Genomic DNA, 142985 nt, shown 5'->3' on the forward strand with positions numbered 1-142985 from the left:
TGCTTCAGGGGCTTGTGGGCAGGAGTTCTTTCTAGTACGGTGGGATTGTTCAAACCTCGATGCCCTCCAGAGCCCAGATCAGTAGCTCTTAGCCAGGAGCTACTGACCATCTGGCGATCTCCTAGGCTCCACCTCCACAGAAAAGTCTGAGAGTCCTGATACGTATATTTTGACAAAGCTCCCCTGGTGACTCTGAGGCATACCTCAGCACCAGCCCCAACTGCCCAGAGGAGCAGGCCTTGGGGTCTATGGTCATTTACTACTGATGTCAAAGATTCAGAGTTTATTAAAGAACTCATGCAAAATGCATAGCATCGCATGTAGAGCTGAAGCTGAATAACATTACTGTAGTGGATCAGGAGCCAGGAGGGTACTCCTAGGACACAGACGGGAAGTAGGGCAGGAACGCAGGGCATCAGACCTTCAAGGCAAAGACAGCAAGAGTCGGAGTCAGGCATCCCAGTGGAGACCCTGGACTTCAGATTTGTAAGGTTGGAACAATCCAGAAAGGTAGAGATAGGTTCACAAGGGATGAAAACGGCCAAGGTCCTTGAACACCGGAGTCTACCCAATGCCAGCCCCTCTCCCTTGTTTTGCTAATGCAGTCTTACTAGTTCCCCACTGGGTTCTGATATTATTTTCCCAGAAACATCAGGATCCTGACATCACAGGATATCAACTCACTCTGTTAATAGCATGGCAGATTTTCAATATCTAGGGTCACCAGCACTTAAATGACTTTCCTGTCTGGGCCCCAATGCACCATTTCTGGCAACTCCGCACGGGCAGAGGAGATGAAGGAGGAGTCCAGGAAAGGAGGTCGCAAGGAACTCAAGAGTGGGCCCCTGGGGACCTCGCCATGACTAGTGACATGTCTGTCTTGCCTGACAGAGTAAAATCTTTCACTTAGCACTAGGTGACTCCACCACCAAGGAATCTAACTGCTTGGCTTGCCAACCGACACTAGATTCACCACTGATGTTTGGAAAATGAGATTACCTGAAGCCATCTTCCCAGCTTGGGACACCCCAAGACGTCAATGGCCTTGGACACTACGGAGAAGGGGGCTGTCAACCCTTGGGTTAGCTTCCCCTCCCTCCCCAGCTCTGGTACTGGCCCCACCTGTGGGCTGAGCCAGGAACTGATGCAAACAACCTTCCCTCCCAGGACCCCAGACTGATATTTTTGGTCAAAGTGATCCTCTTTTCTAGAAGAGTGACATGTATTCATTGGCTTAATAGGGAAAGTGAAAATTTGGAGATTTAGCTTCAGTAGATGTTACCATCTGGCCCCTCAGTGTGACTGTGCCCAGTTTTACTTCTGCGATTTGGGTATAAAAGTGTAGGTTCCACACTCAGTATCGCGCACTGACATTTTTGCCAGGCTGCTGTGTGTGAAGCAGAATTTCATTTTGCATTAATCCGCACTTCACCAATACAAACAAAGTTGACCAACATTTCCTGTGTTGGTTGGGACCTTTTTTTTTTTTTTTTAAGATTTTATTTATTTATTTGACAGAGAGAGATCACAAGTAGGCAGAGGGGCAGGCAGAGAGAGAGGAGAAAGCAGGCGTCCTGCTGAGCAGAGAGCCCGATGCGGGGCCGATCCCAGGACCCTGAGATCATGACCTGAGCCGAAGGCAGAGGCTTAACCCACTCAGCCACCCAGGCGCCCCTGATTGGGACATTTTTGTTTCCACTTCTTCAAATTGCTGACACATATCCTTTGCCCATTTCCCCCTATTTTTTATAGTCTTTTTGTATTGATTTTTTGAATTCTTTATCTTTTTATGGCTTAAGTCCTTTGCTAAACTATTTTTTATGACTTCAAGTTTTTTGCAGTATTTCTCCTGGTTTGTCCCATTTTAACTTGCTACTAGCTAATGGGAGTTTTAAATTCGGATACAGTCAAATTTACCAGTCTTTCTCATTTTGTTTTTTTTTTTTTTGTGTGTGTGTGTGCCTCGGTTAGGAGAACCTCTATCCTCCTAAAGGTATTTTCTACATTTTCTTTTCATACTTTAAAAACATTGCCTTTTTTATTGAGGTTGTCCTTCTTTGCAGTGATGTTGTGAGGTAGGGATTTAACTTAATTCCTCCCTCAGATGTCTAGCCCCTGGGGTCATGGCAGGCACAGACGAGAGCCCCCTTCCCCAGCCCCTGCCACCGACTGGAATGGCATCTTCCCTAGGTACTAAATCCCACATGTACTTTATTCTGTCCCGTTGATGTATTTGCTGATTACTGTTCTAATAACACACTGTCTTCATCACTATAGCTCTAGAGCATTTGAAACCCTCGAGCTGCTTCCACATGTTGTCTCGGAACTTTCTTGGCTCTTACCATATTTCGGAATCCCTGTCTGTTTTGAGGATTGTCCATCCTCTGCCTGTTTCTCATTTCCCAGTTCAATCGGACACCCTTCCCCTGGTCTGATCTTTGTCACCTACTTTTCTCCTTTTCCTCGACTTCCTTCAGGGAGGTGGATAGAAGTCCTGAATGGCAGTCAGGAAGGCTATGTCCGAACGCGTGCTCCCGTGGGCATGAGCTTGCTGTGTGACCTTGGGCAAGTCATCCTTCCCCTCTGAGTTTTAGTTTTTATCCCTCATAAAATGAAGGAGCGGAGGAGACGAACCCCACCTTCCCTTCTAACTTCTGCTGTTTCATACAACAGCTCAGTGACCTACGTCAGTCGCTCTGCTAATCAACGTGGAGGTCACAGTAGAACAGTCTTCTCTTCCTGCCGCTGTCTTCACCGGCACCCCTCCCGGCCGCCCCACTCAGGGATGTGATGACTGCATGTGGCGTAATACGCTTGAACCTGATATTTCCAGACTGGTCTTCTCCGCAGAGCAAAGAAAGGGAGCCGGTGGCTGCTACAGAGAGGCTTAGCTATTTAAACAGGTTAATCTTCTGGCTCTGCTTTCAGAGTCCTGCTTGAGGACACAGAGGGCCTGCCTGTCCACTATGCAACTTGGGTAGGATTAGCGGACAAACCTGCTGCCCGGGTGCACACACCTGTTGGCCACCAGGGCTCTGTCTTCAACCTTGCAAATGGCCAGAGTCTATTTGCCATGCCCCGCTGTGTATTTGCTTTTCTAACTGTTAATGGTCGAGTCTAATGAGGCAGTAGAAGTCCTTCTGGGCAATTATACTCAGGTGAAGCATCAGATCAGGCTGCCTGAGTTCTCATATGCCTAGAGGGACAGGCTGGTGGGCAATCCGGCTCATGTGAGCTCAGTGAGCTCATGATAGCCCCAGGGACAGAACCTAGGCCTGCCCAGACTTCTGGAGGGACCCCTGAGAGCCACCAGTGCCCTCCAGTAAGGAATAATCATTATCTGGCTGGTGTACCTTTTGTTTGCTGGTCCACAGTCAGGAGCATGTGATTTTCCAAAGATTTTATTTTTCCATTAGCAATTCTCAGCTCTTTACAAGTAGACTCATTGTAACTCTGGGACTTGAAGGTCTCAGAGAGACAATAATAGCAAAGTTGACACTGGAGTGCTGTTTATATTGGGACGCCCTGAACGTTAAAGGCCTATGACACCGTACAACTTAAATTCTTGCTGTATTTCTGCCTGCGGCCCCATCCCAGGCTTTGTCCCATCGCCGAATCTCATCCATTCTTTATTTCCTGAGCGAGGGCGAAGCCATGGGCCGTTACCATAGTGAGGATTTAAAGGCCAGAAAATAAAGTAAATGCCTAGGCTCACAAAAGAAACAAACGGTAGTGAAATGCAGGGGCGTTGGTTTCTTCCTGCGCTGTAAGAAGTCACTACAGACATGGGGCCTTGAAGTAACACAAGTCTTATCTTATAGTTTTGGAGATCAGAGATCCAAACTGGGTCAGCAGGGCTGCATTGCTCCGGAGTTTTGGGGACAACCTGTTTCCTTGCCTTTCTCAGTTTCCAGAGGACTTCCACGTTCCTTGGCTCTTGCCTCTTCCTCCAACTGGAAGGCCAGCAGGTGCTTCACTCTGGCTCTGACCGCCCACCTCCCTCTCATAGGAAGCTTCGTGATTATTTCGGACTCACCCGAAGAACCCGGGATACTCTTCCCAGCTCCAGATCGCTGGCTTGCTCACATCTTCAGACTACTTATCCTATGTAAGGAAATGTATTCCAGGTTTCTGGAATTAGGATGTGGACATCCTTGGGAGAACATTCTTCTGACCCCATTGGAGTCAGGCCTCGATAGATGGTCTTCCACACGTTCCCACGCTCTTCCGCTGCTAACACACGGAGCCTCACGGGGCAGGCGTCTCTGCGGGCATGTCCATCCTTGTGCTGGCCTTAGTGTGCTTCTCTGTGGGGTTGTGAGGGCCACTGTGCTCTCTTACTGCTTGGCTCTTACGGTTCTCTTGATGACGTTATACGGACATTGAGTGCTAATGGGTTTCCTTGCCCTTTAGGCTCTAACTCTCCGAGGGGGAGGAAGGGGAGAGGAAAAAGTGTCGCTGTTTGGTGTAGTGGTAGCCAAAGTTGGGAGGACTTCCCCGGTTGACTGAATCTCACCGATAGCTACTTAGAGAAGAGAGGGAAAGCCCACGGACAGCCTCACTGAGGAGCGGAGAGATCCCACGCTTAGGGACGCTCTTACTTCCAAGTTCTATAGAGACGTTTGTGTATTCAGTATTTTTTTAAATGTGTTAATGGCCTGTCCCTCATCTCCCCTTGGTGAATCATATTTCCCCTGGTGAGCAATAGAGAAGGGATTATTTCATTTACTTTATTTCAAGGATCTTCCCAAGGGAGACTGGGACTGTGGAATGTTTAGTGGCTCAGAAATAAATCTGAGGTGTAAATCAGCACAGTGGGCGGGGGTGAGGGGTGGAGAAGGGGGCACCCGGGGGGCTCAGTCGGTTAAGCATCTGCCTTAGGCTTAGGTCATGATCCTGGGGTCCTGGGATTGAGCCCCAGGTCTTCGGGTTCTCTGCTCAGCGGAAATTCTTCTCCCTCTCCCTCTGCCCTGTCCCTGCCTGTGCTCACTCTCGAATAAATAAATAAAAAATCTTAAGAAAGGAATTCGCACAGTTGGAAGGCAATGGAACAAGCTTCCCATATAGCCAGCCTGGATAGGAGAAAAGGAAGCCGTGTTTGTGATGCACATGGACTGTTCCCCACCCTGGACTTCTCTTCTATCACCCCGTCAATTTTCCTCCGTTCTGTTTCTCCACACTGAAATTCCAACATTCCGATAAACAATCCCAGGGATCTCTGACTTGCAGGAATTTGGGTTGTTTTTCAGTTGAGCTATGTCATCGTCTTGTGTGTTTGGGTTGCGCACCTCTAAGGCTGCCCTTCATGGCTGGCTGGGAGTTGGGAAGCCTCGCAGGAGACAGGCTCCCTGATCCCCACCTTTGTTACTTTGCTGTGTGTGGTGCCTTTTAGCTGGCGGCCAAAGGTGGGAGACTGGGGTCCTGTAAGCTAGTTCCCTCTGCCGGCCCTCGGCTGTGTGACCTGGGGCAACACACCTGGCATTTCCGTGTCCTTACGTGTGAAATACGCTAGCTGGTGGGAATTTGAGAAAAGTCTCTAGGTTTTGTCAAACTCTAGGTCTCTGGTGGTCCCAGCCCTGGGCAGGTGCAATGCCAAAGCCACACACTAGAGGGAAGCATTGACTCAACGGTGCTGAGAAGTACGCGGGGGTCCTGTCTCCGTAGTTGAGCTCGCTGAGTTTCCGCAAATACTGGTTTTGAGATCTTGGTAGAGTGGACTCAGGACCTACCAGTTCAGAGCAGTCAGGTTGTCAACTGTCGTCATTGGTGTAGGCGGGAATGCTCGGCGAGCGTTCTGCAGACGTGCAGGTGAGCGGGAGGGAGCCCGCCGACCTATGCAGCCCCCCTGGGAGGGCGGCGCCCTTCTTACCCTCCTGTGGCCGGACCACTTCCCTTCCCCCCTCTGAAAGCCTTCTGACTGAAGAAACTCTTCTTATCCTGTCCTGAGGGGGATCAATAACACATGGGGAGACCCTACACGACAACCTTGACTGTTTAAAATGATTACTTGCCAATACTTCAGCGTGGTTTACTTCGGGCTGAAATATCTCAGTTTGCTCACCTCTTTTCTTCCTCATGGGTTCTCTGTGAATTCTGCCCGGGGGCTGGCACAGCTGCGGAGCTGTGTTCTTGAACTCCAGAGCTGCCAAGTCCGCCTCCCGAAGGCCAGTCCTCTGACTGGGTTCCCCCCCGGGGAACATCTGTTCTTGGGGCCATTTCTGCAGATCATGTCGAGATCCCACTTTCTGGCCCCGCTGGTGCTTTTCTGAGCACCCGATTGTTTGCATCATTTCTGCCCAGAATGCACACAAAAGTTTCCGTGTCTGGCTCGGAACTTGGCTAGCATGGAATTTGAGCTCATGGGCGAGGCAGGGTTCTGAGGCTGCAGAGACACGGACACACTTGAGAGTGTGTGTGCTGTGCTGTCTGTCCCCTGATTCCTTTCCCTCTGCTGCACCGGAAGAAAATATAAGTCGAGTCTCCTTTCCAGGCTTTAAAATTAACAAAAGTAAGACCCAAATACTTAGGGTTAAAAAAGCCTCCCTACTTTATACCGCTGTCCACTGCTCATGTGGTGGGCAGCCTTGCACACCTTATGTGTGTTTATGTAGCATGGACACCCTGTGTGCCTGTGTGTACCCAACACGTGCATACAAAGCCCGTATGTCTGTATAGAGCCATTACTCCGAGTGTGCCATCGGATTCATTTCACGGCTCCCCTGTACGGTTTGAACCGCGATTTACTTAAACTGCACTTTACTGATATGTTTGTATTCACTTGTTTGTGACTGTTTTTATACACAATGCAGCGAAGCATATCTTTGCTTCTCTTTGGACAATGTGTCGGTATTTCTGCGAGAGGGATCTTACAGAAGTGAGATTGCTCGGTCAAAGGAAAGGAGCGCTGCAAACGTCCGTTCCTGTCTCCCACTGCCCTTAAAGGCATGGGCCCAACTTGGCCCTTCCAACAGCGGCCAGAGACGTCTGTGCAACGTGCTCCACTTGCACGTGTTGTCCTAGATATTGTTTCTGTAGATACTCCTCCTGTGTTCCTTAGTCAGGCTTCCTCAATATGGTGTCTTTCCAAGACTCCAGTCTAAGTCACCGGGACACATCCGCGCGACTTCTCTTTCCCGTTTCATTACTTTGCTTTAATCCTTGTTCATTCTTCCCTCTTTCTTCTCCTGTCTCTGAAGTTGTGTTGTGATCCTTTCTGGACCCCCTTTTGTTGTTTGTTTTTCTTTTTGTGTTCGTTGGCTTGCTGGGCAGTTAGCTTTTTTTTTTTTTTTTTTTGCCAGTGATTTTGTTTCATTAGGGAATTTGGCCCGTATGAGCTCTGTTTTATAAAGTTTCTCCTTTTCCCCTAACACGTGGCCGATCCGATCAGGTGATGCACACAGGCCCCGGGCTTCTCCAGCCCACTCACCCATTTCCAGGGGTCCTGGCTACAGCACGGAAGGAGCCCCAGGGACTCCCCCAACCTCCCGAGGGAACCTAGAGTCTGGCCAGGGGCTGAGAGTCCAAAGCCAGCAGGGCAGGCGCTGGGCATCCCGGGAGAGTGGGGTCCCTCATGCTGTGGGCCTCGTTCTTTTCCTCACTGCAGTGAGACGTCCCCCCGTGTGTGTCTGGGAGAGGAATTTAAGGCTAGGTGCAAGTGACCCCTGTCCAGGTTCTTGGGACTAAACACCTCAAATTCAGTCTTCATCAGGGCTCTGCTTTGGACAGCCAGGGACTCATCCAGATGGGTAGAGTCGTATATAATGACGAGGGCGCAGAAGTCAAGCTGCGGGCAAAGCGGAGCTGACACCCCACAAAGGACCCCCCTAAGGTGCGCTTAAGGGGGCGCTCAGGCGCTCCTGACTGCACAAGAACAAAGGCCAGGGAAAAACAAATGGTCAGCTGATAAAGATCCCAGTCCTGTAGGGCATGAAACTCCACTGTGGTTTGTCACTGTCTTAATGACTGACAAGAGAAACACAACCTTACTAATAGTCAGACCTCCTGGAACCTATAGACTTAATTTCCTGGAGCCCTAATGTTACCTTTGCCTTCAAAAGACAGAAAACCCTACAGGATCAGTCACCCCACGCACCCCCCCCCAGTGCAGCTCTTTCTACTTACAGGTCCTGTCCCCATGCTTTATTCAATACACCTTCTTGCACTGAAAACGTCTCCAGAATTCTTGCATGACTGTTGTGCTCAATGATCCCACATCGTATAACATGCTCAGTGACACTGTTAAATAACAAAATTCAACCAAGTAAATTCAAACATCCAATCGGCTTTATTACTGGATTCGTAAATCGGGCAGTGCCCCAGCCAGTCCGTAGAGACTGGCACATAATGGAAGGTTTTTGTAGAAGGAGGCTGGGGGAAAGAAAGTGACCGGCAAAAGAAAAGGATTGGTCCGGGTGAGGCCCTTTCCAGGAGGAGAAGAAGGAGAAGCCATCCTAGCCTGCGGATGACTCCACCCCACAAAGACGACCTAGGGTGGCGGACCCACGGCCTCAGACAGAGAAGTTCCCGAGGGACCTGTTAAAAGTCCCCGAGGGAGCCCCTTGTTGGGGGACTGCTAATAGGTTCTGTATGAAGCCCAGTCTGGGAACCCATCTACATGACACCGTTTTGGACCTGTGGTGGGTTTTCGTTTCTGTTTTTAACAGCGCGATACATTTTTTTCAGATTTTTTCATTCCCCAACTCTGAACGAGCCCTAAAACTGAGAAAGTCCAGCCCCCGGAGGCCGATCCGGGCTTGAAGGTGCTCTTGAAGCTGGCGTGAACATGACATACTTTGGGATGATGGTGATTGCAGTTAACACTCAACCACGGTGTTGTAGCACGGATAACGCATCTGGAGGGTCTCTGATGACGTCTCCCCGAAGTACACCGCTTCGGCATAAGGATTGTTTGGAGCTGAGAAGCGAGCACAAGAGTGGCTCTCTGCCAGCCCAGCCCCACCAGGAAGGACAGCAGGTTAATCCCCAGAGACACTTCCAGACCCTCATCAGCCTGGAGACCGGGCGTGAACACATAACCCCTCTGACTGGCGTCTGCCTCCCCTTGGTTCCCCAGAGGTTCCCCTCGATTTCCCTCCCTCCCTTGTCTTGGTCTTGTTCTTTCTTTATGAAACGTACCGTTCTTCTGCTAAAATGCTTTCTAAGCTTGAGTTCTAACCAACCTTCCGGTTACTCATTCCCGAGTTCCACCAGGTGGACGATGTCCCAGAGAGTTTTCAAGGGTGAAGAGAAAAAGTTACAACAATACCCCTGCCACGACACACACATTCTGTCCATGTTAGCGAACATCGCCACTATTTTTAAAGCATTTTGATTATGGCTGAATATTTAGCTCTTCTAAACACTCCTGCTCTGTGGTTAGAAGATGACCAGGAGACGTCTAGTCATCAGGACTGAGCAATGTGACACACCCCTGTATTAATCTGTCTAGCAAACATCTTCCGGGCTCCTGGTCCGTGCCTTGCACTGAGCTCAGCAGTAAGGATGAAATCTCAGATGGTGAACGAGTGCTCAAGGGGTATGAAATCTGCCTCACGTGAGACACGGGCAGTGAATCGCAAAGCTAGCGCCCAAGTCTGTACTCCCAGCTACAGTCCGCAGCACAGGACCTCCACCACGGTCCTAAGCGTATCTATGGCTCTGGGAATTGTCCTCGGCGAAAAGGCAGGACAGTGTCATGGACAGCACATTGTTTTTAAATCCAGAAGATAGCAAAAACACAGCCTTCTAATGTCTCCCACACAAAACCATCTCAAGGATCTTGCAGGCACTGATGCATCCTCGAACATGCCTACTTTATGAATCAGGGAGCCGAGAGCAGGTCACACAGGTAGAAGGTGACAGAGCCAGGATGTACCCCCGGGCCGTGTGGCTCACTAGCTTCTGGTTCCGGGAAAGGTAGCCCGTCACATTTCTGTTCTGCCCTGCTTATGCCACTGAAAAGCAGGAGCAGCTAAAAGGAAGCGGACCGTGTGGGACCCAGCCCTGAGGACTCACCCGTGGGCACAGACAACAAATCAGGAAATGAAGCAGAGAAGAAAGCTCCTTTCTCCAGCTTGGGGACTAGGAACGGACGGCACCCAGAAAATTGTTTGGCAGTTTCTTGACAAGTTAAACATGAATTTATCATAGAGGAATTCTGTCCTTATATGTTGGAGGCATCTCCCCAAAACAAACGAAAACTTATGTTTGAGACAGAGTTGGACGCAAGTGTGCATCGTGGAATGGTTATTTATAACAGCCCCAAAGTAGAAGCGATCCAAACACCGTTAACGGGTGAACGGAGAGACAATGTGGTCCATGTTATCATGGGACACTTCTCAATGTCGATGAATAAATCTCACAAATATTTTGGTGAGTGAAAGAAGCCCAACATAAAAGGCTACGTATTTATATAATATTTGTGGGAGAGGCCAACCTCGGCAAGCAGGAGGGAAGTTAGAGGTTGTGTTGAGCTGGGGTATGGGAGACAGACTTGCCTTCCAGCGGGCACGGGGGGAATTGGCGGGGTGACGGAAGGGCTCAGAAACAGGATAGTGGTGATGATTGCAAAACTCTATATTTACTGAAGCTCCTTGGAAATACATTTAGAATGGATGAATTTCATGATGCGTAAATTATACCTCAATAAAGCTGCTGGAAATATCAAATAGAGCTATTGGTACCACGATTCCTGTCGCTCCAGGATTGAGCTTAGCTTCCTGTGGCAGGACAATCAGGAACGACAATGGTCCGAAGTACAAGCACCTGCCTTGCAGACCCTACTCTTGGGTTTGGGGTAAGAGACTTGCTCTCCTTACGAGAATGTCTCATGGTTACTCTTTCGTGGACACTGGGGGCCTCCTCTCCTTTCTCATCTCGTGGAATTGTAACAAGGCCTGGGAAAGAAGAGAGCTCAAGGGTGCTGAAATCAGCTTGCATTTTGGTATTAAATGGTCAACTCCCCCATCTGAAGTCTGAGTGTCTTCATTCTGTGGCTTATCCTCCAGAAACCAGCACAAACTCCATGATTTAGGCTCTTAGGAGAACTGTGCTGAAGAAGGTAGGATCCTAGACCTGTCCCCACTCTGCTCTGTAAGTCCCCCACTCTGGCTGGTGGGCTCGTGAGAAGAGAGACACCAGAGCTCGCTTTCTGGTGCTGCACAGGGATGACATGTGAGGACAAATGAGTTCTTTTTATATTATGGATATTAACCCTGTATCGAATTTGTCAATGGTTTCCTCTATCGTGCAGGGAAGCTTTTAGTCCAGTGTGGTCCCACTGGTTTGTTTGTTTGTTTGTTTGTTTGTTTATTTAGTGGCTTGTGCTCTAAATGTCATATCCATAAAGCAACTGCCAAGACCAAGGTCAAGAAAACTTTTTCCTTATGTTTTCTTCTAGGAGTTTTATGGTTTCAAGCCCTACATTTAAGTCTTTAATCCGTTTTGAGTTAATTTTTGTGAGCATTGTGAGACAATGGTCCAGTTTAAATATATTTTTTTTGGCTTCTGGTATCCAGTTTTCCCAGAACAATTCATCGAAGAGACTGTATTTTCTCCATGGAGAATTCTTGGGTCCCTTGTCAAATTTAGTTGTCTGTATATGTGTGGGTTTCTTTCTGGGCTCTCGATTCCTTTCCATCGGTCTATGTGTTTGTTTTTATTCCAGTACCATACTCTTTGGATTTTTATAACTTGGTAATTGAAATCAGGAAGTGCAATGTCTCAGCTTTGTTCTTTTCCCTCGAGATTGCTTTGGTTTTTTTTTTTTTTTTTTTGGTGGTGGGGAGGGAAGTGTTTGTTTTTGTTCTCATGGGTCCATACAAATTTTACAATTGTTTTTTCTATTTCTCTAAGAAATACCATTGTAATCTTGATAGAGATTGCCTAGAATCTACTTTGGTAGATTTGTACTTTGAGTGCTATGGACATTTTACCAATAGTAATTCCTCCAATCCATGAACACAGGCTATGTTTGCATTTATTTGTATCTCATTCAATTTTTTTTTTAAATCAATGTCTTGTGGTTATCTGAGTACAGATCTTTCACCTCCTTGAGTAAATTATTTCATAAATATAAGATTGTTTTTGATGCTGTTGTAAATGTGATTATTTCATTTATTAATTTTGGGGATAATTCATTTTTAATGCATAGAAATACAATTGATTTTGCACATTCATGTTTGTATCTTCAACTGTACTGAATTTGTTGATTACTTCTAACAGTTTTTTGGAGTCTTTATGATTTTTCATATGTAAGATCATGTCATTTGCAAACAGAGACAATTTTACTTCCTTTTTTTCTGATTTAGATGCCTTTAATTTCTTTTTTCTTGCCCAATAGCTCTGGTTAGGATTTCCAGGACTGTTCTGAATAGGGGTGGTGAGAGTAGTACCCTGTCTTTTTCCTGATCGCAGAGGAAAAGATTTTGACTTTTCACCATTGAGTATGATGTGAGCTGTGGGCTTGTCATATATGGCCCTTTTATGTTGAGATATGTTCCCCCTATACCTAATTCGTTGAGAATTTTTATCATGAATGGATGCTGAATTTCATGGCCATGTGATTTTTATCTCTCATCTACTAATGTGATGTATCACATTTATTAGTTTATGTATATCAAACCTATCTTGCCTCTCAGGGATGACTCTCTCTTGATCATAGAGTATCCCTTTAATGAGTTGTGAATTTGGTTTGCTAATATATCCTTGTGAATTTTTGTGTCCATGTTCATCAGAGACACTGACCTATAGTTTTCTTTCCTTATTGTGCCCTTATGTGGCTTTAGTATCAGGGTCATGCCGGCCTCATAAAATGAGTTTGGGGGTGTTCTGTCCTTTTCAGTTTTGGGGAAGAGTTTGAGAAGAACTGGTGTAAATTCGTCTTTACATGTTTGAATGGAGTTGCCTATGAAGCCATCTGTTCCTAAGCTTTCGTCAGGAGGTTTTTGATTACTGATTTGATTTTTATCCTCATTATTCATCTGATCAGGTTTTCTATTCCTTCATGACTCGGCCTCAGGAGCTTGCACTTTTCCAGGAATTTATCTGTTTCTCCCAGATTGTCCAGTGTGTTGATGTGGAGTTGTTCATAATGGTCTCTTACGATCCTCTATATTTCTGTGGTACCTTTTTCATTTATAATTTTACTTAAGTAGGTTCTCTTTTTTATTGGTTAGTTTACTTAAAGTTTTGTCAATTTTGTTAACATTACTCTTAAAGGGCTGGGACCCCGTCTCTTTGAAATGAAAATATCAGAGCAGACAGGTTTCTGTCTCTCTGGGGACCTTGCTCCAAGCTATAATTGCCTGTTGTCATAGAGCGTTCATTTTTCCTTTAGAAAAAGTCAATGAACTAGCCCATATGGTTGTCCCAGTTACTATACAAATTTAGAACTGAACTATACAATAATGCATTGCAAATGGTGGTATTAACCCTCTTACCTGAGGACAAGCTATCATTTATCTTGAAGATATATCTGCTTGTTTATATAAAAGGATGAGATTTCTTTCTATTTTTGTAATCTCATTAGCAGGTTACCTGTGAAGTTCACTGCGTTCCGGTTTATCCAGTAATAAAATCCAATAATAATACTCATCCAATAATCCAATAAGTCCAATAATAAAACCATTTGCTCTCTTTTCTGCATGCATGGAGAGGAGTTTTCTGTGTTGGCAGGAGATTTTGCTTTTAATTTTTCCCTGAATATCACTGAGGAGAATCTTGACAGTCCATGTCCCAAAGAAGGTAAAGGAAGATTGCCATATGGTGTAACCACAGGCCCATTATTTCTACCTTCAGTGTACATAATAAATGATACAGAGCTACCTTCCTCTTCCAGAGTCCTCACTGGGGACTATCCAGTAATGCCCAGGGACATGGAATGTTGTACCCCTTTGTTCTCTTTCCTACCCTCATCTGAGTGAGCAATGTCAGTGTTGGCTCCCGGAACCATTTGGAGAGTTGAGAAAGCTCTCCTTCCTATAGAAGGCTAAAGGCAATGCATGGCATATCTCATTAGTACGGGGCATTGCATTCTGTAGGAAATCCAAGAGGAGTTGAGACTTTAACCTGCCTCTATATTTGGTTTCAGGAATTTCTGCTTTGCTGCTCTCAGAAATACCACCCTACCCCCTTTCAAAAAATTCTGCTGACTCGCAGTGACCAGAGACTTTTGATGGCATGTTAGAACTGCTGAAAACACAAAACTAGCCTGTCGGTGCTCATTCGGAGCTGTTGGGCTGGCAGAAAGGGCTACTTAAGATGGCGAAAGTTCCCACCACAAGACCTGAGCTTGGACAGGAGAACAAAGGCCCAAGCAGGAATCTGAGACCCCCGCCCTGGGGTCCAGTGGACCAATGGGACCCTGACGAGCAGGCGAGATATCCGAATAAGGGAAACTTGCCAAAAGACCCCTGAGCTCCCCTCGAGACCCCTTAAAAGCCCCCTCCTCCCTGCCTTGGGCGCAACTTGCCCCACTCTGCTTTCCAGAGTCACAGAACCTTGCCTGAGGGTTCCCACCTCCTCCCGGTGCAACTTTCCTGGCTCCCCTTCTCCTGAGCCCTGAAACTTCACCGGAGAGAGCCTTTAATAAACCTTGCCTTGCACCCACCTCGCCTGGTGTTGTGTTTATCTCGCCGGGAAAAACTTTACAGGAGCCACACAGGTTCTCTCTTTCAATACCAGCTTTTTGGAAAGAAGCTCCTAAAATGAGGGCCATTCTTTTTTAAATCATTCTGGTTTTTTGGCTTTGTTTTGTTTTTGCAGTTGCTTTATAATGATTCTGAAGCTGGTGTCCACTTTTCCAGGAGACAGGAAATGGGTGACTGTCCAAGGATCTCTGGGTACACTTGAGTTTTTAGGGCTGATGGTTTAGTATGTTTGCATTTGGCACAGGGACCAGAGAAGGTACAGGAAAAGCATAAATGACAGTTGTAGAAGTACTCTGGAAACGGCGCAGGGAAGGGCTGAATCCCCTGCAGATACTTGGATAATTGAGGGCCGGAGCTGGGGAAACCCTCATCTCTCCCATCCCCCAGTGTGCATGGCTGCACAGAGGCAAAGACCTAGAGCCACGGCGGAGAGCAGACTGGAAATGACTTCTGTGTGAATATGCGTGTGAACAAGTTAAGAGTTGTGCTGAGCAAAATCCTTCCTCAAGAAAATATATCTGTACAATCTTTTTCAAATCCTTTTTTAGAAATTAAAAAAATTTTTTTTCATCTTTATATAGTCATATTCCATCCCTCCATTGTGTTTATCTTTATATATGTTTTTCATTCTTTAAGATTTTGGGAGGTAGTTTCTTCTAAGAGACCAAAATACTCCCCAAATTAAGTGGATGACCCTGTTCTAGTCACCAGTCATATATATATATATATATATATATATATATATGCATATATATATATATATATATATACACACACACACATATGGTCTTCAGGGGGGTCTCCTCAGATCTTGTGGGGACCCCACTCACAGAGCAGTGGCCTGTGCCACGGATTACAGTTCAAGGTAGCCCCGAGGAGAGAGCTCACCCCTCGGCTCTGTCTCTGTAGCCCGCTTCCCTGCTCTAATACCTGCGAGCTCCGTGACACCCAGACACCCCTGATCCTTCTGTGACCCTACGGGACCTGAGGCCACACTGTCGCTGCGTGGGCTTCACCCCAGTTTAGCCTCTGGAGCGATGTCCCTCAGTGGAGCAGACTTTTAAAAGTCCTGATTTTGTGCTCCGTTGCTCCATCGCTTGCCGGGAGCCGGCCCCTCCCACCGTGGTCTATCTTCCCATCGCTTTAGATTCACTTCTCCACCTGTCCTACCTTTCAGAAAGTGGTCGATTTTATGTTTCTAGAATTGTTGCTCTTTTTCTCTTCGATATCCTGTTGGATTTGTAGGTGTTTGCAATGCTTTGATAGGCTATCTAGCTGATCTCCTGCTGCCTGATGTCCTCTCAGCCTGCTACTTCTCCACCATCTTGACTCCTCCCCTCAACACACCTTCTTTTTTTTTTTTTAATTTTTTATTTCTTTTCAGCTTAACAGTATTTATTGTTTCTGCACCGCACCTAGTGCTCCGTGCAACCTGTGCCTCCGTAATACCCACCACCTGGTTCCCCCAACCTCCCACCCCCTACCCCTTCAAAACCTTCAGGTTGTTTTTCAGAGTCCATAGTCTCTCATGGTTCACCTCCCCTTCCAATTTCCCCCAACTCCCTTCTCCTTTCCATCTCCCCTTGTCCTCCGTGTTATTTCTTATGCTCCACAAATAAGTGAAACCATATGATAATTGGCTTTCTCTGCTTGACTTATTTCACGCAGCATAATCTCTTCCAGTCCCGTCCATGTTGACACAAAAGTTGGGTATTCGTCCTTTCTGATGGAGGCATAATACTCCATAGTGTATATGGACCACATCTTCCTTATCCATTTGTCTGTTGAAGGGCATCTTGGTTCTTTCCACAGTTTGGCGACTGTGGCCATTGCTGCTATAAACATTGGGGTACAGATGGCCCTTCTTTTCACTACATCTCAACACACCTTCTTTACCTGATTACTGAGAACCTCTCCTCAGGCAGAGCTGTGGGTGCTTCCGATTGGAAGACTTTGGGTAAGTGCACATGGATGGGGTTAGTGCAAGCTCACAGAATAACAACTGCATCTCCATGAGGGGCATCATGCAGTATATTTATCCTTTAATTCTCTCTCAAACTCCCTGAAAATCACCCATTATTTCCTTTGTAATCCAACTGGTATATGGATTGATTTTTTTTTTTTTTTTTTTTTTTTTGGTCAGCTTTACTGAGGTGAAATTCACAAAAGTGGGAGATGCTGAATTTGGCAAACAGCACTGCTGATTTGGAGTTCAGGAAGTCAGTCAGGGCTGGAGGTGAAGATTTTGGAGTCCTTGCTTTATGGGTGGTAATTAAACTCACAGAAATGGGTTAGCATTTCTGGGGACAAATTTCCAGTTTATTCTGGGAAGGATGAACTGGAGAGGACAGAAAAGTCAACAGTTACTTATGGATCAGGCAAAAATGCATTGGTTAGGAGACTGAATATGAGTTGCCAAGTAGGGAGAGAGAACATGGTAGAAGCCAAAGTGGAGGGTTGAAAATGTTTGAGTGTGTCATGGGGCACAGGGGTGGGGGTGGTCTTGGTGAGGAGCTCCCACTCCAAACACGGATGAAAAGAGCCACTGGACTTCATGACGTGGGCTGCTTGGGAAAGCCCACAGGAGCAGTGGCAAAGCAGTGAGAGAGGACCTGAGAGGAGAAGCAAAGAAGTGGAGAGTGAGGAGAGGAATTAGTCATAAGTAAAAGACGTTTTAAAATAATGTCCAACACCCCAAAACCAAATAATCCAGTCAAGAAATGGGCAGAAGACATGAACAAACATTTCTCCAAAGAAGACATTGCAATGGCCAATGGTCACATGAAAAATGCTCAACACCACTTGCCAACAGGGAAATACAAACAAAACCATAATGAAATACCACCTACACCTGTCAGAATGGCTAAAATTAACAAGACAGGAAGCAACAAATGTTGGCAAGGATGCAGAGAAAGGGGAACCTACTTATATTGTTGATGGGAATGCAACATTCCCAGAGTACAGCTACTCTGGAGAACAGTATGGTGGTTCCTCAAAAAGTTAAAAATAGAACTACCCTATGACCCAGCAATTGCACTACTTCATATTTACCCAAAAGATACAGGTATAGTGATCTGAAGAGGCACATGCACCCCAATGTTCATAGCAGCAATGTCCACAATATCTAAACTGTGGAAGGAGCTGAGATGTCCTTTGACAGATGAATGGATAAAGAAGATGTGGTATATATATAAAATGGAATACTACTCAGCCATCAGGAAGGTTGAATACCTACCATTTACATTAATGTGAATAGAATTAGAGGGTATTATGCTGAGTGAAGTAAATCAATCAGAGAAAGACAATTATCATATGGTTTTACTCATATGTGGAACATAAGAAATAGTGCAGGGGATCATAGCAGAAGGGAGGGAAGGCTGGGAAGAAATCCGAAAGGAAGACAAACCATGAGAGACTCTAAACATGAGGAGGTTGCTGGAGGGGAGGTCAGTAGGGAGATGGGGTACCGGGTGATGGGCATTAAGGAGGGCATGTGATGTGATGAGCACTGGGTGTTATATGCAACTGGTGAATTACTGAACACTACATCTGAAACTAATAAGGTACTATATGTTGGCTAATTGAATTTTTAAAAATTCCATATGCTGCCAATTTTCAAACACTATGATGTCGTGAAGTTTTATAGCCCTTTTGTGAAAGAGCTTGAAAATGAGGCAAGAAACCATTCACATACTTATACTCTTCATCGTCGAGGAATCTATTTGCAGAAAATAATTAAAAATGTGTTAAAATATGTCCTCCTGCCCTTCCTTCCTTCCCATTGTCTTCCTCCTCCTCCTTCTCTCTCTCTCAATTTATTTGTGAAATAAACTAAGACTTTTTTCATTTAAATTTTTCTACGGAATTGGTTTTACTGACGGATCCCTGTGTTACAATTTGACATGTTGCTCTGTCTTTTGTGCTTCCTGTAAACTGGAGGTTAGGTCTAAAGCCATAATCACACACATGTCATCAGTAATCCATGGGTGCTAACAGATTGGATGTTTTCCCACCCAGTGCAGTTGCTGTTCTTACCCATGAGCAAAGGGTCACCATTTTGGTCAGCAGAAGCATCCTCCTTCTCTTCATCTTCCCCATCTTCTTTACTCTCAGGACTGTAGATGTTCTAGGATCCATTTGTAGTTTTGGTTCGGACCAGGAATCATCCAGCTTTCTAAGAAATCTTGGTTACTTTTAGTAGGAGAGGGCATGTAGAGGCCACAACCTGAGCATACTGGTTTGTCATCATCTTAAACACTAATTAAAAAAAAATAAGAAGTGGAGCACCTGGGTGGCCCAGTCAGCTAAGCCCATTCTTGATCTCAACTCAGTCTTGATCTCAGGGTTGTGAGTTCAAGGCCTGCACTGGGCTCCACATGGGGTGAAGAATGCCATGCTCCTCCAACAATACTAACATCACAGTTTACAATTGTGTTAGGATAAAAATAAATAGAATCCAGGATGGACTCATTATGATGCAGTCATTATTAGCAGAATCCTTTCTTCTCCTGATTTTGAAAAGAAGGAAAGACAAACCATTTTCACAGGCCCCCCAGAAGTAGAGTGGACTGTGGGAGCTGTGCCTTCTGTGTCTAATGAGGGAGTTCACAAGGCAGTTTAAAGATAAGGGGGAAAAGATTTTAGTTACAGAATAAGAATTTAGTTTTGAAAGAAATATCATAATACTGGTTACTGAACAAGTATTCTCTTAAGCTATAAATTAAGAGGACAGTAATCACGTTTTGTAGGTATGATAATTTAGGTGTACATCGATTACCCTGAGGATCTCCTCAGTATACTGGGAGTTCCTTAATAGAGGGGCCCTGAGCTGTCGAAGGAGCTCCTTATATGTTTGCTGAATGCATGCATACAAAAAATTTCAAAAGGCAGCAAAATCCTCCCTGTGACTGTTCTCACCATCTAGGGGCCGGTTCCACCTGGGGATGAAGTGACCACAATAGTTGAGCCCTAATACTTATCTCTCTTGTAAAATGCAACCTAGAACAGGTTCTGTGGCACTTTGGAGTTTGTACTGCAGGTGCGTGGGCACTGGGTGTGCAGGTGAGCTCTGCTCGGGGCTCGGGAGCTTCAGTGCACGTGAGCGCTGGGGGACAAGGTGGGAGGGATGGGGGCAAATGTGGCTGCAGACTTGGGAGATTTTAGCCCGGCGTTCCTGCCTACCCAGAGAAACCCCCTGGGAGCTTGGGAGGCAGAATTGACAAGTTCATGTCCCTCCATCTCTTTCAGTGCTGTCGATTATCCTCATAACCCATTTTCCGAAGAATACTGACCATGACCGATCACCATTGACTCTACCAGAATTTCTCACTTCCAGGGCTCAGAGAGGACTTCTGTTCATGGTGGAGGTGATTAAAAGCAGTGCCTGTGGCTTCAGGCTGCTTCTCTGTCGGTCTGTCTTTCTTTCTTTCTTTTAAATGAAATAATAAAGACTTCAAAATAAGCATTTTTTCCGGATAACTAAAATGATCCATAAAAATTACAGAAAATTGGGGAAATAAAGACAAAGGATAGAGAATACAGATAACCTATAATTATCCCATTTAAAAACACTTAACTTTTAAAAAAGTAAAAAAAGAAATTTAACTTTTGATGCATTTTCCTTCATGATTTTCCTATACATGTATGTGTTTATTTACAAAATTGAAGTAATCCTCAATATACATACTGTATAATTTTTTTTAGTTAGCCTAAGTCTTTTTCTAAGATATTAAAATATTATTTTCAAAGTTCCACTATTGTATTTGGCTTGTGGTAAGGTGATACATTTCAGTAATTTATTTAATTTCTCAATCGTCTGCCTGTGTTTTGGCGTCATGATAAGTTCTTGTGTATTTTTGCCTTTCATCTGTTTACTCATGCAGCACACCTTATTGAACATCCTTTATTTATTGTTTTATCCATAAATAAGATGGATGAGAATGAAATTAAAGCGAGAAATGTCTTGAGTTTATAGTCTAGTGGAGGAAGAATTACTTGAGTGAAATAAGGCGTATTTGGTTGTTAGAGATGGGTAAGTGGGAGATAATTCTGCAGTCTCTCACGTTTCTGTACTCCTCAGAAACAGAGGCACTGACTGCCCCTCATTCCACAGTATTTTTTCAAGAAGTTCATACAGCAAATGGTCTTGGAGTATAGAGATCGTGAACCCCACCAGAGAAATGGAAGGCTGCTCACTGCCTAATAATACTAAAAAAATATTTCCCTCCAGAGAAAGGGCAGGGATGGTTAGTGCCTACTGTCCCTGATCCAGGTTCCCTAGACTCAAGATTTTTTCTCCCATAATTCTATCCACTGTGTGTTTACGTATCACCTGGTCCCCTTCACTTCACCTTGTGGAAATGGGGGCTCAGCACAACAAACCTTACTGTGGTAAAGATTTTTTGCAATATATACATCTATCAAATCCTCATATGGTAAACCTTATGCTTATACAATGTTATATGTGAACCGTGTCTCAACAAAGCTGGAGAAGATGCTGTTACTTTAGCTTATAGCTTTCACTGGGAGTGATAAGCTGTACTTATTCAACCAACATCCATGAAACCAGGGCAAGCGAATTTGTTAGCTTGCAAATCCATCCTTGACGGTTCTTGACAGGGATTTGAAGAAGAATGAAGCAGGGAAGGAGAATTGTAGTGGTGGAGAGAGGGGAGTGTTTCGTGCCACTACAGTATGGTCAGAAAAGACTGGGCTGAAGAGGGGACTCTAGAGCAAAAATTAAGGCAAGAGAGTGAGCTCTGTGGGAATGTGAGAGAGGATGCCTGGACATGAACCAAAAAGTGCTAAGGCCAATAAGAAAGAGTATTCCTGCAATATTTAAGTGACAGTAAATGGGCTGGAACGTCAAGGAGGAAGAAGATCCTGTTTCAGGGCTCCATGGAAAAATTAAGATAAGAGGGAAGCCTGGGTGGCTTGGTTGGTTAAGTGTCTGCCTTCAGCTCAGGTGATGATCCCAGAGTCCTGGGATCGAGTCCTGCATTGGTCTCCTTGCTTAGCAGGGGACAAGCTTCACCCTCTGCCTCTACGCCCCCTGCTTGTGCTCTCACTCTGATAAATAAATAAATAAAATCTTTTTAAAAGTTAAAAAATTAAGAAATAATGTTGGCTTAGACCATAACACGAACAGTAAATGTGGTCAGAAGTTGTTAGAATATGGATATATTTTATGGGTAGAGTCAACAAGGCTGTCTAACATATTGGACATATGGTGAAGGGACAGAAGAGTCAAAGTTGACTCCAGACATTTTCAGTTAAGGAACTGGGCAGAAGGAGTTGCTTTCTTCTCAAAGGAAGATGATGTAGGAGCGGCAGATTTTTGTGGGAAGAAGACAAGCTCAATTTTAGACATGTGTGTTTGAGATGCCTATTAGATATCCAAGTGAAGAAACCATGCAGAGAGTTGAACATACAAGTCTACAATTAAGGGAGAGATCTAAACCAAAAATATATATTTGGGATTCATCAAAATACGTTTGCTGCTTAAAGCCTTGGAAGGAGCTGGTCAGAGACTAGATCACGTGAGTGAGTGTAAAGAGAAGCACGAGGAGGGATCCCATGAAGAGATGTGTAAGGAAAAAGTGGAGGAGATGGGAAAGCAGGCTGAGAAGGAAGGGCCAGTGAGGTGGGGGAGATTTTTCTGTTCTGGAAGCAAAGAAGGAAGAGTTTTAAGAAGAGTCAGATACTACTAACAGTGTAGATAAGACAAGGACTGAAAATGGACCACTGGATTTGGCAACTGACCTTATTCAAGGTCAAGAGCAGTTTTGTTCTGTTTTTTTTTTTTTTTTTTTTTTTAAGATTTTATTAATTAGTCTGAGAGAGCACTGATAGGAGGAGGGGCAGAGGGAAAGGGAGAAGCAGACTCCCCACTGAGCAGGGCGCCTGATGCTCATAAGAGCAATCTAGTAAACAGTGAACATTGACGACCCAGGAGAGGAGCAGATCTGCTAGAATCATGTCTGTATCAGTTTCCTGTTGCTGCTATAACAAATCACCACAAACTCTGGACTTGAAATGACATAGATGTATTGTCTCACACTTCTGGAGTTCAGAAGTTCAAAACTGGGTTCAATGGGCTAAAATCAAAGTGCTGGTATGGCTTCATTCCTTCTTGAGGTTGTAGGGGAAAATCCATTTCTTTTCTTGTCCAGCTTCTCAAAGACACTATCTTCCCTTTTCTCGTGGGCTCTTCCTCCATTCTGCAATGCCAGCCTCATAGCATCTTTGAATCTCCTATTTATGCTTCTGTACCCACGTCTGACGGCAACCCTGCCCTGTCCCACTGACATTCGGCCTCCCCAAATATTTGAGGAAAATCCCCTCATCCCATGATCCTTAATCACATTTTAAAAGTTCCTTTTGCCACACGCGGTGGCATATTCACGGACTGCAGGGATTGGGGCATGGACATTTTTGAGGCCACTATTCAGTCTACTGCATTACCTCTGTGCTTAATTTGAGGCAACTAAGCCCTAATTTCCTAATCCTTCCAATAAAATAATTATACCATCAGGTTCCAAGTTCTGAAGCTCTAGAATTTTGCCCCAATATCAAGTGGAAAGCCACATTAATAATAATAATAATAATAATAATAATAATAAACTTTGTCTTTTAAGGTTAGCATCATTTTGACCCCATTATCTTACCTACTTCTTGGCAACACTCCCTTTGTTTATAATTCCTTCCCAGAATGTGTTGACATCATCCTTGTTCATACAGATGATGCAAGCTTCTCACTTCTCTTGATGTTCTCAACTCAAGAGAGTCTCTCCTTGTACTGAGACCACACTGATCACTACCCCCATCATGACTGCTTTAACTATGGCGTCTGTGAAGCCCTCATGCTGACGTGATCCACACCGGTCCCTTCTCTTACCCTGTGGTTTCCTCTGCACCTCCATCCGTCAAGTTCTGATGACGCACAGGAGCAGCCTGTGAGTCCCTTCCCTTTCCATCCTTGGGCTCCCATAGGAGATTACATATTCAGATTAGGCTAAAGGGCTACCCTAAGTTAAAATTTATCAGATGTCATACATTCTTTCTACATTTCTGCCTCCTGGCTCGTTCATGTATCTGTCCTTGTATCAACCATACAAGGCAAGTCTGCCTACAGCCAAGACAATTGCTCTGCTTTTCTTTTATCTAAAGCTGAGACTCCAACCCCACCAGAGACTCTTAATCTTCTTCTCTGTAGTGAAGCCTCGGTGTCAGTACGTTGTGAAAACTCAGTACACAGTTCCATGTGAGGCTAAGGTTGGAAACTGCTAGTCTAATGATCATGTTCTCAGTTTGCCTTCCTAAGACCCATTTTACCTTAAATGATTGAGTTAGGTCACTCTTGTTGATTCCAATTCCCTTGACACATAAAGGCTTTGGGAAGAGCACTGGCCAATGGCAAATGAGAGGAACTGTGTTCGGGGGCTTTTAAGGACTTGTTGCCATTTCTTTTTATTTTTTTAAACTGGTTTACTTTATTTTATTTATTATGCTCAGTTGGCCACTATATAGTATATCATTAGTTCTTGATGTACTGTTCAGTGATTCATTAGTTGCTTATAACACCCGGTGCTCATCACCACACGTGTCCTCCTTAATACTCATCACCCTGTTACCCCCTTTCCCTGCCCCCCTTGTTCCCTCTTCTTAAAACCGTTGGCCCCTCTCCTGCTGCTGGCTGGTCCTGTTGAGATGTGATGTCTGGATCTGCTGCCCTGCCCACACCCAGCTCAAGGATGATGCCGATGCCCAGAGAAGGAAAGAGATCAGAGAATATCAGACGAGACCTGGACCCCCACGGATGACACCCAGCGCTTGCCTCGCCTCTGGACTTCCTGTTACAGAGGTAACGCATTTCCGTGGGGTTTAAGCCATGGGAGGAGGCTGGTTTTCTGGACCTGGCTGTATCCTAACCGAAACAGACATTGAAGTCAACAACGTTCTATTGATAACTTCCCTGCATGGTGCACCTTGCTGGCAGTTCGGAATTGCAAAAGTTGCTGAGTCATCCTTGGAGAGCTTGGACCCCAGGGGATTTGAAGCGTTTGACAATGGTATTGAGTGATATTAAGCTAAATAAGTATGCAGAAGATGCAGTGGTCCCCTCAAAAGCCTTGGATTTCTCCTTCACTTATCTTGAGGTTGCATTTGGGATGCCTTTTGTTTTTCCTATGGAACCCCCTGCATGACGCAACAGTGAGTGAAGTGGATTTTACTTAAAATTCCATGGGTTCTGGATGTCATCAAACACCATACCTAACATTTCGTAAAGTTTCTCTGTTTTTTTCTCTCCCAATTCCCCGCAGGGCAATAGCAGGGCCTCACATCCTCTCTACGCCTGACCTCTCTTTCTTACCCTTCTGCACACACAGCTTCCCATTTTCCAAAGCAGTGTGTACCTGGCCTTTGGCCTGCACTCTCCTACCATGCATCTTTGCCAAGTTCAACTGCAAACTTTTGTTTGCCCAGAACCCATTAAATGGAACAGGGCCCTTCGTAGGGAGAAGTACTACTAGCCACATAATTTTATTTATTTTTTAAACCGTGTCACCCTACCCTTTGCTGGACAAACATTTGCCGTCTCTGTACACTGAAAGTTCTCACCTAGGGAGTGAGTGAGGAGAAACTGAAAGCAATGATTTTTTTGTGGCAACCCTGCATTACTCATTCATGACTCAGAGGCCCCCTGTTATCTCCTTTCTTTCCTGCATTCCTCCTTCCCCTCTCCTCCTTGTCTCCCGCCCCTGTCTCAGCCCTCTCCTAGGGGACTAGGAGATGCTCAGGTCTCTTGACAATTCACCCGTTCAGCCTGATTGTATATAGCTGGGGAAAGTTGGAATCCACACCAGTTCCATGAACCCAGACTGGTCAAGCAAATGCCGGTACAGATCCGCCAGTTTCTCCAGGGGCCCTGGGAGCTCGAGGATTCTGACTGGTTGCCGGATGACTAGGGGGATGTTCAGCCTGGGCCCCATCCTCCAAAGTTACATGGGTTCTCTTTCGGGGGCTTGTGGTCCAGGACACTGAACTTACTTCTCTATCTTCATTAAAGCTGTAATAAGAAATTCTACCTATCCTGTTCTTTTGGAAATTCTACCCAGTACTATTCTATGCTAATTCTTGCAGATAGCTCACAAATACTCATTATTTATAAGGCAATCCTAAAACAGCCTCCCGTTTAGTAATAAATGCAAAAACATCTGGAAAGGACTTAGCTTAATAGCACATTGTGACACTCAGAAGTTGGTAAATATTCTTGCTAATATTTTATTAATATAGAAGAGAATGAAGACAACAATAAGGAAATAACGCAAAGAGAAAGAGAGAATGGTGATCAATTGGTAACTGCTATAAAAAAGTAGATATTTCAATAATAGGCCATCATTTTTCTATCACATTTTATTCTGGGTCACTACTCTGTATAAAGATCTCCTTACTCTACAGTAAGCCGTTTCGACAAGGGACCTGACTCTTATGTGACATTCTTTCCATTTCTGATATGTTGCCAATGGTGGGCAGTGGATAAGTAATGAATGAATTTTAAAAATGGGAAGTAAAGTTGCTATCAGTAACACTTATCACCCTAAAGTAGGTATTAGTGCCAAGCAAGTGGCTGGACTTGTCCTATTCAAAAGAAAGCAGAATCAGCCTCTTCTTCCGCTGAGTATTTGAAATAAAAAGGGACAGGCTCTCTGCCATTGCTCTGCTGACAGATGTCACTCAGGTGAGGAATATGATTGAATATTTGACTCTGCATGTTCTCTGTATTCTGTTCTTGGCAGGGAATAGGAGTTGAATAATTTCATTATTACTTTTTAAAAGCCACATTTCTTATAAAGTCATGTGTGTGAAAGGAAGAAAGATAGACTTCACAATGAGCCACATAGTGAAATCTTTACTTTTTTTTGGAAACTTCATTGATTTATTCGAGAGAGAGAGAGAGAGTCATTGAGCCAGTAACACACGATGTTCGCTCCCGTTTGGTGCAGCTGGCCCCATAACCGTCCTCGCCTAATGAATATCAACACTGGGGCCTTGGACTCCGACCTTCACCCTGTGTGTGTGTTGCGAGCAGTTTGGGAACATCTCAGCTGTCGGTAAGCAGACACATCAGCTCAGGGTCAGTCCATGCTGTTTAGTGCACACTCAGAGCGAAATCCAGAGGTCAGGAGGGAGGGCACTAAGCCTTTGTCACTTTTGGTAAATATTAAAGAACCGTTTTCCCTAAAGACTCTTAGCAACTCCAGCCTCTGTCTTGTCTGTTTTGTTTCTTTCTAACTAATTAGAGCCCCAAACTGGTTTGCCCAGAGTTTGGGCTTGGGGTGCAGAAGAAGGTACGTAAGATGGCACAGTGACCCGGATGTTCCTGGGGTGGGGAGTTTTCAGCCTCCAGGAAGCAGCAGCTGGCAGGTACTCAATAGTCAGTGTCCCCCGGGCCCTTTCAGGGACAGGGTGAGGAATGGCATTTGGTCCAGACAGAGGCACACTGAAAGGACGACAAGCAGCCCGTGGGCTCCATGCAGCGGTGCACAGAGCAGAGGGAATGAGGCACATCCCATGGCCCCAGCAACCCAGATATGGGAGGGGAACCCACCCCAGAGGATGCGTAGGACTCGGGTGGACAGAAGGCTGAGGAAGGCGTTGAGCGCACGTCTGTTGGGAAATGGTGGCAAATGCCTCTTTTGATATTTCGACCCTGCAGAAGAAGGGCAACTCCCCACAGCGTTTTATCAAAGAACCAGAGTGGGCAGGAGGGGCTAGACCGTCATGTGAATGTAGGTAATAGCAGTAACTTGCTAGGGTAGTTTGGCGGGAAGTCAAGGGAACCACTCATTCACTGGTTACGTTGTGCTTGCTAAGAACAAAAGTGTAGCTAAGTGCATTTTAGAGATTTAACTGGCTTAATTAAACTACTCATAAATCAGGCAGCGTCCCCTCTAGCAAACAGAAAGGAGCTCCAGCAAGCTGCAGAAAAGCGAGAGTTTTTCAATGAAGAGAGGGCACAGAGAAAAAGGGAATCATTAACAAAGAACCAATTGTTTTAGGCAAGGTCGCCCTCCTAACAGGAATGGAAGGGTCTAGTGACCGGGCAGTTCCCACGTTGACCAGTTAGAGATCACATTCCTGAGGGGTTGAAACTGCAGTTAGGTAGGGTAGTAAGTCTTGATTTACTGCCTTGGGGCCTAACCCAAGTGACTCCATGATGCCCTGTGGATTTATTACCATGCCCATTAATTCCACATTTATCTAATTTTCTTAGGTCCAAAAAATATTAACTTGATATACTTGATCCCTTTAAACATTTCAAACACTAAATCAGGCACACCTGCAAATACAAAACACAAACTATTCCTAAGCCATTAAATATTTTTGATAAAGGCAATATTTCTATGGCTAATACATTTAATAACTTTGGTTCTCCTAAATTTTAAAGCACCATTTGAAAATGTGTGCATGCTAACTAGCATACTGCTTCCAATAAGTGTTAATTTTTAGGAACAGCTTTTACAAAAAATGTACATTTATTTTCTATGATTTTTAAGAATATGTTAACTTTTAGGAACACCTTTTACAAAAAATATACATTACTTTCTATAGTATTTATTTTTTAAAGATTTTTTATTTATTTATTTGAGAGAGAGAGAGAGGGCAGGAGCAAGGGGGAGGGGCAGAGGGAGCTGGAGAAGGAGACTCCCCACTGAGCATGGAGCTGGAAGGAGAGCTCCATCCCAGGACCCTGGGATCATGACCTGAGCCGAAGGCAGAGGCTTAACTGACTGAGTCACACTGGTGCTCTGTAATTTCTATAATATTAAAGAATACAGACTTAATCATATCATCGTAAGGAACCAGATTTTTATGTCAGATCACTTTGTTAAAACTTGGGACAGTCAGGGACAATGAAAGAACTTTGAGATGGAAAGTCATTCAAGACCCAGGTGTACTGTCCAGTGCCAGTACCTCATCTCCTGCTTCCTCTCATAAACACATTTGTCTGTCATAACCACTGAGTTTTCTAAAGCCATGCTCTTTAGCTGGGACCTAACCAACAAGCTATGCAGCCCCCAGTACTTCCTACAATGACTCCACCTTTTAAAATTAGAGGACGCCATGTTTGTTCTCACATGTTAGTTTGTATATGTAGGACTATGACATAATCTTGTGTCTTTAAAACATAGCACATAATTATTGGAATCAAATTCTTTACATAGGCTGAGATTGATTCTCTCTTATTTTTTATAATGTCTCATTGGGCTGTTTTTTGTGGTTTTTTTTTTAGTCAGTTTACTGAACTCCATCTTTAAAAGTTGCTCCCCTGGAAAGATCAGTGTATATGAGGAAGGCAGCGAGGGAAACTCCCTAGGCCTACTTCAGGCAGTAAAGAGATAAGGAGAAGATGCAAAAAGTTAAGAAACTACATTGTCTAATGAATTCACAACTGTTTACGGAGGGAGGCCAAATTTTAATAATATAGAAAAAGCTGGACTTCTGGTCTCCAGTCTCACAGGTTGCAAACTTGGAAGTCATTACTCCCATCCTCGTAACAAGCAAAAAGGTAAACTAAAATTCTGCATCTCTTAGATCCACCAGAAAATTGAAGTCACTGGACAAATGGAAGATCCCCAAATTGGAGAGACAGGTGGACATAGAGCATCATGACGCACCAGAAGCAGGAGAGTAACACAGGCAGGTGGACCGACATTAATGAATGTTAAAACTTACTATAAAAGCTCCAGCAATCAAGATGGTATGGTGGGGGGGGGGGAGTCAAGATGGCGGAGAAGTAGGAGGCTGAGACTACTTCAGCTAGCAGGAGATCAGCTAGATAGCTTATCTAAAGATTGCAAACACCTGCAAATCCATCGGCAGATCGAAGAGAAGAAGAACAGCAATTCTGGAAACAGAAAAACAACCACTTTCTCAAAGGCAGGACCGGCGGAGACGTGAATCCAAAGTGACGGGAAGATAGACCCCAGGGGGAGGGGCCGGCTCCCCGAAGCGGCGGAGCAACGGAGCACAAAATCAGGACTTTCAAAAGTCTGTTCCACTGAGGGACATCGCTCCAGAGGCTAAACCGGGGCAAAGCCCACGCGGGGTCAGCGTGGCCTCAGGTCCCGCAGGGTCACAGAAGGATCGGGGGTGTCTGAGTGTCGCAGAGCTTGCGGGTACTGGAACGGGAAAGCCGGCTACAGAGACAGAGCCGACAGTAAGCTCATAGCTCGGGGTTACCTTGAACCAGTCGCAGGCTCGGTGAGCTCGGAGCGCGGCCAGAGGTCAGGCAGACGGGAGTAACTGGGCGCTTTTCTCTGAGGGCGCACTGTGGAGTGGGGCCCCGGGCTCTCGGCTCCTCCGGGCCGGAGACCAGGAGGCCGCCATTTGTATTCCCGTCCTCCGGAACTCTATGGAAAGCGCTCAGGGAACAAAAGCTTCTGAAAGCTAACCAGAGTGGATTACTCAGCCTGGCCCCTGGTACAGATGGTGCAATTCTGCCTGGGGCAAAGACACTTGAGAATCACTACACCAGGCCCCTCCCCCAGAAGATCAACAAGAAATCCAGCCAAGACCAAGTTCACCTACCAAGGAGTGCGGTTCAATACCAAGGAGAGCAGCAGAATTCCAGAGGAGAAGAAGGCAAAGCACGGAACTCATGGCTTTTTCCCTGTGGTTTTTTTTTAGTCTTGCAGTTAATTTAATTTTTTTCTTTTTCATCTTTTTTCTCTTCTTCTGCTAAATTTATTTTTAACTTTTACCCTTTTCTTTTTTAACGTTTTTAAACTAGTTTATCTAATATATATATTTTTTCTTTTTTATATTTTTCTTTATTTGTTTTCTTTTTTTAATTCTTTTCTTTTCTTTTTTTTTTTTCCATTTTTTCTTTCTTTCTTTTTGAACCTCTTTTTATCCCTTTCTCCCCCCTCACGATTTGGGATCTCTTCTGATTTGGTTAAAGCACATTTTCCTGGGGTTGTTGCCACCCTTTTAGTATTTTACTTGCTCCTTCATATACTCTTATCTGGACAAAATGACAAGGCAGAAAAATTCACCACAAAAAAAAGAACAAGAGGCAGTACTGAAGGCTAGGGACCTAATCAATACAGACATTGGTAATATGTCAGATCTAGAGTTCAGAATGACAATTCTCAAGGTCCTAGCCGGGCTCGAAAAAGGCATGGAAGATATTAGAGAAACCCTCTTGGGAGATATAAAAGCCCTTTCTGGAGAAATAAAAGAACTAAAATCTAACCAAGTTGAAATAAAAAAAGCTATTAATGAGGTGCAATCAAAAATGGAGGCTCTCACTGCTAGGATAAATGAGGCAGAAGAAAGAATTAGTGATATAGAAGACCAAATGACAGAGAATAAAGAAGCTGAGCAAAAGAGGGACAAACAGCTACTGGACCACAAGGGGAGAATTCGAGAGATAAGTGACACCATAAGACGAAACAACATTAGAATAATTGGGATTCCAGAAGAAGAAGAAAGAGAGAGGGGAGCAGAAGGTATACTGGAGAGAAATATTGGGGAGAATTTCCCCAATATGGCAAAGGGAACGAGCATCAAAATTCAGGAGGTTCAGAGAACACCCCTCAAAATCAATAAGAATAGGCCCACACCCCGTCACCTAATAGTAAAATTTACAAGTTTTAGTGACAAAGAGAAAATCCTGAAAGCAGCCTGGGAAAAGAAGTCTGTAACATACAATGGTAAAAATATTAGATTGGCAGCTGATTTATCCACAGAGACCTGGCAGGCCAGAAAGAGCTGGCATGATATCTTCAGAGCACTAAACGAGAAAAACATGCAGCCAAGAATACTATATCCAGTCAGGCTATCATTGAAAATAGAAGGAGAGATTAAAAGCTTCCAGGACAAACAAAAACTGAAAGAATTTGCAAACACCAAACCAGCTCTATAGGAAATATTGAAAGGGGTCCTGTAAGCAAAGAGAGAGCCTACAAGTGGTAGATCAGTAAGGAACAGAGACATACAGTAACAGTCACCTTACAGGCAATACAATGGCACTAAATTCATATCTCTCAATAGTTACCCTGAAAGTTAATGGGCTAAATGCCCCAATCAAAAGACATAGGGTATCAGAATGGATAAAAAAACAAAACCCATCTATATGTTGCCTCCAAGAAACTCATTTTAAGCCCGAAGACACCTCCAGATTTAAAGTGAGGGGGTGGAAAAGAATTTACCATGCTAATGGACATCAGAAGAAAGCAGGAGTGGCAATCCTTATATCAGATCAATTAGATTTTAAGCCAAAGACTATAATAAGAGATGAGGAAGGACACTATATCATACTCAAAGGGTCTGTCCAACAAGAAGATCTAACAATTTTAAATATCTATGCCCCCAACGTGGGAGCAGCCAACTATATAAACCAATTAATAACAAAATCAAAGAAACACATCAACAATAATACAATAATAGTAGGGGAATTTAACACTCTCCTCACCGAAATGGACAGATCATCCAAGCAAAAGATCAGCAAGGAAATAAAGGCCTTAAATGACACACTGGACCAGATGGACATCACAGATATATTTAGAACATTTCATCCCAAATCAACAGAATACACATTCTTCTCTAGTTCACATGGAACATTCTCCAGAATATCACATCCTCGGTCCTAAATCAGGACTCAACCAGTATCAAAAGATTGGGATCATTCCCTGCATATTTTCAGATCAAAATGCTCTGAAGCTAGAACTCAACCACAAGAGGAAGTTCGGAAAGAACCCAAATACATGGAGACTAACAGCATCCTTCTAAAGAATGAATGGGTTAACCGGGAAATTAAAGAAGAATTGAAAAAAATCATGGAAACAAATGATAATGAAAATACAACAGTTCAAAATCTGTGGGACACAACAAAGGCAGGCCTGAGAGGAAAATATATAGCGGTACAAGCCTTTCTCAAGAAACAAGAAAGGTCTCAGGTACACAACCTAACCCTACACCTAAAGGAGCTGGAGAAAGAACAAGAAATAAACCCTAAGCCCAACAGGAGAAGAGAAATCATAAAGATCAGAGCAGAAATCAATGAAATAGAAACCAAAAAAAACAATAGAGCAAATCAACAAAACTAGGAGCTGGTTATTTGAAAGAATTAATAAAATTGATAAACCCCTGGCCAGACTTATCAAAAAGAAAAGACAAAGGACCCAAATAAATAAAATCATGAATGAAAGAGGAGAGATCACAACTAACACCAAAGAAATACAAACTATTATAAGAAAATACTATGAGCAACTCTACGCCAACAAATTTGACAATCTGGAAGAAATGGATGCATTCCTAGAAACATATAAACTACCACAACTGAACCAGGAAGAAATAGAAAGCCTGAACAGACCCATAACCAGTAAGGAGATTGAAACAGTCATTAAAAATCTCCAAACAAACAAAAGCCCAGGGCCAGATGGCTTCCCGGGGGAATTCTACCAAACATTTAAAGAAGAACTAATTCCTATTCTCCTGAAACTGTTCCAAAAAATAGAAATGGAAGGAAAACTTCCAAACTCATTTTATGAGGCCAGTACCACCTTGATCCCAAAACCAGACAAGGATCCCATCAAAAAAGAGAGCTATAGACCAATATCCCTGATGAACACAGATGCGAAAATTCTCACCAAAATACTAGCCAATAGGATTCAACAGTACATTAAAAGGATTATTCACCACGACCAAGTGGGATTTATTCCAGGGCTGCAAGGTTGGTTCAACATCCGGAAATCAGTCAATGTGATACAACACATCAATAAAAGAAAGAACCAGAACCATATGATACTCTCAATAGATGCTGAAAAAGCATTTGACAAAGTACAGCATCCCTTCCTGATCAAAACTCTTCAAAGTGTAGGGATAGAGGGCACATACCTCAATATCATCAAAGCCATCTATGAAAAACCCACCGCAAATATCATTCTCAATGGAGAAAAACTGAAAGCTTTTCCGCTAAGGTCAGGAACACGGCAGGGATGTCCATTATCACCACTGCTATTCAACATAGTACTAGTCCTAGCCTCAGCAATCAGACAACAAAAGGAAATTAAAGGCATCGAAATCAGCAAAGAAGAAGTCAAACTATCACTCTTCGCAGATGATATGATACTATATGTGGAAAACCCAAAAGACTCCACTCCAAAACTGCTAGAACTTGTACAGGAACTCAGTAAAGTGTCAGGATATAAAATCAATGCACAGAAATCAGTTGCATTTCCCTACACCAACAACAAGACAGAAGAAAGAGAAATTAAGGAGTCAATCCCATTTACAATTGCACCCCAAACCATAAGATACCTAGGAATAAACCTAACCAAAGAGGCACAGAATCTATACTCAGAAAACTATAAAGTACTCATGAAAGAATTTGAGGAAGACACAAAGAAATGGAAAAATGTTCCATGCTCCTGGATTGGAAGAATAAATATTGTGAAAATGTCTATGCTACCTAAAGCAATCTACATATTTAATGCAATTCCTATCAAAGTACCATCCATCTTTTTCAAAGAAATGAAACAAATAATTCTAAAATTTATATGGAACCAGAAAAGACCTCGAATAGCCAAAGGGATATTGAAAAAGAAAGCCAACGTTGGTGGCATCACAATTCCGGACTTCAAGCTCTATTCCAAAGCTGTCATCATCAAGACAGCATGGTACTGGCACAAAAACAGACACATAGATCAATGGAACAGAATAGAGAGCCCAGAAATAGACCCTCAACTCTATGGTCAACTCATCTTCGACAAAGCAGGAAAGAATGTCCAATGGAAAAAAGACAGCCTCTTCAATAAATGGTTTTGGGAAAATTGGACAGCCACATGCAGAAAAATGAAATTGGACCATTTCCTTACACCACACACAAAAATAGACTCAAAATGGATGAAGGACCTCAATGTGCGAAAGGAATCCATCAAAATCCTTGAGGAGAACACAGGCAGCAACCTCTTCGACCTCAGCCGCAGCAACATCTTACTAGGAACAACGCCAAAGGCAAGGGAAGCAAGGGCAAAAATGAACTATTGGGATTTCATCAAGATCAAAACCTTCTGCACAGCAAAGGAAACAGTTAACAAAACCAAAAGACAACTTACAGAATGGGAGAAGATATTTGCAAACAACATATCAGATAAAGGACTAGTGTCCAAAATCTACAAAGAACTTAGCAAACTCAACACCCAAAGAACAAATAATCCAATCAAGAAATGGGCAGAGGACATGAACAGACATTTCTGCAAAGAAGACATCCAGATGGCCAACAGACACATGAAAAAGTGCTCCATATCACTCGGCATCAGGGAAATACAAATCAAAACCACAATGAGATATCACCTCACACCAGTCAGAATGGCTAAAATAAACAAGTCAGGAAATGACAGATGCTGGCGAGGATGCGGAGAAAGGGGAACCCTCCTACACTGTTGGTGGGAATGCAAGCTGGTGCAACCACTCTGGGAAACAGTATGGAGGCTCCTCAAAATGTTGAAAATAGAACTGCCCTATGACCCAGCAATTGCACTACTGGGCATTTACCCTAAAGATACAAACGTAGTGATCCAAAGGGGCACATGCACACGAATGTTTATAGCAGCAATGTCCACAATAGCCAAACTATGGAAAGAACCTAGATGTCCATGAACAGATGAATGGATAAAGAAGATGTGGTATATAAACACAATGGAATACTATGCAGCCATCAAAAGAAATGAAATCTTGCCATTTGCGACAACATGGATGGAACTAGAGCGTATCATGCTTAGTGAAATAAGTCAAGCAGAGAAAGACAACTATCATATGATCTCCCTGATATGAGGAAGTGGTGATGCAACATGGGGGCTGAAGTGGGTAGGAGAAGAATAAATGAAACAAGATGGGATTGGGAGGGAGACAAACCATAAGTGACTCTTAATCTCACAAAACAAACTGAGGGTTGCTGGGGGGAGGGGGGTTGGGAGAAGGGGGTGGGGTTTTGGACATTGGGGAGGGTATGTGCTTTGGTGAGTGCTGTGAAGTGTGTAAACCTGGCGATTCACAGACCTGTATCCCTGGGGATAAAAATATATGTTTATAAAAAATAAAAAATTTAAAAAAAAGATGGTATTGTAGTGATGAACATAGACAAGTCTATTAGTGGAACAAAGCAGACCCACAAAAATATAGTTAACTGGTCTTTGACAAAAGAGCAAAGATAATCCAATGGAGAAAGATTAATCTTTTCAACAAATCCACATGTAAAAAGTGAATCTAGACTCAGACCTTAGACGTTTCACAAAAATTAACTCAAAATGGATTGGAGACCTACTTGCGAAAGTAAAATTATATAACCCTAGAAGATAACAGGTGAAAATCTAGATGATCTTGGGCACAGTGATCACTTTTTAGGCATAACACCAAGTACACAATCCCTGTAAGAAAAAAAAATCAATGTTAGCATTCATTAAAATAAAATTAAAAAAAAATCTGCTCCATGAAAGGCACCATAAAGAGAATGAAAAGACAAGCCACAGACTAGGAGAAAATATTTGTAAAACATTTATTTAATAAAGGATCGGTGGGGGTGCCTGGGTGGCTCAGTGGGTTAAGCCTCTGCCTTCAGCTCGGGTCATGATCTCAGGGTCCTGGGATCAAGCCCTGCTTCGGGCTCTCTGCTCAGTGGGGAACCTGCTTCCTCATCTCTCTGCCTGCCTCTCTGCCTACTTGTGATCTCTCTCTCTGTGTCAAATAAATAAATAAAATCTTAAAAAAAAAAGTATTGGTGTTCAAAATATGCAAAGCTGTTTAAAGCCTCAACAGTAAGAAAACAAACAACCCAGTTTTAAAATGGACATAAGATCCAGACAGACACATCCCCAAAGGAGATATACAGATAAGTTTATGGAAAGTTGCTCAACATCATTTGTCTTTATAGAATTGCAAATTAAAGAAAAATGAGCTACTATTACACACCTGTTAGAATGGCCCAAATCTGGAATGCTGACAACATCAAATGCTGATGAGGCTGGGGAGCAACAGGAACTCTCATGCCCTGCTGGTGGGAATGCAAATGGTGTGGCCACTTTGGAAGACACTTTGGCTGTTTCTTATAGAACTAAATATACTCTCACCATAGGATCTGCCAATTGCACTTCTTGGCATTTACCCAAATCAGATGAAAACTTAAGTCCACACAGAAAACTTCACACAGATGCTTGTAGCAGCTTTTCCTAATTGCCAAAGTACATAGAGAGGATCTGGACACAATAATTACATTCATACTGTAGAATTTTATTCAGTAAGAAGAAGAAATGAAGTCTCAGGGTGTGAAAAGAACCCTAAATGCGTATTTCTGAGTAAAAAAAGCCAGTCTTACAAGGCTGCAATGCTGTATAATTCCAACTGTATGGCACTCTGGAAAGGGCAAATCTTTTTAAACAGTAAAAGGATCAATCCCTAGTTTCCAGGGATTAGGAGGAAGAGAGAAAGGAGAGGATGGATGGGTAGAGCACGGGGGAGATTTAGGGCATTAGGGCAGTGAAACTATTCAGCGTGATGTATACAGTGATGGTGGATACATGTCTTTATGCATTTTTCAGTATTCATAGAGCAGTTTAACCACAGAGTTGACCCTATGGCAAACTTCCAATCTTCGGTAATAATAGTGAATCCATATTGGCTCATCAATTGTAACAAATGTCCCACAGTCAGGCAAGACACTAATAATAGGGAAAACTTAGCTGGGGGCAAGGAGGAGCGGGGGAGAGGAAATTGGAATTCTCTGTACTTTATGTACATTTTTTTCATAAATCCAAAACTATTCTAAAAAATATCATCTATTAATAAGAACAAAAAACCATACAGTCCAATTCCTAGTCCTTCTCACAACTTTTGCCCATTAATTAAAAAAAAAAACTTTTTGAGCATCTGGTAAGAGTGAGATATTGTGACTCTTTTATGACACAACTGTTAAAAGGGTCTGATACCCGTCTAGCCTAGATGTCAGTGTTTTTGACAGTTTCAAGATCTATGAAGGTGAACTCAAATGGGAAATGGGGCCGTCTGGACTAGAAGAGCAGGTTGCCAGACTTCATCGCACAAAGCCATGTGGAGTTATCTGGGGGGAAATGGTTTTTGAAGTTACTTGCATAGGGAAGTAACTGTTTCATTTCAGCCTAGTTTTCAGTCCCACAGAAGTAAAGAGCAGTTCTTTTCTGAGCCTCTAAGAAGATTCTGAGATGAATGGCCCCTGCATCCAAGGCGGTATGCAGAGAAGAACCCTGCAGTTCTAGAACGCAGCCAAGTAGGCAAGGCTCCTAGCTTGGCAGTAACCTTTGCATTACACTCTGTGGAACTGAAGATGCCAGAAAGGGTCCTTGGCCAGGAACACCCTATGGACGTTGCAGTTCCAAACACAAAGGGGATGAGAAATCATGGAATCCTTTCTGAGATTTGGCGAAGACCCTATGAGTCAAAGGCCAGTGGGGTATGCCAATATTGGTCTACTGGGAAACAGTCTCAGGAGATCTGATATTGAGGAGAAAGAGTGTGATAATCCTGAATCCTAGCACGAGGCCTGGCTTATCACAGAATTTGGGGGCATGCGAGAACATGACTGTTTCTCATGTCAAAAATAACAGAGCAAACAAGATGATCTCTCACCATGAAACATGACCAGCAGACCCCCAACCACACGAGAAGAAATAAAAATGGTGGAGGAACTTAAAAATAATTTGGTTTGGCATATTCAAAGAAATTAAGAAGGGACAGACATTTATGGAAGAAGGAAAATAAGTAAGAAAAGACAGATGGGGGAAAGACTTTAAAGTGTTTGAGTAAGAGAGAAAACCCAGCATACCTGAGTGGCTCAGTTGGGTAAGCACCTGCCTGAGGCTCAGGTCACGATCCCTGGGTCCTGGCCCCCTCTGGGCTCCCTGCTCCCTGCTCAGTGGGGAGCCTGCTTCTCCTTCTCCTATCCCCCTCGCTTGTGCTCTCTCTCTCTCTCAAATGAATAAGTAAAAATCTTTTAAAAAAGAACCACCTTCACTAGATGCAATAAACAGCTGTTAATTTTACTTAAATGAAGTGACTGCTTTTAGAACATACCTGATGCCTTTTTATCTGCCAAAGCCAATGACAAAAGAGTCTATTTTGATGAGTTCCATGTAAAAGAGGTTAATCAGTGTGACTTTCCCAATAAAGATCATTTTGTCTTGATCGCTTCTTTTTTGGTCACAGGTGTCCCCTGCTTCTCATAAGTTCACCTTGCATTGTTTCGCTTTTATGAAGGACCTACATTAGTACCTGTTTTCGTTAGCTGAAAGAGAGTTAAAGATTGTTTTTTTTTTTTTTTTTGCTTGCTCTTGGGAGAAAAGGGGGAAAACACAGAGCCTTGAACCTTTGCAGCCGGCGGCAGCCGCAGGAACTGCACACGGAATCTGCATCCGCTGCTGGAGCTCGGAGCTGGTCTGGGAGCCTCTGAGCCCTGAGCTGGTCTGGGCCTCCCTTGGCGAGATGTGCCCTGAGTCTCAGAAAGCCCAACACAGGTGATATTTTTGCATCGGCGATGCTCGGAAATTTTTAAGCTGATTAGCCTACATTAATGGGAATTGCTTCTTCACTTTGGGCCATTAGGAAAGGTTGAGGAGGAAGGCTCCACGTTTGGATGGAGGAGGTCCTGCATTTGAATTTAATCCTTAAACCACATTTACCAACCTTACTGTTTCTATAAGTGCTTTCAAGGTCAGTCCATTCCTTTTATGTATGGGGGCTCTTCCTTCTGCCTGACCTTCTTGGGGAGCCTTGCTTCTGCTCTACAGGGAACACCAAATCAGGCCAACACAGATTTCACCAGATAAATCCAGTGATTCCATCCCTTCTGGCTCGCGCTTGTGGCGGCTCTCTTGTTCAGTCGGGAAGATAGTGGCAGCCCACGTGCTCTTCTGTGCTTCCTCGTGGATCCCTTTTATGTTCCTGCAGAACCAGAGAGAAACATCTGCATCTTCCCCCAACTTTTATTTTGAACAACGTCGAACGTACTAAAAGTTTGAAAGCACAGTGTAATGAGCGTGCCTCCGCTCTCCACCGTCATTCACCGTTTGTTAATAGTTCGCTACATCTTTCTCTCTCCATTTTTGTTTCCCCTGTGGAAACTCTTAAAAATAAGTTAGAAACATCATGCTTCTGTTCAGACTGCCTCTCCCAAGAATGAAGGCATTTTCCAGTGCCACCTCTATTCCACAGCCAGGCCAGGACAAAGTATTACCACCGGGCCTGCAGCCCGCTCTCGGATATCTCCAGCTGTCCTGGGAAGGTCTGCCTCCATTTGGACCTCCCTGAACTAGAATGAAAGGTGTCAAGTGAAAATGGCCCATTCAAAATGTCGTACGAAAACCTCGGAAAAGGGCTGAGGAAGTGAGAGAGTCAGAGGAGGGACCCCTGAAAGTTAATCCCACCGGGAACTCTGGGAAGCATTAGGGAGCCTCTAGCCCCAGAGCCCTTCCAAACGGTGAGCAGCTGGAGGAACCCCACACCAGCATCTACCTGTCATTTGAGGTTTGCCTGTGGTGGTGGTGGTTGGGGGGGGCTTTAATGTCCTGGCTCTTCCCGCCCACAGTCACAGGCTGCGGTGCCAGTGAGCAGAGAAAGCCCCGAGGCAGAGAAACGTGGATGTGGTAGCTGCAGGTCCGTCCTGCATCTGTGAAATGGTGACACAGGTGGGGAGGGTCAGCGCGGCTGCCTCAGTCCTGGCAAAAGTTCCTCCACCCAGATACAATGTTGCCATTGCATTTCTTTGTGACCGTGTGTTTAGTTCATCAGGACGAGCCCCCTGCTTCTTGGTGTCTTTCATGGCCACGACATTCCCATTGCAGAAGAGGCCAGGCCACAGCCCCCTCTGGGATCTTGGTCCATGGCACCCCCCTAAAGCTCCCATACAGACCCCCTGGCTCTTGCTGTCCATCCTACAATCCAGGCACAGCCCTCGGACATAACTCTGCTTGTGCCATGGGATCTGCGTAATAACCGGTATTTGTGGCCCTCCGAGATTGGCGTGCCCGGGTCCCAGTGGTACCAGCACCATCCAGGGTTCCGACGTGGGTTCCCCATTCAAGGGCATGCATCACCAGAGAACTCCTGACTGGAGCCCTGACACCCCTCAATATCACTTAGTGTTGTTAAACCTTCCAAGCCTCTGGGGTGGTGGTTCCTCCTCCCCTCCATCGGCCTCTTATGGGAATGGACCCCATAGTAGTGGATGTTCTCGCCTGTAGTCCGGTCCCATCGTGGGCACTGCTGTTGGGACCCACAAAATGGAAGGCTGTGGAATTTCGTTCGCCATTAAAATGGGTCAGAATTCCTCCATATCTTCTGGGACGAGGTACTGAGGCACAATTATTAAAGATCCCTTAACTCAAAGTACTGCAACTCAGTCTGTATGTGACAGCTCCCTAAGTCCAGTGTTAAAGGCAGGCAGAACTGAGTGGTGATGTACAGGTGACCGTCATCGCTCGAACGTGTCAACCCATCCCATCTCCCGCCCCGGGCACACAGTGTACAGAGCTCGCTGCAGCAGCTCCTCTCCTGGCATCCATCCAGCTAGCATGTTTTTGTTCTTGTGTTTATTTTTTTTAAAGATTTTATTTATTTATTAGATGGAGAGAGTGTGCAAGCAGGGGAAGCAGCAGGCAGAGGGTGAGGGGAAAGCAGACTCCCTGCTGAGCAGAGAGCCCGATGTGGGACCCCATCCCAGGACCCCAAGACCATGACCTGAGCTGAAGGCAGACGCTTGACCGACTGAGCCTCCCAGGTGCCCACGGCTAGCATGATTTACTAGATACCCGTGTTCCCAGCTGCCCAGCCTGGCTTGCGCTTGTGGGGAAGGAAGACTTTTCCCTTCCTCTTTCCTGGGTTCCTTGGCTGCTCTAAGAATCAAATTGACCTAAGACGGATTAACAGGAGGAAAACAAACTTAATTTCATACATACAGGAGCTCCTGGAGATACGGGACTCAAAGAAGTGACTGAAGTAGGCAGCTTTTATACCTTTAAGACAAGAAAACAGTAGATTTGTGAAGACTTAACAGACAAAGGAGTTTGGGCTTGGGCTTTCAAATTACTGAAAAAGTCACCCTGTTTCTACAACAGGCTCAGCCCTGAATTTCCTCTCTGGCAGGAAGGATGCCTTTTATCCTCCAAGGGCTGGGAGGGTACCCCTGACAAGTGGAATTTATTTCCTGCAAGGGATAGAGAAGGGACAGAGTGTTTTTACACAGGCCATTTCTCAAGTGACTTTAATCGAAAGTCACTTTGAGTTCAAAGTCACTTTGAAATCATTTTTATCATGAGGTATTAATCAATATACTAAAGTGGTGTATTTTGGGGTGTCCTGTCTCACACCCCATTACATTCCCATTCGAGGCGCTCAGCTGACAGTCATCTGGTTTCCTGGGGGTGGTTCCCCACTGTGGCACGTGACCTCTGCCACAGGACTGGCACAATTAAATAATACAGAAGTTTGGCATTATGTGGAAGGTATTTTGTGTGTGTGTGAGGCCTTGATATAGAACAGGCTTTCCAGGGGGAAGAGACCCTCCTCGTGGGGAGATCGACCCTGGCCCTGAGGCTCCTGGAAATGGATGGCGTGCCTCCCCAGCGTTTGCAGACCTGTTTGCTGCTGTGTGTGGCCTGGGACAGCTCAGAGGGACTACCCCCTCCCCCAAAACAGAGGATGTGAGGCAGAAGATGGATGTCTCGGATGGCTCCAGGTCCCTAGGCGGATGGTGACTGCAGAGGAGCCCACAGAGCCTACAGTGGACTCACCCGCGCTCTTAATGACACGGGCCGGTACACACCCAGCGCACCTGTCTGCGCAAACTGTGTGCGGTTTACCCACTGTCCTTGGTACACGGGCTCCATGTACAGCAGCCTCCTGGGTGCTTCCTGTAAAATGCTGTGTCGTCAGACTCGGAAACAGCTCCACAAGCAGGTCAGACTTCTGCCATCCTGGAGATCTCCCCGATGCTTCCGAGTCCAGATCTCGAGCCCAGCGATACCAGCAGGTACCACCAATGGTCCCAGCAGACTTTACTGACCCTGCCCTGCACTCATTAGCCCACTGATGTCGTGACAGGGGATGGCACTTACGTGGGTGTGGACAGCCCCTGTGGAGGCCCACCTGCTCTCCGCCCACGGAGCTCTCTGTCCCGTCCAGGCTCCCACTGATCGCTCCCATGCCCCCAGAGGACTGTCCCCGCTGGTCAGTCCGTGTCTGTTGTCTCCCACCTACTGTCCTTCTCCACTCTTGACTCTATCATGGACTTCCCTTAACGTCACCCTCTCCCATAATCACTGCCGAGATCAGCCGATTGGGTTCTCCTGTGGAACTCATGCCTCCCCTCGCCCTCCATGCCGCCATATTGGGACCCCCTTTCTCATGGATCCGCTGCCATTCCCTGGTTCCCTCTTCACTCCGGGATCTCCACTCGCATCCGGCCAGCATCCTTCTGCCAAAGCCAGGTGCAGGACTCATCCAGGGAGGAAGGATGGTTCACCCAGTGAAGGTAGATTCCTCAGGAAGTGGTGTTGCCTCTTCCAAAGAGGAGAGCATGGCAGCCAAAACTTGCAGAGCCCAAAGGGCAAATGCATGAGGCTTTAATCACTCGAATGGTGGAGACAACCACCAGCCATTGGCTTAAATCAAGGACAAGGCTCACTTGCTGAAATGATGTAGCTCTTGGCTTCACCGAGACTGACCATGGGAGTATCTGGAAAATTGTCAGAACCTCCTGTTACATGTACAGGAATGATGTAGGCAGAGTCACCCTGTGAGGGACTTGCTGTTTCTAAAGCAAGTTTCACATACTTTCCCTTCCTTCTGTGTCACTCTAGGCCCTGAACATTTCCCAGTATGTCATGGATTTATTTTCATACTCGCCCAGGGGGCCGCCCAGCTCTGCGATGTGCGTCAAGGGCTTGTAATTACCATCCTAGGAAGAGACCCGTGCTGTGATTTTCTTCCCTGCTGTGGATGCGTGGTGACCAGATCTCACCCTATACCCTCCAGGTGTCTTCTGTTACTGAGGTCTCAACTACCTAAATCTCCCTGGCGATCTCCACCCCATTCCCCGAGTGCACCTAATGGCCATGGGATGCTACAGTATAATGGGGCCAACTATGTAAACGTACTTTATTCTACTTTATCATTATTCTCTTAAAAGTAGTCTCTACGCCCAATGTGTGGCTTGAACTCATGGCCCTGAGAGTTGTCCGTTCCACCGACTGAGCCCGCCAGGCATCTCAGACAGACTTTAAATTTTGGTAAGCTGACATTTTAATACCCATAAAATGGGAACTTGGTGTTTCTTGGTAAACCTTGGCCCATCCAGAAGTGTTGAGGCACCAAATAGCTCCAGGCTGGTCACAGTGTCCTGTTGGTCACAGGGAACACCATATAATGTTCAGTGGAGCCAGCCAATCCCAAGCCTACTCACCTTGCCTGATCCTTTCTGGAAAGCCACAATATAAGCTCTTGGTGTCCATGGCTCTGCCCGGTTGCAACCCCAGGGCTCCCGCCGAGTGCCCCGAGTGGCCGCGGTGAGTATGAAACGACCTTTAAACTTTCCTTCTCTCTCTCCCCCTCTTGGCTTTCAGTCGGTGCTGCTGGGCTCCTTTGCAAAGGCAGTGTTCAGTACCTTTTCGAAGCAGACGAGATCGCGATCTCCTCGCTCCCACCCAGGATGGACAGCACGAGGCACTTTCATTTCTGCTCCTCGGATGGCTTCTAGCTGACATCTGTCATGACTCAGTGGAGCTTCTCCCTAACGGCCGGTGAATCAGAATGTCCTTGATCTCTGGGGAGTTTGGCTCGCTCTTCTGTGCCATCTGTCTTCTTCAGCATATTTGAAAACTATTTGTCTTTTTCTGGACAATTTCTTTTCTTTTTTCTTTTTTTTTTTTAAAGATTTTATTTATTTATTTGACAGGCAGAGATCACAAGTAGGCAGAGAGGTAGGTAGAGAGAGAGAGAGGAGGAAGCAGGCTTCCTGCTGAGCAGAGAGCCCGATGAGGGGCTTGATTCCAGGACCCTGGGATCATGACCTGAGCTGAAGGCAGAAGGCTTTAACCCAATGAGCCACCCAGGGGCCCCTCTGGCCAATTTCTAAGAGCTCTTTGAGGTCATATAGATAAGCTCCCTTTCATCCAGTTGATAAATATTTTCCAGATTTATCGTTTGCCTGTTAACTCTGATGAAAGTGAACTTTGCCATGCAATGTTTTGACGTTTGTATGTGCAACAAGGTTTATCTCTTCTTCCATAAGTTTCATAAGTTTATTTCCTAAGCCCATTAGGGATCAGGAGTGATATTGTATGATATTTCTTGAAAGTTGAGTGAGGGGTCAAACAGAAGACAGCTGGAATATCCAGTCCGCTTCTGCACTCCATCTGGTACAACAACCCACACCACGTAAAGCACGGAAAACTCCACTGTAGACCTGTAAGATAATGAGGATAAAAAAAGAAAAGAGCCCCTTGGCATCATGAAGATAGTCTTTCTCTTGTGCCTCAGAAAGGGACCGCAGGGGCCTCCGTGGGTCCTGTGACTCCGCTTTGAGAACCACGGCTTTGAAGTTCACAGGAAACCAGCTTTCCTTTGGTCCTGGGCCGTCAGAGCTCTTCAATATTTGAAATTAGCAGGTGTGTTATAGTGAATATTAGGGATCTAAGAAAAGGAAAGAAAAGCGGTGGGAAATGCTACACAGTGCTTGATGTCAATTACTGTGAGGATAAGATCAGTTGTGTTTCTACACTTCGGTAGTGAACGAGCCAGAAGGAAATTTTTGGACACGCGCAGAATTCTGTTGGGGATGACAAAGATGTCTTGCTTAGAGTTAGTGCTGATGGTTGCAAAATGTTGTGAATCCCTTTAATGGCACTGGACCGTCAAAATGATAATCATTGCTATGCAGATTTTATCACAGTGAAGACCTAATCGATAGAAAGATAATTGTAGATATTATAAATGTCTACTAATGATATGGAGCAGAGATCCACAAAGTGGGCAGGACTCACTGCCTGTGTGCGCATTGCCCACAAGCTAAAAATGACTTAGACATGTTTTCTAATGGCTGAAAAATCCAAAAGATGGATAATATTTCATGATACTTGAAAATTATGTGACTTCCAACTTTTAGTATTCAGAAGTAAAGCGTTTTGGAACCAAAAAATTAGCCTAAATGGCGAGATTTGGATGACACATTTATCTTTGGTTAGGGACCTCACTTAGTAAAATCAGTGACAAATTCAACGTATTTTATCTGTGTTCGTCCTACTTTAATATTTCAACCGCCTTTTCCTAACCTTTATACTAATTTCCTCTTTTTCACTCTAATTGCGAACTCATGGCCTTTCATAGAATCAGTTTCTTCCAAATAACGATGTTAATGTTATTTTCATTTTCAAAGTGTCACAGATGATCTGACAGGCTTCCTTCCTTGGATACCTTGTTTTATCAGCCTTGTTGATGGCGTGGTAAGCCTCGATTTCCAGTTCTCGACTGCCTCGGTTCTGGTTTCAGTTCTGTGTTGAATTTTCAGGATGCAAGATACAAATATCTACTCTCTGAGAAGGCAGATTTACTTTCAGAGGAGACAGAGCTAGCGAGTAAACTCTGGTCACTGGTATCACGCATGAGAAGTAGGGGTCGGTGGAGACGCTCCTGGATCCTGTTTGCCTCCTTTAGGAGAGACAGGACCAGAAACAGTATCTTCAATAGAATTTTAGAAGTATGAGCTCGTCATGTTTCCATTTGAACGTTTCTTACAGGGTGAGGTATTGTCAACCACTAATATCTTATACTATGTTGACAGTTACTTTATTAAAGCAGTTGGCTAAAGGAAATTTAAATAATAGGGAGAAATCAGGCAAATAGAAACTGAGGTTTGAGAGCTTTGAGAATTAGTACCCATAGGAATTTCAGGTCCTGAATCAAGGCAGCAGTCCGTATCGAAGTCCAGAAAATACCCACAAGTGTTTCATAATTGAACAATCCCTGGTATGAACTATGCAACCTAAAGAGAAGGTGCAAGTTGCTGAGCTGGCTTTGGGCAAGCTCAAAGGTCTTGGAAGAATTTCTAAACTCAGCAAGCAGAGATGGAACAGTTCTAGGTGGTGGGGCCAAGGCACGGAGTTGGAGGGTAATGACAGGCGAGGTCTGAGCAGAGGAGACCAGGAGGGGACAGGCTGAGAAAGCGTTTGGGGACTCCAAATCTGGTCAGGCTGGGCACCTGCTGGCAAGTTCACTGTGACCAATTACACAATAAAATCTACAAACCCAGGGACTTTTAAAATACATTTTAATCTGTTTCTTCAAAAATAATACAGTAGCTTTTAGGGATCTTAAAAATTGGGTACTCCAGAACAGAGACCAAAATCACCATAAAATAATAACTGTCACAGTAATCATCAACATTCGGAGTTTCATACCCGTGCATGCATTGTTTCTGCAGTGAAATCTTCATTTACTACATTCACGTCACCATCTCTGTAGCTGATCTTTTTAGGGAATACACAATTTAAAACAGACTCGTGAAAGTGGTATTTCATTTTTAATGTGCATTTTCTTTCTTGCCCCACAGAAAAGTAATTTTTATTGAGGTATCATGGGCGTATACCGCTGCGTGTTTCAGATGTGCAGCGTGTTGATTTGATATTGGGATGGATTGCACAGATGGCCACAGTGTGTGTAGTTAGCAAACATGTCGTGCCCGTCTCTGATGTGTAAGCAAGGTGGACGGCAGAATAGACTTCCTGGGAGTCTAGTGCCTTTTTGAGAAGCAAGAGAAAGGAAATGCTTTAATGCACCCGATTGAGGCAGGAGAGGAGAGGAAAAGATTAACAGAGTCGGAATCCAGAAATTATCCTGACAGCGTTAGTCAGCCTCTTGTACTGTGGATAGTACAATGCTAGAAAAGGAGGGTGACAGCCCAAGAGTCTGTTCAGAAATTTTTCGCTGAGGAATCGCAATACTGCCACAGGGTCAAGGAGCTAGGAATTTTCATGCTCTGTTGATCAGTGTGTAAACACCGATGTGGCATTGCCTTTTGAGAAACTGACTTGGAAACATCAGATAAGGCTTCAAAATATATGTATTTAATAATTTTCCATAACATCATAAAATCTGAATAAACATCATTATTATTTTTTTTCAAAATTACTGTTTAGGAGGCCTTTGCATTTTGCCTTGTTAACATATCATGAAGCAGATAATGCCTGGGTTTCAATTGCTTATTTATTTATTTAGTTTTAAAGATTTTATTTATTTGAAAGAGAGAGTAAGCACAGCCAGGGGAGGGGCAGAGGAAGAGGGAGAAGCAGACTCCCTGCTGAGCAGGGCACCCTACACAGGGCTCCATCCCAGGCCCTTGGGATCATGATCTGAGCTGAAGGCAGATGCTTAATCAACCGAGCCACCCAGGTGCCCCTCAACTGTTCTTTTAATTCATCAATTCAAACTTAGAAATGGAGGTAGGCCCAGGGTTAGAGCTTCATTAAATAGTTTAAGAACAAAATTGATCAGAGATTAATCATTCTAAGTCCATGTTAGAATAATACAAATGGATTTGGGGTCATCAAATTCAACTCAAAATGGTTGAAAGACTTAAAAGTAGACCTAGAATTTTAAGACTATGGAGGAAAACATAGGAGGAAATCTCAGTGACATTGATCAGGATTTCGTAAATAAGACACTAGAAGTACAAGCAATAAGACAAAAATAAACATGTGGGACTACATCAAATCAAAAAACCTGTGTACAGCAAAGGAAACCATCAACAGAGAGAAAAGGTGTTCTTTGGAATGGAAGTATTTGGAATTTGCTAACTATATATTTGATAAGAAGTTCCTTTCCAAAATATGTAAGGAACTCCTACAATCTGTTAGTAAAGGAAACTAATAACCAATTCAAAAACAGGCAAGGTCTCGTGTAGACATTTCTCCAAAGAAGATAAGCAAATAGCTAAGGGTTACATGAAAAGATGCTCCACATTGCGCATTGTCAGGGAAGTGCAGATCAAACCACAGCATCAGTTCATGCCATCAGGATGGCTATTAACAAAAAACAATGGGCAATGGTTGTCAGAGAAGATGTAGAGAAATTGGAATTCTCAAGAAGTGGAGTGTCAACAGTACAGCCATTTTGGAAAGCACTTGGCAGATTCTCGGAACATTAAATCTGGGTTTGCTGTATGACTCAGTGTTCCAGGCTTACGTATAGATCCAAGAGAACTGGAAATGTATGTCCACACAAAAACATGTGCATGGATGTTTACTCAAGCATTATTCCCAATAGGCAAAAAGCAGAAAAAAACCCCAAATGTTTGTTAACTGATGAATGGATAAAAAGCATGTGGCACATCTGTACTAAGGGATGCCAGTTAGCCATTAGAAAGAATGAAGTACATTACCCAGTATGACGTGGATTGGCCTTGAAAACATTATGCTAAGTGAATGCAAGTAGTCACAAAATGCCACATAGGGTATGAGTGCATTTGCATAAAATTTCCCGAATAGGCAGATCCAAAGAGACAGAAAGAGGTCTCCAGGGGTTGAAGGGAGAGCGGAATGGGGAATTGTTTCTATGAGTATTGGGTCTTAGAAGGGGTGGTAACATGTTCTAAAATGGTATATTGGTCACAACTCCATGAATGGACTAAAAACTGCTGACTTGGGTAATTTAAAGGGATGGTTTTATGGTACGTGACTTATACCTCATTAAAGCTGTTTTAAAAGTAGCAATTTCATTATTTTCTCCCCTTGGCAGATTTCTTTTAATTAAAAACCAGAAGAGTGCAAAGAGATGAATCCAATGAAAGTTTGCTCTGTAAGGCTGAATGACGGACACTTCATGCCTATGCTGGGACTTGGCACTTCTGCTCCTAGTCAGGTAGTCAAATGACATTGGAGATGGAGAGTGGCAGACAAGGGTCCTTACCAGAATCATAATTCAGGAAATGCACTAGGGCCTCATTCTCTCCATTGGTAATAACCTAACCTTCCTTCCAGGTTAGGTTATTTACTGCATTAAGTCAGTGCTTTTATAATATTAATAGGCATAAAACACCCGAGGATCTTGTGAAAAATGCAGATTGGGGGCTGCACCCACAAAGGTTCTGAATGAGTAGATCTGGGATAGAGCTCAAAAATCCACATTTCTAACAAGCTACCCAGTGACTCTGATGCTACTTGTCCAAGGATCACAGTTGGAGTGGCGCTCTATCAAGGGACATGGAAGTATGTCATCTGTCTGCAGTCCAGGAGTGGGCAGGGTTGTTTCTGTTCCTTTCACTTGCTGTCCTGTGTAGCCATTCACAATCCATTGGAATCGATGAGATCCAGGAGGCAGGGACTTAACAGCAAGCTTGCTTGTCATGAAGTTTCTCTGTAACGCCCAGGGTCCAAGAGCTCTCTGTCCACCAGCAGTCATAGAATAATACCTAGAGAAATCTCAGCCGCTGAAGGACCTGGAGAGAGACAAGATTCATGTTAGAGAGCGTGTTGGTGGTCTGGAATGGAAATATGCTCTTAGAGGCCAGGTTGTTAAGATTGTGCCGTGGGGAGAGCCAAGTAGCCCTTGGAAATTCTCTCTCTGCTTGAAACTCTGAACGCCATGCATGTCTTGCATTTGAACATTGCAAATTTACAAGAGCGCATTGTCAGCAGTTCTTGGTGGAGGAGGTTATAATTATTTAGAAGAAAGTTGTAGGGTTCATTCTCCAGCACGAGAGTCACATGGGATGTCATGCTGAGGACCCAGAAAGAACGCTAGCACAGAGCGTTGCTTTTCCTCGGACTGGGCTCTTATTTAAGTCTGTGTCATTGGGAGTTACGAATGAAAAAATATCCCCGGGAGACCTTTTAAGTGAGGGAGAGGAGGATCAGAGAGAGGGGAAGTTACAGATAACTTGGAAAGCCCATCCTGGCAGTCCAGCAGAACCGTAGGCAGCTAAGAACAATAACCGAGTCGTTTCCTGGTTTTAGGAGAAAATGTCACCTACAGACCACCATAACAACACACTTAATGACGAGGTATTTTTGCATGAAAGAATAGTTTACTTTCTTTTACATCTCTATCCTTCCTCAAAGGTTGTTTGAAGTGTTTTCCCAAGTTGCCATAGGTAAATCATTAATTTATTCTGTGTACAGTTGCACTTTCATTGAATTGAGAGATAATTTGCGTCTCAGACTCCTGAATTGCCATCAGTGTAATAATCTCTTACAGACTGAAATAACTTGGACTATAATTCTATAGATTGGCTAAACCCACAGATCATGTAAATCCAGAGGCAGGGGGGTTAAAACCAGTGACAAGTTGGGTCAGCTTATGGGCTCACGAGATCCGATGGTGAGCACCTTCTCCTAGTGTTCGTAGCTTGAAGTTAGCCGTGGTGGTAGGATTTACACCACAGAAACTAGCAAATGCCATAAATCAGGACTTCTTCTCTTCAGAGAATCAGTTATTAAACATTTACTGCTAAGGTTCTAAATATTTACCTCTGTCGCCTCTAGCTCTCAGCCCTTAGCAAAACAATAGGTTCTGCAGAATACCTCTGCTTGTGGAACTGGCCATTCCAGAATCCAGTAGGTCCTTGTCTTTGTGGTCTTCTAGGTCCCGAAGAGTAAGGTGGAAGAGGCCGTCCAGACAGCAATCGATGTAGGCTACCGCCATATTGACTCGGCTTATTTGTATCAAAATGAGGAAGAGATCGGGAGGGCCATCGGGAAGAAGATTGCTGATGGCACCGTGAAGAGAGAGGACATATTCTACACGACGAAGGTTCTGTGTATAGTTCCCTCGGTGTCTGTGAATAATGACGTGGAAGTTCTCTTTTCTATGATGTTGGAAAAGAGAACTACCACAAGGATGAAATTAATGTTTGTGAAAGTACTTATGTACATTGTTAACTTTTTTAGAAAAAGAATTTATTTATTTATTTGACAGAGATCACAAGTAGGCAGAGAGGCAGGCAGAGAGAGGGGGGGTCCTGCTGAGCAGGACCCTGAGATCATGACCTGAGCCGAAGGCAGAGGCTTTAACCCACTGAGCTACCCAGGTGCCCCTGTTGTTAACTTTTTAACAAAAATTTATTTATTTTAGAGAGTGAGAGTGTGTACATGCACGTCAGCAGGGGGAGGGGCAGAGAGAGAGAGAGAGAGAGAGAGACTCTCAAGCAGATTCCCTGCTGAGCACAGAGCCTGCTCTGTCCTCAGTCTCATGACCTGAGATCTTAACCTGAGCCAAAATCAAGACTTGGACATGAACAGTGACTCTTGGAACACTACATCAAAAACTAATGATGTACTATATGGTGATTAACATAACATAATAAGGTAAGAAAAGAAAAAGAAAAAAAAAACTTAAGACACTTAAGCAAGTGAGCCACCTAGACGTCCATACACACATATATATATTTAAACTTGTGAGCCATTTTCTCCTAGTATTTCTCATATCCATGGATATCATATCTGAAAGAAATAGAAGAACTTACGTGCTTAATTCAGACTGGAAAGGGAATCCAAGAGGCATTATTCTAGTAGTGTGCATAGAGCCGATTACTGCTGGAAATAGCTTTTTAAAAGATTTTATTCTATTTGAGAGAGAGAGAAAGAACAATTGGGGTGGGGGTCAGAGGGAGAAGCAGATTCCCCACTGAGCAGGGAGCCCAGTGTGAGACTCGATCCTGGGACTCTGGGATCATGACCTGAGCCGAAGGCAGGTGATTAACAATTGAGCCACCCAGGCGCCCTGGAACCAAATATTTAAATGTGAGGTGAAATAGTCCATGAAGAGAGGGTTGAAGTCCACACAAGTGAATCCTAGGCAGGTCTGTGAACAGGTATCTCTCCCTTTTCACTCCAGAAGATGAAGCTTCCTTTATGACCGTGTTAGACATGGTATCACCGTCTTACTCTCATCTCCTTGTCTCCTTTTGTTTCCTTGGCTTTAGCAAATTTGGTTGATTTTCCTTACACTATTACTTCCTAAAATAAGCTGACTAAAGTGCCCTCCTCCCCCCAAATCCCTATAGGGTCCATTTATCTCTGGAACACTGGATCATTTAATACAGTCAAGGTGCACTTTTCTGAATCACAGCTTCTTAAGGTTCTTGTTTAATATGCAACTTCCCAGCTCAGTCTCCAGGGACTGCGATTTATTGTGTTGAGGTAGGACCCAGGGGTGCGTTCTGTACAGGCAGACCAAGTAATTCCTTCACGTTCTAGAGTCTGACACCCTCTGTGTAGGGCCATACTTGTCCATTTCTACCTCATTGTCTTCATTCTGTATGAAAAGGAAGCTACAAGGATACAGAACGTAGAAGCTTGCCGGGATGATTTGTCACTTCCCAGTGACGGCATGTGGATCTGCGCTTGTTTATTTGCCATTTGATTATTATTTTTTTAAAGCTGAATCAAATAGTTTTATTTGGTTTTACTCAGGCTAGAAGGGGAGGCAGTAAGCCCCAGATGCGTCAATCAACTAAGCCATATTAAAATAAAACAATTTTTTTATTGACATGGAGTTAAAAGATAGAGCATTTTTGTTATGGAAGCAGAGTTGAAATACAGTATTTATTAGCTCCAGGCATACAACAGAGTGTTTTGACAGGTCTCCATTACGCAACACTCACCACGATAAGTGTAGCCCCCGTCCGTTACCATACAACACTGTTGCTGCATTGTTGACTGTATATACTCTCCATTCTTCATGATCTGCTTACCGTATGACTGCAAGTCCGTACTCCCTGGTCCCCTTCACCTGTTTCACCCGTTCCCTGCCTCCCCTCCCTTCTGGCAACTACCAGCTACCATTTTCTCCTCTGTATTTATGAATCTGTTTCCATTTATTTGTTCATTCGTTTTGCTTTTCAGATTTCACATATATGTGAAATCATATAGCATTTTTCTTTTTCTATTTCACTTAGCATAATATCCTCTAGGTCCATCCATGCTGTCACAAATGGCAAGATTTCACTTTTTATGGACAATATTCCATTTTACATATATACCTATATACCCCATTTTTTTAGTCCTTTCGTCTATCAATGGACATTTGAATTGTTTCTATATCTTGGTTGTTGTAAACAATGTTGCAATAAACATAGGGATGCATGTGTCTTTTTTGAATTAGTGTTTTCATTTTCTTTGGGTAAATACCCCAAAGTGGAATTAGAGTAGTGGATCATATGGCATTTCTAGTTTTAGTTTTTGAGGAAGCTCCCTCCATACTGCTTTCCACAGCAGCTGTGCCAGTTTGCACTCCCACCAGCAGTGCAGGAGGGTCCCCTTTCTCCGAGTCCCCGCCAACACCTATTGTTTCTCATGTTGTTGATTTTAGCTGTTCTTACAGAAACAAGGCGGTATCTCATTGTGGTTTTGATTTGGGTTTCTCTGGCGTTGAGAATCTTTTCATGTGCCTGTTGGCCATCTGCATGTCTTCTTTGGAAAAATGTCCATGCGGGTCTTCTGCCATTTTTAATCAGATTATGTTTTTCTTTTGGTGTTGAGTTGTATAAGTTCTTTATGTATTTTTGATATTAACCACTTATCAGCTATGTGATTTGCAAATATCTTTTCCCATTCTGTAGGTCGCTTTTTTGGTTTTGTTGAGTGTTTCCTTTGCTGTGCAGAAGCTTTTTACTTTGGTGTAGTCTCAGTGGTTTCCTTTTGCTTTTGTTTCCCATGCCTCGGGAGACATGTCCATAAGGATGGACACATTTTAGAGACATGTGAGGAGACTTGTCCATAAGGATGGACACATTTTAGGATTGTTTGTTCTAGTTCTAGTTGCTGTTGGTATTTTGAGCCTGATTGCATTGGATCTGTACACTGCTTTAGGTAGTATGGACATTTTGACAATATTAATTCTCCCAATCTGCAAGCATGGTATGTCTTTACATTTCTTTGTGTCATCTTTAATTTCTTTCATCAAGGTCTTATAATTTTCAGAAACCAGGTCTTTTATCTTCTGGATTAAATTTATTCCTAGGAATTTTATTCTTTTTCGTGCAATTATCAATGGGATTGCTTTTCTTAACTTCTTTTTCTACTGCATCCTTATTGTATAGAAATGCAGCAGATTTCTATATATTAATTTTGTCGCCTGCCACTTTACTGGATTCTGAATTTATCAGTTCTCATAGTTTTTTTTTTTTTTTTTTTTTTTTTGGTGGAGTCTTTATATAGTATCTTGTCTGCATCGCAAATAGTGAATTTTGTACTTTATTTCTCCTAAAGACTCTTAAAAAAACCCATCTCATACCATTTCTCTTCCAACCTCTGCAGGTGTGGGGAACCTTCTTCCGGCCAGAATTGGTTCGAACCAGCCTGGACACATCTCTGAGGAAGCTTGGGTTGAGCTATGTGAATCTTTATCTCATTCATTTCCCAGTAGCTTTGAAGGTTAGCAAAAGTTATTTTACATTGATGATCAACGTAACAACTAGTAGCTGAATACAACAGAGGATATAGTTATTAAAGATGAGGAGGAAAGATGCATAATACTTTGAGATTCCCCTTCTTTTCTGCTCTAATATTCCCTTCCAGCCCCAGAGTGAAGAGAGTTCACTGGTTTCCATGGCTTTGCTTCACTCTTGTAACTGCATTGCCTGTATTTTCAAGACCCCATGTTCCTGAATCTCAGCCTCTGTCCTTTCCTGTCTGGGGAATGTCCCAGTGTGGAGACCAGTTGGCGCACAAGAGATGTAGTGAGTCTGGAACTCAGGCCTGGAGATGCGGACGAGTCACGCTCTTGTAAGGCCCCTCCAGGTGGAAAGCGGGGGTGGGAGCCTCCTGTCCCACAGGGTTGGGGGCCAAAGAGCTCCCAACTGGCATCACCCTCACTTCTCCCAAGGATGGGGCCTTGGGTGTCTCAAGTTGCCCTTGACACAAACAATATTTATTAAACCCTTAGCAGTTAAAAGCACACTTTCTAGGAAGGACACTTCCTCCAGGTACTTTCTTTCCCTCTACCCTAATCTTTCCATTTCTTTCAAGAACAAGAATAGATTGCTGCATGAGCTTCAAGGTCTCTAGGCTCTAGATGGCTTGGACGAGGCCAAAGATAGCTTTCTACAACCGCTCATTCTTTTCTGTGTCCCAGCCTGGGGAGGAATTTATCCCAAAGGACAAAGATGGAGAAGTCATTTTTGACACAGTAGATCTCTGTGCCACATGGGAGGTGAGTACAGCCCCAAAGATGCCACCTATGTCCCTGCGTGCTGGGAGACAGAGGGTGGACAAGGAACTCGGGAGATGTGTGTCTTGTCCAATTCTGCTCCCATGTAGCCCTGGATGAGTCCCTGGATGTCCCTCTGCCTTGGCTTCACATCTCCCCCATTCAATACCTCAGCAAGTACTTTTTGAGTGCCTATGGTGTACTCAGTGCTGAGTATTTTTAAGTTCTCGGGCTGCTTCAGGGGGCAAATCAAGATGTCCGGCCGCATGGATAGGAAGGTGCTCTGGCACGGGGGAGGAATGGGAAGGCATAGCTGGCTAAGGGGACCGAGAACGCCAGGGCAGCTACGGGATGCAGATGGGCAGGGTAGGGCCTCCTGGGCCAGCCGGCAGTGGGCAAGGAACTGATCGTGTGGGTGCCTGGAGGGAGGGTGACGCACGTAGAAGGAAGGCCAAGGTCCCGTGCTGTTGTTTTTACCTGAGAAAGACTGAGAGCAAGAGAGAGAGAGGGAGCACCGAGGGAGAGAGAGAAGCAGCCTCTGCTGAGCAGGGAGCCTGATGCGGGACTCAATCCCAGCACCCCGGGGTCATGACCTGAGCCAAAGGCAGACGCTCAACTGAGCCACTCCACGGCGCCCAAGGCCCGGTTTTTAAGGAGAGAGAGAACGTGTCATGTTCAAGAGCAGCAAGGGGCCTGTGACTGGACCAGAGTGACTTGGGTAACCTTCATAGGGAATGAGGTCAAAGGGAAAAGAGGGAGCCAGTGGTCTGGGGGACAGGTATGGTCTCCTTCCTGCTTCCTGGGCTTCCTGGGCTGCACCTCCTGCTCTCCTGGGGCCCATTTTGCCATCGCTCAGGGTTTTCCGGGTTTCTAGATGTCAGCTAAAAATCACCCTGGCCCTTTGGGCTCCGTCTTGAACGTCTTGCCTTCTTTACTTACTCTATCTTCTGACTCGTTTTTCTCCTCCTATTCTTTTCGTTGTCATTCTCCCACGTGGTTAATTCCTTCCCCTTTATTGACCCTGGCACCTTTGGAGGCTTTGTCTTTCCTGCTCTGTCTCGGGGTCTCTCCCGGCCCCAGGCCCCACGCCGAGCCCACCCCCGTTCATCACGCTTCCCCCGCGAGTTACACAGGTCGCTCCTCACACCCCTTCCTCCTCAGGCCATGGAGAAGTGTAAGGATTTAGGGCTGACCAAGTCCATCGGCGTGTCCAACTTCAGCCGCAGGCACCTGGAGAGGATCCTGAACAAGCCAGGGCTCAAGTACAAGCCAGTCTGTAACCAGGTGAGCCGGACCCATCCGCCCCCAAGCTCTTCTCCGTCCTCAGCTTCCTCTTCCCTCCTTCCAGCAAGGTCCCTAGCAGCCTCCCCCTCTCCTGCAGAGAACAGAGCGCATTGCAGGTTGTTGAGACAGGTCCAAGGCCACATTGCTTCATAAAAAAACATCCAAGGGTCAGGTTGGAACGTAATGGACTAGGTGTTACGGCGGTTGGTCCTAGAAAATGAAAGCTAACGCGCCGCCGAGCTTTCTCATCTCCAGTCAGCAAAGTTGGAGCATCCCGTGAGAGGAAAACGGGGCAACTCTTTTGAGCTCTGTGTCAAGAGGCAACCACCGAGACCCGATGGTACGAAATCAGCCCACCACACCGTGAATACGTGAACGCCACTGAACCGTCACTTAGAAATGGCCAAAATGGTAAACTTGTTTTTTTTTTTTTTAAATGGTAAATTTAGGTTTGGTGTATTTTAACACAAAAACACATTTACAAGTAAAAAAAAAAAAATTAAGAAATCCCCTTGTCAAGATAAACCTGCTTTAATAAGCCACACGAACGACTTGCTCGTCTCAGAAAATAAGGTGAGAAGTCCGATGAGCCGGGAGGTAAGCGGCCGGCCGTCTGCGCTCGGCAGGGCCCACACTCACCATGTCTACATCATCTCCTTTAAAACCTCTCACGGGCCGGCTGACCGGGAGGGAGAGGCAGTTTATGTATTCAATACTTGCGAGGCTTATTTTTGGATGAAAAATACAAATGGGAATTCTAAAAAGTTGTGTTCTGCGTTGCTGAAGAGGTTTAGCTCCACTTTGGGCATCATGGGTTTGGAGAAAGTAAATAAACTGGTTTTGACCTGCGTAGTGGTGACAAATTAAGAAGCTGAGTGGTCGCGACCTCTGCAGTGACCCTGAGCTCTACGGGGCCAACAGAACGTGGCCAAGTGGAGGCCATTGGTTAGTGGGGAGTCTACACGGCCCGAAGAGCTAGGGCAGAGTGTAGATCCTTGTGACCTGTGAGGCAAAAATTCCATCGTGGACGGTGGGTGAGGTCAGGTGGACCCGGGTCCTGGTTTGGCTTGTGGACCTGCGTACAATCTGCCCCCCTTCCTCCCCGTTCGTGGTACTGACCGAGCCGCAAACACGTGCGGCCGTGACCCAGAGAGTTAATCTGGCCCAGCAAGCCATCTCATTCCGGATCTTTGCTCCTTCTGATCTGACCACCAGAATCAGGGGAAAAGCAACGAGAAAGGTGTGCAGTAGAAAGTGCTTCTGGCACCCTCTGGTCTGGGATCGGGCTTGTAAGAAGCGACGGGGTTGTCCTTTGCATCCGAACAATAATGAAAAAGCTGGACCAATGGAGAACCAGCTACTCTCTCAATCCATCAGAGGATTGAGGTCACAGGGCAAGCTGTGGCCCCGACAGTTGGAGAGGCAGACAGACAGATGCAGAGAGTTGCGGCTTTCTAGGAACACAGCCACTGAGAGGGTCCCCGTGGGGCAGGAAAGCGTCAAACAGAGCTGCTCACTTGCTGGAGGCTCAGAGTACCAGAGCTGAAGACTCCAGGGGGCTCATCTATGGGATGGTCCCCAGACTTTCATAGCTTGTACCCCCAGAAACCCTACCAGGATTTCCCAGTGAACACTCATGCTTCTATCAGGGGGAAGGGGAAGTGGCCAGCTTGAAAAATGGCCAGAACGTTCTGTTTCTGTTCAGGCCCACCCCACAGTGGAGACTACTACCCTGCAGCCTAACCACTTGGGGTTTAACTCAAGCCCAATTGATCTGAGGATCTGATGGAAGGGAATCTAGCCAAGGCCAGCCCAAGAGTCCCCAGCTGAGCTGAGCTGGTCCTCAGCCCACCTGTCCCATGCCTGGGGCAATAGTCTTGGCCTACCTAGATCTGGACTAGAAAGCAGAGAAAAGGCGGTTAGCATTCTGGGTAAAGGTTCTGGATTTCCTGCTCTCCAGGTGCATGGAAGGAAGACAGAAAGTCAGATGGAAAGTCAGGTGACAGCACCACTGATCACCATCTACGGCACAGAAGCCTCTCTACTAGCAGTGTGTGCGTGTCACGACACTGGTAACAGTTTCTGATGAATAACAACTAGCCATTTCTTTCCACGTGATGGTAAAGGGGCCAGAAGTCCCAAATCCCTCTACACCTGGGACCAGACTGAGCCTGGGGAAGGGAACAGGTGCGGTGGTGCAGAGCAGGGCCGGCATTTGGAGGCTCCTAGGATCACGCGGAGACCTTGCAGTACGGTGTGGTGGGAAAGAGGAAAGCACTCTGGCTTGTGGGGCCAAACTGGCCTAACGAACATGGCTCAGATGTGGAGGATGAGTGACTGCTTTCCAGGTGTGGTGACTGTGAAGAGAAGAGGTCAGTGTGAGGCTGAGGATAACTAGGAAAGGCAGAGCTGCTCCTCTGTAGACACCAGCAGTGCGTGAGACTGACCCAAGCCCGCCTTGTGCTCTCCAGTCAGAGAGACTGAGCCTGTCAGGCAACCGCTCACCCGAAGCTTGTCTCCTCTGAGCACCGAGCATGTTTCTCAGCGCTGCTGTGCTGTCTCTGGGTGGTAATCAGGGGTCAGCCTCAGGCCGCTCCACTGGTACCGCTGTGGGTGACAATCGTGTGCACAAAATGCACTTGCCACCACGTGGTGCAGCCCTATCTGTTCCTCACCCATCTGGTGGCTGTGGTCCTGTGTTCAACCATTGTGCCTGGCGTTTTGCAGGTGGAGTGTCACCCTTACCTCAACCAGAGCAAACTCTGGGAGTTCTGCAAATCCAAGGACATCATCCTGACTGCATACGCTGCCTTAGGGACTGACTTTAGGAAGGAGTGGTAATGACCTCTGTGCACTTATTCTAACCACAGACACCATAGGTACTGGAGTTATTGCTCAGTCCTCGGGGGAAGGTTGACGGTAGACAGCAGGAGTAATCCATTCTGGAAACCCTTTAACGAGCCTACGTTGTCATGACTGAATAACACTATTAGGCAATAAAATATTGCCAGTAAAATATTTTATTAGGCAATAAAATCACTGATGAGAATGTTCCCACAATTTGAAAGCTCTGGCCTTCAAGAGTGACAAAGGGAGCCCATACCACGATTCTGGCAGTTGATAGTTGAGTATAGTTGAGAGAGAGGAGGCAACTGACATCTTCTGTAAGTCTCAGTTTATCTCTTGAAGAGCAATGTAAGAATGCACCTTTTAGCCCTTGATAAAACAGGTCATTCACTGAAACATTTTTGAAATTCTTCTAAAATAATTCTTAAAAAATCAGGGAGATTATTGGGTCCTACTTTGGACATTTTTATCTTCTTGACTTATCCAATCTTCTACCACATTTCTCAGAAATGTTAAAAAAAAAAAAAATACCTGAGAGTCCTTATCTGTCTTTCTTTCTCTGGTCCTTGTCTGGATTTACCAAAAGAAGCAGAAACAGGGGTGAAGACAGCCAGAGGGTAACAAGGCAGATTTCAGAGGTGGAAGCACCCCAGAGCAAGCGGCCACATAGCCCAGGCACACAGCTCCTCTGCCTCCCTTCCAGGGTGAACAAGAACTGCCCTGTTCTCCTGAAGGATCCGGTGCTCAACGCCATCGCTGCAAAGCATGGGCGCACTCCCGCCCAGGTGGCCCTGCGTTTCCAGCTGCAGCGGGGCCTGGTGGCCTTGGTAAAGAGCTTCAATGAGAAGAGAATTCAGGAGAACTTCCAGGTATGTCGTAGGGCATGGGAAGCTGGGGACTGTTGGAGGCACCTCACTTCCCTGTGGTCTGGGTTATCTGTGGGGCTCCTGAGCTCTTCTTGGACAAAGCTTAGCTCCGTGTGTTCTGTATGTGTCTGAGGGCCGTACGTAACTGTTCTCTCCTCCGGCTACTCCAAAGAGGGAAGCTGGTGTTGGGAAAGAACTCCAGAGGGTCAGGTTTGGGTCCTGATCCCATTTTTTTTTTTTTAAACCCCACAGTATGGCCTTGATTTCTTGAGCTGTGAAATGAAGGAGTTAGATGAGATGTGATTTGGGCTTGACCCTGTCTAGGATTCCTTTGCTCCAGCCACCCCACACCCGCCCAGTGCCCCCGAGGGGCCTGTGGGTTCAGTGGACACACTGCCACACTCCTGCAGGGGAATGAACCCCAGGTTCATGACCATCCTCTCATAAAACCTGCATCCATCTCTGGATAAACAGAGGGACGTCTCCAGAGGGACGGGGGCAGTCATAGATGCAGGGAAAAGGAATCCGTCTTCTCATGTTTCTGACAGGTTTTCAATTTCCAGTTGACACCAGAGGACATGGAAAGTCTAGATGGCCTAAACAAAAACATTCGCTATTTTCCAGATGAGTAAGTAGCTCGGTGAGCTGTAGACACTGGCAGCAGGGACTCCATTGGTCTCAATCCACAGAGGGGGGCCTCATCTTTTAGGAAGTGGCTGGGAAACATTTTTCCTTCTGACCTTCCGACCCCATGTTCCCTGTTCTCTCCCACCTCTGTCCCCGCCCCACTTGCATTCCAGGGGCTGGTGTTCCCTGCAGATACCTTTGACTTCTGTCCTTCTCTCTGCTATTCAGTGGCCTTTAGGAAACCTGGGGAAATCCCATAGTCTGCCTCCACCACCAACTTTTCCCTTCCCTTGGGATGATTCCAAGATGCATTCAAACATGCTCCCATCTTTAAAACCAAAACCAAAAATCTTCTCTTGAGCCAACTTCACTCTGGAGTCGCTCAACATTTCTCCTTTCACAGGGAAACTTCTGGAAGAAGTCTATACTTGCTGCCTCCAGGCTTTCCCTCCAGGCTTTCCCTTCTCTGAACCTACACAAAGCAGGCACCTGCTCTCCACTTCACCAAAACTCTTTCCTCATGGTCCACCATGACCTTCTCTCCTCATTCATCTTGTCTTAGCTGGTGGATCGCTCTCTCCTCCTAGAAACGTGCTCCTGGCTTTCCTTCCCCAGATCCTGTCTGTGTTCCCTTGGTCTCCCTAGCTGGTCCTTCTCGTGTTCTTTGCAGGCTCCTCTCCATGCACTTGACCTCTTAACTTTGGAGAGACTCAGTCCTTGGACTTCTTCTCTTTCCTATCTGCACTGACCTCATCAGCGATTTCATCCAGTTTCATGCTTTAAACACCATCTAAATAAATACACACTCCCCAAATTAGATCCAGCCCAGACCTATGAGGATTGGTGTATCTGTTTACTCAGCAGCACCTGGGTGTGGAATATGAACCTCAAACCCACCATGTCTACAATTGAGCTCCTATGGGATGTCCAGACACCCCCCGCTGCACACCCACACGCACACACACAGCCCAAAGTCTTCCTGCTCAGGTAGCCATCTGCCGTCTGCTCCGTCTCCCAGAGCTGGCACTTCCTGTCCACACCTGGAGGCCAGAGTGGACAGGCACTCCTCTTTCTTGACATCTGGTAGCCTACCTTCTCACTCAGAGTGAAAGCCAAGTTCCAAGTTCCTTACGACACCTGCAGGGGCCTCGCTGTCCGCCTCCATGTCCTTCTGCTCTCGGCCTGCTGACACCAGTGCAGCCCCAAGGCCTGGCTGTTCTGCACAGACACCAGGCCCATCCCAGGGCCTTTGCACTGACTGTTCTCTCTGCCTAGAATGCTCTCCCTCCCCATGGCTGGATGCCCATTCTTTCACCTCCTTCATGTCCTCCCCCAGGGGACACCTCCGTGGTGCTTTCTCTGTCACCTTACCTAGGAATGCAACTCTGCCCAGCAACGCCTTTGTCTCTACTCAACTTCGTTTTCCCTTTGGCATACATTCCTAATTAGCATCCCATGCCATTTATTGATTTATGTTGTTGATTTCCTATTGACCTCCTTCGAAGTGTTAGATTCCTAGGGCAGGATTTAAATACCTACCGTCTCCCCCAGTCATTAATAAAAGCTTGTTGAATGAATAATACCATCATATGATAGAGAGGGAAGGGCAGAGAGTGGAGACATGGGCAGTATTCCTTGGCAGTTAACACTGGTCATTTTAATTAGTAATTAATTGTTTAGTGATTTAGCACTTCTTATCTCAAAATTATTACTATATATGGGGGGGTCTACCTCCCTTGCTAAAATGAAAACCCCCCGATGAAGTATCTTATATCATAACCACTGTATCCACCCCACGTCTAAAAAGTACTTTCTCACCAAGACGTAGATCAATTACTTCCAAGTGCTTGCAAGAAACTGAACCACAGTGACAGTCTCCTCACTCTCCTCGTCATTGCCTTGAAATATTTGTTAACTTGATGGATTAAACTAGGTTGTCATGGTTTTAAAAGAGCCAGAATTCATTTCTGCCCTCTTGGGAGTTTAAAATGGCAACACAAAGAGCTTATCTCCTTAGGTTGTAGACTACTACAATACCTGCAAAAAGGCGACATTTTGGTTTGTTTTTGTACCTGTGATCATGAGCAGGTAAGTATATTCTCTACATTGTATCCCTAACAGTGTCAGGCAGTGGGACATGATTATTGTAAAACCGGGTGACTTTGTACCTATCCAAAAAGAAGGTTCCATTAATATTCATACTTAAACCAGTTTAAAAGAAACCTCTCTTTACCCAGGCCAGAAACAAACTTGACTAAGTCTCTCCCTTTACATTCTAGATTTGTTAGTCATCCAGATTATCCATTCTATGATGAGAATTGACAGCGGTGTCTGGTTGCCCTGGAGTTCTTGGACTCTGGTTGATGATGGGCAAACAGCTCACGGATGAGACGGTATCTGGTTTATCCCACATTGTTTAGCCTGATAGGCTGAATGTGGCTTTAGTCCCTGGATCTGGAAATAAAAGTCACTAAACCCTGTCTTTACCTCCCCCCCCCCCCGCAAAGTCAATGAAAATACATATCAAACAACCTGACCTTTTACTACCTTAGCTTTTTAGTATTTTTGCTTTTTTCTGTGTCACTGAGGTTGAAATGTTAATCCTTTGATCATAGTCCCCTCCCCCAAAAAAGCTAACCATTTAGTATACTTTCAAGCTTTTTACTTGTCCATAAGAATCTTTTTCTTCTTTTGTTCTGTGAGTTTACCACACTACACAAATTTAGCAGACCTTTTAAAAGAATCTAAAACTTAATTAAAACACAATATAAAGGGCACCTGGGTGGCTCAGTGGGTTAAGCCTCTGCCTTCAGCTCAGGTCATGATCCCAGGGTCCTGGGAGGCCCACATCGGACTCTCTGCTCAGCGGGGAGCCTTCTTCCCCCTCTCCCTCTGCCTGCCTCTCGGCCTACTTGTGATCTCTCTCTGTCAAATAAATAAATAAAATTTAAAAAAATTTTAAAAATAAAACACAATACCAAAAGGCCATATTTCAATTAAAAATCACTCATAATACCAAGGACAAGATTATCAAACCCAGTGAAAAAGGACAAGCAACAGATGCCCTACACCAAGAAGACCAAGATATGAAAATTATCAGAAAAATTTTAAAGCAGCCATCATGAAAATGTTTCAACAAGCAATGGCAAATAACTGGGAAAAAATGAAAAGATAGAAAATTTCAATAAAGAAATAGAAGACACAAAATGGAAATTTTAGAACTGAAAAAAACAATAAATGAAATAAGAATCTTGGGGCACCTGGGTGGCTCAGTGGGTTAAGCTGCTGCCTTCGGCTCAGGTCATGATCTCGGGGTCCTGGGATCGAGTCCCGCATCGGGCTCTCTGCTCGGCAGGGAGCCTGCTTCCCTCTCTCTCTCTCTGCCTGCCTCTCCATCTACTTGTGATTTCTCTCTGTCAAATAAATAAATAAAATCTTTAAAAAAAAAAAAGAAAGAAGAATCTCAAAGGATAGACTCGACAGCCATTAAGGTACAGAAGAAATAATTAGTGTAGTGGAAGCTAAAACAACATAAATCATCCAATGGGAACAGGAGGGAGAGAAAGTAACCAGGGGGAAAAAATGAACAGAGCCTCGTGGACCCTGAGTAATAACAAAAAATTCTAACATTCGTGTCGTCATGGCGGGGGGAATGCAGGGATGTTGGTCAAAGGCACAACTTCTGTTATAAGTTCTACGGACCTAACATTCAGCAGGGTAGTTAGAGTTAATAATAGTATATTGTAAAATTGGTATTTGCTTAAAGATTAGATCTTAAGTGTTCTCTTTCACACGCACACACAAATTGTTAACCATCTGGGGTGATGGGTGTATTAATTAACCTGATTGTGGGAATCATTTCATAATGAACATGTTTGCCAAATCATTGTGTTGGTACACTTTAAATACATAGAGTTTATCTATCAACTGCGTCTCAGTCAAGCTGCGGAAAAAGGAGGGAGTAAGAACACAAGAGAGAGGGGGGTATGGTCTGTGTCTAGATTGTGGTGAAGTATTCCTGAACACACACGTGAAAAAAAAATCACAGACACAAATCAGCATAAATCTGGGAAAATCTGAATAAGATCAGTGGATTGCATCAATGTCAAAACCCTGGTTTTTGTGATTCTGTGCTATTGTTTTTCAGGATGGTACCATGAGGGGATACTGAGTAAAGATTACATGGGATATTCTGTATTATTTCTTACACCCTACTGTGTATCTATAATTATCTCAAAATAAAAAAGTGCTTGATAAAATAAGAAACCAGAAAATTGGTTCCAGCTCCATATGTTCCCACTCTCTTTTTTTTTTTTTTAAATTTCTTTTCAGTGTAACAGTATTCATTGTTTTTGCACCACACCCAGTGCTCCATGCAATACGTGCCCTCCGTAATACTCATCACTTGGCTCCCCAATCTCCCACGCCCCCCCACCCTTTCAAAACCCTCAGGTTGATATCTCAATGTGGTTTTAATTTGAATCTCCCTGAGGGCTAGTGATGATGAACATTTTTTCATGTGTCTGATAGCCATTTGTATGTCTTCATTGGAGAAGTGTCTGTTCATATCTTCTGCCCATTTTTTGATATGATTGTCTGTTTTGTGTGTGTTGAGTTTGAGGAGTTCATTATAGATCCTGGATATCAACCTTTTGTCTGTACTGTCATTTGCAAATATCTTCTCCCATTCCGTGGGTTGCCTCTTTGTTTTTGTGACTGTTTCCTTTGCTGTGCAGAAGCTTTTGATTTTGATGAAGTCCCAAAAGTTTATTTTCGCTTTTGTTTCCTTTGCCTTTGGAGACATATCTTGAAAGAAGTTGCTGTGGCTGATATCGAAGAGATTACTGCCTATGTTCTCCTCTAGGATTCTGATGGATTCCTGTCTCACGCTGAGGTCTTTTATCCATTTTGAGTTTATCTTTGTGTACAGTGTAAGAAAATGGTCGAGTTTCATTCTTCTACATATAGCTGTCCAGTTTTCCTAGCACCATTTATTGAAGAGACTGTCTTTTTTCCACTGTATATTTTTTTCTGTTTTGTTCAAGATTATGTGACCATAGAGTTGAGGGTCCATATCTGGGCTCTCTACTCTGTTCCACTGGTCTATGTGTCTGTTTTTATGCCAGTACCATGCTGTCTTGGTGATCACAGCTTTGTAATAAAGCTTGAAATCAGGTAACGTGATGCCCCCAGTTTTATTTTTGTTTTTTAACATTTCCTTAGCGATTTGGGGTCTCTTCTGATTCCATACACATTTTTGGATTATTTGCTCCAGCTCTTTGAAGAATACCGGTAGAATTTTGATCGGAACGGCATTAAAAGTATAAATTGCTCTAGGCAGTATAGGCATTTTAACAATGTTTATTCTTCCGATCCAAGAGCATGGAATGGTCTTCCATCTTTTTGTGATATCACCTTACACCAGTTAGAATGGCCAAAATTAACAAGACAGGAAACAACATGTGTTGGAGAGGAATGCACTGTTGGTGGGAATGCAAGTTGGTGCAGCCTCTTTGGAGAACAGTGTGGAGATTCCTCAAGAAATTAAAAATAGAGCTTCCCTATGACCCTGCCATTGCACTGCTGGGTATTTACCCCCAAAATAGAGATGTAGTGAAAAGAAGGGTCATCTGTACCCCAATGTTTATAGCAGCAATGGCCACAGTCGCCAAACTGTGCAAAGATCCAAGATGCCCTTCAACGGACGAATGGATAAGGAAGATGTGGTCCATATACACTATGGAGTATGATGCCTCCATCAGAAAGGACGAATACCCAACTTTTGTAGCAACATGGATGGGACTGGAAGAGATTACACTGAGTGAAATAAGTCAAGCAGAGAGAGTCAATTATCATATGGTTTCACTTATTTGTGGAGCATAACAAATAGCATGGAGGACATGGGGAGTTAGAGAGGAGAAGGGAGTTGGGGGAAATTGGAAGGGGAGGTGAATCATGAGAGACTATGGACTCTGAAAAACAATCTGAGGGGTTTGTAGTGGCCGGGGTGGGGTGGGAGGTTGGGGTACCAGGTGGTGGGTATTATAGAGGGCACGGATTGCATGGAGCACTGGGTGTGGTGAAAAAATAATGAATACTGTTATGCTGGAAAAAAAAAAAACCCCTCAGGTTATTTTTCAGAGTCCATAGTCTTTCATGGTTCACCTCCCCTTCCATTTCCCCCAACTCCCTTCTCCTCTCTAACTCCCCATGTCCTCCATGCTATTTGTTATGCTCCACAAATAAGTGAAACCATATGATAATTGGCTCTCTCTGCTTGACTTATTTCACTCAGCATAATCTCCTCCAGTCCCGTCCATGTTGCTACAAAAGTTGGGTATTCGTCCTTTCTGATGGAGGCATCATACTCCATAGTGTATATGGACCACATCTTCCTTATCCATTCGTCCGTTGAAGGGCATCTTGGTTCTTTCCACAGTTTGGCGACCGTGGCCATTGTTGCTATAAACATTGGGGTACAGATGGCCCGTTTCACTACATCTGTATCATTGGGGTAAATACCCAGTAGTGCAATTGCAAGGTCATAGGAAAGCTCTATTTTTAATTTCTTGAGGAATCTCCACACATATGTTCCCTCTCCTTTTGGAATCTTTCCTACCCACAGTCAAAAGAATTTGGGTGAGGCTCTAGCCACAGGCCCTGCTACCAGTGCTTGAGTAATCCCAAGAACAGTCCCGTCAGAGCACAACCCGGAGGAAGTGGAATTAAAAACAAGTGATTTGGCCCAGCCAGTGAACCCAGTGGCTTGATACACACCCCCTTCTCTGACCTTGAATGATGGGGATTTCAAGCAAGTTCTAGGACTTGGCATTGCTAGTTACCAAGTGGTGGGATAATTCAGAATTTGGGGTGAGGAGTTCGAAGTCCAAATGAACCCCAGGGGAAGAACAATCCTTTCTGGAAATTGTTAAATTCAAATTTTAGCCGCCCCCCCATTCAAATGATTAACCATAAATAATTTTCTTTAGCAACACCCCCTCTCCAACTTGAGAATGGGGGGGGGGGGCCTCTTTTTTCCTAACCTTTGATATCTAAAGGCTCAATTGCTATCAATTCTTAGACACATTTTAAGGACTTTGAAATATAATCCCAACTTACCACCAGGAGATCTTTATAAATTTAGAGTTCTTGTAGAAGTTACTGAACGTGTAATTTTTCAAAAAGCTTCACATATATCGGAGAGTCCAAATTTCAAAAATGGTATAATTGGCAAAAGGGATTGAGAAATGAGTGCCATGATTTATTAAGAGGTTCCAAAGATGTGCCTTCTCCGTTTGCATCAATGCCTTGTGAGGAACTCCCAGCCCCAGCTGCTTGCCATAAAGACCATGTTTCAAATGAAACTTAGTTTAGAATCAGAATTTCAAATTTCTATACCACAAAGTATTGAATCAAGATCGAATATATATATATATATAAACATAGACCAATTGTTGCTTTGAAAAGAATTTGTTAGTAATGACAATAAATTCGTGAGAATAGGGTTTGGACCATGATTAAAGTACTTATTTTTCCATTTTTTATTCATCTCTGGCTCAGTTTAAATTATTTTTTCTATTTTGAGGTGTATTTTAGAATGTACACAACGGATTAGTAAAGAGTGCATTTATGTAATACATAAAAAATATATATGTATTGGGGCTCAAGTTCAAACACTGTTGGTAATCATAGAAGTTCCCTCAAAAAAGACGGACCCCGCTGTTCAGAGACCCCAAGCTGCCCTTGTGTGCGCGAGGTGGGGAAGCAATGGTGGCCGTTTTTCACGAGCGCTGTCCCCCGCACGGAGACAGAGGCCCCGGCCGCCGTCCGAGCCGGCGTCCATCTCCCGTGGTCCAGGCGGGACGGGGCCACTCCAGACCGGAGCAGGCGTCACCCCCGCGGGCGCCGCGCGTCCGGACCAGGTCGGGGGCGGGCCCCCGGGGAGAGGTCGCATCTCGGGAGCGGGGAAAGCAAACAGCGCCCGGCTGCTTGGCCCCTCGGGGGGCCTTCCGGGCCCGTGGCCCCCGATGTCGGTCCAGGCACGGGAACGAAGCCCAGCCGCCTCCCCGGGGCGGGCCCCTGCGCTCCCGCTGGTCCACCGAGAGGAGGCCGCCCGGGCGCCAGTGTCCCCAGCCCAGGCGCTCCGTTCCCGGCCTGCAGCCCGGCTCCCCCGTCCCCCACCCCCGGACGACCCCGGGTACAGCCCCCAGTCCACAGGCGGAGCAGCGGCGCCCTCTGCCGGCAGAGCCGCGAATGCGCCGGCGCCCTGCGCGGACCCGCTTCGCCCCGCTCCCACGGCCCGGCCCGGGGGGTCCCAGCTGCGGTCTCTGCGGCGGTGTGGGCTATCGTGCACAGGCCGCGCCCTCGTGCTGTGCGCAGGGCGACAGAGCCCGGGGCCGCCCGCGCAGGCCCAAGCAGGCGCAGTGCCCATCGCGTGCAGCTGTCCCCAACCCCAGCTCTGCAGGACCAAGCGTTTCTTCCCCTCACGGTACCTGCCGTGGTGTTGCTAGTCCAGGTGGTCCTAGTAAGAAACCACTCACAAATGTGTAATCCTTCCTTTTTTTCCTGCGGAACACAGTGATGGAACTTACAGTACCGTGCGGTCCCTCAAGGCTTACCTGTGAACTGACGTTTGCCAGCACGCGAGTTTAGCATGTAGGGGTGAGAACACCGCCCCCACCCACCCCAGCAAGCAGTGCCTTAGTAAGGCTGGACTTACGGCGAGAAGGATTCATTGTAAGATGTGGAATTCATTTACACTAGGCAGGAAGCTCGGATGATCTGTTAAAACTGTCAAAATACTAAGTGGACAGTTGCATGACCTGTACATCTAGTGTATACATGCACGCCTTCTTAAAAAGTTACAAATACAGTTTTGTGAAGTTTATGTCCACTTATTAGATGTGTATTACAAGTATTACAGATATTTTTTTAAGCTTTGGTGGGGAGTGCCTTCGCAGTGGGGGAGGGGCAGAGGGAACAGGAGAAGCGACAATTGCTGAGCCCGCAGCCCCATTGGGGCTCAATCTCCCCATCCTGAGATCATCACCTGGGCTGAGACCAGGAGTCCCATGCTCCGCGGACGGAACCACCTAGGCGCCCCTGGTACATATTCTGTGTAATTTATCTACGTATGTCGTGGGCATGGGCAGAGCTGAAGGGCCCACCAGAAAGATGATTCTTCTCAGATGTTGTTATTGCCGCTCTCTGTAACTGAGCTCTTTCTTCTCCATTTTCTTTGCAGTCTGAATCTGGTAGAATTACTTCGTTAAATAGAAAAATTCTGTAAATACTAATAAAAAGCCCTATTAGCCTTACACTTAACGGAAAGAGGGAAAACATCTGGGAATTCATGCAAGAAAATGATCCTTTTAAATCTAACATCATTTACAGCAGCTCGAAATACAAAATGGCCCCAAGCTTCGTGCCCAAGTGCCACCCAGTGAGACAAGTCAAAGTCACACACTGCCCTGAATGAGCCTGTGTGGACATGAGCCCTCATGCCTTTTTTTTTTTTTTTTTTTAAAGATTTTATTTATTTGACAGACAGAGATCACAATTAGGCAGAGAGAGAAGAAGGGAAGCAGGCTCCCCCAAGAGCAGAGAGCCTGATGCGGGGCTCGATCCCAGGACCCTGAGATCATGACCTGAGCCGAAGGCAGAGGCTTAACCCACTGAGCCACCAAGGCGCCCCCCCTCATGCCCTCTCGACAGATCCCCAGGACCAGGTGGACCCTGCCTGCCTGACGGGAATGGCCCACATGTCCTCTCTAAGCTGGGGTTTCCACGGGTTTACCTGAAGAAGAAAAAAAGCCTCTCTGTTGAACTGAGGCATCTCCCACTTTCAGCCAGGTGTTCCCTGGTTGTGTGAAGGTGAATTCTGGGGGACTGGCAAGGACAGAGGTGCACAGGCGACGCGGGGCCGGCCCAGGGTTGGTGAGGGGGCTCACCACGCAATGATCTCAACTCTTGTATTTGAGTATTTCCACCACACAATCTTTTGTTCGAGAGTACAGGCCACTTGGCTTGTCTCGTAAAAACCCCATCACACTGTGCTCAAAGGATTCTGAGGACGGAGGTTCTAGAGAGTAATCATCGCCCCCGTGGTGTTTGTCTCTGTCACGGAGACCAGCTGAACCGTGTGAATTTCTCAGGGAGCTCAGCTTCTGTTCCAGGCGGGAATCCACCGAATCAAACCCCGTCCCTCCCCTCCCTGGCCGCCCAGTGCCGAGGCGGGCCGGGTGGGAGCTGGGGGCGTCCGTCCAGGCAGAGGAGGAGGAAGGGGGAAGCCAGGCTCAGTAGTCTATGTTGAAAGGATAGTCCTTGTGGTTCACAGCTCTGAGAAACAGGAAACAAATAAAAAATAGAGATGTATACTCTTTTCTAAGAGAAACATTCTAAAAGCGACATTCGTGTACTTTCAAGCTCCCCGATGTGTTAAATCAGTCTTTGGATTCACTCGGTGGCCTAGCCTCAAACAGGAGAGACTTGTGAGAAGGCTTCGCTAACCTCACACGTATACAATCAACACCTCCTCAGGGACCAAGCCCTCCGTCTGCCTATGAGAGCCTCTGTCACGAGAGCCAGTAAAGTTGCCGCACTTACATGGGTAGCCGGCACATTCGGAAGTTCCTGTCCAGGCCGAAGATGTCGTTCATATCTTGTTCTGATAGTTCAAAGTCAAACACCTGCAGCCCAAACAGACGTTCACAGCAAATTCAGTTTGGTGAACATTTCGCTGTGCACGCGTTACCTGCAAGGCGCTGGGCCAGGCCGGCGGCCTGGGGCTGCGTGGGAGCCCCTGGGACGACCAGCCGGGAGCTGTGTCCACCCAGCGGGGGTCAGGGACACCCGGGATCGTTAAGAGGCACAGCAAAGCATCTTTCCCTCACTGCTCAAAAAAACTAAAAAACGAAAAACCCAAACCCAATCCATTGTGCCGCACACCCTACCACCTGGGAGGGCGCTGGGGCCCCGGGACCATTAAGTCTAACAGTAGCCGGAACGCAGCGTGATTTTTGTGCCCGTTCCTTCTCAAGCAGAATTCTAAGCTGCCCCCCGGCACCTTGCCTGCCCTTTTGCTCTTAACACACTTGAGGACTATGATCCACTCCTAAAATGGGAGCTTTTCTCCCGGGAGAGCCAACCCTGGTCGCTGCTGAGGAGCTGGGAGAGAAGGTGCAGTGCCCGAGGCCCCCCCACGCCCCCGCAGTCCAGGAGAAACCAGCGACTCGGAGTCCACAGCAGTGCTGACTAGAGGGCGGGCCAGGGCCCAGGGGGGAGGCTGGGTTCAGTTTTGGAGGGCTCAAGGCAGACCGGGGACAGCGGTCCCGAGCGTTGGGGAGCAGGTGCCTGGCTAGGCAGGCAGCCCAGGGCGCCTCTGGGTGACACCTCTGGGCGCCTCTGGGCGACACCTTGGGTGTTCATCCTCTCTCTGTCCCCCATTTTGGCCAGCTGGCAGGCTCCTAGGCCGACGCGGTCACCCTCTTGGATTCCGTGTCCCGGCTGCAGCTTCATCAGGTCTTCTGTTGTGTCAAGGCCACAGGGCACCTGTTTGTTGCGGGGGTCAGACTCCCAGCTAACTAAGCGATGATCCCCAACCCTCCGAGTAAAAGAAGAAATGCACTTTCCTGGATATTCTCAAGAATCCGCTTTGGGTTGACTGATTTGGGGATCACGATCACATTCCTCTGGATCTGAAATCGGAGCAAAATCTACGGGAAAAAGGTCCAACATCAGCCAAAGGGCAATCCCCTGGCAGTCAGCCATTTCCCGCACAGTTTATATCATATGGTACTATGACGTCCCAAAGTCAGGGGCAGCTGGAGCTTTTATTACAAGGTCGTCTTCTCCAGAGTCCTCCAGGAACCAAACCGGTGTTTTCTGGACGGTTCCTCCAATGTGTGTAATGAGCGCCCATGAAGAATTCGTGAATGAAAGAGAATTCACTGAGGCGCCCAACCCTTAGACGTGCAACATGAGAGCACGGAACACGGAGGCAAAGCCCCTCCCCAAGGAACCGAGGGAGCTCGGGCAGCGGGGCCAGCGTGAGCGAGCCCTTCCTCCACCCAGAGCCTGGCTCCCCGAGGCAGCGGGAGCAGCACCCCCAGCCCCGGCAGCCCCCTCCTACCTGGGCCGGAGACTTGTTGTACTTCTGGGCCACCCTCTGAATCACGGGGTCATTCATCAGGTCCATCCCCTCACTAGAGAGAGCAGGACCGGGAAGGGGGTTAGGGGGTAAAACGTGTGTGCTGCTTGCTTCAAAACACACACCGCTTCCTCCAGGATTTGCTTTCGTCTCGTCACGATTCCTGATCACTGCGGGGACGAGCTCATCCCGCAAACCCCGCCGTCTAGCCACAGCCACGGCTAACGCTCCCGTGGAGACAGCTGGATGTGCTGCTTTGATGTACATTTGGTGTTTTCTCGAGAACAAGGTGACAACGTCTGCCCACGCTCTGGTGTGTGTCCCTCTGACACTGCCAGGCCTGACCTAGCACCCGCAGCTCTGTTCCTAAGTCATTGGTGTTGGTGATGGTAATTTCAGAAAAGTCCAGATCAAATACTAGAACAAGCCTGAGACTGGGAACGGGTGCAAGCCCCAATGCCAAGAAAGGCGCCAGGCCTCTGCGTGGTCCCGCAGGCACAGGCCCTCCCCACTCTGGAGAGACGTCTCTGCAAGACCACTCTTTACGCAGCTCCTAGATTCCGAGCACTGCTAGAAACAGCGCTCAGAGTCTCCTGAAGGAACTAAACGGCTGGTTACATCTGCGGCAGGCCCAGCACTCGGCTGGTTCCCCTTCCTGGGCGGCTTCCAGCACCCACTGTGCCCACCCCCCCAACCCTGCGCTCAGCTGCACAACCGGACCGGACCTTCCAGCAACTCCCTTGCTGCTACCAAGTTCCAACACCTGTGCCTGCTTCCCCTGTGATTACACAGGTAATCACAAATACTTCCAGCCTTCCCAGGGCACCTGCTCTGTCCCAGGCACTAAGCCAGGGGCTGGCAGGAAGTCACAAATCACACACTGTCCCTGCACTGAAGCAGCTCTGACAAGTGGGAAAAGGAATTGATGTCAGGACAGTATGATGAGGGCGATGGACAAAACCTGACTACCAGGAGTCTGGAGAGCTTCCTGGAGGAGGCGACGCTGTCAAACCATATATTAGAAATCAGAGTTAGCCAAATTGAAAAAAAAAGAGAAAAAAAAGGATAAAAGCAAGATCTCTAGGTAAAGAGAACAGTGCGTTCAGAGGCACAGAGACTGGAAAGAACGTGCTCCATTCCGGGAGACCCGCGTAGTTTCCAGGGGTCGGTGCGCACACTGCCTGCAGGAAGAAATGAGGCCAGAAATGGGCAGCAGCCAGACCAGCTGGGACTCGTAGGCCATCGCAAGAACTGAAGAGTTTTTAAGCAAGAAAGTGGCCTGATCATTTTGAGAGACCCCTTTGTGTGGTGTAGACCATGAACTGGAACCGGTCAAACATGGCCGGAGTGAAAAGGCTACAGAATTTCAGGTACTCCCCCTTAGCCAAGGCAGCGATGGCGAGAACAAGAGACCAAGAGACAGAGCCTGGGATCGCCGGCAGAATGACCCGAGGACGTTGCTGAGACTGGGAAGGCCGGATTTTCAGGTGTCTGGTCCGAGGGCTGCCGGAGTCGGGGCTCGTCTGGGGCGGGATGGGAGGAGTCTCTGTTCTGCGGAGACGGGGATGTCTGTGAACCAGCCCGACGAAGAGGCTGAGCTAGGCGGGCTCTGAAGAGGCTGCCCCAGCCGCTTCTGTCCCCCAAAGGGACTCTTCTCTGGCTCCTGGCACCAGCAACCTCCCTGGCACCACCCCCGCAGGTCTGTGTGCACCCTGCCCACACCCCGCTTCCCAAGACCCTCCGCTAACCACCCACGTTCGGTCAGATGGTGCATCTCCTGCAGCTCCTGCTAGAGCCTAGACTCACTGCCAGCGACGCAGTCCTACCTGGAACCGCCGAGGGGCCGGTACGCAGTCACGGACACGTCTCTGGACTGGCAGAAACGGATCAGGTCCTTCTGGGTCAGATACGGGTGGCACTCAATCTACGAAGAGAGTCGCAGCTTACCAAGAAAATTCAGAGCAACAGCACGTCAGGAACCAGGCCACGCATGCCTGTCTTGGCTGTCACTGAGGAGCTGCGTGACCCATCCTGAGGCTCAAGCGTCTACCACTGTGAAGTGACAAGCCCTTGCGAACAGGCAGAAGGGACACCTGCATTCCCTGGACGCTCAGATGGCCCCTGCTCGGCGAGGCCCGCTCTGTCTTCTACTGTCCACTCCAGCCCGCATCGCGGACATCTTTGATGATCTTTGATGTTGTCCTCATTCGCCACGTGATGCAGGCTCCAGACGGCGCGGGTTTGGTCAGACTGTGCTGTGTGTGCGGACATCTGCCAACACCCAGCATGAGCTAGCGGAGTGCGCTCGTCAACACTTGTGAGGACAGCGAGCGGGGCTGGAGAGTCACGGGGCAAACACAGGCTCCTGGGGACGCCAGCGGGCGCTGGAAGAACCTGGAGGGCAGGATTCCCGTCTCCACATCCTCTGAATTCTCACGTAGGATCCCAGGTCCTCAGTGGGCTGGCAACAGATGCTTGTTTAGGGAGAATGAAGAGCTACCACAGTGCCTTGTGGGCTCTCTGAAAACCCTTCTGAACCCACGTTCCTGGGGGGCTCAGAACCCTAATTAGGGGACATACTCTCCAGCTCCTCTGCACCCCACAGATGAGGCACCAGCCCTTCCCGGGATTTAAAGTGCCACTGCGAACCCTCCTGGGACAGGGGCTATGACGCACTTGGACAGATCTAGTCTTGTGAGGTTGTAAAGTAGCAACACTGAGTGGTCCTTGCGAGGGGGCAGTGGCTAGAAGAGCTTCCAGAAGGCAGCGGCTGTTCTGTTCCCTGCCCTAGGTGCGACCGCCTGAGCTCGCTCATCTGGGGAGACTCACGGAGCATCGCCCTTTCCAGTCTCCCTGTAATGCTTTAGCTAGGAAGGGTTTTTTTTTAAAAAATAAAAAATGGAATGTGATGCTCTATTTTCATGTCCCCAAACCAGAAACTACCCAAGGGGCCCTCAGTGCTAGAATGAGTGAGCACCCATTACTGACAGAACGGACCAGCACGCAGAGAGCAGAACGAGGGACAGTCACACTGGGCATGGAGGCATCCAACAGACACGGGGCTGAAGGAAGCCGGACACAAACAAGCACATAACGCGTCACGTTATCTGCACGTTGAAAGCGGCCCTCTGCTTTCGTACTCGCACGGCGGCCGCCCTCTGCGGGGGCTGGTCCACACAGAAGAGCTTTCCGAGGAGGCCCACATGGCTGTGAGCGGGACCCCTCAGCGCCTCTGCGCAGGGAAAACCCAGCCCAGCCCTCACCCTGCCGTCCGAGGGCACCGCCGTCCGCACAAGCCTCTGGGGCAGCTCTCCTGCCTTGGCCCCAGCTGCTTGCCTGCCTGCTCCCCGAGTCGCCCGTCTGCAGCCACCAGAGACAAATGCCCACGGTGTGCCCCCCCATTCCGTCTCCAGTCCAGCCACATGAAGTGACCTGAAAAGCCAGCTCCGCCTGTGAAAGCCTCACCTGGTTAGTCACTGGCCTGAATCTCAAGCTGGGTTTGTTCAAAAGTCTCTCCAGCTGCTCATGGTTGAAGTTGGACACCCCGATGGCTTTCACCAGCCCCATGACCACCAGGTCCTCCATGGCCTAAGAGAACAGAGAGTCGTTCTGCGCCCGAGAACCCACGGCCTCACTCCTCTGCAGGCCGCGTGAGCCCGCCTGATGCCCCACAGGCCTTCTGCGCGCAGGGCCCGTGCTGCTTCCATGCTCCCGGCTGGGGGAGCTTGGGCACGTTTATAGGCCGCACCAAACTCAATGTTGTCACTGCAAAGTGCGGACAAGCCTGTCCGTGCCACAGGATTATTTTAAAGATTCCACCAAACAACCCAGGCAAGCATTTAGCTCGGGGCTGGAAAGCGGTAAGCCGTGCCACGTGGCAGCTGTTCCGGCTCCTCTCACTCTCCCTACCCGTCCGTAAGGTCTGGGGCAGGGACGTCTGTTGCTGTCCACTCACCCCTTCGACTCCGATTAGATGCTTCCTGAGCACAGGAAGGGGCCGGCAGCTCCAGGAGGAGCGTGGCCCGGGGCAGCCACACCATCAGCAGGAGTACGATGCGGCCACGGGCAAGCACAACAGCTATGGCCCCTGCGGCACCATCCAGAACCCGCTGGTGCTGCCCGGACAGCCCAGAGTTTAACCCACGCTTTCTGGAGAAGCAGTGCCGCGGGGCAGAAAGGGCTGGGGCCCCCGGACCCTGGCTCTCCCAGGCCGCGGCCCTGGGCTAATCTGCTAAGCCAGCCCCCATTTAAGAGGAAGGGGGAGGGCGTGGCCTGGCTGGTGTGCGTCCCCCTCGTTCTGCCTGGTACTTGTAGGCTCCCATGCCTGTCCCTGAGCTCAGTGTGACCTCACCTGCTTCCCATGCCTCACCCCTGCCCTCCTCTGCCCACATGGGTGTGCACAGCGGGGGGGCAGCGGGAACCCTGCCTCCCTTCCACACGGGCACCCCTCCCCTCGACTCCCGTGCTTGGGGCTTTGCTCAAGGCCTCTTCCTTCCTTCCTGTCCGGACTCCAGCCGCGGGCTGAGCTCGTGGCCCACCCTCCAGCTCCTCCCAGCGCCCCAAACCTCGCCGTGCTGCCAGACATCGCTCCGACGAAGCTCACGGACAAGCCCTTGGCAGCTACTGGACACGAGTGGTGGTCACCACTGCAGGAGGGAGACACAGATTCTACCTTTTCTTTTTATTCTCTTCTGAATTTCTGTGATGACCACCTGCTGTTTCTAATAAGCAACCAAGCAGACACTGAGACTCACAGGGAGGTCTGCCCTGGTTATCCCCGTGTGTGTTCCTGGTGAACACAGCCAGCTCGCAAGGGCCCAGCACCCTGCCCAGAGGCCCACCAGCCTGTGGCTCACCTCCCACGTGTCCAGGAAGTCGGTGTCACTGGGTATCACCATGCCGCTGGGGTCCAAAGGCATGTCTTCCACCCCGGGCTGTGAGGCAGAGGAGGGAGCTGACGATGGCCCGCAGGGGCCTCGAGCCCAGGCCTCTGCTGAGCTGGGGCCCTCACTCCCCGCTTTCCCCCGGCGGGCATGAGCAGGAAGGAAGGTGCTGCTAGTGTCTTTCGTACCTTGAAACCCATGGGCCAGTGTATGAGGTAGAGGTCCAGGTAATCCAGCTTCAAGGCCCTCAGACTCTTGGTGCAAGCTGCTTTCACCAGGGACTTCTCATGGCTGGTGCACCAGAGCTGCCGAGGGGAGGAGGGAAGCCAGGGTTAACACAACGTCTGCCCCTTGTCCCACAATCCAGTCTCAGGGAGACAGATGACATCCAAGCCCTATGGCTATAAATGCAACATGGCTGTGACATTAGCCTCCGATGGTTCCGGGGCTCCCTCGGGGAGGGATCCCCAAAACTGGGCTCTGCAGCCTGAGCCCTACTAAAGGGACATCGGCAGCCCCATGAACTATATGGTGGGGGGCTGCCAGTTATCCGGACCCACCGGGATAAAGCCAACCAAACTCAATGCGTGTGGACAGAAAGGAGAGGAGGAAAACTCAGAAGAAAGTCTACATTGCATTTCCCACTTCAGTCTGTGCCATGTTGAAGGTCCCCGGGGACGAAGGCGTCATACTCCAGCAATAAAGCTGGTGGGTGAGTGAACGCCACCGACCTGTGGGGACCTGGACACGCCCCTCCCCCCGCCCCCACCCGTAAGCATGAAATCCGTGACTGGTGCTTCCTCTTGAGATTCCTGTCTTGCTGTTTAGTATTAACTGTGACGGGAGCCACTCGAAGGCTCCGACGCAGCAAGAGAAAACACAAGAAGTAGTACAAGAGTGAGAACAGAAACACAGAAAAACATACCGTCAACACAGCATACTGACAGAAAAGAAGAAAAACAAAAAACCCTAAAAATAGGTTGTCAGCAACAGGACTCTCTAGATGGTGAGTATACAGTGATCTTTTAACATATCTATATCTATTTCTGTGACTTTCCCAAACGTCAGGAGTAACGAGCACACCTGCCCTGCGGCTGTGATGCACTCAGGCGCGAAAGCCCCCTGACTTCGGGGCTGGCCTGGGCAGACCAGGCACCCCTCCGTTCCTGGAGCGGCAGGGGAGACTCTGCCCCTCTGCCAGGTGCAGGCCCGGCCCATCCCTCCCCTCCCTTTGCTCCAGCTTTAGAAGCACCGATGAATTACAGAAACCATCGGAGAGTGAAACCGAAGAGCAAATCTGCCACAGAAACAGAGGTGACTTGTGCAATTATGGACATCGGACCTGGAAACTACTCCGGCGATGATCAAATCTGAGTCCTGCTTTACACACAACGACGCTGTGACCCTGTGCCATCGGGTGACTGACCCAGTCTCTCGGTGCTCGTGAGAGACCGCTGGAATGAGGGCCTGTGGCCACTGACCTCCCGGTCTTAAGGTTCGGCCTCAAAGTCAAGGGCAAAGGGGTCCTGAACTCTGCCGAGTGGGCCCTCCTTCACCAGGCCCGCGCGCCTCTTTCCAGCCTCCAGCGTCTCTCCCTGTCCAAGTCTGGCCCGCCCTCCGCTCCCTCCCACCCTGCCCTCCAGGTCCCCTGTCTTCTGCCTTCTGCTCACACACACACTCCTTTCAGTAGCTGCAACTGCCTGGGTGGGACACGAGTCTCTCCGCGGCGGAAGATAAGCTCCCTACTTAAAATCCTTCAGCGGCGCTCCTTGTGCACGGGAAAAAGAATAAGGCCCTTAAAAGGCAGCCAGGCCTCTGCGGTCTGGCCTGTCCCCTGCTCCAGCCTTGTTTCTCAGCACTCCTCTGCCTACCATTCTCCGATCCAGGAACTCCAAGCTTCTTCTAGGTCCGTCTACCCAAGGCGCTGTCCCACGCCTGTGCCTCTGCGCCAGCTGTCCCCTCCGCTTGTCACCCTGCCCCAGGCATCTTCACCTGCACCACCAGCATGTGTACGAAGCTGAGGAAGTCTAGGCAGGTCTGGTTCCAGGACGAACTGAGCTGCCAGCTGCTAGGAGACCAAGAACCCTCCCCACACGGGGTCAGCTGTCTTGCTAAGGGAGCCCCCGGGGGTCGCCCTGCTGGCGCCGCGTGTGAAGTCCTACCTTACTGATGATGAACAGGTCCTCCCGCTTCACCACACCCTCCTTGATCTTGCACTGGATCCCGGCTCCAATCTCACTCTCGTTGTGGTATAAGTAGGCGCAGTCGAAGTGCCGATATCCGGCGTCGATGGCCAATTTCACTGCCTCTGTCACTTCCCCTGGAGCCGCCTGCAGAGTGAACACGACAGAAGCAATCCACCCGCGCTCAGGACATCCCAGCGTTTCACTCTAAAATGAAGACTCACACAGCGCATAAGTGAGGAAGGAGGTCACGGTGTCAGTGAGCACCAAAATGAGGGACGCTGTCAGAGTCAGAAAGGACTTACACACAATCTGAGTTGCCATTCCTTGACTTATCTGGGGAAAAGTCTATGGGTACTTTTAGTGCCTGCAAATAACGGGGCCGGACGCTGAGCCTCCTGAATGAACAGAGTAATAAAGAAATGGAGGAGGAATCCTAGTAGCAACTGAGAGAGAAGCAGGTTAGACTCAACCTCTACCCGACAAGACCAGAAGTCCAAGGGCAAAAGTGAACAGGAGCGAACTCACACGGAGAGACTCCACCACCAGTGAACCATCTCCCCAAACCCACAGGAACGGTGCGGATTCCATCAAGAATGTGGAAGCTCAGAAAATGCTCACTGTGAACGGGGCTGCTCAAGCAAGCGAAGGGGCAGGAACAGGATGAAGCCCGGGAGGGCTCACAACACAGCGCACTGAGCCTTCCCAAAGGGCTTCGTGGCTCACAAAGCACCTGCTCAAAGCACCCTGTGCTTTGTTGTGACGGTCCTTGCTTGACGAGCAGCACACTTGGAGGGGCCAAAAGCCAATGAAGAATCCATCTCAAGTCAGGAAACAAACCGCCAAGAAATTAGAAGGGAAGAGAAAATGTGAAAACAAGAGCAAACATCCAATAAAGACAGGACAGAGATCAACAAAGCCAGAGGCTAGTTCTTCGAAAGACCTTAATAAGGTGGAAAAGCTTCTGATGAGACTGATGGGACCAAGGTTTTTTTTTTTTTTACATGATCTGAATGAAAAACAGTCCTACGGATTAAACACAGACCCCAAATCTCAGAAAATATTATCAATAACCATAAGCTGACAATTTGGAAAGATGAAAAGAATGGGAAAAATCCTTGGAAAAACTTACTTGAGAAGAAGTAAAAGCTGACTTGTCCTATAAGTATTTTTTAAATGAAGCAATTAGCTAAACAGACACAAAACCGTTCTACAAAAGTTTCAAGGACAAAATCGTCCCAATTTAACACAGAATCTTACACAGAAGGGAAAAATAAGGAATACTCTCAATTCATCCTACTAAACCAGCATATCCCTGGAATCAAAAGCAGACAAAAATATTAAAAAACAGTTACACACTCGTGTCGTTCATGAATAACCGTTGCAGAAATCCTAAGTAAAATAACAGCAAATCGGACGCAACAATATATTCTGGAGAAAGATCGTCCCACATGCAACTGAGTCTATGTGAGAAAGCAAGCACGGCTCGGTGTTCGGAAATCCATGATAATTCACATCAACAGATTAGAAAAATAAATCCTGTCAATCACTGTTCTTTAAGCTTGAACACCCAGCTCTGATTTAAAGGCTCAGTAAACCAGGGGAAAAGGAAACTCTTTAACTTGGTAAAGAATACCCACATTTAAAACAACTACAGTAATACAAAAATCAAGAATAAAGCCACCCCCAAAAATCTAGAGGCAAACATCATCCTCCAACGTGTCCGTATCCGAGACACAACCTTCAAGATCAGGAACAAAACGGAAAAAGGAATTTGAGACTTAAAGCATCAGAACGGAGGCGGCGAAAGAAGCTCTACGCGCAGGCGGTCTGGTCACGTATGGAGAGAACCCAAAGGGATCTACAGGCCCACGGCGAGAACAAGAGGGCGACTTGGCGACGTGCCAGGAGGACAGGTGTTGAATGTGATTTTTTTCTTCCTTTTAACTAGGCTCCGCGCCCACCGCGGGGCTCCCAGCTCCCACCCGAGGTCAAGAGTCCGCCCCCACCCTCTCCCTCCCCGCCGGCTCCGCCCCCCGCGCACGCAAACCCGCGGGAAGGCGGTCCGAGGCCGCGCGCCGAGCCCCGGCGACCCGGAGAGGCGCGCTCCGGCCCGGAAGCACCTGCCGCAGGTTCTCCCGCGCCGTGGGCGCAGGGCTGGACCCCGGGGCCGTCAGGGGTCAGGGTACAGCCGGGCCCCGGCCGTCAGGGCCGGAAAGGACGTGCGGGAAAGCGCCTCAGCGGCCCTGCGGCTCCCGCGTCCCGGCCCGCGGGGCCCGGTCCGCGCACAGGGCGGCCCACGGGGCCTCGCCGCGGCGCTGTCCCCGACCGCACTAGCCTTCGGGACGCGGGTCACCTGCCCCCACGGCGCCCGCGGGCCGGTGGCCGCCGTCCCCCCGCCGCGACCCCGGCCTGCCCACCGCCCGGGCCGCCCTTCGCCGACCTCTGCGGGCGAGAGCTCGGGACGGGGTGGGCGGGCGGCAGGTGGCCCCGCGAGGCCCCTCCGCAGCTGGGGCGAGGCCCCGCCCGCCCCGGGGCACAGGCCCCCTCACCTGCCAGGTGCCCAGGCCGAGCGCCGGGATCCGCTCCATGCCCCGCACCGGACCGCGGCCGCGGGAACACGACCGGCGCGCGCCGCCGCGCTCGCAGCTCCGGCGCACTACCGGCGCGCGCGGTGGGCGGGGCCGGCGGGAGGCCGCTCTGATTGGCTGGCGGCGCCCCTCGGGCCAGGGGACACGCCCACCTCCCCGGGCTCCCGTGAGTCCGGCGTCCGGGAGAGGGTGTGCGCAAGCGCACGACTCCGCGCTCTCACGGCCGAGGGTCCCGGCCGCGCCGCGTCGGGAGGGGCAAGGAGCCCTGCTGGCGGGCCAGTGTTCCGAGGTTCGCGGGGCCCGCAGGGCTGGGCTGTCCCGGGGTCGGGCGGGAGAGGACGGGTCTGGGGCTCTGTGTCCGCGCTCTGGGCGCCTGGAGCCGGGGTACGCCCCTAGCACCCACCCCCATGGCGAGGGGGCTTCGTAATAGGGAGGGAAGGTCTTCCCCCTCAGCAACTTGATGTGCTTGGAGCAGGGGCCCGGGGGTCCCGCCGGCTCCTAGAAGACTGTCGGCCTCGGTTCCCCATGGATGACGCCCCTGCCTAAGTCCAGTAAATGCTTTCTACTGGCCGGGGTCCCTGGGAGCGGACAGCGACCTGGGAACGGAGGGCCTGGGCAGTGCAGAATGTGGCAGAGCGCTGGACTGCTTGCTCCTCCGGGGTCCAAGGACCGACCCTCCTTGCTGGAGCCTCAGGGGCAAGTGGGCGGAATCATTGCCGGGGCTGGGGTGAGGAGACTCCGTGAGTGAACTAGAAACGCCAGGACACTGGTCGGAAACTGGGGACATGGAGGATCCGAGGTCCTTCTCATCCCCCTTTAGAGCCCCCACGTCCTGGTCCTTTGTCCCCTGGGGCCTGGGAACCCCCTGCCTTCATGGCCCCCAAAGGCCTGTTTTAATTTCTGGTTTCCTGCGTGGGGCTGCAGGGCTGGCCCCCACCAGCTCACTGGCCAGCCGAGCAACAGGAGCAGGGAGGGGACACCCAGGGGTCATTCGGACCCAACAATGACCTTTCACTAATGAACTTCTCAGAAGCGGGAGGGCGCTCTAAGACCCTCTCATTGACTCATTTGGCCACTGTGCCCCGGAGTCATCCGGGTGACCCACATGAAAGGACCCACATGGCCCCTTGCCCACCAGGAGCTCCCTGTCCACAGTGGGAGATGGACCAAGACAAGAAAAGGAGCACATGCTATAGGGAGATAAGCAGGGTGCTGGAGGTCCAGCCAGGAGGTCCAGCCAGGAGGCCCTCGGTAGGCCTAAAAGGCCACGAGAGTGGCATTTATGCTGTGACCAGAAAGACGAGGAGCCAGCCCTGCACACGTCCGGGATGAGTGTGCTGGGGGGGAGCTCCCAGGCGGCTGGGACTCTGTTGGGGCAGGGTCCACCTCTGAGCTCATAAGCAAGTTATTGGGGAGATTCAGTTTGGACCAAGATTTCAGGTCTTTTAAGTCAGCTGATCTGATCTCAGCCCCCATTTGGTTCTTAGCAATAGGAACCAGAGAGACCCACACGGAGGGACAGAGGGAAGGAAGGAACACAGGAGAGAGCAAGCAGGACTGAAGTCACAACGTTTTGTCAATCATCTGTCAATCATCTTGGAAGTGCTATTATCACTCCTCAGTGTCCTACGAGAGCCGGGAGCCGTAAGGGAACAGCGGACTCATCTGTGGCCAGCCACGTATCCGGAAGATGTCACTAGTGGAAAGGCAGGCTGAAACTAGAAAGCAGTAAAGCATTCCTCAGAACCCAGTGCCAGAGAAAGGGTTAACCCGTCAAAGTCCCATCACTGCCTACCTTAGCCTAGCAGTACTGATCCTAGGAATTTATCCAAAAGAAGTTCGTGCATAGTTTTTCAAAGATCTGTTTAGAAGCAGACTCATTACAGTGTCCATAGGCTATTCCCTGGAGGGCCGTAGCCTGGCTCTTCCTGCTCCCTCTAGGCACAGACCCCCTCCCTCTCGGTGAACACAGCACATCTAGGGCAGCTCAGCCGGGCACAGGGATGACCATGGACATGCTCCATCCAGGGGAAGTTCCCAGGTGCAGCAGCAGGACCACTTGAGCTCGTGTGAACGCAGCAGGCTTTTGCAAGGTGTACAGAGGGGGCTCAGCAAAGCTGCTGGAAGGGCAGAGTGTCAGGCTGGGGGCTTTAGAATGGGAAAAAGTGCTCAAACCCCATCTACGTTTCCACCAGGAGTGGCCCCAACCCATGTACCCAATAAGCTTAGCTTCTACCTTGGCCTATGGTCGGTGGAAAGGAAGGAGGAAGCTCTCCTTTCCCTCAAGGCAGGGTCAGGTGGAGTCGGCTTGGTCTGAGGCTGTGGGGTGAGGCCAGGGTCTGCAGTGTGTCTGCCCAGACGTGGGAGTCTGCTGAGCAGAGAACATCAGTCCTCAAGAGGGGACGTCAAAAGCACAAGTATAAAAAAATATATAAACTGGCTTCATAAAATTTAACATTTTGGATCAAAACATAGTATCAATAAAGAGAAAGACAATCTACTAAATGGTATAAAATACTTGCACATAGTATTTATAATAAGGGGCATTTGTGGATTAAACAACTCTTTCACCTCTATAATATAATAATATAAACATTCCACTTAACAAGTGGGGGAAGGATCTGTATATGACAAATCCCCTGAAGCAAATACACAGGGGTGGCTGGGTGGTGACGTTGGTTAAGACATCTGACTCTTGGTTTCAGCTTAGGTCTGATTGTGGAGTCATGAGGTCAAGCCCCACGTCAGGCTCCGAGCTCAGCAGGAGTCTGCTTGAAATTCTCTCTCTCCCTCTGCCTCCCCCCACCCCCTGCACTCGCTCTCAAATAAATCCTTAAAAAAATGGCCATATAAGGAAGGTATACACATATTACACATATTATAAACATAATTATTTTTTAGGGAAATGCAAATAAAAACCACAACAAGATACCTCTTCACATGCAAAAAGGACATCTATTATTAAAAAGACAGGTATTGAAGTTCTGGTGAGGACACGGAGAAATTGCTGATTGAAATATAAAATAGCAGTCCTTTGGAAAACAGGTAGTTCTCCAAAAAGGAAAACATAGAGTTACCATGAATCCAGCAACTGCACTCGAAGGTATGTACCCAAGAGAACCAAAAGCATGGTTTCGTGGATTCGTGGTAACTCTATGTTTTCCTTTTTGGAGAACTGCCCGTTTTCCAAAGGACTGCTATTGTGCTCTCCATCACTATCTGTCTCTGTCTCTCTCTTTCAAATCAATAAATAAAATCTTAAAAAGCAAAAAGAGCAGCCACACAATATAAAACAGGCAAAGATATTAAAATACACTTCACGGAAAAGAAATATAAACAGCCTTACACACATGATGTATACTCAGTCATGACGAAATGACTAAATCCAAAAGATCACAAGGATCCCCGGAAGCTGTGTAGAAAGAGGAACTTTCTTCGTCGTTGATGGGAACCCCAGCTGCTCTCCCAGGGCGGCGGTCCGGCCGCATGTATCAAACTTACAGTTGTACTCACGTTTTGATTGAACGGCCGCAGCTCAGGCAATCTGTCCCATGGAAACGCTTCTACACCTGACCTTCCTCAACGGTTATGCCCTGCAATGTTCTTCACAGGAGCAAAAGACTGGAAACCACCTGGCTGCCTTCATCAGTGTCTGGTCAAATGAATGACGGCCATCCACGAGAGGAAACGCGGTGTGGGGAGCGCGGATCAGGTGAGGAAGAAAAAGTGAAGAGTGAAGCTTCTTTCTGATGATTTGTGAAGATGGCCAGCCTCATAATCCCTCCAGCCCCACCCAGGTTCGTCTCGAGCTGCTGTACCAGGACGCAGGGACATTCTGCTAAACCTGGCCATGGGTCCCAGACGAGATTGGACAGCGCGTCTGTGACCGGACTGCCCTCATTTCAGCCCTGCTCCAATCAGCTCCATGCAAGCACTTTAGCCCCATGTCTCCAGAACAGTGTCTTGCACACAGTAGGCACTTACACATGTACTGAATCAGGGTCATCCTCCCAACAGTCCTAGGAGGTGGGTGCTCTTATGTTACAGACGGGAAAAAAGCAGAGATACAAAGTAGTCTTGGGTGAGCTGATGGACTCTCCATCCATCATCCATCCATCCATCATCCATCCAACCATCCATCCATCCATCCAACCATCCATCATCCATCCAACCATCTATCCATCCATCCATCCAACCATCCATCATCCATCCATCCATCCATCCATCCATCCATCCATCCATCCATTCTTCCTTCATGTATTCAGCACCCGTGTACTCCCCCTTCAGTGTGCAGGCAGGAACTCTCCTGACTTTCAGAGCTCACAGCTCAGCAGGTGGGGTGACATTGGCCCCACAGCCAGGAAGGGGGGCAGCTGCAGAGCTGCACCTCTAGCACAAGCTCTTGCCCTGCTCTGGAGGGAGAGGAAACTCTGCTAGCATCTGCTCCCAGCATCAGCCGAGAGTTAGAGCCACCTCTGGTCCTAGATCCAGACCTGAGCATGCCCATCACCAGTCCTGTCCCCAGTTCCGGTACCACTGCCAGAATCCAGCGTCAGCCACGGAACCAGGGCTGTTCTAGAAGCAGCCTCCCCAAGACCACCAGCGACAGAGCCAGTGCCAGCACTGGAGCCGGGTCCTGGGCTAGTTCCAGAGCCACCACCATGTGCGTCTCGGAATCAGCTGTGGTGTCCCCTGCCCTGTGGAGCCCCCGTCTCCCGGCATCTGCCCTTGAGCATGCCAGCGCCCGCGCTAGAGCTGTCTTTTCCTCCTTCACGATGACAACTTGGTTTTTAAATCTTCTTCGTTGGAGCTTATTAGATTTTATGGTTTAAAATGTACACCTAGTGAACATTTACCTTTTAGTCATTTTAAATCGTCTAACTCAGTGGCATTAGGTAAATGTTCAATATGCTGTGAACCCACCACCACTATTTCTAGAATGTTTCTCAAGGCAAATCCTGCATACATTAATGCAGACCCCCAGACCCCACCAGTCTCCCCATGCCCGCTTCCAGCTCTGGGGGATTCCAGAGCTCTGCTCTGGAGCCGGGGGAACTTGGCTCTGTGCATGCGGAATGGGGAACACTGGCACCAGGAAGGGTCCCAGTGCTCACAACCCCCACCCCCATCTCCTTTGTTTCTAGGCATTTCCTTCTCCCAGGCCTGCAGCCACCTCCTGAGCACAGCAGACCCTTCCTCTGTCCCAGCAGAGCTGAAGACCCCTGACAACGTGAACCTGTTCTGCACCAAGAACCCTATTGCTAACTGTGCCTTTGTCCTAAAAGTCAGACTTCCACCAGAAGGGCAAAGATGAGGCATGGAGCTCAACCCTCCCTCACAGGAAGCAGAGGGGGCTCAAAATTGCCAAGGGTTCCTTCTCACTGATCCCTAGTGCTGGCCAGGATGGGGCCTGGCAGGTCAGGCAGCCAAGTACTCACAGACCGCAGCGTCCCCGACACCCCACCCCGGCCTCGCTAGAGCCCTCCTCACCCAGGGCCCCGCCAAGCCCGTGCCCCGTGGAACCCTTGTCTGCAGTGACCCTCTCCGTGACCCCCCAACCCTGACAGACCCATGGCCAAAGCTGGGCTCAGAGGCCATCTGCTCGGTGAGGGGGGGTGGGGGTGGGAGAGGCTCCCATGCACAGCACAACTGTGGGGTCCAAACGCCTGGGGCCAGGTCTTGCAAAAGCAAGTGACCACGAGCGCTGGTGTCCCTGCTCATCTATAATGGGATAAACTCACTGAGTGCCCAGGAAGGGCCCCCTAATACCAGTAAGTACTCGCCACACTTGTGCACCTGTCCTTCCCCTCTTACCCCAGCGAGGGAGGGGCTGGACCAGTGTTCCCAGGGCCTGCCAGGGAGACAACGGGAGGAGGTGCAGAAGAGGCCGAAGGGGCCACCTGACCTTCTCCCTGCCTGCGTTCAGGTTTCCCTGACCCAGAGTTGAAGAGCTGGCCCTGGGGGGTTGACTCTGGGGACCAGTCGTGCCAGGCAGGAGGTATTCCAGGACTCCGGCCTGCCTGCTGGGGCTAGGGCGGCCTGCGGGTGCTAAGGGTTGTGAGGTCTCCCCGCAGGGGCCCGTGGGGAGTGCCGTGGCTGCCAGGCGGGCCGCCGCTGGTGCGTTGAATGCGCAGGAGCACGGCAAGGCGGGGTCTAACGCCCGGGTGTGATGCACACACTGTCGGTGCTGCTGGTGGGCACGAGCCTCGGCCACCCCAGGGGGTCCCCTTCGGTCTGCACGTGGGCAGGAGACCGTGCACATCCCTCAGTGCAGCCCACCGAGCCCATCTGTGGTCTGGGAGCCCACACCACGTCCACACTACCAAGGGAGAGGTCACAAAGGTCTGTGTCCAGCCCTCCTGAGATAATCGGGAAACTGAGGCCAAGAGAGGCAGGAACTGGCCTGGGGCGCATCCGATGGCCAGAGTTTAGAGAAGTAGGGAGGGCTCTGGCTACCCCAGGCCACGACTCAACCCTCCTGTGGGGTTTGCTTTGGAAATGAGAGCCCCTAAGATTCTGAGGGAACTCCGCTCACCTCCCCGGTGTGGGGGCCCTTTCCTCTGCGCTTGCCCACGAGAGCACCCTCCTACCCGTTCACCTGCATGTCTGCCATGGAGAGAACGTGGCTGGAACCTGCGAGAAACCTAGCAGTGTTACCTGGGGGATGGAGCAATGAGGTGGAACATGTAATCAAGAACATTTGGGCTGTCGTGAGATTATTTTTATGATATACCTAACTTCTTAATTTTTAATAACCGTTGCTAAATTGAAGCAATGTGGAAAGAGGCATTTTACAAATTGAAGTATAATTAACATACAGTGTTACATTAGCTTCAGGTGTACAACACGAGTCCACAATTCTAGGTTACTCAGTATTCATCAGGGTAAGAATAGTCCCCAATTGTCACCCAACTTTATTACAGTATGGTTGATTATACTGCCTATGCTACTTGTCATCTCTGTGACTTATTTTATAACTGGAAGTTTGTATTTCTCTGAGAAGGCCAATAATGTAGAGCTAGCATGCATTTTTCAATAGACTTCATTTTATTTTATTTTTTTTAAAGGTTTTATTTATTTGACAAACAAGCACAAGCAGGCAGAAAGGGGGAAGCAGGCTCCCCACTGAGCAGAGAGCCTGATGCAGGGCTCAATCCCAGGACCCTGAGATCATGACCTAAGATGACCTGAGATCATGAGCCTAACGCAGACGCTTAACTGACTGAGCCATCCAGAATTCATTGTAGAAATAACTGCTTTAATATTGATTATTTAGAGAAAATTACAGAGAGAACTCAAATTTTAAATCACATAGATACTATTTAGAATGTTCACCTGAACTTGGGAAATGTCTTATAATGGTAAAAATGGGTTTATTTATTTAGGAAAAATAACTGTATGGTTAAAATTTTTTTTTTTTTTTTTACCTATATGACTAATACAGCACCAATCACGGGGACCTGCCGGCGAACTTCTCCTGCCCTCTGGTGGTCATGCCTCAAAATGCAGACACAATTGTACACAGGTGAAGGGTTTGAAAGGTAGTTCAACGCAGGTGTGTGAACTGCACTTGTTCTGAAGAGAACAAGTGTTGCAGATTTGAGGAACCTGAGAAATTTTCTCATTCAGGTTCCACACTTTAATTTAGCCATGTCATCACTGTGTCTCGATTACACACTCCCTTGAGATTTTTTTTTTTTAAGATTTTTATTTATTTATTTGACAGACAGAGATCACAAGTAGGCAGAGAGGCAGGCAGAAAGAGAGAGGAGGAAGCAGGCTCCCTGCTGAGCAGAGAGCCTGATGTGGGACTCGATCCCAGGACCCTGGGATCATGACCTGAGGCAAAGGCAGAGGCTTTAACCCACTGAGCCACCCAGGTGCCCCGAGATTCTTGATACAATACTGAGTTGGGGCATCTCTTGACTATTTGACTTTGGCTTTATCCAAAGCTACAAACATTTTCTGTAAGTTTTTTTACACCTATACAATAATCTTAGGCCTTATAAGTACTACATAAAGGGTGTTTTGCGAATAAATAAACACTAGTAAATGTACTTATTCTGCATCTTAACACATGTCCTTTGTATATTCTATTTCTTTATTCCTCGTAACCGCGCCACACGCCTTGTGAAGTATACACTGTACTCGTCAGATTTCACGGAAATGAAGCAACACAGGGAGGCTGACAGAACTTAGGAGGCCGTACAGCCACGGCTTGAAAATCAATTTGACTTTAGATTGTGCTGTAACTTTGCTCCTTCCTTTTAAAATCCATATATAGTTAATTAATTTTCAGTTGATTGTAAATTATTTAATGAGAACAAGTTGGTAGTGTGTTTCAGTGTTTTAACATGCTCATTTGTTCAAAGCAACAGTTGTGTGTCGTGTTTTTTCATACACTGATGTGAGTCACCTCACAGACCTCAAAGACCTAGACTTCTCTATAAAGTTTAAGAACCAGGCTCCATTTTCATTTTCCAATGAAAATAGAGGTTTTTTATTTGTTAACTTTAACTTTTTTAGATTTTTTAGGAATTTAAGGAGAAAACTAGGGCTTAGCATCCTCTTCCTGATAGATGCCAATTAGGGGCTCGACGGCCCAGGTCAAGTGCATCTCAGGAACGAGTTACAGTGTACAGATTGGGTATATTTCTGATAAAAATGATTATTAACTTCAAAAATGTTTTCCATGGCTATGGAAACTTCAGAGTAAACTTTCTTAGAGTCCCTTCTGTAAAATAACTTATTTAAAAAAAATTCCTTTGGGCATGCTTCTGATAAGACAGCTGCAGGTCAAATCAGCTCTGATAACGCTACTAGTCGTCCACATACAGGTCACCTGATCATGTGAGCCAGGAATGACTCTTCCTCCCTTGAATTTCTACATTTGGTTTATGCTGTTCATACAGCACTGACTTCACAAATAAAGAACAACAGAACAACCCGTAAGACCCAAAGAAAAGGAACTATCCTACCGGGATAGGATAGCACATAAATCTCTACATAACAGATGAGGTTAGCTGCTCATATGTTAACTGGAAATGTGTGACTCTTCATGGGATCAAAGTAATTGCAGTGAATTCTCAGGGAGGCATATTGGAGACTTGGCCATAAATAGGAAAGCCTAAGTCTGGCTGGTTGGGCTATGTTCTGTGTGAAGAGAGTATTAAAACAATCATGTAGCTGGTTTCATGTTAATTTAATAATTATAGCTATATGAAATACTGAAAACCCAATTATTTTAAGTTCTAATTCAAGCAGTTCCCACCCCAATCCCCAGGAGATGGGTATTCTTGTCACCCGTCCTTTTGTAATGAGTAAACAGAGATGCGAACAAGTTCAGTAACTTTCAGGATTTCAATCTGGTAAACGAGGGAGCAGGACCCATTCTGGGTCCTAGGTCAGGACATGAGCACACTGCTCTGCTGCCTCATTTAAGATGGTCTACCCTCGGGATTACCTTCTCTAATGTGGACAGGCCTCAACCAAGGCCTGAACAGAACAAAAAGGCTGACTCTCCCCTGAGGAGAAAGGAATTCTTCTTGCCTGACTGCCTGTGAGCTAGGACGTTGTTCTTCTCTTGCCTTCACATTGGGCTCAGACTGACCTACTATATTGGTTCTCCTAGGTCTCCAGGTTGCTGTTGACCGTTGATGCTGGGACTTCTTGGGTCTCCATAATTGTGTGAGCCAATTCCCTATGACGGAACATATTACGTGTAAACATGCAGCCTATATTTATTTGTATCTATAAGCATATATGTAATTCCATAAACTTACACATATAAATACATGTAATAATAATTTTATAATATGATTTTATGTATCTATCCTTTCTCTGGAGAACCCAGACTAATCCAGATTTTTGTTCTGAGAATGGGGATGGGGAGATATCTATCTATCTGTCTATCATCTATATCTGTATCTAAATCTATATCTATCTATCTCAACACGATGTGCTGTAAGCTGCCAAGAATGTGGGAAATATGGGGTGTGACCCAGGGAGACCTGGGGTAACGATGGGGTCTGGGCTTGTGGTGGCACCTGTACGCGGCAGGAGAGCCGCACCTGCTCTCCGCACCTGTCCCGGGACCTGCTCCCCGGCACCAGCACCCCCACACCTGCTCCTGGCACCTGCTTCCCTCACCTGCTCCTGGGACCTGCTTCCCCCTCTTGCTCCCTGGCACCTGCTCCCCGCATCTGCTCCCGGGACCGGCTCCCCGCACCTGCTCCCCGGGACCCGCTCCTGGCACCTACTCCCAGGCACCTGCTCCCTGGGACCTGCTTCCTGCACCTGCTCCCGGCACCTGATCCCCGCACTTGCTTCCCCGCAACTGCTCCTGGGACTTGCTCCCTGGCAACCTGCTCCCGGGCACCTGCTCTCGGGCACCTACTCTCCGCATCTGCTCCCGGCACCTGCTCCCCTACTCCCCGCACCTGCTCCCCGCACTTTCTCCCCCTTCTTGCTCCCTAGCACCTGCTCTCCGCACCCGCTCCCCGCACCTGCTCGGGGCACCTGCTCTCCGCACCTGCTCCCGGCACCTGCTCCCCGGGACCTGCTCCCCGAGACCTGCTCCCCGCACCTGCTCCCCGCATCTGCTCCCGGCACCTGCTCCCCTGCTCCCCGCACCTGCTCCCCGCATCTGCTCCCGGCACCTGCTCCCCGAGACCTGCTCTCCGCACCTGCTCCCGGCACCTGCTCCCCGAGACCTGCTCTCCGCACCTGCTCCCCGCACCTGCTCCCCGCATCTGCTCCCGGCACCTGCTTCCCGCACCTGCTCCCCGGGACCTGCTCCCCGAGACCTGCTCCCTGCACCTGCTCTCCGCATCTGCTCCCGGCACCTGCTCCCCTGCTCCCCGCACCTGCTCCCCGCATCTGCTCCCGGCACCTGCTCCCCGCACCTGCTCCCCGAGACCTGCTCTCCGCACCTGCTCCCCGCACCTGCTCCCGGCACCTGCTCCCGGCACCTGCTCCCCGAGACCTGCTCTCCGCACCTGCTCCCCGCACCTGCTCCCGGCACCTGCTCCCGGCACCTGCTCCCCGAGACCTGCTCTCCGCACCTGCTCCCCGCACCTGCTCCCGGCACCTGCTTCCCGCACCTGCTCCCCGGGATCTGCTCCCCGAGACCTGCTCTCCGCACCTGCTCCCCGCATCTGCTCCCCGAGACCTGCCCCCCGCATCGGCTCCCCTCGGCTTCCCGCGTAGGTAAGCGCAGGACGACGAATCCGCTCACCAGTAACAACCGTAAAAGCAGCAGCTCCCCCCACTCGTCTCTTCCGCCGGAGGAACGCCGCCTCCCGCTCCTCTTGCTCAAGTCCCGCCCCTTCTACCCCCGCCCCCGCCGGCCGCCGCGAATCAGCGGCCCCGGAACCGCCCGCGCCGGCGCGCGGCGCCCCGAGGGGCGGAAGCAGGTCGCAGGCGGAGCCGTAAAGCGCGCTGCCTTCCGGTTAGCGACCGCCGCCGCGCCCGTCCCCGCCGGCCCTCCGGGAGCGCCTCCGCCGGAGCCTCGGCGTCTCCACGCGTCTTCCCCGCTCGGGCGCTTCGCGGCGGCGCCCGCCCCGCCGTGGACCATGTTCAAGAAGTTCGACGAGAAGGAGAACGTGTCCAACTGCATCCAGCTGAAGACCTCCGTCATCAAGGGGATCAAGAACCAGCTGAGCGAGCAGTTTCCGGGCATCGAGCCGTGGCTGAACCAGATCCTGCCCAAGAAGGACCCGGTGAAGATCGTGCGCTGCCACGAGCACATCGAGATCCTGACGGTCAGCGGGGAGCTGCTGTTCTTCCGGCAGCGCGAGGGGCCTTTCTACCCGACGCTGCGGCTGCTGCACCGGTTCCCCTTCGTGCTGCCGCACCAGCAGGTGGACAAGGGCGCCATCAAGTTTGTGCTCAGCGGGGCCAACATCATGTGCCCCGGCCTGACGTCCCCGGGCGCGCAGCTGTACCCCGCCGCCGTGGACACGGTGGTGGCCGTCATGGCCGAGGGCAAGCAGCACGCGCTGTGCGTCGGCGTCATGCGCATGTCGGCCGAGGACATCGAGAAGGTCAACAAGGGCATCGGCATCGAGAACATCCACTACCTCAACGACGGGCTGTGGCACATGAAGACGTACAAGTGAGCGCCCGGGGCGGCCCCGGGCCGGGGCCGGAGCCGAGCCGGAGCCGATGCCGGAGCCGATGCCGGAGCCGGAGCCGATGCCGGAGCCCGAGCCGATGCCGGAGCCCGAGCCGGAGCCGGGGGCGCGGGGCTGCGTCTGCGCGTGTGTCCGCGTCCGCGTCGCGGCGTGAACGCGCCGATGCTCGGGGAAGCGAAGCCCAAGTAAAGATTTGCCAGGAGCCGCGCTGTCTGTATCTGTGTCCTTGCGCGCGTGCGGGGGCGCGTGCGGGGGCGGGGGCGGGCGCACTGGCGGGGGCGCCCCGGGGAGGCCGTGCCCGCGCCCCGGCCGCGTCGGCTCCAGCCCAGGCGCAGCGCCTGCGCCGGGAGCCTGGACTCTGCAGAGCGAGGAGCGCGCTTGGGCGCCCGCAGGTGGGAGGAAGCAGATGCCCGCGGGGGGCCTGCGCGGCTCGGTCACCGGCGCCGCAGGGACCAGCAGGACGTCGGCGCCGAGAGCCCCGCAGGCCTCGGCCCCTCCCCGCCTGCTGCTGGGACTCGGCCCACGCGGCGCTCCGTTTCCCACGGAGACGCAGTCATTTAGGGGTGGTCGTGGGGCCCGTGGCCCAGTGGGGTCTTCCTGTTTAGGAATCCGCGGGGGCCTCCTCCCGGGGTTTTGAGGCATTTCTCCGGGCGGCCGTGTGACCTCTTGGGAGGGGCTGCTTGCAGAGCGCGGGGGAGGTGAGCAGGCGCTGCGAGACGCGCGGGAGACCCTCCCGGGGCGGAGGTCGGCCCGTGCGGGGTCGCTGTCGCCGCGCGCGTCACGCGCATCACGCGCACAGACACACAAGCACAGGCTCGGTGAGCGCGGAGCGCAGCGGTGCCCTCGCCGACCGACCCGAATGCCGGGACGCTCACCAGAGGACGAGCTGAAGTTAGGTGAGCTACAAGTTTCCGCATCAATCACTTCCTCTCGACTTGAGTTTTCCGAAATTTAAAGCCAAAGTTATCTGAGTCTTTATAGAGCAGCGTCAGAGACGCCCAACGGGAAAACGGTCTAAAGGAGGGAACACAGGTCAGCCGAGGCCTCGTGGGTGACTTCGCCGTGATCGGTTTCAGCGATAAATTGATCTCATCAGAGATAAATTAGGGTAGATTTGGGGTGAATGGAGAGTGAAAAGGTAAAAGGCGGACATTTAGATTTCACGTTGTTGCTTACAGAAGTGTGGGTGTGATTGGAAGACACCAGGTAGACGTTGGAGGAAGCTTCTGGTGAAGAGACTTAGTTGTGGAGTCCAGATTATTTTACTGTTGTTATTTTTATTGTTGTGGGTTGTTAAGGGGATGTGTAAGTGTGTCTGCTTGCGGACGAGAAAGATGCACCAAGAGTGGGAATACTCCGCGGGGGTAGAATCCGTGGACTAGAAAAGCGGGAAGGAATGGCTCCATAAGGAGAGAAGGGACTGCCCCGCCCTCACTTGGATTATGTCCTCACCACAGAGTTGTCCTGTAACATCTCAAACTCTCCTCATTAGAACACTGTTTTTTCCTCGAAGCATTAGGGGTTTTGCCCCATTTAATTGTCTGCCCCAGTCAGCACCACGCTGGTCATTGGTGGACACCGTGGAGGCCCTGGGAGCATCTCATGATAATACTGGGGAGCACCAGTGACTCTGAGGACATGGACGGAGACACTCAAGGTAAGAACCCTACAGTTCTTCTTTGACGGTGTCCCCACCAGCTCTCTCCACCAAAAGATGAAAGAGGACCTTCTGCATCTGTTTTAAGCCTTCCTTCAGAACTCCTCGTTCACGCATACACATGCTACCTTCCATTATTGGACGCGGATTCTCGTACGGCTGATACCAGTCCTACCGACCAACTCACGGTGGCAAGCCTGCATCCACGTTGGAAAGGATGGAGGGCAAAAGTTCCATGACCTTCCTGGAATTTCATACAGAATTTGGTGTGTATATTCAGAGAGACGTGTATTTGTTAAAGCATTCTTTACATTCATCACGTTTAAGGTGATCTGTGAGCCAGAAGGTTTTAGGAACAATTGAAGTAGAAAAGGATTGTCTCTGCTTACTCTTGGCTAATACCAGTGTCTAATTCGATATAAGCGCTGGTCACATCTTACCTCAAGAATCCACTCACTCCAGTGCTGCTTCTTCCAGAATAGTTCAACAAACATTATTGGGTACTTACTGTGGGGTTAGACATGGGGCTGGAAGTAAGATGCAGAAATATAAAATACCACTCCATTTTCCGGGAGCTTAGTTTTGGAAGGAAGGCCAACATGTAGATGCATAATTTAATTTCAAATATTTGTGTATGTATATACAGCTGTATTTAGTTAACTGTGAATTATTACTTATAATATGGTATGAATGAGTGAGGGAGAGTTGTCTCTGCCTTGAAAAATCAAAGAGGATTTCTTAATCAGGCTGTAGAAATGTTAGAAATGTAGAATGTAGAAATATAAAAATGTAGAAATATTAAAAAAAAAATGAGTAAGAATGTTTTCACAATGAAAATGGTGAAAAAATTTCCAGGAAAAGAAATAGTGTGAGCAGTGCAGGAGAGTCACAGAAATTGAAGCAGCTTGCCATTTGTAGGTCATGATTTTCCAGGAAAAGATGAGAAGAGATGAAGCCGCAGGCTTACAGGAGAGACCCACTTGTAACAGATTGCCCTGTGGGGCCTCCAGAGGGACTACGAGCAGACGGACAGGTAGTAAGTGTCTGGAGAGCGGGCAGTGCCAGGACTTGGATGCACATTTGTGGGCCATTAGTATGCAGATGGTGGTTAAAATGGTGAAAAGTAAATGCTTGTGAGTTTTAACATGAGGAGGCTGGAGATGGAGTGTGTGAGTGGAGGAAGATCTATCCACACAGAGAACGAAGAGGACAAGAGTCAGTGGGGCTATGACTCTGTGACCCACTGTCTAATTCCTGGGAAGAGTAAGGCAGTTTCCTTCAGCTCTAGAGGACTAAGTAAATACCTAGAATTGATGACTTACAGAGTCTGGAAGAATCCTAAGGAACTTTGAATGGGACTCGTCGGGCCAGAAAGAGGCTTGTCCTCTCCACGTACACAGTGCCTGCTGGCAGCAGGAAGGGGGAGACATGCATTCCCAGCCGCCATTCTTGACCAATCCCACTGGACTTAGGTTGCCATGTGGACAGTTAGTGTTCCTGCCTCTGGCCAGCCACCCTGAGAGCCTGTGGAACTTTAAGACTCAGGGAAGGAGTGGTGTTGGGCAGGCCGTGCTCCCTGGTGCTGAGGACCTGGCAAGAAGGCAGGGCTCTGACCACGCAGAGTCACTTTCGGTGTTGTATTGGCAGGCGTTAACCGTGAGGGATGGGGTGACCCCTTCCTCTGGAGAAGGAGCAGCCTTGCTTCTTCCCGTAAAAGCCACAGATGCAACAAGTTCAGATGCCCCTCCTGCAGCATGACACCCCCCCAACACCATGTTTGCAGTCATCTGTGGAGCATGAAGGTCATGGGGCGTCCATGCAAACGAGCATGAAGCTCTGGCTGCTGCTTTTCTCGTGCTCTCTGCCTGCATTCATGAAACAAGCTAGCTGGCTGGTTTGCACCTTGGGTAAAGTCGGAGACCCTGCACAGTGCTGACGGCTTGTGCGGGGAGGATGGGACACTAACCGAGACATGGCTTCTGGAAGAGAAGAAATGAGAAAAATGAGGCCCTGCACAAGGCCAGGCAGGAGAACTTGAGAAGACCCCTGAGGACCCCATAACGGAGGCCCTTGTGCTCCTGGCGGCAGGGGAGAGGGGAAGGCAGGGCATTCCCCTCTCCCATCTGTTCAGGGATGTGTAGAGGCCGAGCAGTAAGAGGCACGATTGAAACCAGCCTTTTCAACGGTCCCTCGGTCACTCTCCTGGAGAAAGAAGGGGAGGGTGCTGTCATCACCAGGGGCAGGCCCAGGACTCTGACTGGAAGGTGATGCGGTTTCATGTTGATTGCAGAGTCAAGGGCTCTCCAGCGCTGAATTAAATGATGTCCACAAGGGGACGGAGGGTTTTAGAGGGAAAAGGTTGTTTATCGAGCTGAACGGGCAGCCTCTGGAAACCCAAAGTAAAGTAAAACCCTCCTTCCTGCTCCTTGCTTCTTAAACTCTTCCCTGAGGCCCTCATGCTTCCCTCCCTCTCTCCTGGGCCAGCTGCTTTAGGAACAAAGCCAAATGAGTTAGCGCCTGATGCACAGGGGTTAAATCCGTGATCTATGTTGTCATTTCGGGGTGGTTGTGGGGAGCAGCATCTGAATTCAGCTGATGAGGTCTCAGAAAATCCAGAAGGAAAGAATGGTAAGAACCAGCTCACTTAAGAACTAGGCGACTGGGGGTGCTTGGGTGGCTCAGTCGGTTGAGCGTCCGGCTCTTGATCTCAACTTGGGTCTCCATCTCGGGGTCATGGGTTCAGGCGCCATGTTGGGCTCCATGCTGGGTGTGAAGCCTATTTAAAAAAAAGAAACAAAACAAACTGGTTGCCAGAAGAGTACTGTTGTCCAGGAACAGTTTTACTTCTACCCTTCTAGCTTCTGTGGCTGCTCAGTTACGACGACATAAGATAGGTTAACAGGAGAAAACCAAATTTAATTATGTACTGGAGCCCCATAAAGATATGAAGACTCACAAGGCCGCTGGGCAGTTGAAGCTTATGGAACATCCTGAGCGATGGAAGGGGGTGGGGCCTGGGGAGACAAAGAGGGGAAAGGCTGCTCCCAAAAAGGCCGGAGGTGTTTGGAGAACAAAGGTTTCCCTGTTATCCTCCTGAGTTTCTTGGGTAAACCGGTTGTCCCTGGTAATAGCTGTGTTCCTGGGGCCAGACCTCCCTTTCCCATGTAAATGTAGGCAGTTAGGTGAGGAGCTTCTGAATCCGCTGGGTTTTGATATTCTTGAGCTCAAAATACCCCTCACGCCAACGTGGCATGAAACCTCTAGTTCAATAGCTGTTAAAGTAATTAAATTTATAGTTAAGGTTCTTCAAACAAAGAAAACTCCAGATCCAGAAAGTCTTGCTGGTGAATTCCATCCACTAAACAGTCAAGGAAGAAATCAATGAAAATTTTAGTTTCTTCTTTAATAAAGAAGTTTGAGGTACGCTTCCCAGTTCATTTTATGAAGCCAGTGTTACTCAAAAATCCAAACCAAAGACCCGGCAAGAGAATAAAACCACAGACCAGTATCCTCCATGAACATAAACACAAATAAGCTAGAAAATTTTAGCAAAGTGACCCAGAAATAGGGAGAACTAGCAAACATGGGGTTTATTCTGGAAACGGAAGGCTGGTTGTCATCCTGCCATGAAGTCGCACCCACGAGTGGTCTTTCCGCAGCGTCTGCTTTACTCAGTCACAAAGCCAGGTGAACTCATGATGGTGAAGCAGGTTCAGGGTTCCAGTCTCACCGATGTGACTGGACTTGGCTTCTTATCCAGCCCGTGAAGCAAGACCGATGACAAACCACACAACACACAAGGTAACAGAAGAGTGTGGGAAGTTACAGAACCAAAGGCAGGTCAGTCTGTGGGTGTGCAGTTCAGACAAGCACTCGCTCTGGCTGGGTCAGCTCTCGGTGCACAAGCAGTGAAGGATCTTGTTTCTGGTCAGAGACCAGTTGGGCCGAGCCTTTGGCAGCAGCTGCCTGTGGTACTTAAGTGGTCAGACATAGAGGGGTCGGGTCCAGAGAGTCTGACAGTTTGCTGCCCAAACGCTTCCCTTTAAAGGGAATTAATGGGTTTTGGGTCATCGCAGACCTCCTCTGCTTCTGGTCCTTATCAGTTCTGGGGTGTCAGCTGGTGTTCTCTGAGATACCTCCTAGCTGCAGTACCTTAACTGCTTGAGGCGTTGATACTGGCTCCTGCCTGACGGGAGAGACTCCATTTTGCTGTCTACACTGCTTCACTATTCTGAACTTAAGGAATGTAATGAATTGTATTAATAGGTTAAAGAAGAAAAACCATATGCTTATTTTACTAGCTGCAGAAAAAAATTGATAAAATTCAATACCCATTCAGCAAAAGAAAATTTCCTCAATCTGGTAAAATAGATCAGCAAAACACCAACAGCTCACATTATATTTATTGGTGAAAGAGTGAATACGTTATTCCTAAAATCAGGAGCAGGACAGAGATGTCCCCTATTACCACTTAGATCAGTCATTCTACATAGTGCAATAGGGGAAGGAAAAAATACATACAGCTTGCAAATAAAAAATAAAACAGTATGATTGTCTAAGTAGAAAATGGAAAAGAATCGATAAAAAGGTTTCTAGAACAGATGTGTGAGATTAGCAAATCAACTTATTTAAAAACCAGTTGCATGTTAATATGCTAGCAATGAATACTGGAAATTGAAATTTAAAAATAGACCATTTTCGTAGCATGGAAGACTTGAAATAATTATGTATCGATCTCATGGAGTACGTGTAGGGTCTGTATGTCAAAACCATACAAAATATTTAGGAACCCAGATTAAAGGGAACCCTAGCAAGCCCAGAGGTCTGCTCTGTTCACAACTGCAAGAGTCAATCAGGTGGTAATTGGCGTGGGAAACAGGCAAAAGGAAAAAACTCAGTTATCTTTCTGGCTAACAGCCCATTGACAAGTCCTTGAAACAGGCCGAATGACCTTCCTCTATGAACTCAGCTGCCTCCATGTTGATCTTAGACTGACCACCCATCCTATGTGTCTACTTTAACATAAAAGTTCTCTGGAAACTTCCTTTATCTCTACCCCCCAAGACATATGTTGTCCATCATCCTCCAAGGGTATGACCTGCCGAATACACATCTGAAGGGTCTCACGACTAAGGTTTTACTAGACAGTAGTAAATGACCTTTTCCTAGCCCCTCAGGCTAGGCCCTCAAGATCCTGAAAACCTTGCTTCCAAATTCTTTAGAGACTTAGGCTGTTCCTAACAGCCTCCCAACTTGGAAGTATATGAAGAGTCCCCTGTCATGGCGCAGCCTTTTCTCCCACTGGTCTTGTCCCTGTGTTTTAATAAAACTACTTTTTTGCACCAAAGATGCGTCAAGAATTCTTTCTGGTCTGTTCGCTCTACACCCTAACATTTCCATATCAGTAATGTCCGTTCTTCCTAAATAAGTATATACATTTAATATTATTGGGGTCAAAATCACACAAGATTTTTCATAAGAATTGACAAGCTATTCCTAAAATTTCAGTGGCAAACAAGGGGCACAGATTAGCTGAATCCATTTTGAAAAAAAGATTAAAAAGGGCTCCCAGCACGTGGCTCAAGGCTTACCGTAACATAATGATAGATATGTCAGTAGAGTGTTAGCAAAAGGACAGACCTGTGAATTAATGAACTGAGAATAGAGTCCAGAAACAGACACACTAAACATTGTCAAATGGCTTTTTACAAAGCTGCAAAGGTAATCCAACTGAGGAAAAAAATAGTGTTTGCCATAAATGGTGCTGGGGACATCCCCATACAGAAACTTCAGACCTCAGGCCATGCCTTGCAACGTAAACAGGTGTTAACTCAAAATGGATCGTAAGACCTAAATGTTAATAAAATGTACTAAATTTCTAGAAGTAAACATAGGAGAATGCCTTTCTGACCTTGAGTTCAGCGAAGATTTCATAGACATAACACTAAAAGCACTACCCTTAAATGAAAAATAGAATTAATTGAAATCAAGAATTTCTGAGTTCTGAAAGAGAGCTAAGAAAATGAAAAGACAAGCCATATACTGAAAGAAAATATTAGCAGAACATATGCTTAATAGGTAATTTGCATTCAGAATATAGCAAACTCTGCAAATGGCAGAAAAGCAGAAGCATTAAAAACTGGAGAAAAGATCGGAACAGACGCTTCAGCAAATAGGATGTATACACGTGAAAACCGCTCAGCTCCTTTAACCACGAGGGACATTTCAGAATACACCACCGTGAGACACCACTACATATCTGTTAGAATGAACAGCCACAATCAAACCCCAAACATGCACATGTTGGTGAAAATACAGAGTTGCTGGTAGGAGTGCAAATGGTTATGTCCTATTGGAAAGGAAATGTGTAAATGGGTTTATTTGTAATCTTCCCAAACCAGAATCACAGAAAGGAACATCCCCTCCCATTGTCACACGTGTATCTGCTCTCAATCTGTATTTTACTAGGAATCTTGTAGTGGAGAACTTTACAAATAATGACCAATGACGGTTCTGAATATTACAAGTCAAGGTTTTCAAATTCTGAGGATTAATGGTAACGTACATGTTGGCACATTTTTCTTTTACATTGAGGCACTTTCTCATTTTTTTTTTTTAAACCAAAGTCTACATTAACTGTGGGGCCCCAGTGCCTTCATTTCATCCTCACGTGATAAACCCCAGGAAAACTTTGAAACATTTACAAAGAGCATGATTGCAATCCTTGCATGTGCTCTTTCGGCAGAGCTAAATTCAGGATATAATTATTTTCCTTAAAAATTCAGTTGGCTCAACATATTTTCAAAAGAGGAAATTCCAAGGCTTTGAAAAGCACATCTGTGTTACAGAGAAAACATTTTCAAAGCAGGAAAAGTCTTTCTGACTATGCAAAATATCAAATTTTCAATCACATGTTTTGGGGTTATTTCTATCCAAAGACTTTTTCCTTTTAGTTGGAGAGATTTAGAAATGTGGGCAAGCAAGTCATGGTACTGTCAGAAGCTTAGCCAAACAACCGGGAATGCTATATTAAATGGTTTTCTTAGGGCAAAATAGAGGCTTTTTAAAAGTGAGCTATGCCCTCGCTGTGTGTCGTGGAGTGTATGCCAGAGGAGATCTGTGTCTTTCAAAAGCTCCTTCAAGGGCTGCTTGTGGACACACCGGCTGTTGGCCATGTTGGTTTCTCTATTCCTTTGAGGTTAAATGTCAACTGATACTCTTAAGTTTGTATTTACCTCTGTATCGCCTTAAAAATCGACAAGAGCGCGCAGTAGAACAAAAAGGTTGCATGGGAATTGTCCCTTTTGCAACAACATCAGTGATCCTGGCCCCTGGTCATGCTGAGTGGTGTTAGAGAAAGACAAATATTGTAGGGCATCCCTTACACGTGGAATCCAAAAACGGCCAGCTCATTGAAAGGAAAAGTAGACTGGTGGTCACCAGGGGCTGGGGATGGAGGGAATGGGAAGCTTCCAGTTATATGATGAGGAAATTCTAGGGATCTCATGTCCAGCATGAGGGCTTTAGTGAGTAATCCAGCACCACATTCTTGAAATTTGCTAAGTAAGCCGACTTTAAGCCGTTGCATAAAAAAGTATGTTGAGGTGATGGGCATGCTAGCTTGATTAAGTGGTTGTTTCAAATTGTATCAAATCACGGTGTACACCTTCAGTATGTTACAATTTTATGTGTCAATTATACCTCCATAAAGCTGGGGAAAAAGGAACAGTGAGATGAAAAAGGGTCACGGACAGTGGAATTGGTCAAAGAAACTTTGGACCAAGCTGCTTCCCCATGCTGGTCACTGGGCTTCATTACATGTCTCCTGCTCCTTAGGGAAGGACGTGTGGCCCAGCGCTCCAAGCCCCCAGAAGCCCTTGTGTTTTCTGTGAGCAGGAGCCCTGAGATATGCCACCTCCCCAGTCTGTGTATCCTGATGTCCCTTGTCCACTCCTCAGAAGGAACCAGAACCCTGACCTCAATAACTGCCACAGACCATTTTGAAAAGTCCCATTATCATGGTTTTTGTAAAGAAAACATCGGTATTTATGAGAAAACCCCTCTGTGATAGGGTTGCAACCTCTTCGGAGATGACAGACTTGAGGCACAGAGGGACTCAGCCGATGAGCCAAGGTCACAGAACCCGTGCGGGGTGTGCGGGTCGTCCCCAACATCCATGGGCTCGTCCACAGGAGGCACAGCCATCGTGGTGACCCTTTCTGAGTCATGTGGTCTTTTCCTTGGTTAACCCAGCCCCACAGGCACGTGCGGGCACTTCCAGTCGTTTCTTACTGCTTATTAGGAAAACAAAGTCCTAGAGATTCTTAGTTTTCAATATGCTCTTCCAGAAAAGCTAACCCTCTCCACTCCCGCCAAACTCTTTTCCGCATTCTCTGGCGGACTTGGTGTGGACATTTTGGGGTGTCTTTGATTCCAGTTGTTCTTTTATCTTGTGTTTGCTATTCCTTTCTGGCATAATTGTTGCCTTTCTTCAGAAACTTAATAGAAGTTCTACATTTCCTCTATTAGATTCCTTTTTATTATTTCGCTCATCCCAAATCAAATCTTCTGAAATCTTAACAGAACCTAATGTCTCTCTACCTCATTTTATCACATTGGCCTCAAGGAATTGAATGAAAGCTGCACTGATTGTCATCGAGTTGCAAAACCATGGTGCTGGGTACAAGCAGGACCTCGAAGTGGGAGGATCAGGCTTCTTGCATTCGCGGAACTGATACATGTGAAGGCAGAATATAAATATGATTTTTTATTCAATGAAGCCAAAGGTATGAACGCTAAGATGCTGACCAAGGAGCTGAGCTACGCAGAGGGTGTGTGAGGGAAAACCACTTCACGCATGAAGAAGAGGGAGCGTAACTGCTGTCTGACCAGTCAGGCAGGACGTGGGGGGGGACCCACACAGCCCCCCGTGGCAGAAAAACGTAACTTCTCTTCCCTGAAGGCAGAAGAGGAAGGTCAGCATGGAATAGGACAACTGCCACCACACAGGAGAAGGCTTCGAGTCCTCAGTCACCGAGTTTGCTGAAGGCAAGGGATCTCACTCTTCGGGTCCTTCCGGTGGAATGTTTATTTTGAGAGGACCCAGCCGGAGAGACGAGGGAGAGGAAACTCCCAGGTGCCCAAACAGGGCCGGACCAGGGAGGGCTGGAGCCCTGCGCTCGGAGGGAGAGGGACAGGGAAGGAAAAGGGAAGAGGGGTTAGGACTAGGAGTTCGCCACACGGGGCTGTGTGTGTGCTGTGTGTGTGTGCGTGTGTGTGTGCGTGCGCGCGTATGTGTGTGTGCGTGCGCGTCTGTGTGTGCGCGCTGTGTGTGTGCGCGCGTATGTGTGTGTGCGTGCGCGTCTGTGTGTGTGTGTGTGTGTGCATGTGCGCGTGTATGTGTGTGTGTGTATGTGTGTGGGAGTGTGCACACGCCTGAGGGTGCACGAACTTTAGCAGCAAATATCCAAGAATGGCACTAGACCACTGGACATGGGCTTTTTTCCAATTCAGTAGGAACGATGACGTGTGTTATCTGACATCGTCTTTCCCAGCAAGAGCTACTCTGTGACAGCCATTCTTTGCTCCCTTACCTGACTGGCATTGCCTTTGTATCTGAGCAGTTGGGTTTTAATTTAATTTATTTTATATTTTATTTTATTTTATTTTATGAGAGTGAGAGGGCTTACTGAAGGAGAGGGAGAGGCAGACTCCCACGGAGCAGGGAGCCCCATGTGGGGCTTGATTCCAGGACCCTGAGATCATGACCTGAGCTGAACCGACTGAGCCACCCAGGTGACCTTGAACGGTGTCTTTTTAACACCCTCCCATACTAAACACAGGAAAGAACACGACCTCTATGATTAGAGAACAATTTGCTTGCTTGTCCTTTTTCTTTCTTTAATGGCAATGTGAGCTACAAAAGCCTAGATTCTTTCAGCACTAAGAACATGAATGATGTAAAACATGTGGTTGAATTCAGGTAAAATAAGATTGCTGCAGAAACCTGGCCGTGAAAAACAACACGAAAGAAGAATACAATATGATGTGCAGGGTTTTCCCCATAAAACTCCAGCTCAGAGATGATCATACTTCTGTTCATATATGTAAATACCTAAAAACTAAGAAATATAGGACATAAAATGTGCACAGGAGCTGAAATGTGCAATTATGGTAGAATGGGGATGTAGTTTCTTTATTCCCTTAGAATATTTCAAGACTTGAATTTAATAATGCGTTAAATTATTAACAATAAAGCATTTTTATAAAGGACATTTTTCAATTTTAATACACAATGCAACAGTCCAATAATGGAGAGGCCCTCAACACTTCTTACAGATTTTAAAACTTAGAACCTTGGGTGCCTGCGTGGCTCAGTGGGCTAAGCCGCAGCCTTTGGCTCAGGTTGTGATCTCAGAGTCCTGGAATCGAGTCCCACATCGGGCTCTCTGCTCATCAGGGAGCCCACTTCCTTCTCTCTCTGCCTACTTGTGATCTCTGTCTGTCAAATAAATAAGTAAATAAAATCTTAAAAAAAACCCCTTAGAATCTTTTATTTTACACCTACAGTCAGATCTTTAAGTAAGAATTAGTTATTTTAAACATTAGAAAATACAATTTTTATTAAGTACAGCATGTTGGGTGGTTCCCGCATAGAGAGTTAAACAGGAAAGTACCCCTCGCCCCCAACACAACACACTGCACAGATGGGAGTCTTTCCATTTATTTTAAAGATTTTTATTTATTTATTTATTTGACAGACAGAGATCACAAGTAGACAGAGAGGCAGGCAGAGAGAGAGGAGGAAGCAGGTTCCCTGCTGAGCAGAGAGCCTGATACGGGACTTGATCCCAGGACCCTGGGACCATGACCTGAGCCGAAGGCAGAGGCTTTAACTCACTGAGCCACCCAGGCGCCCATCTTTCCATTTATTTTAAATATTTTATTCATTTATCTGAGAGAGTGCTCAAGCTGGGGGAGGGGCAGAAGGAGAGGGAGAAGCAGACTCTCCACTGAGCTCAGGGCTCCAACCCAGGACCCCGAGATCATGACCTGAGCCAAGGGCAGACACTTAACCGACTGAGCCACCCAGGCATACCTGAGGCTTTCCATTTAAAACAAAGAGTTTGAACAAGGTAATCATAATAGTGCATGAAAGACATATTGTTTCTTTTGAGGGGGAGGAGGATGTAATTAGGAAGGAAAATGTAATAAACAGATTTAGATAATTAGTTGGAAGAAATAATAGAAAGCCTTACGTTGTTAATTTTCAAGATTCATCTGCAGTCCTTGGCTTAATTTATGCATTCATTTATTCTTACGCTCATTCATTGAGTATCTGTTAACTAATATCCCCTATGAAATGGAAATGAAAACACTTAGGTATGTCTTTTTGGTTGCAATTAACAAAGCCCCATTGCTCTAGTGGAAGCGAAGCACTGTGGGGCCATTTCAAAGGTTTCAGGATCTAAAGGAAGGCGCAGGCTGGGGGGTGGGTGCTGGGTGCTGGCTCTCACAGGGGACTGTGCCTGCACACTTGTCATCCCGACCTGGGGTGACAAGGTTCTCTCCATCTCTCGCCTGCTTCATTGTGTTCTCTCCTAGCAAACCAGCTTGCTCCGATTTTGGTGTGCCTGAGTCAAAAGTACGCAGACCACTCTTCTGAATCGCCATGGTCCCCAGTCCAGACCACCCAGGGATGGTGACCAAGGTCGGAAATCAAAATCCAAATTCCAGGAAAAATGTATATAACCAGCCATGCTTTGTTCTCATCACACCTTGGGCTCAGTTACATTTAGTATAAACACTGCCCCAGGAGCCTAGCCCCATCGGTGGGAAGGGAGGTGGGGTGTGGGGCCCCGACCCCTTCGGTTTCCAGCATCTTCACCAACACTCTCCGTTATGAGCTTGATATGAAAATCCACAGATAATACTATACAACCAGAAAGATGACTTATAAAATAACAGACTGCCCTATATTATAATTATAACATATTTTAACTATAATTATATTATAATGTAGAGGAAAATAAAAGGAAGGTAATTTAAGATAAAATGGTATGATATGGATATTTAAATATCCTGCACAACTATCCTGAAGACATGAGTAGGTACTCAGATGCTTACATAGTAAACACAAAATCTCTGTGACTGTAGCAGCACAGACGCAATTCAACGCAGGCAAGTTACACTGAATCCTCAACTCAAACCCCGGAGATAGTAACGCTTCCTGTGATGTGATTTTTCTGAAAGGTGGGGAGTTTGGGGTACATGTCTGAAGGAAAGGACAATCTTCTCTCAATTTGCACATTAACTGAATTCCTATAAAATTCAGGGTGTATTAGAACTATTTGAAAATGTGTATGTGCTTTATTTAAAGTTGAGGTAGGTTGGGGCCGTTCTGTGTGAGGTCGGAGTTTCTCTGTGCGCCATAAGATATCCCAGGACTCTGGCATTGTCCACTAAGTGCCAATAACACCACAATCCCTGTGACAATCTGAAACTTCCCCATGAATTCCAGGTTACTGTTCCCATTTTAGGGCTTAGAAATAGATTTCTTGAAAGAGTTCAAACCTAAAATTCCATCTCTCATCTGCGTTTGGTTCTCAAACCAATGAGCTCCCTAAATACATTGGTGGTGTTCAGGCTTTATTGTGTTTGACCTACTCTTTCTCTGCTCAAATCCATGAAATTTCTCCCCAGACCCCCTCTTTCTAGTGTTGGTGACCGTCAGGGCTCAGTCCTAAAATCTCTCCCCTTCTCCTTCCACACACTCCTTGGATACTCTGTCCTCTCGCAGACCTACTGGGATGAACTCCAGGCTGATGGTTCCAGTATTTATACCTTTGGTCCAGATCTCTCCTTAGAAATTCCGAGACTGTCCTACTGCCAGCTGAAATGGCCCTTGGACAGTCCTACAGGGACATCAAATGCAAGAGGTACAAAACCAGCCTTCATGTCCCCACCACCCTGTCCCTCCCCGCCCAGTGATCTTACTGGGGTTTCGCAGAGCACTAAGTGTTGTGAGAACAAACACGCTATCTGCTGCCTTTCTGCATGGGAGAGATCGACGGTCATATTAGAGCACAATTATCTTTAGATAACTTTTTTAAAAAAGGATTTTATTTATTTATTTGACAGACGGAGATCATAAGCAGGCAGAGAGGCAGCAGAGAGAGAGAGGGAAGCAGGCTCCCTGCTGAGCAGAGAGCCTGATGCGGGACTCGATCCCAGGACCCTGAGACCACAACCCCAGCCAAAGGCAGAGGCTTTAACCCACTGAGCCACCCAGGCGCCCCTAGAGCACAATTATCTTTAATCCTCCAGTTTGTTCCAATGATTCTCTGGGTTCTGTGTTTCTATAATCCATGAAAACTTCTTTCCACCTATGACATACTGGCTTCTCAATTAATATTGATTAAATTAGGTAAGTATTCAAACAGATGGATTCCTCAGGAGGATAAGGAGATTCCCAGAAGGGAAGCGGACCTTAGTATAGGCTGCCCCTCCCCCCCACACTAGGCTAACCGTCGAGGAAGGCTGTTGTGTAAGGGAAATAAATGGATGATTTTAACTCAGAAGAAAATAGGGTGGGTATGGACAACAGAGGGGTAACTTGAATGTGGTGGGCGTTTGAAGAATACGGTGTCTTATCCTGGTTCTTCAGTAACTCATTGTGCAAAATGAGTCAAATTTTCTATGTTAGAGTCCACTTACTCAAGCATAAAATAGAGCGGCCTTGCCAACATTACAGGTTATTATAAAATTTAAATAAAATATGTATTTAGAAGCTGTAAAGAGATCTCCTTAAATAGTATAAAGTCTAACACACAATTGCTTTTCTAAAAAAAAAAAAAATCTATATCCATCAATCGTATTACAAGTCCGAAGGGTATCTGAGTAACTTGGAGACCAACATTTACGTTACACTTCAGGTGTGAGCTCTTTTCCTGGAATCCCCGTGTTAGGGCAACCAGCCTCACGCTCGCTCTGTGTGGTGACACTCAACACACGTTTTCCCGTTCCTCCTCTGCATCGGGAATCAGTTGAGAGACAGACAAACAAGTCGGGCCAACGGGATCTGAATATTTATTACTGCAGAAGCTGTCAGAAAACATGGCTTCGTCGTGTGCATTCTTACTGATACGATGAGAAACCCACAAAATTTAGGGTCAACTCTTGGAATCAAGACTTTGAAACTTCTTAGCTCAAGTCATATGTTCTTGTGTGAACCTTGACTGCGTTATCTGTAGATAGAAATAAACGTCATCCCAAACTACATACAGTCCTGTGGACTTATGGGTGTGTCAGCTACATCGATAACACGTGAATACATTCCAGGTGTTTTTAAATGATGTGAACATTTTCTTGATTGAGCTCTAATCCAGAAACAACACAGAGTAATGGTTCTGAGATGATGGTTTAGGAACTTCGGACACCGAGAGGCCCTGACTAGGGGATGGTCCCAGGGCTCTCCCTCTCTCAGTGTATATTTTCGGTGAAAAATGTGTAGTTCCAGAAATTTGAAACTTGAATACTTTTATGTGTATTTGCTCATTGTTCTTCCATATTCCAGTCAACCATGTGTCTGAAGTATCTTTTTTGTCTAGTTTTATCATTTTATCATATTGTATAAAGATAATTCATTTGGCTTGAATTTCATTGTTTGTTTTCTTTTTTCCAAAATATGACCTAAACGCATCTGCTGAGCTAGAAAATCTTTCATTGTTCTTAGAAGCACTCTTTCTGTCTACATCACTCAATTTGTCTCCTTTCTTGCTTATTCTGAGCGCCAGGTTACTGACCAGTTAGGTAGCGTGTGTCTTCAGAACTCCTCCTCCTCTTCCTTGTCCAACCTGTCGTCGGTGAGCGTGGAAAGAGGGAAATTCAGAAAGCACATGAGTGAGGGAGAAGTCCAACATCTCTTTGGTACCTGGTGTGTTCTAGAGAATCATGGGTATGAAAGGTGCTTGACCTTCTTATCTGCCGCAAGTCCTTCAGCTCTTGAATGGGAAGAGGTGAGTGAGTAACTTTGAATCCTGATTCTCAACCATGAATAAACCAAACTCCAGCAGTAGGTTTCGTGAGCACGCAGTATGCACAACTAAATGACAGAGACGTTATGGTGAACGGTTTCCAAATCCACCAAAAGGAGAACCAGCCACGTACTTTTTATAGAGAGAGTATATCACTTATATGCATGAGATACCTACAGAATCTCTCAGCTTCTATCAATATCCTGTTGCTTGAGTAATAGAATAATCCCGGGAAGTTATTGCACCTAAATCCTGCTGTAACCAGACACTCTTCACCAGGGGCTTCTACAGGGAGGTGTGTGCTGAAATCCAGCCTAGAAAAGTAGAAGGACACGTGCTTCCTGTTGGATCTGTGACCCTCAAATCCAGTGCAAAATCCAATACAGAACGTTGCTATTTAGGTGAGCTAGTTCTCAAATAACCCAAAGCCACGGGATTCTGAATTCTTGCTTCATTATTGACGCTGGTGAAGGTTCTTCTTTCTGGATTTAGTTCTGTCATTCTGGGCAGGGATTCCTTTTAACCCCCAAACTTAGATTCTTGTAGTCAACTGGCATTTTGTATTTCTACATTCATGTGTCTGCATGCATATGGCTACAGAAGTAAGAGTTTTCTTACTTTGTTACATTAAGTAAGACTTTCTTACATTCTTTCTTGAGAATGAATGATTCTCTCTAGGTAGAATTTCATCATGCACATTAGGGTAAGTAAAAGTAAGATGAAGAGCAGTTATTACGTATGAAAAACGTGAAACAGAATTTGTCACAAGTAGGTCTTTATTTCTCCTCCCTCTTCATTCTGATTATATAAGTACAATTCATCGGTGATTTTCCTTGAAGTTCTTTTTCTCTGTTTATGAAAGCCAAGACTATAGTATTTTACTTAGAAAAATCTGTTTAAAATTTTCTTGGATGGTGGTCCCCCAAAGGTAAGTCCACAAGGAACCTCAGAATGTGAGCTTGGAGTAGGGTCTTTGCAGATGTGATTAAGAGAAGGATCTGAAGATGATATCACCATGGATTAAAAGGTTCCTACATCCAATGACGTGTGTCTTGTAGGAGGAAGAGACTCACAGACCAGGGGACAAGGCCATGTGGAGACACAGGCAGACACAACATTGAACTATTGGCAGCCACAAGACAAGGAAAGCCATACATTGTTGAGTCATTAGAAACTAGGGGAGAGGCATAGACCAGACCCTCCTTCAGAGCCTCTATAGGGACCCAACCCTGCTGATACCTTGATTTTGGACTCCTAGCTTCTCAAACTGTTAGAGAACATATTTTTGTCATTGTAAGCCACATTTGTGGTTATTTGATACAGCAGATTTAGGAAGCTAATAGAGTAGCTAATCATAATATTCAAAACACCATTTTAGGGGTATCTGGGTGGCTCAGTGGGTTAAGCCTCTGCGTTTGGCTCAGGTCATGATCCCAGGACCCTGGTATCAAGCCCTGCATTAGGTTCTCTGCTCGGTGGAGAGCCTGCTTCCCCCGCCCCCACCTCTCTCTGCCTGCCTCTCTGCCTCCTTGTGGTCTCTGTCCGTCAAATAAATAAATAAAATCTTTAAAAAAAATAAGCAAAACTATCCCTTGGTTCCTTTAAAAAAATAACCAAAACAAAACACCACTTTATTTAGGTTATTTCCTACTGACTTTCATGAAGATAGCCAAAAAAGAAATTGTTGTTTAAAAAGAAAATCACTTTCCTGTCCTCGGATCTTGTTTTTGTATTTTTGAAATGTATGTTCTTGAATTTTTTAAATTTCTGCTTTGGTTAGTTAGGGTTTATAGCTTACCAGCATATGGGTTGGAAAAAGGAGCCCATAAGAGATCCTTGAACAGTGAAGAATGGTCACTTGAACTTGGCCTTCTTACCTCACTTGGGCAGCAAAGTGTAAAGTTATGACATTCCTCTTAGACCTTGGGATGTAATTTAGATGATCTCAGCTGTAGCCAGCCACCTGGAGAGAACTGTGGGGATGCAGGACGGAACAAAGCCATCAGAAATGGAAAAGTATGCCGTCACCATCAAGCCGTCACCATCAAGACCACCACCACCACCACCACCACCACCACCACCATCAAAACCTTATTACTGAGGTCACTTCGCTGAAGTAGGTTCTAGAGAGCGTCATCTAAGCTTCTGCCCTCAAGACGGACATACCTCAGAGAAAGCTGGATGAATAGCTTTGACTTGTCTGACTCCTGCCTGGGACTTGTTTGCACGTTTCCGGGTTGAAGGCAGAACCCACAGAGCTTAACTATGGCCTGTGTAAGGACTCTGCTCAAACTGGTCAACCCAAGTCAATCCCATGTCATCGGGTCCCCTGAGGCTTTGCCGGGGACCGAGTATTCTGCAAGCCAGTGCCTGCAGAGGGTACGGTGTGCTCTTCTGTAGATGTGCTGAGTTGGGGGGAGAAGGGGACAGCGATGTGGGGAGAAACCCGCCTTCCGTTGCAGACGGCTGTGTGACTGTGAAGACAGGTGTTAGAGGCTGAGGCACAGCTTGGCGTGTGGTCAACGCCCACTCACTATTCCTCTACTTTAAAAGCCTTCCAAGGCTTACCTGCCATGACGTACTTGTGGGGGCCCACTTACTCTCTAGTTCTCTCTTTTCAATAAAAGCCCCAAGAATTTTGTTCCGGCAGGTTTGGGCTCAGCCCTGCCCTGCCTCCAGCCCCCGGGGGCAAATGGATTGTTTTAGGGATCTGAGCAAGTATTCCCCTTAGTCCCCATCAGAATGCTGCCTAGAACTTGGTGTAAGGATTGGGCAGCTGGCTTGGAACGGGGTTCATGCAGATATCGCTACCAAAGAGAAGTCAGGCACAAAATGGGCAGGGAATGAGCAACGTCTGCTCCCATCCTCACCCCCCCGCCCCCATGAAGCAGCTCTGTCGCTTGTCGTCGCTTGAACAGCAAGTGCAGACACAGAAGGAAAGGAGGGAGACAGAGGCCGGTCAGCTGCCCTTCCACTTCGCAGGAGAGGAGCCGGGTCCCCAGCAGAGACAGAAGCAGGCACAGGGGGGCCCGGGAGCCCAGCCCGCCCAGCAAGACCACACCCGTGAGCCCTTCCTTGCAGAAGACAGAGTCTCCAGGTCTAATCTGGAGAGTGACTTTGCAATGTGGAAAATCATGTTCAAGGCAACGAACCTTTAAAAACCTCAAAGCCCATATGCTGAGCAGCATGCCAAGTGGTCATGCTTTCGGTGTTTGCGTACAGAACACGGCAGGTGGCTTTCCTTTCACGTGGCGCAAGGCGGCGTTAGGTGTAGAAAGCTGGAATGCGTAACTGAACAAAATTCCTGTGAATTTTGATGACCAATCACTGGTTTATCTGGGTCCCTGCAGAAACAAAAGGTTTCCCTCTTCAAAAATTTTTATTACAGCAGAAGCTGTCTTTCCTACACAGAGAGCTCCATCATTTGACTATTTAAACATCCCATTCTTGATATAACCAAGACCCATTTATTCCAATGACATTTTTTTCTTATTATATACATATATTTGCCAAATTATGTCACGGGTTCTCTTTGTGTGGTTGGGGGAAAAATGACAGGGGTCTCTCTTTTCCAGTTTTCTGTGGATCCTTTGAATACACACAGTCCGAGCTCCACTGTGATGTTCTTGACAATTAAAAGTCCTTACTGGATATGCTTTTTCATAGAAAGCAAGGCGTGCCTTATGTATAGGTTCTCTGGCCTCCGTCAAATAGTATTTCCACGGTATTTGTGGTTAACTGATCACTGGGCAAACGTCAGACCTGCTAGCAGATGGTCAGTCTGCTCTGAAACTACCATGTTCTCAAATTTTTTAGTGGCATCTGACAGAACATTTTATTTCCTTTGGCCTTTTAAAGCCCTGCTGGCCAGTTTCAAAAGTTCCTAACTTCCCCAAAGTTGCCGTGGGTGGGAAGCTTGAGTTTCAGCACAGCTATGAGTCCCGCGCCGTTATTAGGAGCACGGGCCGGGACAGGCTCTATGAACAGCTTTCATCACCCCTCAGGGTCACCCATCCAGACTCCGCGTGTAGAGCGCGCTGGACTCACGGTTCAGAAAAATGTCTCAGAGAAATTGAGTGAGCTTGCCGCTGTCCCTCAGAGAGAAGGGAACAGATAAGCAACGTTTATTAAACGTTGGCCGGCTCTACGAGGTCTGGTAAGGACCGACAATGCACAGGGCACACACAGTGGAGGTGCACAGCTCCCTGAGCATCCCCCCACCCAACGCCTGCAGCTTTCTCGGGGTTTCTCTGTCTCCGCTCTGGGACCCCATTACCCACTCTCTGTCATCATGGCTCAGGCCAGGGGAGCCGCGGACCCGGAGCAGAGTGGCTCACATATGTCCCCTCTTTTATTTCCGACCTATGTTTCTTGGTGTCTATCTGGATTTCACCTATGTTGGTGTGACTCCGTGTCCCCTGCTCCTTCTTCGATGATAGCCCATGATGGTACGTGTTGGCTGGCATCTGTCCATCCATTTGCCATGGGCGGATCGCTGAGCTCTTCTCAGTGCACGGTTCTTGCAAGTCTTGCCGTAGACAAGTTTTCTCCTGGAGGTTTGCTTTATTTCTTTTGGGTAGACGCCTATGTGTGGAACTGCTGGGCCCTAATTTTAAATTCCTGGCAGCCGTGCTCAAGCTCTTTGGTGGCTGTGCGCACCTCCGCAGCAACATTGGTGGTGTTAGTCTTTTTACCGCAGACGTATTGTTGGTTATGAAGTGATACCTAATTACGGTTCTAGTTTGCGTGTTTCTGGTTACCAAGGACGCTGAGCACATTTTCGTATAGTTCTTGGCTGTTCTGTGGTGAAGTACTCTTCAGGCCCTTTGCCCATTTCCTAGTGGCTCCTTGACTTTGGTGTATTTGTTGTAAGGGGCATCTGGGGGGCTCAGTTGGTTACGCGTCTGCCTTCAGCTCAGGTCATGGTCCCAGGGTCCTGGGATCGAGCCCTGCATCAGGCTCCCTGCTCACTGGGGAGTCTGCTTCTCCCTCTGCCTGCTGCTCCCCCCATGCTCTCTCTCTCAAATAAATAAAATCTTAAAACAATCTTTATTGTACCTTAAGAGTTATTTGTATTCTAGCTAAATGTATCTGTCACTATATGTGGACTTTCACTTTGGATCCTGAGCTGAGGTTTGGACCGTAAAGCTTGCCGTGTGAGTTTCGAGATACCAGAGCATTCTCTAGGCGCGTGAATAAGACCCACGACGGGCCCTTATCACTCCTGTGACGCCCACCCACTTACTCTTGTGAACCACCATAAGCCCCGGGTCACTGCGGGAAACGCAGCATTTACTGGTATTATCCCACAGGCCTTCTCAGTTCTCCTCTTCTGGATCATTGTGGGGGCTCAAAATACATGTTGTATTTATCCTGTGCCTGCTGTAGACAGTAAGACGCAGTCGTTAACTTCAAGAGATTTGCAGTGTGAGAGCAGTCTGGATGTACGAACGTGTAACGGTGATGCTAAAATGTCATCTAAATTTGCAAATCGACGGCACAACGCGAGAGCTTCCAGACCACCCGAGCGTGGCTGGAGACGTCCAGAGCAAGACATTCCTGGAGCCCATGGACTGTCCGGCACAGGAGAAGCTGCCGGTGATAATAATTAATTACGGTGGTAAAAAGCGTGTCTGTGAGCACACGTGCCGGGTCTTCGGACTCCGCAGGCTCGGTGGGAGGACCGGGCACTCAGGGGTCAGAGGTCAGCGCCATCAGCAGCCACACTAACCTTGTGCACTCAGAGGTCAGAGATCAGGGTGGAGGTGGGAGACTGAACAGCACCTGGCTGGTCCGGGGGCCGCAGGAGTTCAGTGGGATGGCTTTACAACCCACTCACTGACCTCAGAACGAAGGGACCCGTCCACACCCGCAGCCCGTCCCTGTTCCCACGGTCCCTGAGGCTCAGTTTGGCTCTGAACACGCCTGGCTCATTCCGACTGTGGGGACGGTGTTTATGGACACGAGGAGGAATTTCTAGGGAGTGAAGATAAACCAGGTCTGGACGGACCAATCTCATACTGGCTTGGGGCCCAACGCCAAGAAAGCAGTGGGCTGAGGCGGGAAAGTTGTTTGAAACGGTGCTTGACATTCTCGTGAGAATCTGGAAATGTCAATTGCTGCTCGAGGTGAACATTTCTTCTCCAGGGTGAGTGTGGCCGCCTCCTCCTGTCGCGACCGTGTGTCGTTCAAGCCCGTGCCTGCGGGACAGCGAGACATCTCGGAAATCGCTTTCTTTCCTAATCCGTATTTGTGCCGAACTCCAAAACCCTTTAATCCAGCAGCTCATGGTCATCACCAGCACAGAGAACACGTAAGAACATTCCTTTCATTGTAAACAGAAATCAAAACCAAGGGCTCTTCTCCATGTGAGACGCCTTTTGAATACGAATGTAGGAGAGCTCAGATTAAATTAATCTCAGCTGTACAGTCACACTTGGCAAATGAATCATAAAATAGTTTCCTCTTCACATGACAAGTTGCCCTTGACAGCAAATTAAAATCTTAATAAGGGTTTCTAAAATATACATGCATATTTACATGCATTAGCTCCCTTCGTGGAGCTCAATGTCAAAATACAAATTATTTTGCATTGTATTTCAGAAAAGGTGAACTTTTAAGAACATCTTTCAGACCTTTTTATCTGATGGCTTCGAGTACCCTGTACACTTGAGTTCCGTTCATTTACCTTCTCAATGATTGTTCTGGAAACCTTGTTAGAGTTGTTGGCTAAGGTTTTGTTCTTTAGTAAGACATAAAGGTCCCTTGTTAGCTCTTTACTGAAATGATACACATGTTCATGGTGTAGGGCTCTACCCCCCACTCTTCCTCAATCACAGTGTCTTCTTGGGGCTTTGATGCAACAGAGAGAGGTCAGAGGACAGTTATGGATGCAGATTCCCGTTAAGGTCGCAGCCCAGGGACACAGGCTAAGACACTGTGACCTAATCCCGCGGTAACAGAGCGCTTCCTCTCTCCCATGCTCGCTTCCATGTCTAATAACAGTAGTGCGTAATGGGGAGGGCTGTGGGACTCAGACTCTAGGGAGGCCCTCCTGGGGAAGCCCCAAGGATGTCACGGGAGATGGTACTAGAAAACCCTGAAGCCTCCGACACATTCAGCTACAATAAGCATTAAACACTGCCCAGATCTCCCATGAAATGTCTCTTTACCTCCAGTTCCTGCTGCGCAGTAGGTCATGTCTGGCTTTCAATTAAAAAAAAAAAACCATCACAAGGCACGCTACAAGGTGAGGAAATGTGCAGTCTGGAAAGACAACAGAAGCATCCGATGTCATCATCTCAAGTCGACACAGATTTGGGGATTGTTTAAAGTAACTGTGATTCACATGTCAGGAAAAAGTGACAACACACAAGCAGAGACAGGTGAGGTCAGCTAGGAGGGGAACCCGTTTCACGGGCTCCTCACTGGAGGAGAGGGTAAGGCAAGTGGAACTTCCCAGATGAAAATGCCAAGAGAATTAAAAAAGCGAAAACTGTGGAAGGGAGGAGAGATGGAGGGAGGCAAGGGAGGAAAAAGACGACTGCTATCTGAACGCTATAACGCCTTTGGTCACTTGGGGGTTGGGGAAGAAATACGGGACAAGATTGAGTCAAGATCACCTGATCTCGGGATCTGTCACGGATGAGTGGATGCCCGGGGAACCACGCACGTGGCTGACGTCCAGCTCTGAGAGGCGCATCTTGACCAAAGTTTGCACAAGACGCTTCCTCTCAGTGGGACATTGTCCGTTGCTTCCCAATCTCGGTCCCACCCTCTCTGGCTCTGGAGGGGCCATTCAGCGCTCGCAATCCTTTCCTAACATGCTCTACGGTTTAGGCTCCTTAGTTTCCCAGACTGTGACGCTACCTGAGTAAGAGAGCCTGGCAATGTTCGAGTAATTGTAAGAGCCGCTTAATAGTGTCTGCGTATCTAGGACCATTAAGACCAGACTGTAACCTGCTCTCTGGCCAACTGTTCTCCATTTCTGCATTCCAGTATTTTTTATCGATGTTCAAGATAAACTCTCATTTCGCCGGGTACTTTGCAAATGAGAAATGTGGCGTTATTTCATAATCGCTGTGTTTTTAATCACCCATATTGTACTATTTGCGAGCTCACGTTTGCTTTGCGTAAGCTTAATGCCTGCTGTTTCCATAAAACCTTCCTGCAAATTTGATGATTTGGGCTTTACTTGATGATTGGACTTTACTTGGAGGTTCCCCAGTTTGCTCTTATGACGACTGAATTCTTCAACGGAATGCTTGACAGTCATTTCTTGAGAAGACTATTGTCTTCACTCCATCTGGGTCATCCTAGATCCACAGACTTGCAACTCAGGTTTTGGATCCCAGACTGGTTTGGTTTGCAGCACCGAAGCCCTACATGACGTTTGCTCAGAGGCCATAGATACATGAGTGGGTTGGCAGTCATGGGCTCTGGAATACGTTTCCTGGGGTGGAATCCTGTCTCGACACCTCGACGGATGTGTGACTTTGAGAAAGCAACTTGATCTCTACATGCCTATGTGATTTCATATGTAAAATGGGGGGTAATCCTAGCTCTTCTCTGACTTCGTTCTCAGCGGATGGGGGTGTTACCACGCATCCCTCGTTCAGAAGTTGGGCTGACGCAAGCACTCCGAATCATCACCTTTACCTTAAAGCTGCCTTTGGTCGTAAGTTATCCTGCCCCGGGGCTGCCCATACATGTGGGTAAAGCCAGTTCCTATTTGGTGAAATCATTTGTCAGAACATAGACAAGTACTTGGAGTCCCGGAAAACACAGGAGTGTTTGACTAATGGGGTTTTTCCTGTCACCTTCCCACGCAGAATCGGCTCTGTGCGCGCAAGCCTTCTTTCCCTCATGGTCAGAAACCTATTTCGGAAAGCTTCCGTGTCTTCCACAGAGTCCTCTGGTCTCTCATGTGGACTCGTAAACATGGTGTTTGTTTGTGAAACCGTGGTTCCTACGTTCTCGCCCGAGGGTCTGGGATGCAGTGCCTCAGAACCTACAGTTTTAACAACATCTCAGATATTTTAATGACTAGCTCAGTTGGAGAAATATTGGTCTGAAAGTCTACATGCTAGTGGATTTCCATCTCCCAAGGCAGTTGGAGACAAGCATACATTTCATATATACTAGAAACCATGTTAGAAAAATTGGCCCGAGATTACTGAGAACCTGTGTTTTGTGATATATTGATATGGTGTAACTTGACTCTCACTTGTGAGGACAATCCTTTCTTTTTCCTAATGGATATGTGGGGGACAGAATAATGTCCCCTCTACCCCCCAAAGATATCCACATCGAAATCCCCAGAACCTGCTAGTGTGTTATGTTACCTGGCAACGGGAGTTAAGGTTGCAGATGAAAATAAGATTACTAATCCATTGATCCTAAAATAAGGAGATTCTCCCAGATTATCCAAGTGAGCCCACCGTAACTTGAAAGTAGAAGAGGGAAACAAGTGGGAAGGGCAGAGTCAGATTTGAGGATGCCCTGACTCTGGCTTTGAAGGCAGAGGGAGGGGCCGTGAGCCCGGGAATGCAGGCAGCTTCTACAAGCTGAGACAGGCAAGGGTATGCATCCTTCTTAATATCTCTAGCAAGGAACACAGCCCTGCGGACCTGAGTTTAGCTCAGGGAGAACTATTTTGGATTGTTAACTTTGCCAAATGTAAGATAATATATTTGGGTAAAATCTCCTGACCTTCAGTTTGGTTATGCATGTCTACATACAGCACCCAAAAGTGATCCATTAAAGAAAAAAAAAAGAAAAAGAAAGAAAAGAGAATGACGCCCATCCCCACACCCCACCCTCCCAGGTGAATGAGTGATAGACCTTGCCATGTTAAGCCTTTCAGATTTGGAGTTAGTCGTTGCCGTAGCTTACGAATCGCTTTGTCCCTTCGGACTGGTAAAAGCCGGAAGAATCAGACTGCACGGTGTCAGAACTAGATTTGAGACCAAAGCTCTTCCCTTTAGCTCAGTTAGTAGATGATGACTTCTGAAAGGCTGGAAGCAGCAGATTCTAGGACTAAGATGGTGTGGAGGGGGCGCTGCTTCATCTGGAGCTATTTGATTGGAAGATGAAAGGCAAGAATGAGCTCTCATCTAGGACACTTTAGTGCGTTTAGCTGGTAAGCACTTACCTTGCATTCACATCTTGGATGGAGGACATACAACAAAGGAACTACAAAAACATTTGCAACAAATTAAAAAATAGACCCAAAGTGGAATTTCGCACAGCACATTCTGGTGCAAACATGTTCCCAATGTTAGTAGTCGTACGGGATTTCGGGTGTGTGAGCAACACTTGGGATTCTCGTTCAATGAAAATTCGGATTTAGTAGATCTCAGGTAGGGGATAAGACTGCATTTCCAGAAAGTCCCACATGGTGTGGATCCGTGGGCCACACTCTGACAAACAAATATTTTAATTTTGTTTGAATGTGTAATTTCATTTCTAAAATTGGAAGATAATAACAGTAGGTGTATTTTTTCTCAAAACATGATGCATTAGCCAGCTAATTAAAATGGTTTGTCTGCTACGTGTTCTCAGCATTGACTCAACCTCCTATGATTTGGCTCAGAAAGGATTTCTAACTGAAATCTATTATCACAGATTAAAGAGAGAGAGAGAGAGAGAGAGAGAGAGAGAAAGAGAAATAAAGACAAAATATAAATTAAGAAGAAAAGCCCTCTGTCAAAATTATTCACGTTATCTCTTTTTTATTTTGCTTTTTTGTTGGATGGAAGAAATTTTGCTTATTTGTTGGATGGAAGAAATCAGGACAGTTTATATTCACCAAAGAAGATTCACAGTGAGGTTCGGAACGTTAAGTATATTACTAACCATTTGTTCTTCACTTCAGCATCAAAGAAGAGGCTCATTGGACAAGGGCACATTCAGTTGCAATAGTAATGTCCGCGCCAAGTTATAACTCGAAGCCAAATGCTAAGACATTTAGAAAACTAAACTCCTAGCTATTATTGCTGCATTTTTTTTTTTTTTTTTGATCCTGGTGCACTGACCTTTCTCCTTTGTCCTGGACTCAAATGATTGTATTAAAAGCAATATTCTTACAGTCAAACTACACATTCACTTGTTATTTGAATGCTTCCTCACAAATTTCTTTTACAGATTTATTAGAATAAAACTGTTCGTTAAATGTCAATTCTACTGTTATCCTTATTTACAGGACGGAGATGAGAGGCACAAAATCCTGAGACATCCCAGATCCGGCTTTCATTTAAAGAAAGTTTAAAACAGAGAACAGGAGGCGTCCCTTTAGCTACTTAATATTTTACAGACGAATCAGAGCCATACTAGAAAGACTAGAATAAGATCAATTAGAGGTTGAACTTACTTTGTCTGATTTATTGGGATTTAATTTTAGAAATATATACTTGGGTCACCTGGGTGGCTCAGTCAGTTAAGCATCTGCTTTTGGTTCAGTTCCCGGGGTCCTGGGATCGAGCCCCATGTCAGGCTCTCCGCTCAGTGGGGAGTCTGCTTCTCCCTCTGCTCCTTCCCCTGCTCAAGCTCTTTCTCTCTCTCAAATAAGTAAATAAAATCTTTAAAAAAAGACAAATATATATTTGGGTCATGAGTTCTTGTCTAATCTGACAAAATCGAGAGATGTGGCCCAAATAAACATTAATGTCACTCACTGAAAAATTATAAATCAGTGACTTTTATTTTTTATTATTTTATTTTATTTTTAAAAGATTTTATTTATTCATTTGACAGACAGAGATCACAAGTAGGCAGAGAGGCAGGCAGAGGGAGAGGAAGAAGCAGGCTCCCTGCTGAGCAGACAGCCCGATACGGGGCTTGATCCCAGGACTCTGGGATTGTGACTTGAGCTGACGGTAGGGGCTTTAACCCACTGAGCCACCCAGGCGCCCCTAAATCAGTGACTTTTAATGTTACATGACTATTGCAAATATTTTCGTTGCAAATATCTTGTTGCATGCGTATTGCAAAATATTTTCACATAGTCCATGTCAAATGACTAACACACAAAACCAAATAAACTTGTACATATTTAAAAAATAAGCATTAGTTTTTTTTTTTTAAATAAACTTTTAATTTTGGAGTAGATTTAGACTGATAGAAGCATCGTGGAGATGGAAGGGACTCAGTATACCCCAAGCCCAGTTTCCCCTACCGGCAGCCTCTCACCTCACTGTGGAATATTCGTCACAATTAACAAAATGACATTGATACATTGTTGACACAGCCCGTGCTCTATTCAGATTCCCAGAGTTCTTGCCGCACTCTTCCCTGTTCCACCAGCCCAGCCAGAGCGTTACCTTCCTTTCAGTCGTCATGTCTCTTTATGCTCCTTTGTGCCAGGACGGCTTCCCCAACCTTAACTGATTTCGATGACGTTGACAGTTTCCAGGAGGACGAGTTAGGAAGCTTGTAGAATCCACCTCCGATGGGATTTGTCTGATGTTTTTCTCTTGCGATGACAGTCGGGTTAGAGTTCTACGGAGTCCAATCTCAGGGGCAGCATGCCTTTTCCGTCACATCACATACTGAGTTCGGTACTCTTAACGGTTGACGATGACCTCTCACTAATGATGTTAGCCTTGGTCACCGGTCTGACGCGGAGTTCTCCAGGATCCTCCGAGACAGTTACTCTCTGTCCACATTTGCATACGACCTTTTTGGGCAGGAACTCAGCAAGCTTAGCCTGCACCTAAAGAGTGGGAGTTAGGCTCTGGCTCTGAGGGCAGAGGATCAGCACAAGTGATGAGAAATACTCAGGCATGGGAGATTTGCCTACTATTTGTTTATTTGATTATTCCTGTTAGCAGGGACTCATGGATTTATTTTTTTTTAAATTTTGGATTACGATCAGAGAGGAATTCACTTTTTTGCTCACATTGTTCCAGCTGTGGCCACTGGCTATCTCGTAGGTGTCCCCCATGTGCTTTTGGCATACCCCCTCCTTGCGGGGTGTTCAGTCACCAGTGTTGTTTGCTTGATATCTCTGGTCTGCGGCGCGACAAAGATGCCCCAGACTCAACTTGTGCTTTTCCTCCACTGACCGGTCCTGGGATGGGCCATTGCTTTGAGGAGCCTCATTCCTTTTGCTGGAGAATGTTGTCAGGCATTGGGATGGGGGGCTCCAGAAGCTTCTGGTCGGGGTAAACAGAGGCTGTGGCCCTCTGGATTCCCCAGTGTCCAGATTGCAAGATGGCAGGTGGCCCTTCAGCCTTGTTTCTCTGATGGGTCCAAGAGAAGTCGTTTGTGCTCAATTTGTCTAGCCTTTTCCTTGGTATAAAATGGGAGTGCTAGCTTCTATGCCTGTCACATGTCAAAGCGAAAGCTGGAAACCAGGCACTTGTTTCTTGGTAAGTTTTCTCCAAAATGTCTCATTTCCCTTGAAAGCAATACAACTTTACACGGGATCATGGCCAAGCAGTAAATGCCTCCAGGAACATTTTCAGGCCAGTGGAGATACTCAACCATATTTTACGTGACTCATGGTTAGAAGACCTTGTGATTATCCAGTTAAACAGAAAACTCATGTGTTGAAACATGCCACGAATTCTCAAATATTTGAAGAGCTGCCTTGTGAAGGTGCAATCAGCTGGGTGTGATAAATAGATTAAAATGATGTGTCAAGCAGATTCTTAAAAAATGATGTATTTGGAGCTGCCTTCGGCTCAGGTCATGATCTCGGTGTCCTGGGATCAAGCCCCTCATCGGGCTCTCTGCTTAGCGAGGAGCCTGCTTCCCTCTCTCTCTCTGCCTGCCTCTCTGCCTACTTGTGATCTCTCTCTCTGTCAAATAAAATAGATAAAATCTTTTAAAAAATGATATATTTCTTCCACAAGTTTACTTAGAATGTCAAAGATTAAGTGTACACACCTAGTTTTCCTGCTCTGGTGAGTGCATCATGTCACACAGGTGTGAGCCTGTGACTTACCTACCAGTGTTTGAGTCTCTTTGTTGACAGACTTAGGGCTGCTCACTGCTAGGAACACACACAGTTAGGATTACACTGATGAACGGCCAATGCTCTCTACGTCTTTTCGTCTCTCCTTCGATGCTCTTCCTGTCTTCTGAAGCCAATATTTCATTTTTGGGCATTAAGGCTTCTTGCTTTATGGCCCTAGATTAGCCATGCAAGCACTTTGGGGGGGATTTTCAGATACAGGGCAAGTCACAATTATGTATAGATGGTTGGGACTGTCCATGGGGAAGGTTCTGGCCTTCTGGTGCTCAAGGTCTGAGCACCTTTAGTGTGTATTTAGTAGACAGCACAGAACACCAGAAAGTCGTGTTAAATACGCTTCAGGGGAAACTGGGGAGATTAAGAGCATTTTCTCCTGATTGACAGGTTCCCCATTTGCCAGCCTTGAGCTTGTCTCCCAGGATCTGCAATCCATGGCCCAGGGGACATGTGGCCCTGTGTTTGTGTCATTGGGCTGTTGCTCATCCCACCTGTGTTTTTGGAGATGGCAGCCATGGTGGGGTAGATAGTTTTTTAGAGAAAAAGACCTATTTGCCAAAAATGTTAAAGGCTGGTATAAGATTTTGTATATTGTTGATTTTGGTCATAAACTTGTATGACAACAACAAAAAGCACAGACCAAAACCCTCATACTGGAAAATTAAATGGCTTTAAGACAACTACTTCAACTGACTTCTCCTTAATGTTTAAAAACTGCTATTAATTCTAACCACAGACCTCTTTTCTAACAATAATTATATTAACCCCTTAAACTGACTTCACACATACTCAGTCTTCCAGGGATTCACAAGATTCTTGAGTAAGAAGATTAACACTACTTTGACTTTCTCAAAGATAGTCACTTATGTTTAATTGTTGATTAATTGAAACCTCTAAGTATGATTTTTCTATCATCAGATAGCTTTATTAGCATATCCCCATATTTCCTGGATGTTTTTTCCATATCAGATTTCAAGAAGTCCATAGAAACATGGAACCAGCTCTTTACGGACTTGCTAAGAAGACCAAAGACTATATTCTTCCATGTAGAAATCCTTTGGAGATCATTCTCTGTACTCAGTACTCATATTGCCTTTTTCAAAGAAGGTTAAATAGCAAACATGGATTTGGTGATCTTTGGATTGAAAAGTTTATATGCTGTAAGGAAAGTATTTTAGATGCCAAAAATGTTATGAACTAGACTTTACTACATCTATGTGTTTTGAATTCAAATAGTGAAATTTATAGTAGATCCTTATCAAGGCGAAGCACATGTTTTTTATTTTTATTTTTTAGACATTATTTATTTATTTGACAGACAGAGATCACAAGTAGGCAGAAAGGCAGGCAGAGAGAGAGGAGGAAGCAGGCTCCCTGCCGAGCAGAGAGCCTGATGTGGGGCTTGACCCCAGGACCCTGGGATCATGACCTGAGCTGAAGGCAGAGGCTTTAACCCACTGAGTCACCCAGGCACCCCGGGGCACATGTTTTTTTAAAGATCAGATCTTATTACAAGATTCACGACAAACGGAGCTAATCTCTGAGCTACATCTCACCATCCTGGGCACATTCACCAAGAGGTGACAGCTTGTAATTTTTCAAGTGTTTACTCTTGTTAGCTACTTCCATATATTAAAAAAAAATGGCTTTCATGTTATTTTTCAAAGCCCCTCCTTCCTCTCCTCCGTGGAGTCTATGTGCTATATCAGCGTTGTGCACTAATAACGGGTCAGTGTCTATAATATTAAGACTCTGTAACTACTGTACACTGCTTTAAAAAAAAAAAAAAAAATGCCCCTACTTCCTTGTTATGATTTTTACTTGTTTTGGAATTTTCGATTGTTCTTTCATTTTGACATTGTTGACCATTTGATTAATTTTTTATATACCCTTAAATAACTTCTTTAAACGTTTCAATTAAATGGCAAAACGCCTTCCTACTGGGAACTATCTTCCCACGGCCAAATGCATTGATTTCTCTTCTCCTCAAAATCTTCCTGTTATAGCCACCCTCCCATGGCTCTGCACACACTGTTCCCTGGGACTCCCTGTCTGCAGCCGGTGTCTCATCCACTCCTCTGACGCTCTCGCCCTGTGTCTCCGATTCATACCCATCTGTTATCTTCAGCCCCTTTCTCCTTGGCGGGCTGTCTTAGGGGTTTCAGAATTTTCTCCTTCACTTACCTTGTTATCTTATGGACACTATCCTCAACCTGAGCAGGGATGTATAAGGAGGCACATTATTGGAGAACTTACACAGTCTCACTTGTCTTTAATCTCCTCCAACATAGCATGAAGGGGAAAGTGATTTTGTTCAGGATATCGTGTCATTGTCTTCTACAGCGTAGGTTGCTGTTGACATGTCTGATGCCGTCCTGGTTCCTGCTTCTTTGTAGTTGCCCATCTCTGTTTTTCTCTTTCTCGAAACTTTTAGAATCTTCTTCATAATTTTGGTGTTTTTAAAACTCGTATTGATTTGTCTTGGTGTGGGTTTTTTCTTAATATTGTAGTCAATACCATGGATGCTGGCTGGTCCCTTTGAAGATAGAAAATCTTGCAATATAATTCTCTGAGGTCTTGATATTTCTTTAATAGTGTTTCCTCTCCTGGGTGTGTATCTGTGTGCGTGTGCACATGTGTGTCTTTGCTCTTTCTGGTACTATTAGCTGAGTATTGGACCTCCATGACTGACCTTCTGTAATCTTAATTTTCCCTCCTATTAAGATGAATCATAGGACATTGTAAGTATTCAGTCATTCTTTAATCACCAAAGTGGCAATTCCATTTGGTTGAGTGTATATGTCAATTTATGAAACACTGCTTTGATTATATCATACAAACTATTCTGTATTAATCATGATGTTTTAAATTCCTAATTTATTTGCATTCAATATCAAGATTCTTGTTGAATATCAAGATTCAATGTGTTCTTTTAGTCTCTTGATGAGGTTAATTGTACTTTTTGAATGTTTTCTTCTACTTTGCGGAATTGTTTTTTCTTCAAAAAATTTTTTTACTTCTTGCTTTCCCCTAGGAAGTTTTATTAAAGTATCTTGTAATGTTTAACTGTCTGTTGCTGTTAAAAAATGGATCCGTAAAAAGCTAATTTAAAGCTCTGTGTTCACAGTGGGGTAGGCAGGTGATTGGATGTGGACCTATTCATTTTCTTGCTAGAGCCTAGGATACAAAAAATTGTCGGCCATTCACGTTTTCCTCTGAGGCCAATTTTGTCTTATCTTCTGCCTGAAGGCCATATGATCAATTTTCAATTTTGAGGAGTTGGGCCGAGGAGAAGAGAAAGATTGCACAGTTGAGTTCATAAACCTCAATTTAATTCCTTAGTTTTATGGTAAGTCCTGCCTGCCGTCATGCACAGGGCCTGCTCTGTGGTACTGAGTCTCTCTGGGGGGATGGGCAGAGCCACTAGGCTCAAAGACAGAAGGGATCCTGGAGACCTCATTGCCATTCACCCCGGTTTTGAGCACCCCACCCCCTCCACCTGTATGCGGTACCTTGTGCTTCTGATTCCTGATCTTTCCGAGGTCCTTCATGAGAAATCTGCTCAGGATTCATGTTTTCTTTTCTTCTCTAAATCCATGCCCACCATCCTCCTGCTTTCTTTTTAAGGTTTGTTAATGCCGTGTTTTCTTCATTCACTATTTCTGGGAGCTTAATACTTGCCTGTCCTTTTAGTAGGACTTCTGGAAGGAGCAGACATACCTACGCATATATTTAATCCACGACATTTAACCAGATTTCCTGCAATTTATTTGGTTAGGGATGTTACGAAACTTTTTTTCTAAATCGCACGGCGGCCACCATGCGTTACCAAACAGAGCAGAACTGAGAATTTTACTAGTTTATCATCACGCATATGTAATGGAGAACTGGGGATACTCAGTCTTGAAGGTCTGAGGCTGAAAGTGTCTCATTTACCGAATTTGAGAAACTTGGGATCCCTGGGGCAGAGACTGGTATTCCTTTCTGGGCGGATCCTCACCTGGCTCCTGGAGGAGATGACGTGTGAGTAGAACTTCACAGACGTGCTGTCACTCCCATGTAAGCTCATGTGGAGTCGAAGCTGGTAGGTCGTCACCTTTGTTCTTCCAATGGATTATCCTGGATGCAGTTCCTTCATTTGGAAATGGAGACTGGATACATAAACAAGGCAGGATCCCAGTCCAATGAGAGCATTTTAAACCCAATTTTGGAGTTAGACTACTTAACGATGAAAAATTAAGCATGCGGTCTCAGAAACTTGGAGGTCTTTCGACTGGGAGAAGAATGTGTCTGTGTGATCTCTGCTCGATGCTCTTTGGAGGGAATTCCGTGGCAAGGCCCTGGCTTGGCTGAGAACATCTCCGATGATTAGTTCTTCAAGGGGTTATTTAAAAATGAATAAGATATAACTTTGGGGAAGTGGAATGTGTTATCTGCAGTTTCTGGTGGACAGAGCATCTTTGAGAGTCTTTGAGTGTAGTTACTGTCCTAGTCTATTAGCCTGCAGCAGGACAGAAGGCAGGACTGGGATCTTTGCCAGTGCTTTGAGAAAGGACATTCACCGAGCTTCCCCTCCTCACGTTTGGAATCCAGCTCAGGAAGCATCGTTATGTGGGCTGGGCAGATCTTCACAGGAGGGTTTGATATTATTGGGAAGAAGGGGATTGAAATCCACATGGATAGACAGAATTACCTGAAATGTAAATGATCAAGGAACCCCCCTGGGAGTGTGAGATCAATGTGTCCTCTCCCTGGGTGACAGAGAGCCGCCTTCTCCTTGTGTCCTCCGGTGTGTGCCTGACCCTCTCATGTCTCTTCCTATAAGGAAAATTGGCCCCCCTCATAGGGCCTGCAGCTCCCAAGGCCATCACTGGGATTCAGACTTCAACATGTAAATTTTGAGGAGACACTTTCTGTCCATAACACCAAAGGCCACACGCAGAAAATGTCATAAGTGTCCCCATGACACTGTGTGAACCCAAGAGCACTCTGATTACACAATATAATCTTGGGAGGACATCGGTTTCCTCTGATGGATGCTGTCATTTTGTATCTTTTTTCTTTCTTTCTTTTTTTTTTTTTTTCTCAGAGTTCTCACATGTTACATGTGTTGAAAAGTAAGGGTTGTTGAGGCAGAGTGTTTATGATTAGTCACTGCACAAGGGTTCTTGAAATGCTCTGAAATCCTGCAGCTCAGATGAGCAATAACCTTGACCAAGATTTTCTTAAAATTGACTAGAATCCTAAAAATTCACACAAAGTTATCAGCTATGAATTGTGAAGGTGACATGAGCTTCTCAAAACCGTTAATAACAAACATTCAGATTTTAGGCAGTCTAGCTATAGAAAACAAACAAACAAACAACAACCTGAATTATGATTTTTCGGTTTTTCAAAATATAAAAGTTATCCTACAAGAGCATTTCCATATGAAGAGGTGGTCAAAGAGAATATGATAAAAAATGCAGGTAGAAGCATTATACAGGTATGGTGGGCAGCTAATTAATTTAAAAAACCCTTTTTTTCTAGATGTGATGTTTGTGGCATTTATCAGCTTTTTAAAAAGTTGTACTTCATGGAGATGTTTATTTTCATTTCAAACAAATATTCAACGCTCGTACATATTTTTGTATTCCCGGTACCATGTCGGCACCAGACCCCACAAAACACGGATCCAACCCCTCCCCATCCAGAGATACTGTCTTTGAAGTTCGTATCATACAAGTCTGCAGAGCTCAGGTTCCTGTAACTGAGGAGAGCGGATGAGACCAGGCAAGTGGCGGCCCTTGAAAGAAGGAAGATCTTGGGGCACCTGCCTGGCTCAGTCAGTGAAGCATGTGACCCTCGATCTTGGGGCAGTGAGTTTGAGCCCCATGTTGGGTGTAGAGATCACTTAAAAGTAAAATCTAGAAAGAAAGAAAGAAAGAGAAAGAAAGGAAAAGAAAGAAAGAAAAAAAGAAAGAAAGAAAGAAAGAAAGAAAAGGAGAAAATTTTGTTATAAAAAGGGAAAGTTTGGCCCAATGATTTGGTCCTGGCCCCTGGACCTTAGTTATTGACCTGGAGAACAGATTCTCCAGGGAGAGCAATGCTGAGCCCCTCCAGACCATCCCTCCTGTCCCAGGAGTGGGAGACCTGGTGACATGGTAGCCTGAACCTGCCTGTGAAGTACAGAAGTGTGTCTTGGGTGGGGAGGTAGCCCTGGGGACCTCAGAGTGCACATGGTCTGAGAAGGAGCAGATTTAGTGAAGGCAGAACTGAAGCCCTTGCTTCTGCTCACAGGAGGGGATGGGCAGGACCCAGAACAAAGAGAAGAGAGGACATCTAAAGTAACAATATTTTCAGGGCGCCTGGGTGGCTCAGTCGATTAAGCGTCGGCCTTCAGGTGGGGTCCTGGGATGGAGCCCTGTGTTGGGCTCCCTGCTCAGCAGGGCATCTGCTTCTCCCTCTTCCTCTGCTGCTCCCCCTGCTTGTGCTCTCTTTCTTGAATAAATGAATAAAATCTTTAAAAAATTAAAAAAATGAAATAACCATATTTTTCTGAGCCTGGGGTGAATATAGATACCTCGAGCTCTGGGCGGACTCGATATGAGAGTTTTAAAAAAAAAGACTATTTTTTTTTTTTTTTTGAGCAGCTTTAAGTTTGCAACAAAATTGAGAGTCAAGTACAGAGATTTCCCTGCCGTGTCCCCCGCCCCCTACATCGGGTCCCGGCTATGGACATCCTTCCCCAGAGTGAAACATTTTTATTTTATTTTTTTAAACCAAGGATGAATCTACATCGATACTTTTTTTTTTTTTTTAAGATTTTATTTATTTATTTACTTGACAGAGACACACAGAGAGAGGGAACACAAGCAGGGGGAGGGGCAGAGGGAGAAGCAGGCTTCCTGCTGAGCCGGGAGTGTGACATGGGGCTCAATCCCAGGACCCCCGGATCACGACCTGAGCTGAAGGCAGACACTTCACCGGCTGAGCCACCCAGGCGCCCTGACATTGAAAATTTTTTTTTTTTTAAGTTTATGAAGAAAGTTCTGAAGTTGATCCAAAGCCTCAATAATGAAAGTACCACATCTATATTGTCTACCTTTCACTTCCCTTTCTTGTCTGGAACTTTCTCAGCCGAAAGCATCATTTGCAAGAAGCAGAAAGCATCTTCTCTTGGTGTTAGGATGCGTACTTGGTTTACATCGAATTTGTCGTTTCTCCTGCTTCCTGTAGATGGAGCTCCATCCTCAAGCATGTGTGTCCACCTCTCCGAAGTTCCCGGGGAGGAAATCCTTGGATTTTTTTCTCCTCCTTGGAAGACAGTATCAGTTTCTACTTCTGAAGGCTCTTGATCCTTCTTGCTGGGAGAAGCGCTGCAGCGGGCCGGATTCTGCTAAGGAAAGGCACATTTTTGAGATGCAAAGTCCTGCTGCCGCCTCCCAGTCGGGCGGCCATGGACAGGGGTGTTGTTGCTACTTTTAATTTTGTCTAAGATCAGGTCAGACTTTCGTGTTTTGTTAAAAATTAAGCCGTTACACTGCCCATGATCCATTGTTCGTTTTCACGGGTGCTTCCTGTGTCCTGGTCTCGTCCTTTGCTCTGAATGACCGAACAACCACATGGAAACAGTTGGAACGGGCTCTCACCATTTCTCTGGGTTGTTTGATAAACACTGCTTCTCTGTGGACGGAGAGATGCACTTTATTACTTCACCATATGGTTTCCAAGACACGGGAGGACACAGTGTGACAGGCCAACAGGAAACCTAAAAAAAGAAACAGAAAAGAAAATGTTTTCAAGAATCTGATTGTGTCCATATCACTCTCTGTGTATCTGTAGCACTGTATTCGTTTATTGATTCCAAAACCGGAAAGAGACATTTCAAACTTGAAAAAGAAAAGAAAGAGCCAAATAAAACTTCAAGGACATTAGAGATCACTATTAATACAGGAAATATTATTAAGTAAATTTTCCTGTGTCTTACACGTTTTTTAATTTATCTAACAGGGTAACGAGTACGTTTTCCTTCTTGAAGGAAAACAAACAGAACCCTTACAAAAGTGAAGGTGTTTTCTATTCTTTCCTATTAGCTACTAATTATGTAGCTAGTACGAGTCACAGGCAGGATACAAACAAACCAACAATTTTAAGTGTAACCTGAAATATTATCTTGAACTAAAGACTTCAGAATTATTTTGGGGTTTAGAAAGGAAGAAATTCTGGCAGCAAAGTAAATTTCATACTCCATGTTTCTAAGCTGCATATTAGAAACTTGGGCCATCTTGTATGCGTTTTACTTCTCTAAAACTGTGGTGTTTTCAATAATCAACTATTATTGGATATTTGGATTAGTATGTGGATTTGCATACTGGGGTAATTTCATGAATATGTGAGTTTTAAACTTATGTTTCAAATGCTTCTCAAAATACTGAAATGGTCTATTTCACATATGAGTCTGCATTCAGATGTGTAATTTACTATTTGCTTTTTGGGTTCAAAGGATTAAAGAAGTGTTAACACTAAAGCGATCCATCACAAAATTTGTGACTCTCAAAACAATATCCAGGATTATTCTGTTTTTAAAAATGTAGTTCAATTTTTCTCAAAGTTACATTTCCGATCATACAAACTATTCCTTGCTTTGATTTATTAAGAAGACAGTAAAGCTGTACCCTTTTTTACCCATTTTTCTTAAGACCCCATTAAGACAAATGGCTTTCCGGTTTGTGCCCCATTTCAGGTCATTTTATATTGATTTACAAAAGGGACTCCATTACAAAAACCTTTTGTAATTATCTAAATTCTATGTATTTAGGAAGCTTTTGAGACATCCAGGAATAAGCCAATTTCCGTAATGTTGAAAGAGAATTGTAGTGGATACACACTTGCCTGTTTGCTTAGGCTTCTACAGGAGTAAATATATGATTTATTAATTAAAAAAGAAGTAAAAATCATGACAATTTTGAGTGGTAGTGTTGTTTCCTACAAAAGAAGAAGAAGGAGAAAGCAAACCACTAGCCACTGTGTTTCTACGAAAATGCTGGAACTAAGAAATCAGAGCTGATACTCTCTGTGGTGGGGAAATTTAAATTGATTTTATATACTGCAAAGTTCAGAGAAAGATTCTCAGGGTGTCAGCATTCGACTGGATCCCGGAATGCTTAAAGCATGCCAACTGACAAAGATTATTCAGATCATTGATAGAGGGGGCTCTTGGGTGGGGTCAAGGTGGCCAAAGGGTGTAGACTGGCAGTTGTAAGACAAGCACCTCGGGGGACCGAATGTACATCCCCGTGGTTATGGTTAGCAATACTGCCTGATATTCTTGAAAGTTGCTGAGAGAGAAAATCTTAAATGTTCTCACCACAAAAAGAAGTGGTAACATGGGACGTGATAGTGCTAAGGTAGTAATCGTCTTGCAATATACAAGTTTATCAAATTGCTGGGTTGTACTTTAAAATGCCACAATGCCACACCTCAGTTATATCTCAATAAAGCTGGAAAAAAGGGAGAATTTCTTAAAAAAAAAAAAAAGAAAAGAAAGGAAAACTTTAATTTGAATATAGCGTCTTATGGGCCTGGTGTTTTCAAGTCGGCCATGTTCAAATCTGCTTTTTCCAATTCTCTCCTCGCTTGGGGCTCTCTGGAAGCAAAGGGAACTAACTGAGTTAGGGCAATGGGTTTCCAGGGTCCTCTGGGCTGTGGCCTTATTTAATAAGGCATGGCGTGTGCAGTCGCTAGCTGGATTTGATTATGTCCCTTCCTGACATTTTCATTCATTTGATTGCCCAGCCCTAATATGTTAAGCAAGATGAGGTCTGGGGCCAGGACAATTTTCCTTTGAAAGTATCAGAGCTCATTGGCTTTAAATATTTGCTTCTCTGCCCCTCCCCTGTCTATATCTAAGCCAATTAAAGATTTTCCCATAAGACTTATGAAAGCCCCCCAAAAACAATCAAGGAAGGCACATATTCAGACTTATGGATTCAATCACAGACTGGGACATGGAGGGGCAGATATCACTGGACTGTGCTGGCTTGGAAGTGTCTTTTATTAATTCAGGAAGCGTGGGAGGGAGGCTTGGGAAGACACCGCCTTGAGCATAAGGAGCCCCTTAATGAATGTCTCTCTCCTCCTGCCCTGTCCATTAGTGCCCAGTCCTCCTGCAGGCTGCCTCCTGGCCCCCGGTAGAGGGTGAGGCGGATGGGAATGCAGGAAGAGATAAAGCAAATTGTAATGAATCATGGTGCCGCGATCTGAATTGCACAACTTTACCTACGCTGGAGATGTTTTCCAGGCGTCGAACAAATCAGGCTGCATTTCCTGAGTCTATGCTACCTCCCCTGTCCTGTGATTAAATCACAGGCTGTCATAGATTGGAGGAGGCTCAAGCCAGAGGGGGGCGAGCCTCCAGGAGAGGCCCCCAAATGGCTTGTCAGATGCAGCCATGGATGTGAATGATGTTCGTCACCAATCCTGGTCTGTAGCTGCCTGGTCGCTTCCAGGGATAAGGACGGGACTGTGTATCCTTTGTAGAAACTGGCACCTGTCATGTTCTCCTTCAAAGAGAGAGCTCAGCACGAAGGCTGCTTCCTGCTTATCACCCTCAGTGTGTGCACCTGACGTGGCCTCAGGGGACATTTGGGCAGCGTCTGGAATCCCCAGACCCGAGACTCTTCTGGAGGAAGTTCTGCAGGCCAGCCCGATGTGAAAGGCTACGAAGGAAAACACTTCGATTGTTTTCAATGTTAGAACTCTAAGGGGTCACTGGAACGATATTACCTTTTTGTTTACTATAAAAGGGACCGATGTGCCATGGTCTTGAGGAATGTCATTAGGACATCTTCAAATGCATCTCATGTTGCAAGACATGATTTCAGGGACCTTTATGTAGTGAATAATGGGGGATTCCTTTATTTATTCCTTTGATAATTCCACCGAAAGTTCATTCCCCCGCTGCTAAGAAGACATTGTCTTTGTTCTTTGGTCATTAACAGATGTTTAGTTATCATAACTTGGAGTTCAGTGGTCCGTGCCACCCTGCTGCTCACTGCGCTTTGTCTCCTGAACAGTGATGCCAGCATATGCCTCACACCTCAGGGGCAATATTTTGGGGGACGTTCTCTTACTGTGCATCTGGGAAGGAACTGTTAGGGGGCTGAAGCCACGAAAGCTGCTATTTTGTAGCCTTTAGCTTTCTGGAGGGAGTCTAGAGGTGAGAAGGGGCTCCATTTTAAATACTATGTAGCTAAGGTACACAGAATCCCCGTATTTATGTCAACAAATTCAATCTAGACATCTTATTTTTAAAATGTTATGTATCAGACCCTCTTTGGAGAAACACTTGGAAATGCATAGTAAAAAGCCCATTATTTTAATTATTTTTAGACTATGACAACTGTCTTGGCATTTATGAGTACCTTATGTGAAGCTCAGAAAACATTTAGAAAGCTTTTTGGGACAACAGAAGAAAAAGAAATGTGCCCTTGAAACCTGAAAGTTATTGCAGGTCCCAGAGCGACCAGCAGATGGCGGAACAACCCGTTTTATAGAGAGGAGGAAGCCTTTCATTAGCAGAAAATCACCGAAAATGGAATCTTTCTCTTTGCTTATTAATTCTCCACGCGCTAAATGTATAAAGCCTTTACTAGCAATTGCATCTAAACCTATAACAAAAAGCTGTTTTAATTGTGTTAGAGTCATGATAAGACCATTATACACAATGCCTGACTCTTTGAACCAAAAGGGACCTTGGCTCTCTGGTCCGATTCCTGTATTTAATAACCAAGGAGACTGAGGTCCTTGACCTTGAACTAACGACAGTGGCTGCGGAGGTGATGAGAATCCTGGTCATACTGCTGATTCTGGAATTTCTTGACTCAGCAATGTCTTCTCTCATTCAAATATCATTTTTGCTCAATCACCACAATTTGGGGTTTGTATAGGATCATCAAAATCAATGGATACTTTGCAGCTGATGCTTATCTGGAGGGACTCTTCAGTTCTCTTGTAAGGGGATTCATCTTTGCAGAGAAATGGCATTTTTCAGGAGATCATGATCTCCCGCAGCCACTTCTCTACCATTTTCTGAAAGCATCTGTTTTCAGCTGTGACCTGGCAACACCATTTTGCCAAATGCTGCCTTCCCAGCCCCTGGCTCTTTCTGCAAAAGAGGGAAAGGGATTGCCCACACATGTGGCTTATTCTAGGAAGGTGTTTCCAATAGAGTTAACAAATAGCATACTAACAGGACCTTGCTTCTGTTGTGTGGCCAGAATGCAAACGGGACTGAGTGCTGTCCTTCAAAAGTGCAGGTGACAGGATGTTGTGTAATTACATCACAGGGAAAAAAAAAGGGTGATGAGAGCTCATGGTCAAAAAGAACACAGTGTGCCCCAAATAAGCATCTCACCTGGAAATGAAAAGGACAGGAAGTTAATATGGCCATCACGGGACTTTGAAAAAACAGAAAAAATTTACTTTGTAACTTCCATTATTTTGTTGTATTCATGGTCGCCAAATGGCTTGGAAACTGTCTGAGGGCATCATAAATGATTTATGCCGTAATCTATTAGAGGCTTTTGCCGCAAAACGGAGGGAAGATAATTTTTCCGGAAAACCAAGATTTCCTACAAGATTGTTTCTATTTGCTTCCTTTTATCAACAGGTAATGCTTTCACTCAACCACCAAAAAATGGAGATAGTCGTATAAGAACAAAAAACTGTCAGTGTGGTTTAATTAGAGAATGCAAGGTGAACAGAACTCCTGTCGAATGTCTGGTTAGAAAAAAAGGTGGGTTACTTTACAGAATGCTGCGAAATATTACTTTAAACTGTGGTTTCCTTTTGAAAGTGTCTGGAAATCAAACTGCCTAGATTATTACACAGTTCACTGAGTTTTAGTTTGACAAAGACTATCCATTGGGCTATGTGTCTTAGAAGCAAGATTTAAATGAATAAACACAGATAAAACATGGTGCCCACTGCCAGGTTCAAATAACTTAGTTTTTATTACCGTTACCAAGCAGCAAAATGGCCATCCAATTTTCTACATATGCTACTTTTGAACAGAAAGACCTTTAGCAAAGAACTGAACGTCCGGGTCTTGGTTTACTCATAAAAGTAAAAGGCCTAATCAGATGTTCATTTGGAGACTTCTGAGAGTCAACATTTGGTGATTTTCCTCCTTATCCCAAATAAAGAAGCAAGGAAACTGCTCTGATTTAACTGTGAGGCCTCTGCCTGCATAACTGGGAGAATCTGGTAAAAGAAACCTTATTTGTAATCATTTGAATTGGGAATGATCTCCCAGGGAACATGACCTCCCTGATGGTTACTTCGTTAGAAAATATCCTGGCAAAATATTCTCTGAGGAGCAATCCTACCTTATTTAAAAGGTCTCACCATTTATCTTTATAGCCACGCGTAAGCTGTTTTGCATATCGCGGGTTTTCCTTTGGTTGTTTAACTTAGCTTTTTTATTTTAAGAAACGAATAGAAGCCAAAACAAGTAGAAAATCTGATAACTTTCATAATATGAACCAGGAAGATAATCCGAACCTGGTGATAACGATGACAAAATGTTGTTTACTAATTATGATGCTAAAAGTGACCTTTGTTCTTTTGTGGCACCTACCACTGTTAAGCAGTTGCCATATTTTCACATTTAGGGATCCTGAAGTTGGAATGTGTGAAGCTTTGTCCTGGGAACCTGTGGGGCTCAGGTTCCCCATTCAAAACAGAAGGAGTCCAGCTGAATGGGATCCTGGCTCTTTGCCAGGTGTGAATGTGACGTCTGTCCCTGTGGCCCCACCTGAGTCCAGCATCCAGCCGATAACCCCAGGACAACTCAGCGGTGGGTTTGGTCCCCAAGGCTGTATCCAGAATACACTGGATCCAATACGTTTTAAAATTCAGATGTACGTTTTCCTTTTAGATTGAAATACAAGCCCACACCTGCGTTCCATCAGACCCCGTCGAGCGCTGGGACAGCTGCCCATACTCTAGCCCCCTGAGGATTCTAGGGGCAAGCCCCGGGGAGGGTGTGGGCTGTGGATGTTGGGCACAGGGAGGAGGCTTTGTTGGTCCCACATTAATTTTCACTATCTTCACTTTGTGTACTTTTATGGCAATGCAAACATACAAACTAACTGGCCCCCAACCCCCTAACTTTTATTAGTTTTGCAATTCAGTAATTGAAGGGTTTTATTACAGAACCACTAGCAAGTCCCAGACTCCTATTACTTGGCGTAGAAATAAATGAAGACCAACCGAATGAGAAAAGCAAGACTCTTCACGGGGAGCTTGCCGGAGCATGGGACTCGGCCACAGGACTTGGCCACGGGACTCAGCTACCACCACGTGCTTTCGGGAGGGACCGAGACACTTTCTCCTGGCTCTGGGGGCACCCCGACAGAGGCCGTTGGCGCATGGAAGCTGGGGTGGCTGAGCGGAAGTGGGGCACCCATGTGGGTGGTTAGGGGAGCCCATCTTTCTCTGTGTGGTTCTGAGTTAGCGGGTGGGGAGAGCAGTGAGAATGGGGGAAGCTGGTCATTTGTGCCCAGGTCCTGACTCTCGGGCCGATTGCTGTGGAGCTTGGGATCAGAGTTCTGTGTCATCGATGGTCCGGATGTGTCCTTTTGCAGACCAGACGGTCTCTCCGGGTAAGCATGTGCCGGTGGTGGTTCCACCGTCTCTACGAAGGAGAGACTTAAAGGGATGGTTTGTGGCTGGAGAGTCAGGGGGCCTGTTAGGGAGCTGTGTGTGCATCGGAAACTCGCTGACTCTACCTGGGTTATTTGTTTATTTGGAGGGGCTCTGGCGTCCATGGCGCTGGGTGTGGTGATGCTTCTAGAGTGCACATGTGAGCAGCAGAAAGGCTCTGAGAATGGGCACCAACCAATTCCAGGTCCTAAATCGAACATTCCCGTTCTGTGCCAGACTCCGCTCACGGGGTCCGCTAACCCAATAATGTGCTTCGCGGGTCCTGGGGAAGCTCCTGTGAAAATGATGGCTAGGAAGCCGGGCGAGGGGACCCCTGCGGGGCGAGCGGGGCCGACGGGCTTCGGAGTCACTTGAACAAAACCAAATACTAACTATGGAAATTAACCATTCCTCAAACTAATTGATTTATAAGATGAATGGTCCTCTCAGAACCAAAATAATGATATTAAATGGCAGAGTAACTGCATTCGGGGTTATTGAAAGGAAGGAAAATCTCTGCTCCGACTGGAGTTAATGGCCTGCCCCTGCCCTTCTGTCAACCTCTTCCGCTCGGAATATATATATTTTCTCTCTTCTCCCATCCGCGGATTATTAATACCCAAATGACTATTGGATTAATTCACACATCACAATAAAACAAAATTATGAGGTGAATATTACTCCCATATTTTGAGTACTCCCCGAAGTGCCTTTTGGTTGATTAGAGTGATTTTTCATTTCGAACGTGAAGATACTGATTTTTAAATGAAGAATTTCTCCCAGACGTGGTACCTCCATGCATATTGTCATTTCACACTTGGATAGAGACGCCCGTCTGAGGCATCCAAAGCCTGTGGTTGATCTCTGTCTGTTTTATAACCAGCCATGGGTTGCCTAGAAGACACAGACAGTGTCGTTCCCGACTAGAAACATCTAGACCCCTGAAGGGTCAGAGATTTTGCCCAATTTGCAACCAACAAGTGAGGCTGCCCCAGTTTTGTGGACGCTCCCAGCAGACAGAGACCTCACGTCAGAGGGAAAGGGCTTGACGACTCTTGGTGCAGCAGGCACCTTGAGTGTGTTGTTTGCTGAGTCAGGACCACTGCTCCCCAGAGGGAGGAGGCCATCAGGTCCAGACAGAGGTATGCACGTGCCATGGGGGGGTTGTAGCAGAGGAGCCCTGAATTTGGAAAGCCTGATCTGTTGTACTGGGCACACAGCAGGTCTTCCCTTTGCTCCAGAAAGAGACAGTGTATCCTCTATGTGGTTTGCTATTGATACCATGAAAAGATGAGAAACCCTCCACTTGGGCGATGCAACAAAAGTCAGGAGACCTCCCCAAATACGGCGAGTTTTCCCACGAGCATGCCACGCCATTGGCCACTGTGAGAAACCTGACCAAGAGAGGAAGGAGCCTAACCCATTCAGTTTGCCTCCTATAACATTTAACCTGGGCTTCTATCGTCAGGACCCCGGGATCAGGATGGTGGTCGGTAGGTGGCACAGAAGGGCCATCTCGACTGTCAGGCCACCGGGGAGTGGCTTCTGCTGTACAAGGTGCATCATTGTGGGACCACAAATGGAGAGCCTGGCCCTGATTATGTTCATGGCCCCAGGGGTGTGGTTGGAGGAGCAGCCTGGTGGACGCGAGGTGGGCTCCATCGGCCAGGAGCAGGCCAAGTGGCCTCCCTCCCCCAGAGACCAATGACTGGGCCCCGGCAACAGCCCAAAAGCCAGCAGAGAGATGAAAACAGTGGGTCAGTACGAGCTCTGGCCAGATCCACGAGGATGGCTTGGGGTTCTGCCCATGGAGTGCAGTGACCACACCCATGGTCCCTTCCCTTTCGTGGGAGCTGAGCAGGAACGGCCATAGCAGCTCAGAGGACATACCCTCCGGTTTCAAGTTGGGTGCATGGTCTGCAAACAAGGCCTGCAGGGAAATCTGTACAGGCTGAGGGCCCCGTAAGTCTGGAACTTGGCTTTACCAGGAGAAAGCTTTCCCCACTGCCCAGAGCACATTGACTGCTTTTTCATAGAAAGCGGCGATGCTGGGGGAACCTGGGCGTGAATGTTCTTGAAGAAACCATTTCCTCTGGACAAGCAGGGGTTCCTGTGTCTGAGGTGACCTACCCTGGGACGAGAGTAGCAGGTCAGAGCTTCCCAAGGCCTCCAGAGGTCAAGCATGAG

General features: G+C 46.7%; 3 protein-coding genes and 2 long non-coding RNA genes across 7 annotated transcripts; 3 read left to right on the plus strand and 2 right to left on the minus strand.

Moving 5' to 3' along the window:
• Positions 1–44147: 44147 nt before the first annotated feature.
• On the plus strand, positions 44148–64343 carry LOC101678776 (prostaglandin F synthase 1). Its single transcript, XM_004757918.3, has 11 exons — positions 44148–44245; positions 46114–46180; positions 49470–49592; positions 51315–51482; positions 54989–55105; positions 55806–55883; positions 57042–57164; positions 59892–60001; positions 60715–60880; positions 61426–61505; positions 63784–64343. Exons 3-11 carry the CDS (start codon positions 49506–49508, stop codon positions 63824–63826), a joined length of 972 nt encoding a protein of 323 aa, XP_004757975.1. The 5' UTR covers positions 44148–44245; positions 46114–46180; positions 49470–49505; the 3' UTR covers positions 63827–64343.
• Positions 64344–71461: 7118 nt separating this feature from the next.
• On the minus strand, positions 71462–83393 carry AKR1E2 (aldo-keto reductase family 1 member E2). Of its 2 annotated transcripts, XM_045072340.1 has the most exons (10): positions 83271–83393; positions 80698–80865; positions 78724–78840; positions 78509–78586; positions 77118–77240; positions 75479–75576; positions 73635–73707; positions 73135–73218; positions 72110–72192; positions 71462–71842 (listed from the first exon to the last, which is right to left on the minus strand). In XM_045072340.1, exons 1-10 carry the CDS (start codon positions 83307–83309, stop codon positions 71800–71802), a joined length of 906 nt encoding a protein of 301 aa, XP_044928275.1. In that variant the 5' UTR covers positions 83310–83393; the 3' UTR covers positions 71462–71799. The 2 variants fall into 2 exon arrangements, with proteins under 2 accessions (XP_044928275.1, XP_044928276.1); XM_045072341.1 differs by lacking the exon at positions 78509–78586.
• Positions 83394–84914: 1521 nt separating this feature from the next.
• On the minus strand, positions 84915–94629 carry LOC106006368. Of its 2 annotated transcripts, none has more exons than XR_006604429.1 (4): positions 94546–94629; positions 86823–86961; positions 85546–85677; positions 84915–85027 (listed from the first exon to the last, which is right to left on the minus strand). It is a non-coding gene; the product is annotated as an uncharacterized LOC106006368 (long non-coding RNA). The 2 variants fall into 2 exon arrangements; XR_006604430.1 differs by having other exon boundaries at positions 85546–85680.
• Positions 94630–94735: 106 nt separating this feature from the next.
• LOC101678474 (malignant T-cell-amplified sequence 1-like) lies at positions 94736–95645 on the plus strand. Its single transcript, XM_004757914.3, has one exon. The coding sequence runs from the start codon at positions 94883–94885 to the stop codon at positions 95426–95428; it is 546 nt and encodes a 181-aa protein (XP_004757971.1). The 5' UTR covers positions 94736–94882; the 3' UTR covers positions 95429–95645.
• Positions 95646–138766: 43121 nt separating this feature from the next.
• LOC106006367 lies at positions 138767–141451 on the plus strand. Its single transcript, XR_006604448.1, has 3 exons — positions 138767–138888; positions 139766–139950; positions 140310–141451. It is a non-coding gene; the product is annotated as an uncharacterized LOC106006367 (long non-coding RNA).
• Positions 141452–142985: the final 1534 nt, after the last annotated feature.

Source organism: Mustela putorius, unplaced genomic scaffold (assembly GCF_011764305.1).
Source record: "Mustela putorius furo isolate JIRA1106 unplaced genomic scaffold, ASM1176430v1.1 tig00004033_pilon_pilon_pilon, whole genome shotgun sequence".
In the NCBI taxonomy this organism is placed as follows: domain Eukaryota; kingdom Metazoa; phylum Chordata; class Mammalia; order Carnivora; family Mustelidae; genus Mustela; species Mustela putorius.

What these genes read in the sequence shown, in the direction of transcription:
- LOC101678776 (XM_004757918.3), top strand. Translation starts at nt 49,506, where the DNA reads ATGAATCCAATGAAAGTTTGCTCTGTAAGGCTGAATGACGGACACTTC. An exon ending in ACAAGCCAGTCTGTAACCAG is followed by an intron (nt 57,165 to 59,891) that starts GTGAGCCGGACC and finishes GGCGTTTTGCAG; the next exon opens with GTGGAGTGTCACCCTTACCT. An exon ending in ACTGACTTTAGGAAGGAGTG is followed by an intron (nt 60,002 to 60,714) that starts GTAATGACCTCT and finishes CCTCCCTTCCAG; the next exon opens with GGTGAACAAGAACTGCCCTG.
- AKR1E2 (XM_045072340.1), bottom strand. Translation starts at nt 83,309, where the DNA reads ATGGAGCGGATCCCGGCGCTCGGCCTGGGCACCTGGCAG. An exon ending in TCGGCCTGGGCACCTGGCAG is followed by an intron (nt 80,866 to 83,270) that starts GTGAGGGGGCCT and finishes TTCACTCTGCAG; the next exon opens with GCGGCTCCAGGGGAAGTGAC. An exon ending in ACTTCCTGGACACGTGGGAG is followed by an intron (nt 77,241 to 78,508) that starts GTGAGCCACAGG and finishes CTGTTCTCTTAG; the next exon opens with GCCATGGAGGACCTGGTGGT.
- LOC101678474 (XM_004757914.3), top strand. Translation starts at nt 94,883, where the DNA reads ATGTTCAAGAAGTTCGACGAGAAGGAGAACGTGTCCAACTGCATCCAG.